Source organism: Eumetopias jubatus, unplaced genomic scaffold (assembly GCF_037043125.1).
Source record: "Eumetopias jubatus isolate StellerSeaLion01/CBP00866 unplaced genomic scaffold, mEumJub1_p1.0 scaffold_4, whole genome shotgun sequence".
Classification (NCBI taxonomy): Eukaryota; Metazoa; Chordata; class Mammalia; order Carnivora; family Otariidae; genus Eumetopias; species Eumetopias jubatus.
In genome coordinates, this window is record NW_028274810.1 from 15,298,163 (window position 1) to 15,421,630 (window position 123,468).

The following is a 123,468-nucleotide window of genomic DNA, read 5'->3' on the forward strand; positions in this document are numbered from 1 at the left end:
TGGATGATATGGTATAACCAGTGGATCCCATGGATATGGGTCCATTCCCACCCCTCTTTTACCATAAAGCAGGGGCCCTGGTTTGATGCTATGTTACATAGGATTCTATGTCTGTAGATTAGGCAATCCATAAGCCCCAATATAGTAATGTTGGCTAAGGATCTGTGGGTGGAAAGGAAAACCCATACCCAGAATAGCTATCTATATCTGTAAGAATGAATCACTGGCTCTTCCAAGATGGAAGGGACCCAATGTAGTCAACCCGTCACCAACTAGCCAATTGGTCTCCTTGAGTAATGGGGCCATATTAGGGGATCAGCATTGGTCTCTGTTGCTGACAGGTTGGACATTAAGACATCAATAGCTGTATCAGCCTTGGAAATTGGGAGTCCATGCTTTTGGGACCTGTACATAGTCTCCATCCCTGCCACTATAGCCACTCCATTTATGTGCCTGTATTAGTTTCCTAGGGCTGCCTTAACAAAGTAAGGTGATTTAAACAACAGATATTTACTGTCTTACAGTTCTGGAAGCTAGAAGTCTGAATTCAAGGGTGTCAGCAGGCTTGGTTCCTTTTGAGGGCTGTGAAAGAAAGTCTGTCCCATGCTCTCCCCTAGCTTCTGGTGGTTTGCTGGCAATCGTTGGCATTCTTTGACTTCTGCTACATCACCCTGATCTCTGTTTTATCTTCACATGGCATTCTCTCTGTGTATCTCTGTCTTCACATGGCTGTCTGCTTATCAGAACATACTTGAATTAGGGGACCACACTACTCCAGTATGATGTCATCTTAAATTATTACATCTGCAACAACCCTATTTCCAAATAAGGTAAGATTTTAAGGTATTGGGGATTAGAACTTCAACATGAGAATTTGAGAGGGGTATAAAACATAACCCATAACAGTGCCTATAACACAATCATGCTGGTTCCAAGGTGGCCAATGATTAAGGCTGGTAATGACAACTGGATGAGTCATTTTGTCTACTTGATTGCTTAGTGCCTCTTCCCTGGTGGATGCAAGATGTGATACAAAAATCTTCACACTTCATGCTCAGTCCTGTATATTCATCCACATGACTCTATTTCAGATCTCCTTGTCTTTGATCTTCTAGTCCTTTTCCTTCCAGGTCCTCTACTAGGTTCCCTACCAGGCCATTGACACCTGCCCAAGAATCTATATATATTCTTACTTCAGTCAGCTTCTGTCTCTCTCTCTCTCTCTTTTTAGATTCTATTTATTTATTTGACAGAGAGAGGGACATAGCGAGAGAGGGAATACAAGCAGGGGGAGTGGGAGAGGGAGAAGAAGGCTCCCCGCCGAGTGGGAAGCCCGATGTGGGGCTTGGTCCCAGGACCCTGGGATCATGACCTGAGCCCAATGACTGAGCCACCCAGGCGCCCCTCTGCTTCTCATTATAAAAGCAGATGATCGGGGATGATCCTTGTAACTCTACCAACTGGGAAGATTTTCCCTCTTTGCTGTTTTTCAAAGACTCTCAAGAATGTAACTATAATGCAGCCACTATCTAATTTTGGTTTGCACCCACATACTAAGCTGACTCATCCATAAACCAAACTTAGGCTTCACCCTTTTTCCTTCAGCTGGTCATGGTATTGGTGCAGCTGTAGTGGGTTACATGGGGATCTGGGCTTACAAGTGCCCCAGTTGTGCTTGATCTCCATCCCATATGTACCATTTTAGTCTTACAACAGGTGCTGCTGGGTCCATCTGAATCAACAGAACCCAGTCCATAACAAATGGTTCTGGACACATGGTTACTTGGGTTCTGTCTCGACCAAGGCTCAGTATCTGGTTCTCACTAGTAGCTTGTTCTTAAAATGTGTCTAATTCTCCTTTGAAGATGGCATGGCCTTGCTCCAGAGTCCTAGGGACTGCACTGTGATTTTTCCACTAGGGCTTACCATAAGCTCTGTCTTAGTCAGCTTGGGCTGCCGTAACAAAATACCATAGACTGGGTGGCTGAAACAACAAAAATTTATTTTCTCACAGTTCTGGAGGCCAGAGGTCTGAGATCAGGATGCCAGCATGATCAGGATCTGGTGAAAGCTCTCTTCCTGATTTTTAGACAGATATACCTTCTCCTTATAGGGCAGAGAGAGAGAGAGCTCTTTGTTGCCTCTTTATCATCACATTAGGGATTAGGGCTTCAACATATGAATGGGGGGCATTCAGTCCATAACGTTCCACCCATGGCCCCCTAAAATTCATGTCATTATTGCATGTAAAATACATTCATTCCATCCCCAAAGCCCCAAAGCTCTTAATTCATTCCAGCATCAAGTCAAGTCTCATCTGAATATCATCTAAATCAGATATAGTGAGACTGGAGGTATGATTCATCCTGAGGCAGCTATGAATCTGTGAAATGAGACAAGTTATGTGCTTTCAAACTACAATAGTGGGATAGGCATATGATAGACATTCTCGTTCCAAAAGGGAGAAGGAAAGGGTGATGATCCCAAGCAAATTCAAAATTTAGCAAGACAAAAATTCCATTAGATTTTAAGGCTTGAAAATAATCCTCCCTGGTACAATGCTCTGCCCTCCAGGTACAGTAGGTGGCAGCATCACCCCCAAGGTTCTGCTGGGTAGTCCCACTCCCAAGCCTGTTGAAACTGAGGCAGTGGCCCTGATGATCTCCCAATCACTTCCAGGGTCATTTTTCCCTCTTCTTGCATGTTTGCAGCCAAATAGCTCTATCATTCTGTCCTGTCAAATTCAATAAGTCCAACAGCTTTCCTTCATTTGGTCCCAACTCCATCCCCTTCAGTTCAAATTGGCTGTGTTTCTGCTCATATAATGCCATAAACTCTATCAAGTGATAATCTAGTTGTGCCATTGGTGTTCTCTTTAGAACATGCTTTCTCATTTTTTTGCAATATGGATAAGCTGAGAATTTTCTAAATCATCAAGTTCTGTTTCCTTTTTGCTTAACAATTCCTTCTTCAACTCATCTCTCTCCTTTTGCCTTTTACTATAAGCAATCAGGAGGAACCAAGCCCCTCCTTCAACACTTTGCTTAGAAATCTCTTCAGCTAAATATTCATTTGATTGCTCACAAATTCTACCTTCCACAAAACACTAGAACACAGTACAGCCAAGTTGTTTGCCACTTTATAACAAGGTTCACCTTTCCGTCAGTTTCTTATTTCTACCTGATATCTCACCAGAATTGCCCTTAATGTCCATATTTCTAGCAAGTACTTTAAAACTCTTCCAACTCCACCCATTATTGAGTTCCAAAGCTGCTTCCATGTTTTTAGTTTTGTTTCAGCTGCATTCCACTGTGGGTGTCAAGATCTGTATTAGCCAGGGATCTCCGGAGAAACAGAACCATTATAGTTATACAGATGTAGGTATAAGTATAGATTATATGGCTATAGCTATTGATTTATTATAAAGAATTAAGTCACATGATTATGGAGGCCGAGAAGTCCCAAGATCTGCAGTAATCAAGCTGGAGACCCAGGAGAGCTGATGTGTAGTTCCAGTCTGAATCCAAAGGTCTGAGAACCAGGAGGGCCAATGAGGGCCAATGACGTAAGTACCAGTCTGAAAGTTGGCAGGTTCAAGATCCAAGAAGAGCTGATGTTTCAGTCCAAGCCTGAAGGCTGGGAAAGACCAACATCCTAGCTATACAATCAAGCAGGAATTCCCTTTTACTCAGTCTTTTTGTTCTATTCACGTCTTCAATTGATTGAATGAGGCCCACTTATATTAGGGATGGCAATCTGCTTTACTCATTCCATCAATCCAATGTTTATCTGATTCAGAAACACACCCACAGACATACCCAGCATAACGTTTGACCAAATACCTGGGTATCCCATGGCCCCATCAAGTTGACATAAAATTAACCATCACAAGCTCCAAACTGCTTCTTTTCTTACCCTAACACCTCCAGGATTTTACTGAAATATATGGCCAAAGTGGCAGAGATGCTTGTACTGTAAGCTGCACTTTACCTGGTCTGGGCCCCAAGGCTGGAAATCTTCAATGTCACCTGGTAAATGGGCTGGAGCAGTATTCCTAAGTGTGCTACGTGTTGCTCCAGAACATAGAGAGACATACTAAGCCCTGTGCATTCTTCTTTGTGGTAGGGGATGCAAGATGTAACAATTTGTCTTTGACTTTGGAAGGCTATACTGATACACATCTGACCAGCTGACCCTTAAAAACTTCACGAAAGTGGCAAGTCCTTGAATCTTTAGAGCATTTTTCTTCTACTCTCTGGAGCATGGTCTTACCAATGCCTCCAGCATACTAGCCACCCCTTGCTTGTGCCATATGAGCAGCATAAAATCATTGATGCAGTGGGCCAAAGTGATATTCTGAGATGTTTAGGAGATTCAGATTTCTTTGGGCTTTATTATGACAGAAGGCAGAGCTAACCAATCCTTGAGACAAAACTGTAAGTGAATAGTTATCTGTCGCACATGTATGTGAATCATTTCTGATGCTCTCTCCTCATCAGAATGGAAAATACTTCATTGAACAAATCACTGGCCACTCATCTTGTCCTGATGCCTTATGAATCTGCTCCAGCAATAAGACCATATCAAGCACAGCATGTGCAATTGGGGCTATTACTTGCTGAAGCCTATGGTAGTCTACAGTCATTCTCCAGAATCCACCTAGTTTATGCAGAGGCCAGACAGGCTAATTAAATGGAGATATGATAGGGATGAATCTTTCTTTTTTTCTTTTTTAAAAGATTTTATTTATGTATTTGAGAGAGACAGTGAGAGAGAGCACAAGCGGGGTGGGGGGTGGTTAGGGAGGGAGAAGCAGGCTCCCCGACGAGCAGGGAACCCAACGTGGGACTTGATCCCAGGACTCTGGGATCATGACCTGAGGTGAAGGCAGACGCTCAACCGACTGAGCCACCCAGGCGCCCCGATAGGGACCATCTTTCATTCCCCCACATTCTTTAGGTCTTTAATGGTAGCACTAATTTCCACCAGGCCCCCCAGGATGTGATATTTTTGTTTGTTTTTTAATTTACTATGTTGGCCAGGGTGGAAGGTCATTTTCAGATGTTTCCACTTGGCCTTCCCCACTGATAGCTCTCACTTCACACAGGTCAAGGACTTAATGTTGGTATTACTGCAGCTGCTAAGTGTATGAATTCCAATTACATACTCAGGAACTGGAGAAATGACCACTGGGTGGGTCCACATCACAATGGACCTACTGTAAACTAGGCTTTTACAGTTTAGTCATGCCTTTATTACCTGGTCCCCATTTGCCTCCATTCTAACAAGAAGCCATGACAATGCTTTGGGTCTCAGGATATTTGATGTCAACTCGGACCCTGAGTCCAGTAGTTCTCACTTTTTCTTGTTACTCCTCTTCCCCACTGTGTAATCACTGAAGTAAATGGCCATAGGTATCTTTGGGAAAGGACCAGGGAATCATTACATTTATACTTGCTGCACTGAAGCACGATCTGCCACCTCTAAGTCAATGAGTTTCAGATCTGAAAAATGGCTCAGATTGGGACACTGAACAAGGGATAATGACTTTTTGGGTGAAATCAACCTCAGTATCCTGCTCCTCCGTTTTGGCCTTTTTTTGGGTTATAGATGTTAATAGACTTCCCATCTATTTCACCCCTACAGATGCCAAGCTCTACATCCATCTCCATAACTCCCTGTAAACCCCTTTGGCTGCCACTCGTCAGATGTTGTTGGTCTTTTTATTGTGGCCTCCTGGCTTCTAGTGACCAAGTGCCACTATCTGGCTCTGTTACTTGGGGAAGGGGAATTTTATTCCCATAGTTATTAATGAACCCTAACTCTGTGACTGCTATTATTAGCTCAGGACTGTAGAGAACTTCTTGATGTTGCTGCCCTTTACCAGAGGATTTCTAATGGCCTTCTGGCGTATCTCCTGGGCTCTCCTATGAAACGTAATCCTCTGATGGGTCTTCTGGCCTCACACATACCATTCCAGCATGCCTATTTTGCCCAGTCTTTTAATTTATTCTTCTACCATATATGCCTGGGCAACCCTAACGTTTCTACTTTGCTCAGCATTGGCCATCACTTTCTCTAGGTTTCTAAGAGCCCCCCCCAAAAGTGAGTTGTTTTATCCCCAACAGTCCTTGCCAGTGTGTTAAATCCTGACTCAAGAAAGTGTTCCTAAGTCAATAAATTCTTGATTATCTAATCTAATATTCCAGCCCCCATGATCAAGCAACCTCAAAACTCAATTGCAGGGTACTCCCCTGACTTCTTTGCGTATGCTAGCTAATTCTTACAGCTTCTTTGTCTATGATCTCTTTCCTCCTTTATCAGGTCAGGCATGTTTTCAGCTGGGTTATGCTAGGAGTTGACACTGGTTATCAGCATGGCAGCCAGGGGAAGAGTGGCTCTGCAGTGTCTTTCAGCACAGGGAAGTACTAGTTACTATGAAGAGGTAGACCATCTCTGCAAGCTTTGAAAGGCCACGAGGGTCTGCAGAGCTAACATCCTTACAGTTGTGCATCCAGATGTTCCATCCCTTGTTTCAGGGTTTCAGGTTTCCTCAACCAGGGCCCCAACCTGCTTTGGCCACACATTTTAATGTCTCTGGGGCTCTGTGCCTCTAACTATCATGTCCTGAGTCTGTGGCATAGCTGTGTCAGCTCTTCCATTGCAGGAGATAAAAGCCTCTTTGTAAGTTACAAAAGAGGTCCTCTGTCTCTCATACTTGGCCATTAACCAAGGGAGACCTTTGCTTTTTCCTTATCTCTCCTGAGTGTCAATATAACTTAGCAGTAACCAGCCAATTCCACTGTCCTTGTAGGCATTGCCCACCCCCACCCCCATATATTTCAAATGCCTGAAATTGTACTCTTCTTTCTCCTCCACTGGGATGCTTTCTCAGGTCACTGCTGATGAAATCTTTAGCAGCTGGATCACCACCTTGTGCTGGGACAACCCATGCCCCTATACTACTCAGGATTAATACTGTCTTTGCCCACCAGGTAGTGAGTGAGCTGGTCCTGAAACCTCATTTTATTATCTAGCTTTTTTTGTTTTTTGACCTCTCCTGGTACCACTTGTGTTAGTTTGGATCCTCTGAGCAGTTGCCAAGGTGGGATTTGGCATGTATATTAGCTAGGGCTGCCATAACAAAATATCATGGACTGGGTAGGTTAAACAACAGAAATTTATTTCTTACAGTTCTGGAGCCTAGGAGTCCAAGATCAAGAGATGAACAGGTTTGGTTTCTTCTGAGGCTTCTCCCTTGGCTTGCAGACGGCCACCTTCTTGCTGTGTCCTCACATAGCCCTTCCTCTGCACCATGCCCCCAGAGTGTCTCTGAGTCCAATTTCCTCTTCTTATAAGGACACCAGTCAGATTGGACTAGGGTTCATCCTAACAGCTTCATTTTAACTTAATTTTAACTGTATTTGGACCTATGTCCAAATACAACCACATTCTGAGTTATTGGGTGTTTAGGGCTTCAACATATGAATTTTGGGAGAACACAAGTCAGCCCATAACACCATGCAGAAGATTTCTTAGGGGAAATGTCTGAAAGATAAAAGGGAGGGAGCAGGAAAGGTGGGAGATTGTGTAAACTCTGATACAGAACTGACACCTATGAAGGGGAGGGAAAAAGAAAGGACTGAGTAGGCAGTGTCTCAGACTGCAGCACAGTTCTAAGAGTTTCGGCTAGGATGATGGGTGGTCCTCAAGCCAATGCTGCCCATTGGAGGAGTCCCAAATATTCCAACAATGACACTGCATTAGTACTCCTGCCATGCTCAGTAGTTGGCCAGGACTGGCCAATTATTATTTCTTAAGGGGCCTGCAAGAATCAAAGCTCGTTAAACCTCTTGGGGGTAGAGCTCAGGGGTAGAGCATTTGACTGCAAAGTTCGTTAAACCTCTATTAAGAGGTAAAAAATTTTTGCTTATTTTAAAATATCCTTACAAAATGACTGAAGTAAAAAAAAAAAAATCATAAGGTGAAGCAGCCAAATCTAAAACGTCTCTTTATGTAAATAACAAATTGTAGCTACTAGAGATAAAAGTAGATAGATGGATTTGGGGAACATGATATCTAGGAAGAGCAAAGAGACCTCGACTATAGATTGATTTGAAATCACTTACAAAATTCTCCACATATGTATATTTCCTGTCATTCACCCAGGAATGTCTGACACAAAGTAATAATACAGGACATTTACTAACAAATCTGAGTAGTTTCAATACTTGTTGGGTTATTAACTTTACCAAACTATTTCATTTACTTGCAGTGGAATGACAAGGCTTCTAATCTATATAGTTAATTGTAATATAGTTAAGACCTCTGTGTTTCATCTCTTAAAATGACTACAGCAGCTTTTAATTAGGGGGTCATTTTTGTATGTGCAAAAAAGTACCAAAATATCTGAGAGCTCTCATTCTGTGGGTGAATACATAACTTTCATTAATGTCCAAGGGATTTGCATTTCTCTGGGAAGTAACAGTCCTTCTCATCTCTCAGTATGTCACCTAAAAGAGTTGTGACCAACAAACTCTTGTCAAGTTTATAAAAAAAAACCCAAACCAACCAACCAACCAACCAAACTCCACAAAGGAAATTAAGAAAAAAAAAAGAAAAATTAGTGTTAAATTAAATTTTAAGAGTGGCAATTTGAAATACTGAATTTTCTATTTAATTCTCCGAGTGACACATATATTAACCTCTATACAACTAGTATGTTTATAGCAATCAATCAATAATTGCCTATTTACTCAACAATCTAGAGCATCTACTATATGCGAGGTGTTAGGCTGAGTAAGACACAGTACTGGTCCTCAAAGAACTCACATTTCAGTTAGTTTCCTTTTAAAAAAAATATTTCTTTTTATTGTGGTAAAATATACATAAAATTTACAATTTTTTTTTTAAGATTTTATTTATTTATTTGACAGAGAGAGACACAGCGAGAGAAGGAACACAAGCAGGGGGAGTGGGAGAGGGAGAAGCAGGCTTCCCGCTGAGCGGGGAGCCCGATGTGGGACTCGATCCCAGGACCCTGGGAGCATGACCTGAGCTGAAGGCAGACGCTTAATTACTGAGCCACCCAGGCGCCCAAAATTTACAATTTTTAACTGTACAGTTCAGTGGCATCAAGTACATTCACGCTATTGTAAAATCATCATACACAATCCATCCCCAGAAATTTTTCATCATCCCGCACTGAAATTCCATAACTATTAAACAATAATTCCTCAGCCCCTTCTTCCCCTGCCCCAGGTAACCACTAGTCTACTTTATGTCTCTAGGAATTTGACTATTCTAGGTACCTTATATAAGTACAATAACACAATATTTGTCCTTTCATGTTTGGCTTATTTCACTTAGCATAATGTCTTCAATCTCCATCCTAGTTGTAGTATGTGTCAGAATTTCATACCTTTTTAAGGCTAAAGTAATACCTGTTGTATGTATATAGTACATTTTGTTTATTCTCAATTACTTTAAAGTAGCTAAATCTTTCATTTTATTTCTTTCAAAGAGATACCATGAGGCTTTTAAAATTACTTTAAGCTAGTGTCTGTAGCCTCCCAGTATCTCCCCAGATGCCAGTTCCCTCCTTTTGCTGCCACCACTCAAAGTACAAGGTGCTCTCTTTTATGGTTAGTTTTTGAAACAATTCCTGACCCCTTTTGTATTTCTCTTTATAAGTCATGGGGACAGTTATACATGCTTTCGGGTGTCTTTTTTTAAAAAGTAACATTTTCTAGTTTATGTATAGTTAGAAACATTTACAAATTAGGCAATTTCAGGTACATAAAGAATTCAGTTTGGGGATCAGTTCTCACTGGTTTCTTTATTTGGAATAGTATTATCTCCAGTCCACCCGGGACTATTCTGCCACAGTTCATTTTGCTCCAGGACCAATGTGTCTAGCTCCCCAATATGTTTTAGATACCTTTCTCGGTTTCTGAATGTAGCTCATTCTCTCATGTCTTATTACATTCATTTCTTTTTTGTCTTCTGTGGCTCCTTTATCATTTTTCTCAGATGGACACTTGGTTCAACTTTTTAATGAAACATTTATTGAATTGATCATAGGCAAGAAACTATACAACAGGTGCTGGATTTTTAATGCCATGAGGATCCATTTTCTTGGGAGAAAGTAAGATTTCCCTTATTAGCCACCATCAGCTACTGGCTCCCCTTCATTTATGATATATGGGGCACAAACACAATTACCCAGAGGAGATTCCACATTCAAGTGATTTTGTGGAACATTCGCTGCCATACCTGATATTAGTAGGGGCTGCAGAGCACCTTGCATCCCTGAGTGTTCAGGAAATACTATTATGCTCAAGTGCCTATATGGGTTTATATGTAATACCTATGTAGGTATATAGTTACTATATATTAATATCAAAATAACCTTGAAAGAGCAGGCACAGTGAATTTAACTGGCATTTTTCAATAGAAAGGCCACATTAGTTGACCGGGAACTTAAAGGACGCAAAGTTCTTTTCTCAGAAATCTAACAGATCCCTGAGGATTGCTACTTGGAACTTCTCGGTTTTATTAGTGTCAAACATCTGGTTGGCTAGGGACCACAAAACGATATTCCTGCTGAATTTATGAAGGTAGGAAATAAATGATGGTTAAAAACAGATTTCAATTCCCGAAAGGCGTATTTCTACATTCCCTCCACGACTGAAATGCCTTGGTCATTTACAAACCTAACCCAGGGCCATATATGAACTTTTCTTGAGAGAGACGAGGCCTGGACAAGTTAAGACTTGACCAGTGGTATCATACTGACTGGAATGAAACCCTGGCATTTCCCTTCCAGTCATACACTGCCTATCAAATGGCTTCTTAACTGGCTATCTTTCTTGAACAAATAATTCATTTACAGCCTTTCCTGAAGCTGTGACGTTGTTCTCCTACCTTAGGGAAGGGAAGCAGGGAGCACGAAGCACAAAAAGGCGGCACCGTCAGCTAAATTCTCCATGAATAACAGAAAAAGCAGTGACCCATATGAATCCCAGATCCAAGGCTCTGCGTTAGCCGATCTAAAACCTGTACTGGGGAGGGCTGGGGGGGGGGCGGGGAGGGCAAGGAGTGGAAGGTAGTTTAGGTAAAATTACCCTGACCAGGCGGCAACTTGGGAGACATTTTCCCGCTGACTAAAACCCACCAACTTTTCTCAAACGAACTACGCGGTAGGGTGGGCAGAAGCGAACGGACTCGCCCACAGCGCCCGCTCACACCCACGGTAGCGCACCTCATCACTGCCCACGGCGAGTCCTGGAGCGCACCACACAGCGCCTCGGAGAGACCGCAACCGGACCGAAAGGGCCGGGAATCCGCGAAAGGCTGGGCGGGTGCACGGCGCGGAGAAAAATGGGACCAACGTACTCCGGCGCGGATTACTGGAGCCTATCAAACCAGAGTTCAGACAGCTCAACTCTCCGTACAAGGTCTCCCGATTGCCAATCTTAGGGCGGTTCACACCTCGTCTAAAAGAAGAACTCTCCCCACGCGCCTTCATCTCCGAGCGCATTAGCAACCACCCGCGATTTAAGCGGAAGGACGGCCCTCCTCCCGCCCTCCCTGAAACCAACCCAGGCCGGGCAGGGAGGCACGTTGACCCAATCACCTCGGCGGGAACTAAGACCAACCAATAGGAGGCAGGCACAGGAGGGCGGGCTGAAGGGGTCGCGGGCGCACGCGCAGTTGGGAGCAGGGCCTCGATTCTGTGGTGGTGTGGGCGAGCTGGGTGCTGGTGGACTCGTGTTGGCCCTCAAAAACCCCGCGTAGCTGCTGCCACCCTCTCCTGCCCTCACCATGTTCCTCACCCGATCTGAGTACGACAGGTCTGTGCGTCGGGGGAAATGGGGTCAGGGTTATGGGTGGGCAGGACTGGGGCCCGGTCCCGGCCTGGGTTCTGCCGTGTCATGGGGCGCCCCAGGAACCCGAGTCTGGCCGGGCCTGGGGATCTCTTGCCCTCCCTGGCCGCCCGCAGTGATTCCCCAAGCTAGACGCGCGCCGGGTCCTACCGCTGAGTCACTACTAGGTCCTGACTGGGTGCGGAAGCGAGAAGCACCGCTTTGTGCTTGAGGAAGAAGGCTGAGGGGCCGGGACTCTGACCTTTAACCCGGAGAAGTCCAGGGGTCACCCCCTCCCCCGTTCATCATTTCGTGAGGAGTATGACTGCCTTTTTAGAAAATGTGAACGTGTTGCCTGGAAGAAAAAGCAACTAGAGATTCTTTAATGGCTTTCATAATTTCTGCTCCCCTTCTAGGGCAACTACCTCGTTTTCCGTTTCTTAGTCGTGGAAATAGAGCAGCCTTTTCTTTGAGATATAGGAGGGCATGCTGGGATGTATACTTTATGCGAAAGCGCTAAGGCATTCTCAGCTATGCACAGATAGAGTGTGGAGTCTGATTTTGTAGGAACTGGAATTTAGAGTGGTTCTCAAGAGTTTCCTCATCACGCTGATTCCACTAGACCTAGGCTTTTCTGACTCTTTAAGAAGCTTCAAGCAAGTTAGTGTGTGTGTGTTAAGGCCAGATCTGTTTTTCGAAATTAAGGTTGTGAGATTGTTGTATTTATTTAAAAAAAAAATAACACTTTTCAGGGCTTGGAAATGCTGAGTAATATTAAATTGCACATATTTATGCTGTAGACATTTTTACTTTCAGTTTCTGCTTTGGTCAGTTAGGTTTTCACATAACTATGAAAGTTTTGTGTTTGTTTTTTAAGCCGGGAAAGGCAGATTTTTCTTTCCTACTAGGTCCTTAGAAGCTCCATTTTTTTGTCAGAATATATATTGACCCTGTCAAAAGTTTTATCACCTGGAACTACCACTTTTTTATCCTTTTACTGACTCTTAGAATATATATGTGAAGTTTTAAAACTGACAGCTTTTCCTACTGTCCTATAAAATGACTATTAGTATTTATCTTCCCAAGCATTAAAAAGAATTATCTTTGGGTCATAGAATTTTGAGTTAGGGTGTGTATGATAGAAATTGTTATTGTCAGAAAGCCTTTATTAAGGTTTTGTGATCCTTTACTTAGCTTCCTCAACGATTGCTTTGTGTTATTTTCATTTTTGTATCTTCCCAAGAATACCTAAAATACAGCTTTTTAAAATTCACTTAGCTAATATACTTGAATGCTTGCTGTGTATAAGGCACTGTTCTAGTTGCTGGCCATACAGCAGTGAACAATATCAAGATCCTTGCTCTCATGTGGGAGACTGTCTTTTAAAGAACTATTTACAAAAATAACTGTAGTGTGAGTCAGAGTGTATTCATGTCATTAGAGAAATTCAGATCAAGTACTATAGAAGTTTTGTTGAGAGAGATTGCACTCAGTATTGGGGATCATTGAAAACTTTGAAAAAGAACTGGTATTTATACTGAGTCTTGAGAAAGAGTAAGATTTTAATAAATATGGACTGTGAGAGTCAGTAGTTTTGAGGCCAAGAATATAGGATGCACAAAGGAGGAACAATGGGAAAGCACAGTGAATGGGAAAATTCTGTTCTGTATGGCACATGTGATGCATGTATGGGAATGGTGAACTATGGGAAAAACAGGTTGGTGCTAGATATTGAATGGTTTTTTTATGTGTGGTTATGGAGTTTGGGTCTTACTCTTTAGGCAGCCATGTGCTATTAATTTTCGTTTTAAGAAGATGTGTTTTGCAGAGATTATTTGACTGGAATAGAAGAAAGAGTGAGTCAATACCAGTTAGAAGGCTATTATAATAGTTGGGTGAAAGGTAATGAGGGCGTTGAGCATGAAAGAAGAGTGTTGAGTTACTATGTGGGAGGAATTGATGTGACTTGGCATATTAATATGGGAGATGTCCCCATCATTTCTCCCGAAATGAGTCAAATCATTCAGAACTTTCTAGCTTGGAGAACTGGGAGATTGGAGATGTTTTGAAATAAAAATGAATGGCAGGAGATGGAGCCGATTTTGCAAGGATGGCTGGATTTAAAGAGATATTTCAGATTGGAAAATGTTGAGTATTCGGTGCTAATGATATCCAAGTAAAAATGCTCAGGAGGCAATTAGTCAGGGAAGAGGTCAAACTGGTAATAGAGATTTGAAAGTAGTTGGTACTTAGTGTAAATGAAACAACCCAGGGAAACAGTAAAGTTTGAGCAGAGGGCCAAGAGCAGAGCCCACGTTAGAATGTAGTAATACCTCACTAGGATGAAGTGCTTGAATTAGAGTGAAAATACTATATTCACATAATACTTTACACATTTCAAAGTTCTTTCCTACTCTATGCAATTCAATATTATCTGTAACAGAGGCAGCATAGGTTTTGTTTTTTGTTTTTCATTTGAGGCAATTAAAGCTAGTTGCAGAACTAGAACTTAATTCCAGGTCTTCTGTCCTTACTTTTCACTCAGTGATTTTTAAAAAAAATTGTTCCTGGGATGCCTGGGTAGCTCATTTGGTTAAGCATCTGACTGGGCTCAGGTTATGATCTCAGGGTTCTGGGATTGAGTCCTGAGTCAGGCTCCCCACTCAACATGGAGGAGTCTGCTTGTCCCTTTCTTGTTCCTCTCCTTCTGCTCCAGCCCCTGCTCATGCTCTCTTTCTCTCTCTCTCAAACAAATAAAATCTTTTTTTTTTTTTTAATTGTTCCTTACAGGTCATAACTTTTTTTTTTTAAAGATTTTATTTATTCATTTGACAGAGAGAGCACAAGCAGGGGGAGTGGCAGGCAGAGGGAGAGGGAGAAGCAGGCTCCGGAGCCTGATGTGGGACCCGATGCCAGGACCCTGGGATCATGACCTGAGCTGAAGGCAGATGCTTAACCAACTGAACTACCCAGGCGCCCCGAGTTCTGAACTTTTTAAATGACCTCTGGGACAAGGGGGATACTGGGATTGTGGGATTCTCCTTTCACTTCTGATTTAACCCAGAGTAATAATTCCCAGAGGCAGTATGGTAGAATAGTTAAAAGCTTGGACTCTGCAGTCACATTGCCTAAATTCTAAATCCACCTCTACTTCTTATATGCTGAGTGACTTTGGGTAAATTACTTAACCTCTTTGTGTCTCAACTGTGAAATAGTTTCATAGGATTATTTTGAGGATTAAATGAGTTAAGTCATTTAGAGGTTTATAGCAATGCCAGGCATATAGTAGGTGTGCAGTAAATGTCAACTTGTATTATTACCTGTTTTATATTTGGGGCTATATATAAAAATTTTTTTGAAGAAAGTGTTTGCTAAAACAGATTTGAAAATGCTGTATTATATATCATATTACATGTTACAAAATCCAAACTCCATAAACCAGGAATCATAACTATTTTCATTCACTTGTTCAAGTATTTTTGAAGTATTCATTGTGTGCTGAAAACTTTTATAGCTGAGACCATGACTGATGCCACTTCTTCATAGTGATTTCCAAAAGAATGGAGCAAAGAAAGGTGGGGAAGTGTTTTGGAGAGAAAAAGAAGTCTGGCATATAATTGGTATAAATATGTATGGAATAAATAAACTAGCTTAGGCTTTAGGAACTGCACAGATTATCAGTCTCTTAAGATACCAGTCCTAATTCATAGAAATAGAGAAATGTACCTGTAACTGACTTTGACTGAAAAGTAAGATATTAACAGCAAATGTATGTAATGGGAAGAGGATAAGGATAAATGCTTATTTTCTTGGGAATTGCCTGGTAGTTTTGGGGCATGAATTTACTGAAGGAATTGCAGATTGATTCAGGATTGAGACAGAAGGCCACCTCTTCTCATTTGGTCAGTTTGAAGTCTCCGGGAGTAGGACAGAAGTATTCCACACATAAGTTCCATTTTCTTGAAAAACTGTTAAATGTACAAAAAAATAGCTCCAGATTGTTGTGGGTGAAGGAGAATAATGACAACATGCACATCTTGTAGCCATTTGAGCTAGATGTTAGGGAACTTGAGTTTTGTTTACGCTTATTTTTTCTGACAATTTTTAATACTTTTTTTTAAATTATAGGGGCGTGAATACTTTTTCTCCTGAAGGAAGATTATTTCAAGTGGAATATGCCATTGAAGCTATCAAGGTATAGTATCAAGTGGCAAGTTTTTGAAATTTCATGGCAACCTAATGCTTTGCTGGCAGAACATTTGGAGTAAATGTGTTTTAGCTCTTTTTTTTAGAAAATATTCTTTATCTCCCTTTAACCAACTACTAACCATTTTATTTTTTTAAGATTTTATTTATTTATTAGAGAGAGAGCGCACACACAAGCTGGGGGAAGGGCAGAGGGAGAGGGAGAAGCAGACTCCTTGCTGAGCAGGGAGCCCTACAATGGGGCTTGATCCCAGGACCCTGAGATCATGACCTGAGCCGAAGGCAGACACTTAACCTAGTGAGCCACCCAGCACCCCTACTAACCATTTTAATAGCAATTTCCATCTCATTCCTAAAACCTTTTGAACAGATAACTGCTTCATAATTATGTAGCTTTTTCTCAATGGGGCTGGAGGGACATGCTTGTGTTCTTAATCTTCTTGGCTATAAAGAGAGGAGTATAGAAATCTAGAGTTAGCATCTGGAGATATTTTGAACATATCATTTAACTGATCACCTGTATTCTTATTAGTAAAGTTGTGGATTTTTACTAGACACTTTCAGGACTGAATAAGAGATGTGTCTTGTTATCTAGTAACAAAATCAAATAGTTCCAACCAGTATTAAGAAAAATAGTAAGTAAGCTGTCAGTACTTAAACTTCGTTATCACATGAGATGTGCATTTGTTGAATTATGGATAATCTAAATTCTGATATAGATTGTCCAGGGTAAGGTCCAAGGCATCAGTATTTTTAAGGATTCCCTCAGTGATTCCGATATCTAGCAAGGTTTGAGAATCCCTGATCTAGTCCAACCCTTTACCCTGTGCTTCAGAATATTTTCTCCCAAGATGGCTCATTTCTGTTACAAAACAATTCATAATGGTTAAGAAATTTATCCTTGTATTGAATGAAAAGTCTCGCTTCCTGAAGTTTCCTTCATTTGGCCCTAGTTTTGCCCTTGAACCATACCGGACATTGAAACCTTCTCCAAAGACAGTTCCTTGCATAATTGAAGAGAGCTACTGTGTTTCTATCTAAGTTACTTATTTTAGAAAGAATGTATGGTTTTATGAGAATCTGGAAAAGGGCAAAAGAGATTTCGATTAGTTGAAGACATAGAAATAAAAGTGGATGCACTATGGTAGGTGGTGGGCCAGCTACAAGTGCCTGTCTCTGTTTCTGATCATGTTTGCCCTGTATTGAAACCATACAGTACTATGAAGTATGAAACTATCAAGCTGTGGCATTTATTTTGAGCCTCTAGAGACAACAGTCCCACCCAGATGTGCAAACCAAGAATAAGCCTCAGTTTTTTGGGGTTTCTCCTTTAAGCTCCTTACTGCTAGTGATTTCCAGATTGCTTAAAGATAATTAGATAGCATCTGATCTCTAGCCTTATGTTGGACTAAGATAGAAATAGCCATGTGGCCCTTAATAGATGTGACTTAACCTGTGTGAAAATAACCTGGTTGTTGCCTTGACAACTTATGAGTTGTCAATGAGAAAGCAATTTGATAACTTTAAGTATTCAGTAGTATGAAAGGAGATGGAGAAATGACTAAGAATGGCTGACAAGTAGAAATTATCATTTAGAGGTATTGTATGGATGGCATGGGTGAGATACAGCCAGCAGAAGTGGAAAAAAATTGCCTTTAGAGTAGGTTTTTTGGGGAAAGGAAGGATAATCTGTGGCAGTATCAAAATTACCATATTATACGGAGCATCTGGTCATTGGTTACTATGAGTTATACTAAGGAAGTACTACATAGAATCAATTCAAATGTTCTCTCACTTCTCTTCTCCATTTCCCCCATCCCTACCAAGCGGTGGGGTGAAGTTTAGGCAGAACTGTAATACTGAAACATCTGGGGGTAAATGTAAGTGTTCAAAAGAAAATTATCTTGATTTTGATGTATTTTATAAAGTAGACTGTCTTGAAAATATTAACCCTTTTTTTGGAGTGGAAGCTTAGGAAGTTATTTAAGTTGGAGGCCAAATTGAACAGGCTGAGAATTTATTCTTGTAATATGAGAATGGTTCATCCACAAAATAATTATAGTACCCAGGGACTATTTCCATTTTGGACCAGATAATTCTTTGTTCGGGGACCATCCTGTGCAAGGTAGAATGTTTAGCAGAATCCCTGGCCTCTACCTGTTAGATACCAGTAGCACTCAGTTTCCAACTGTGACAACCAAAAATGTCTCCAGACACATGTCCTCTAGAGGGTAAAATGGGTCCCTGGTTGAGAACAACTCTGCTAGATAAAATTTAAAAGTAGGTATGAATTCTGTCCTGCTCTGTTCAGTTGGAGATTTAAGAGCAATACACAATACATAAAATAACTAGAGAACAACTAAGTGCCAAATAAATTCTCTGATAATATATTTTCTCATTAAAAATTTCATTCTTAAGGCATACCTGTATGTAGTTTTAGAGTCAAAAGATAAAATAATTATATAAACTTTGTAACAAAAACAGCAATCCCTGAGGACTGCCCCCTTCACCTTCAGCTTCCCAAAGGCAACACTTTAAAGTCTTTTAGCTGATAATTTTCTTGGCATTTACTTCCGTATTTCTAGCGCAGACTTACATATTTTTGTTTTGTTTTACTTAGGCATTATCCACAGACTTTATATTATGGAGAATGATGATTTCTGCCCCCACTGACACATGTAGAGAGACAGGCAGACAGATACCCCACACACATACAATTTCCTAGTGGGGTGGTGGTAAGGCAACCCACACTATATGATATATATCATAATTTTGTAAGATCATTAGTCAACATTTATATCAGTGTGACTATGTAAATGCCATTCACAGCTGAGCCATTTTTCCATTTCTGCACAATATTTTCCTGGGAGTTCAGAACTCTCTTTTTAAAAACATTTGCTTAATTTACTATATGAATGTCATAAAATCATCCCCAAAGTCTCTCCAGGTTGTATATATCTTCTCAAAACATCCAGGCACATTAAATATCCTATTAAAGATTCTTAAATAGGGGTGCCTGGTTTTTTTTTGTTTTGTTTAGAATTCTTTTTTTTTAAGATTTATTTATTTGACAGAGACACACAAAGAGAGGGAGCACAAGCAGGGGGAGTGGGAGAGGAAGAAGCAGCCTTCCCGCTGAGCAGGGAGCCTCATTCAGGACTTGATCCCAGGACTCTGGGATCATGACCTGAGCCGAAGGCAGACGCTTAACGACTGAGCCACCCGGGCGCCCCTGGGTGGTTCAGTTAGTTAAACATCCGACTCTTGATTTCAGCTCAGGTCATGATCTCAAGGTGGTGGTATTGAGCCCTGAGTCAGCCTCTGCATTCATCAGGGAGTATGCTTGAGATTCTCTCCCTCTGTACCTCCTCTTTCTTGCATGTGCACACTCTTTCTCTCTCTCAAACAAATCTTAAAAAAAAAAAAAAAGACCCTTAAATATGTCTTTGAACCTTCTCACCTGCTCCAGTCTGGACTAGATCTCTGGGCATACTGCCTAGCTGTATATACTCAGGATATTCTGTCAGCATCATCCTAGCAATTCCTTTTAACTCCCTCTTGTGTTAGCTCCTATGTGTCATCCTTTTTTCTTTTCATGTATTCCTTCAATTTGGTAAAGGTTCTCCAGTAGTTTCATAAGAAAGTATTTTTAATTTCCAAACTCTTAACGTTTTTTCCTTTTTCTTATTAGTGGCCTAGTCTTGTCTTGTGGATGAAATATATTCTTTTTCTTTAAGGATTTTTAAAAAAGATTTATTTATTGAGAGAGAGAGAGAGTGGGGGGAGGGGCAGAGGGAGAGAATCTCAAGCAGACTCCCTGCTGAATGCAGAGCCTGACTCAGGGCTCAATCCCAGGACCCCAAGATCACGACCCAAGTCAAAGGCAGACATTTAACCGACTGAGCCACCCAGGTGCCCCAAGAATTTTTTTTTTTTTAAGTTTTCTTTTGATTTTTTTCCTTCTTGGTTAGATTCCTTTCTTCCTTCCTTCCTTCCTTCCTTCCTTCCTTCCTTCCTTCCTTTCTTTCTCTTTCTTTCCTTTCCTTTCCTTTCCTTTCCTTTCCTTTCCTTTCCTTTCCTTTCCTTTCTCTCTCTCTCTTTCTTTCTTTCTTCCCTTCCTCCCTTCCTCCTTAGTTTATTTATTTAAGTAATCCCTACACCCAATGCAGGGCTTGAACTCAACAACCCTGAGATCAAGAGTTACATGCTCTTCCAACTGAGTCAGCCAGGTGCCCCAAACTGATTAGATTTTTTAGAGCTGTGGTTTTCAAGCTGCAAGTGTTGACCCATTGGTAGTCATTGAAATCAATTTAGTGGATCACGGAAGCATTTCTTTTTGAGTGGAATAGAACAGGAGATATTAGAATGCCTTGCTCATAGTGTTGGTGAGTGTTTCATTGTATTTTTTCCCATGTTGTTTCTGTTACATTTATTTGTATCTTTTTGTGTTTTGATCATGATACAAAATATATTTCTTAATGTAGATTTTGTAGATTTCAAAAAGTGAAAACCACTGCTCCAGAGAAAACTGCCCCTTCTCATATCATGCCTGAAGGGTGTTTCGCCTACTAGCTTCTGAGAACTGGATGGGGAAAGAAGGCTGAGGTTCTTAACATTAAGCTTGTCAATTTTTACTTAACACCCCTGTTTCCACTCTAATACTCCTGTTTTTGACTGTGCTTAGTGTTTCCCAATCCAAAGACCACCCTGTTTTATACTCTCCAGAGTCTTCTACAGGAGTTGGGGTGCAGACCATCATCTAGCTTTACAGCACAGGGGAGGGGATCTGGAAATCTGTTTCTTAGGTAGACATTGAACTGATCTTGCAATTTTTAGTTCCTGTTACTACTGCCAACGGTCCTTGATGCCACCATTTCCTTTTTTGAGGGTTCTATGATATAAATTACATTGTTTCTTGATTTTCTTTACTACTTTAGGATTCAGAATTCTCAGGTCTGCAAAGTAAATTATCACTAACCCATCTTCTTTTTTCGAAATTTCGTTGCTGTGTCTTTGCCCATTTTCTTTATCCTAGTATATTTGTGCATCCCCACTTCCCCCGGCCCCACTGTCCTTTAATCTTGTACTATTGCCAGGCTGGGGGAAGGAGTAGAGCTAATGTGTGTGTTCGGTCTACATCTTTAACTAGAAGTATGAACACTCATTTTTTTTTTTTTACACAAAATTCTTAACAGTTCATCTCCTATAGTTATGCATGTAAACACCGATTAAGAAAATATATAAGGGGCGCCTGGGTGGCTCAGTTAGTTAAGTGTCTGCCTTCAGCTCATAATCTCAGGGTCCTGGGATTGAGCCCCATATTGGGCTCCTTGCTCAGCGGGGAGCCTGCTTCTCCCTCTCCCTCTGCTGCTCCCCCTGCTTGTGCTCTCTCTGTCAAGTAAATAAATAAATAATCTTTTAAAGAATGAAATCCTAAAACAGTGAACTTTAAAAAAATATATAATAAAAAGCTGGTATATACATTTAAAAACACTTATAAGGTCACAACTTTACACATTTGAAAAATAATACGTCTGTGTATGAGACATGATCATTCAGTGTACAAACATGTTAAACATCTTATGCATAATGATTCATGGAATTCTTTGGACTCCTTTGCAATAACAGGTTCCAGGAGTCTGATGATTGCACTGGCAGGCATTGCTTTGTAGGACTAACTAAATAATGGAAATTCAGAGGAAAGAGCACATTTAGTCATCAAAGGCTTTATGAATGGTGGGTGGAATTTGAATTTTTAGCATGCTAAAGAGCTTGAACTTGATCCAGAGAGAAGATTGTATTCCAAGGGAAAGAAGGCATGAGCAGAGGTGTGAAGGTAGGGGATAATATGGCATGAGAAAATGGGTTGGGCTATACCTGGTGGATTTTGTTGGAGAATAATGAGTAATAAAGTTGGCAGAGAAAAAGTGAGATTAGGTTTTGAGGACTCTGGAAGCTTATGTGGATTTTATGTTACAGGCAATATAGGGAGATGTTAATTCTTCAGAGAAGAAGTATAATGAAAATAGCACTTTATTAAATCAGTCAGGCCATAACATGAAATATACATTTAGAGAGAGATTAAGTTGGGGAGCCTAAGTAGGAGGCTGTTGATGTAATCTAGGCATATAAGAAGAGTGACTAAATTTGTTACTCATTTATTATGTGCCAGGCACAATCTTAAGTGTTTTATATATTAACACATTTACTCTTCTTGATGTATTTTATAGATAAACAGACATAGAGGGATGGTGACTAGGATGGTGTCATGGAGATGGGGAGATGAAATTAAGCTATATTGTGAACTGCTAGTGACCTCAAAAGATTATTTTTATGTTGTTGGTGGTGTTTATGTTTCTTCTTTTCTTGTCTCCCTCCCCGCCTTTTTTTTTTAAGTACATTACTTTTTTGGAGGTCATGTTGTAGATTTGAGAAATACTACCTTTTGGGACAGGTCAAGATAGCAGAGGTGAAAAAAAAACATTCAAGTTTTATTACTTTTTTGCCCACTATGTTTAGAACTTTAGACTCTGCTAGTCCAAAATACTGGCATTAAAGTTGATCATGTTCCAGGTGTTTTCAAGAACTTAGTGAACTTTGTCTTTAGAAGAACAAAATTCTATAAATCAGTGCTCTTGCCGTTGATAGGAATAGTACATTACTTATTAGGGTGCTGCTTATTCTCTGCATGCTAGGTATGGCTGAATGAAGCTTTTATCTTGTGAAGTTATTCAGAGAGATTCCTGGTGAGTATGTGAGACTGTTCTTTGACCTGTACATGATAACCATAATGCATTTCTTTTTAGCTTGGTTCTACAGCCATTGGGATCCAGACATCAGAGGGTGTGTGCCTAGCTGTGGAGAAGAGAATTACCTCCCCACTCATGGAGCCAAGCAGCATTGAGAAAATTGTAGAGATTGATGCTCACATAGGTAAGGAGTAGGGGAAAGCTGTTCTGTAGGATCTGGCTTGGGTCAATTAATCTTTGGTGTTCCAAGGAAGATGTATTAGAGGAACATCTTATCCCCTTGTTAGCTATTATTTTTCAGGTAGTAGGCCAGTCAGTGTGCATAATGTAGAGCTCACCTACTCCCAGAAGTTCCTTTCTCCTTCAAATTTAGACTTGGCAAATGCAATGGTTGTTGAAATATGTAAAGGTTAAATCATAGGCCAGCTCCCTATGATTGTTGGGTCTTCAGTGATGCATAATGTTAGTCCTGGTAGGAAACCACCAGGAGCAGAGGATTATGTGGAAAACTAGAGATATCTGCTGAAAAGAGGACTTCTTAAAGATCTTTAGGGTGACTAAGGGTCAGAGAGCATAAGACTATTAGACTGAGCAGATCAGTCCTCTTCCTCTGTTTTCAGATTTATGTTTTTACTCCCTGCCCCCCCATCCCCCACCGACTCCCCAGCACTCCTTTTCTTGGTCTCTTTAAATTCCCCTGCCTTAGCTTCTGGCATCACTGTAGCTTTACAGGGTGAGTAGTTCTGCTTATTTATAGTGTGACATTTTAGTTGGCTGTCCAGATTTTCTTAACCTACTAGTCATCTTATTGATGAAACATCAGTAAAATAATTACTTGAAGCCCTCAGAATCAAATGCCATGGTGACTCTGTGAGCTTGACATTATTTCTTTCATAGATAGAGAAACTGAGATTTAGTATTTTAAGATTAGAATATTGTGGCTGCTTTATTTCAAGTCACCTGTCTTTTGGAGATAGAGCAGTGTCACTTCATTCAGCAATTTGAGAACCTACTGTGTGCCAGATAATGCTAGTCAGCAGGGATACAGAGAGAAATGAGACATAGTCCTCGTCTTTCAGAAGCGTATAGCCTAATAGTGGAGGTGGACATGTAAATAAGTAAATGCAATTCAGTGATGTAGGTAGGTATTAAGAAAGGCTGTAGTATGTGTTTAGTAGGGGTACAAAGGAGAAAATAGTTTTGTGTGGGGCCAGTGGTAATGGGTATTCAGAAAAGGATTCCATAAAGGTGAAGCTTGAACTGAGTTGAAGTGTAAAAGATCAGGAAGTGTTCACCAAACAAACAAGTGTCTGGGTATAGCAAGGGAGACTCTCTGGTTAGAGGGAATAGAAATGAGCAAACCCTTGATGGTGTAAAATGTGGAATACCCTGGCACAAGCAGTATGACTGGGAGGTGGACTGTAGCAAGAAGTGAGTCTGGGATCAGACAGTTGGAAATCCTTTTTACCATGCTAAAGAGCTTGAATTTGATCCTTTTGCATTGATGAGAAAGAGCTTAAGCATTGAGGTAATATGATCAGATTAGTATTTTAGAAAGACCATTCCGATAACAAGGTTGCAGGTAGAGTGAAGGGAGCTGAGATTAAATGTAAGGAGACCAGGTAAGAAATTTGCTTTAATCCACATGGAGATGATGAGGGCTTTAACCAAAGCAATAGCCAGAGAATGGAAAAAGTAAGGATTAATGCCAGACATGTTAATTCAATAGAGACTGATAGAATTTGAGATCTAATTGGTTGTGAGGGTCAAGGAGTCTAAAAGGGAAAGAACTTGATTTGAGTTGGTGTTATGTCCAAGTAGATATATTAAGGGAGTCATTTGGCTTTATAGGGTTTGAAATGTGGGAACAAGGCTTAGGCTGGCAATACAAATTTTGAGTCATGGTGTATAAAGTAAAAGCCATAACCTTGGCGTCTTGGACCTTTAGGCAAACTTTCTCTCTAAACTATTTGGTTTGTATTTGGTCAGGGAGGTGAAAAAGCTTTTGATTTTATCCTAGGGTCTTCCACTATAGCTCATAGTAAGATGGTTATTTTTTATCTTAATTTCTTCTGTTGGGATGTTATTGTTCACTTAGTTTGAAAGTGCATTGTGGTCTACAAAAAGTGCTAAAGGGATGTTTAAGGATTTAATGTGGAAATTCATGTTTGGCTGCTCTTCTCTGTCTTCTATCATAATTAATATTGGGCTTCTATGTTATTGTGGATGTTTTTTATTTATAATATAATTATACTTGTGTTCAATACAGATAATCAAATAATTTCCCATCTTACCTCTTGGGTATATTGCTATGGGATTGCTATGTGGCTGTCATGGTTCCATTCTAGTATTTCAGTATTTCCTGAGTGGATGAAAGAGTCCTGCAAGGATTTGGCCCCTGGGTCACTATTGCTTTTACATTGCAGGTTGTGCCATGAGTGGGCTAATTGCTGATGCTAAGACTTTAATTGATAAAGCCAGAGTGGAGACACAGGTAAAATTAGCATCATCTCTCCTTTCTCCCATGATGCTTGAGTTTCTTGTTAAATGATGATATAGCTGCCTGAGCTGTATTGCAGGTTATCTGTGTCAACATCAGATGTAGCTCTTGGGAGTGATTTTGGGTAGAATCCCTAGTTTATAACTTTCTGAGGTTTGGAGTCTAGCCATTCAACCATTGCAGCTTTAAGGAATCCCTGGCAAATAGTGCTGACAGTCTCTTGCTTCGTTTTGATTTGCCGTATATAAAGCAAGCTTTGCACTGCATTCTGTTCCCTAATTGACTTTCTGTGGGAGCACCATAGCAGGAAGTGGATGTAGCTAAGGGATATTCTACCCTAACTGCCTTTGGTGTTGGGCTTGTAAATAACAGCTCTCCTGTGGCAAGTAATGTTAGTACCAGGTGACAAATACTGGTCAGGAATACTGATATTTTCTGCTTGGAGAGTAGACCAGTAAGGAAAAAAAAATACCTGATTTGTAAAATTTTTTGCACTTATTTTCAACTTCGCTGTCAGTACTTAATGTAAAAGTAAATCATTAATTTAAACACCAACACAATGATGTTGTAGGGTCTTTGAGGGAAAGTGGCACTTAGCTGTTAGCATTCACTTTGTGAAAAGACTAAGCTTGGTGCTGCGAGGGGTTGACTCTGATTTTCAGTGGAGTAATCCTCTAGTCTGTTGTTGCTTAGAGTCCTTTTGATCAGAGTTTATTTCCAGAGCTATTTCTCTTTCTTTCATGTAGTCCCAAGCATTCAAGTTTAGTATTAAGGAAAACACAATGGAGCTGAGCATTCAGTTTGCAACCGTAGTTCACAGGGATGTGTGTAGTGAGATGGTGGGCTGCTTTAATGCTTTTCTCATTTAAAAGGTAGACCATTTAGGGGCACCTAGGTGGCTCAGTTAGTTAAGCGTCCAACTCTTGATTTCAGCTCAGGTTATGATCTCAGGGTTGTGGGGCATTGTGCTTTGCGTTCAGTAGAGAGTCTGCTTGAGATTCTCTCTCCCCCTCTGCCCCCACTGCACATGCTCGCTCGTGCTCAAATAAGTAAATCTTAAAAAAAAAAAAAAGAAGAGGTAGACCGTGTTTTGCTCTTCTTCTAGAACCATTGGTTCACCTACAATGAGACAATGACAGTGGAGAGTGTGACTCAGGCTGTGTCCAATCTCGCTCTACAGTTTGGAGAAGAAGATGCAGATCCAGGTGCCATGGTGAGTGTCGTGTTTGTGTCAAGTTTTCTTGCTGTTCTAAGGGACCTAGGACATTTGTCCTCTGAACCTGCCTTTCCCAGCCCATTTCACCACCTACTTCAATAGCCATTTATCTTAATACCTCTTGTTTTTTGGTTCTAGTCTCGTCCCTTTGGAGTAGCACTGTTATTTGGAGGAGTTGATGAGAAAGGACCCCAGCTGTAAGAATAATTTGCCATTTTTTCCTGCTTTTTTGGTAGAATTATTTTAATTTGGGATGGGGACTGGTTATTTAAATCAACTGAGAAGATTATTGTAGAATTACAAGAAATAAAGGGCTTCTAAATTCTAAAGGTCAATAATTGTGTGCAGTAATTGTGTGCTGTTTATACAAAGACAAATTTGGGGATTCTATGAAGAACTCCCCCTTTTGGCACCACTGCTAATTCTGGAAAGAATTAAAAGTAACTTGTTACTATAGTCAGGATGTATTTTAGAGCTTTGCTTTAGAATGTTGATTTGATCTTTACTCTCAAGTATTTAGATAGGCATATTTATATCTCTTATAATTTATTAGTTTAAACACCTTTTATTTATTTTTATTTTTTAATTTTTTTAAAGATTTTTTTAACTTAATTTATTTGACAGAGAGAGAGAGAGCGAGAGCAGGAACACAGGCAGGGGGAGTGGGAGAGGGAGAAGCAGGCTTCCTGTGGAGCAGGGAGCCCGATGCGGGTCTCAATCCCAGGACCCTGCGATCATGACCCGAGCTGAAGGCAGACACTTAACGACTGAGCCACCCAGGCGCCCCAGTTTAAACACTTTTTAAAAGATCTGGTTTCTCTAGGCACAGAATGTCTTTTGGACCTGTGCCTTAGTATTTCAGTGGTTTCCTGGCCACAGGGCCAAGCATTTATATTCTACAGTGAGATGTTTGTTTCTTAAAATGCCACCACTCTTCAGCATTTTAATCCCCTTCTGTTGGGGGATTTTGCAGGTTTCACATGGACCCTTCCGGGACCTTTGTACAGTGTGATGCTCGAGCAATTGGCTCTGCTTCAGAGGGTGCCCAGAGCTCCTTACAAGAAGTTTACCATAAGGTAATTGAGCAGTCACAACTTTTATTATTATTTTTTAAATCAAGGTATAATTTACATACAATAAAATGGGCAGACCTTAAGAGTTCATTTCTAGGAGTTTGACAGTTCTATCTACCCTTATAACCACCACCTAAAACAAGATGTAGAACACTTCCCTCACTCCCTAAAATGCTTATCTCCTCTCCAGCCACCCTCTTCCTCCCTGGTAACCATGTCTACCACTAGAAATTAGTCTTGTCTCTTCTTGTCATTTTTATAAATGCATTCATACAGTTTGTATTGTGTGTTTGCCCTTTTTTGTTCAATATATTGTTTTTGTTCAATATACTGTTCCATTCATTTTTTTTTTTAAGATTTTATTTATTTACTTGAGAGAGAGAATGAGAGAGAGAGAGCATGAGAGTGGGGAGGGTCAGAGGGAGAAGCAGACTCCCTGCTGAGCAGGGAGCCCCATGTGGGACTCGATCCCGGGACTCCAGTATTGTGACCTGAGCTGAAGGCAGTTGCTTAACCAACTGAGCCACCCAGGTGCCCTTCCATTCATTGCACTTAATCAGTAGTTAATGCTGAGTGGTATACCATGGTATAGATGTACCACAGTTTGTTTATCCTTTATCTTTACAGCTTTACTTAACAGTTCTTTTTCCTAGTCTGTTTCTTGAAGCAAGTAGGCATTTGGCACTTTTTATCTTGTGGGATGGGAGGGCTTGGTTTTGGGTAACTCGTTGTGGTTGAAGGCTGCCATACTTACCATTCACATGGTTCACACAGGGATACCTGGTTCCATCAACCCCTGGTAATTTTGATTTTTATGTGTGGAAAAAATTGGATTCATGGGTTCAAAACGGTACAAGAACAGATTTGCTAAACCAGTGGGCTACCTTTTTAGATCATTTGGAATTCTGATTCATAGGATATTCCCAATATTATCTTGCTTCTATATTAAAAGAAGATAACTACAGAAGTGTAGCCCTTTCCACTTCTTCAAAATCACTTATATGAAAGTTGGTGACTTGATCTGGTTCAAAATAAGACTTTTTTTTCCTTTGAATAAATGTACTTATTGGCAGTTTACTTGAATTCTAGAGATACTTGTTATGCACTGTACTTACTAAGCTGCTTGATTTATTATTTGCTACGACATTTCTTCAGGGAACTATAGGGGAAATCTTTGAAGGAAAGAGGGATTATATTATAATGGCTATTCTTCTTACCCTTTTTGTTTCAAGTCTATGACACTGAAAGAAGCCATCAAATCTTCACTCATCATCCTCAAACAAGTAATGGAGGAGAAGCTGAATGCAACTAATATAGAGGTATTTTTCTGTTCTGTTGTTCTTTACTCAGATATCATAGCTCCCATTGCTGAAGATTGAATGGATGGAGATAATCGCATTTTTGTATGCTCAGCCCTTCAGAAGTTATTACTATCCTTTGAGTAAGTGGTAACAGCAGAAGACAGAATTGGATGAGTTAAAGAGTGGAAGGGAGGTGGACAAAACAAGAGTGTGCTGCCTTCTCAAGGAGTTACTACTGTCTGCAGAAGGCAACACTAAAGAAAAGGATTTGTCTTTTTAAGGACGAGAAAAGACTTGAAAATACTTTCATAGACTGAGAAGAAACTAGTGTATAGAAAAATGTTAAAAGAAGCAAAAGCAGGGATGCCTGGGTGGCTCAGTTGGTTGAGTGTCTGCCTTTGGCTCAGGTTGTAGTCCTAGGATCCTGGGAACGAGTCCCGCATCGGGCTCCTTGCTCAGCAGGGAGCCTGCTTTTCCCTCTGCCTGCTGCTTCCCCTGCTTGTGCGTTCTCTCTCTCTCTCTCTCTTTCTCACAAATAAATAAATAAAATCTTAAAAAAAAAAGGAAACAAAAGCAGAGGTTAGATAGTGATGGAAAAGTTCTAGAAAGAGGGAAGGCTTAGTACAAATGAAGGAGTTGGTTTTGAAGAGCAGAGCTCATTCAGCTTTATATTGAATACCCATTATATGTCTAGTACTACACTAGATGCCAGGGATATAGACACAGAAAATCCAGTTCCCATTCAGGTAGTATACTGTGTAATATAGGGGACATATAGATAATAACAGCTTGAGGCAGTACTTGTAATCAGAATGGATTGTCACAAGAACACGTAACTTATACTAGGACATTAGGAAAGCTGGCTGGAAGAGGTGATGCTAAAGAAAAGAAGAGAAGGGTATTCCAGGAAGAGGGAACAGCCATGCACAAAGGCTCAAAGATGTAAAATAACATTGTATGTAAAGGGAATTTTTTTTTTTAAAGATTTATTTATTTATTTGAGAGAGCGCTCGCCCGAGCACAAGAGAACACAATGTGGGGAGGGGCTGAGGGAGAGGGAGAATCCCAAGCAGACTTCCTGCTGAGCAGGGAGACCGATGATGAGGGGCTCGATCTCAGAACCCTGAGATCAGTACCGGAGTGGAAACCGAGAGTTGGACCCTTAACCTGCTGAGCCACCTATGCACCCCTGTAAAAGGGAACTTTGAGGGTTTTCTGACTGCTTGGGTGTGAGATAAATGTAAGGTAATGAGATAGAGAGGACATGGGAGAGTTGTGGACCAGATTCTGCCTGCCCTTATTTAGGATGCTAAGAGTAGATGGGAGAAAAGGAGGTAGTGATGAGTGAAGATAGGGTCGGTTTGCAGGTGAATTGGGAGAGAGGTCCTGTATTTCCCGGTGATTGTTTACATCATCTGCTCAGGGTGGGTGAATGCAACAGTAGAATTAAGGAGAATGGGAACTGTTTGGAAGAGTCATTATGGATAGGGAAAAAGGAAGACAGGGATGAGTAAAAGGATTGCTGGGCCATATTAAAATACTAATGGAGAAAAATAATTAAAAAAAAAAACTAGCAGAGGCTGGAATCATCAAACAGATAGTTATAAAAAGTCAGGATAGTAGGCATAGTATGTATGTATATTTCAATTAGACAAAATTTTTCAAGGCAATGCAGCTGTAATCACAAATCCTTAATTAAACCAATCAGCACTTAACCAGGATATTTGTCAGCGGTACTCAGCATAGACTGAGATAATGTATGTTTGGGTAAATCCCTGATGGAGGATTGCTGGTTCAGGGCCTATGAATGTCTTTCCAATAGAGCCAGCTTCCACAGGCTGCAGTGAGAGGGGCAAACTTGGATGCCAGAACAGGGGCTGGTCTAAAGGTGGGAAGGTCTGAGTGGAGTGGGAGAGAGGGGTGGGGGGTTGGGGGTTGCTCCTTGAGCAGTAATGGGGAGAGAAGGGGTTTGGAATGGAAATGGAAAAACTTACTATATAAATACCGTTTTTTCACTTTCTTAGCAAAGATTTTTAAATACTTTCCCTTGCCAGTCTCTGAGACTATCAAGTGCAGCAAATGCAGTGATACCCCCTTCTTGACCCTTAGGAGGGATTTTGTCATATCCTTTCTAGTACTTTGTGTTTCTTGGTACTGAGTGAGATAGGGTCTTGGCGTTTTTGCTGAGACTATCCCCTTCCCACGTCAGAGTAGTTCAGAGGTAGTTCTGTTGATTTCGTAGTGAAAGTTCTCAGGCCTGCCTGGTTCAGCCGAAACTGCAAAGATTTTTAGTTCATTCCGTTTTGGTGTTGCTTTGAAAAGAGCATCAGATGTGTCTCCTTCATATTCTATCATTAACTGCATTAATCCCTGACTATAGTTTTTTCATATTAAAACAAAAGGGCACTTTCACTTGTCCAAGACCATTTACTCCACCAGTACTCTGATGTTTCGAAACCTGGCTGTCCATCAGTCTTTGGAAATGAGGCCCAGAAATCTGTATTTTTTAAGTCTCTTTGGGTGAGTCTGATGGTCAGTCTGAGAAGGTCAGGCATTTGGGAGCCACTGCTCTAGGGCCCATCTCTTTCATCTCTTTTAGGTCCCTGCTCCATCAGTTGTCCCTTGGAACCCCACCCTCTCCTCTACAAAAAAAATTTCCAAGTTGCATCTTTTTTAAGAAACAAAACAGGGGCACCTGGGTGGCTCAGTCGGTTAAGCATCTGCAGCTCAGGTCATGATCCTGGGGTCCTGGGATCGAGCCTCGCATCGGGCTCCGTGCTCAGTGGGGAGTCTGCTTCTCCCTCTGCTCCTCCCCCCTTGTGTCGGAGCTCTCTCTCTTGTTCTCGCTCTCTCAAATAAATAAAATCTTAAAAGAAAAACAAAACAAAATCCACTTTTGTTAACTCCTCCCTCTACCTAGTGTCCTGTCTTTAAAAAAAATCAACTTTTTTGAGATACAGCGTACATCCTGTAAAATGTACCTATTTTAAGTACACAGTTCAGTGAATTTTGACAGATATATAATCTGCCACCTCAATTAAGGTATAGAAATAGAACATTTCTGTCATCCCAGAAAGTGTTCTTATGTCCCTTTTTCGTCAGTTCCTTCCCACTGATCTGCTTTTTGTCCCTATAGATTTGTTTTGGGTGTTCTAGAATTTCATATAAATGGGTCACACAGTATGTGCTCTTTTGTGTCTAACTTCTTTCACTCAGCATAATGATTTTGAGATTCATCCTGTGTGTATCAGTAGTCTGATACATTTTATTGCTGAGAGCTATACCATTCATCCTTTTTTGTAACCTTTATTGCTAGGTCTCTTCTCAGCAGAACCTTATGTTCATTGTCCTCACTGCTTCCTCCCATTTATTCCTCAATTGCTACCATTTGTTTCTGTTCTTAATATTTCCCTGAGACTGCTCTTTGCTAAGATAACTCCTGTTTGTCAGATTTCATGGTCACATTTTAGATGTATTATTTGACCTTTCTGAAGCAGACTACTCGATTTTTTTTTTTTTTTTAATTTATTTGACAGAGACACAGCAAGAGAGGGAACACAAGCAGGGGGAGCGGGAGAGGGAGAAGCAGGCTTCCTGCCAACAGGGCCCGATCCCAGAACCCTGGGATCATGACCTGAGCCGAAGGCAGACGCTTAACAACTGAGCCACCCAGGCGCCCTACTACTCGAATTTTTGACAATTCTAAAACTAAACATTATTTTTCCTGAAAACCATTTCATCTTCTTGTCTTTCTAATCCTGGTTGATGACACCACTGGTGTACCTGTCATTCACAGCAGAAACCTAGAAGATTCTGGCTTCCCCTTTCCCTTCACTGAATTGTTCTCTTCACTGTCTTTGACCACTTAAAAAACTCTCATGTCCGTGCCTCCTCTCCATCCCTACTTCCAGTGCCTTCTTTTGCTCAGGCACTCAGTTTTCTCCTGCCTTGTATTTTTTCAGAGGTTTCCTAACTTGTCTTCCTGCCTATCCTTGCCATCCTTCATTTCATTCCATTTCCCTACCCCCACCCCGCACCGTGCTAGTGAAGTTGATTTTCTAAATTATGTAACTAGTTTTGCTTGTTCTCCACTTAAAAACATCTTTTCTGACTCTTGTCCATAAGATGAATTCCAAACTTCTTTCATGGTATGATGATTTACTATTCTTAAGTCTTAATGTTTAATCTGTTAGGCACCTTGCTAAGCATTTTGCATGCAGTTACCTTTTTGAATCTTCACAGCAACTCTCCAAGGTTGGTATTCCTATTTCCTTTTTACAAAAGAGGAAACTGAGGCTTTGAGAGGGTAGGATCATGCCCAAAATAACAGAATTGGTAAATGGTAGAATCAAAATCTGAACCCAACTGTGATTTGGGGTCCTATACCAAACCAGTGTATACCAGTATAATACACTGTCTTTCCACTCCTCCTCCCCATTTTATCTCCTCACATATGCAACCTCTGCTCTAGCCCCCTTACTTTGTTTTGTAAATACATCATCTTGTTTTATGATTTTATGCATTTGCACATTCAATCTGCCCTTCTGCTCCTCCACTTTTTTTTTTTTAAGATTTTATTTATTTATTTGACAGAGAGAGACACAGCAAGAGAGAAGTAGAAAATCAACTTCAGTAGCACGGCACGGGGTGGGGGTAGGGAAATGGAATGAAATGAAGGATGGCAAGGATAGGCAGGAAGACAAGTTAGGAAACCTCTGAAAAAATACAAGGCAGGAGAAAATTGAGTGCCTGAGCAAAAGAAGGCACTGGAAGTAGGGATGGAGAGGGGGCATGGACATGAGAGTTATTTAAAAGTGGTCAAAGACAGTGAAGAGAACAATTCAGTGAAGGGAAAGGGGAAGCAGGGGGAGTGGGAGAAGGAGAAGCAGGCTTTTCTCGGAGCAGGGAGCCCGATGCAGGGCTCCATCCCAGGACCCTGAGATCATGACCTGAGCCGAAGGCAGATGCTTAACAACTGAACCACCCAGGTGCCCCTGCTCCTCCAACTCAAGGGGCATGTGAGTGACACAGTTGGTTAAGCATCTGACTCCTGATTTCTGTTCAGGTCATGATCTCAGGGTCATGAGATTGAGCCCCACTTTGGGCTCCCCACTCAGCATGGAGTCTGCTTGGGATTCTCTCTCTCCCTCTGCCCCTCCGCCTCTTGCGGGCCTGCGCGCACGCTTGCTCTCTCTCAAATAAATAAATAAAATCTTTAAAAACAAACAAAAAAAAGATACACAACCTAAAAGTTGCTTCTCTTTGAAACCTTCCTTGACTTCCCGTAGGTCACTCCTTTGTGGCTCTACATATGCTTAGCTTTGTTATAACACCTAACATTGAAATCAGCATTTGGCGTCTAGCACCCTTGGTAAATAAGAGATTTTCTTCATCTTTGGATCCCTAGTGCCTAGTACGATTGTAACTAGTACACAAGTGCTTAATAATTATTAATTGAATCTGTGAAAGAAAATATCTGTTTTACCTGCTTCACAGAGGTTGTGTTTTTCTTTTGGTTTGTTGTTTTTTGTTTTGGATTGGTTTGGTTTGGTTTTTTAGATTTATTTCTTTGAGAGAGAGAGAGAGAGCATGGGAGGGGGGTGGAGGGAGAGGGGAGAGTCTTAAGCAGACTCCCAGCTGAGCACAGGGTCCCACATGGGCCTTGATCCCACAACCCATGAGATCATGACCTGAAAATAATAAACATCATGTAATTGGATTGTGCTAATTCTGGCAGTTTTCAAATTATATTAAATATCAGTAATAAATATTACCAAAAATGCCCTAGTATGTTTAATTTTAAGGTCTAAAAAAAAGGCAATATGAGGAAATGACATTTAAAACAAACAAAATAGCTTTTTGGCAAATGTGAAGTGGTACCTGTTGCTCAGTATTGCCCCAAAACATGGGGGACTATGTTATCAACAGAGGTGATGGAAAACTTCGTAGTTTTAGTTAAATTGAAACTAACCATCTTCTGACCCTGGTCTTATTGCTTAAATAGATTATATCTGGACTGTTGGTTATTACTGATATCTGTCAATCACAAATGATTTCCTGTTGTCTGTGTCAATAGAATCCTTTCATTTTCATGGCCAGTCCTTTTATTTTTTATTTTATTTTATTTTTTCTTAAAGATTTTTTTATTTGTATTTGAGAGCGAGCACGAGCTGGGGGAGGGACAGAGGGAGAAGCAGGCTCCCCGCCGATCAGGGATCCCGATGCGGGGCTTGATCCCAGGACTCTGGGATCAAGCCCCGCCGATCAGGGATCCCGATGCGGGGCTTGATCCCAGGACTCTGGGATCATGACCTGAGTTGAGGGCAGATGCTTAACCGCCTGAGCCACCCAGGTGACCCTAATGGCCAGTCCTTTTAAAAAAACAAAGCAAACTTTGTTGTTAAGTTGCCTTATGAACAATTTTAGAGAATACAGTATACCTAATAATAATAATATTTAGTACTTATAATGTAGGCAGTGTTGTAAGCGCTTTACATATGTTATCACATTTAATCTTCACAACTTCTGTATGAGTTAAGTGCTGTTACTATCCCCATTTTTCTGATGGAAATTGAAACAGAGTGGCCAAGAAAACAAAGGTCTCACACACACAAGCTTCACTTGCAAGTCTGTAAATACACTTCTAATATATTTCTAAAGGAATCATTAATAGAAAAAAGTACTGACCCCGTGTAATTTGCTGCTGCTTTTCTGGTCCTTGTTGAAGTAAGTTCAAATAATGACAGTGATGCCAGCCATTTGGTTAACTATTATGTGGGAAATTAACCTCAAAATAGAAAATTTGGTCAATAAGAATTTTTATTTGGGAGTCAGAGAGCTATTTTAGGAACCTGCGGCTGGAAAGGATATCCCTGGGACAGCATACCCCTCAGTTCCTCATGAACAGCTGCATCCCTAACACAGCTTCTCCTGACCTGGTGCTTTCTGCAGAGTAGTGGCGCCCAGCTCGTTAACCCTTCTCTGCTTTCTTTCCAGCTAGCCACGGTGCAGCCCGGCCAGAATTTCCACATGTTCACAAAGGAAGAACTTGAAGAGGTTATCAAGGACATTTAAAGAAGCATGATCCTCAGAACTTCTCTGGGACAATTTCAGTTCTCCTAAATGCTTTTAACTTTTAATTCCAGCTCCTGTTCTTGGAAGATCTTCAGTGTATGTGCATTTTTTTTATGATGTCTGTACATAAAGGCAGTTCTGAAATAAAGAAAAATTTAAAATTTGTTAATAGACTGTTCTGATGCAGTCTTTTGTTTGAAATGCTCATGTTAGGGGGCAAAAAGGATAGTGGTATTAATATCCCTACCCTATCAGAGTATCTATTCTAAAATTGTTCTGGTGTCTGTCTACAACAGAATCAACTATCTCATGAATCCCTTGGTGTTGGCAAATGAACTCAAGCTAGTCCAGCTCCTCCCAGGGATATTAATACCACTGTGAACCCATTTCATTCCTATAGTTTCTCTTGATTAAATAGGTACTTTTGCTGCTTTTCTTATTATGAAGGAGATGTTAACAAATTGACTATAAAAAACATGTTTTGAGGGTTGGAGTTAATTAAGCCAACTACAGTGTTGTCCCAGTTCTGGTGTCTTAATAGGTAATTTGGAAAGAGATTTTCATTTTTAATGAAGTTAACTATAAAAGCTTCCATCTTATGACTCATTGAGATTATTTAAAGAATCAATCTTTTGGAGCCCCAAAATTGGCCATATGAGGTAGATATCATTATACTTCAACAGATGAAGAATCTAAGGCTGTGTGTCCATGGACACAGAAAATTAAGCTGTGGGGACTTGAAATCAGATTTTCGGTTTCATATCATCAACACTTGATTTTACGATGCCAGGTCCTTTGAGCCTGCACACCTACTGAGTAATAGGGAAATCTCATTGAGATTTGAAATGTCTGCACTATCTACAACATGGCTAATCCATATGTGGATAATAGAGAATTGATTGCATATTATCTTCATTGACATTTGTAGGAAGTTGTAGTCCATGATGTCAAAATAAGTTATGATTATTTGAGTAGGTTGAATTAATACTAAATTTCATACTGTGTTTCCATTAAAAAGCAAAACAAAACAACTGTGTTTATGTACATTTGGAAATTGCAATGGCAGGAAACATTTGGAAGAAAATTTTGCCTTAGATATACACATAAGGAAAGTAGGGAACCAGAATATATTGTCACCAATGTTCTGGAGACTGTTCTAGTGATTTTAACCCTGTTATTAAATACTACATGATAGGGGTGCCTGGCTGGCCCAAGTCAGTCAAACACACGACTCTTGATCTCAGGGTCATGAGTTCGAGCCCCATACTGGACGTAGAGATTACTTAAAAAATAAATACAACACGATGATCATGAGATTCATTTCTCTCGTGTTCACCTTTTATCAAATCCTGGTAGAAAATGCCACTGAAAAATCCTATCACAACTTCCATTTATTCAAATCTAACAAACTTATTGTGCCAAGTAATGTATTAGGCATTGGGGATAGAGTTGTGAAAATACTGGATACGGTCTGTGCTCCCATGAAGCTTCTACTGGGGAGAACTAGACTGTAACATTCTCTAGGTCATGAACAAAGCATGCTTCTTTAGGGAGAGGTGAGAGTTGTGTCTCTGAAATTTGGGTATTATGTGGGGAAAAATAGATCTTAGCATATCTCCCTTAGCCACAGCTTACACTGTTTTCCCTTCTCGCTGCCTGGGCAGTGTTATTTATACCTTGGACTATACAGCTGGTGAGACAGTAAATTTCGTACCCTCTACATTCTTGAAAGAATAGAATTTCAGCATTCTTAAGAGAAGTTTGGTTTTCTGTAGAATTTTAAAACATTCTACGTTTCTTGTGTCCAATTTAAATAGGATCAGAGGGGCACCTGGGTGGCTCAGTCGGTTGAGCATCCGCCTTTGGCTTGGATCGTGATGTCAGGGTCCTGGGATGGAGCCCTGCATCAGGTTCCCTGCTCAGCAGGGAGTATGCTTCTCCCTCTGCCCCTCCCCCCCCACTTGTGTTCCCTTTCTCACTGTCTCTGTCAAATAAATAAATAAAATCTTTTTTTTTAAGACTTCCTGTTTAAAAAAATAAATAGGATCAGAAATGATCTCACTAGGAAAAGCGATGGTTTTGTGATGTGTAAGCGCTTTCTATTCATCTTTCTGCTATAGAATTTATCTTGGAGAAAGGTACAGTTTTTAGTAATAAGTAACTTATATATTTTAGTCCTGCAAGTGAGGTAAGATCTTATGTGCATTATTTCACAAGGGAGATTTGACAGTGCAACTTTCGTATATAGTGCCTGTGTCAGACGAAAGTAATCTAAGTTTATTCACTCAAAACATTTCCTCAGTGCCATATGCAAAGTACCATGTCCCTATCAGCTGATGCAGTTGATGAAGGAAATATATAGTCTGTAAGCATATGGTTGGTAACAAAAAGCAATATATTCAAAAGTGAAGGTAGGTAAGTGCAACAATTTTACTTGTTTAAAAGTGCATTTAGTAATATCTCCAGGAGATGGCACTGTTGAGTTGTTTTTTCTTTTCAAGACTGTAAGACAATAGACCATTCATCTTTGTGTCACCCAAACAAAGAAAAATTCCTCTATAGCCCCTCTTCTTCCCCTAGCTAATCACATGCTACTGGAACTGACTGTCTTGTGATCTACTCCATAGTTGGCATAGATTAAAAAATAATCTGTATTTTAAAAAAATAATCTGACACATGGTAATGGAAAGGAACAAATTGTACACCAGTTTTCAAGCTTTGTCATTTCAGCAGCTGAGAACTTGAAATACTAGTCTAGTGATTTCACCACCCTGCTCAGATGCCATTCAAAAATATTTTTTCTCTTCTCGGGTCATACCAAGGTTGTTCTGGAAAAAATGTAAATTTGTAAATCTTTTTGTTTGCAAATTACTGTGAGTAGAAGGATTTTAATGTAAACATTGGGTTGGGTGCATTGCACCATTTTGCACTACAATGAATAATATATTCTCATTTGGATTTACCTCCAGTTTATAGCTAAAAGTACTTTTTAATGGCCTTATTTGGGTGTAACGTTTTGCGCACTTAGTATCCATTTGCTACCTTTTCTACTGAACAACTTCTAGCATTCCGAAGGGATGGAGTCAGTAAAGTTAAGATTCAAAACTGGTTTTACTTGGGGCGCCTGGTGGCTCAGTTGGTTGAGCGTCTGCCTTCGGCTCAGGTCATGATCCCGGGGTCCTGGGATTGGGTCCTGAGATCGGGTCCCGCATCGGGTCCCGCATCGGGTCCCGCATCGGGTCCCGCATCGGGCTCCCTGCCCGGCGGGAGGCCTGCTTCTCCCTCTCCCACTCCCCCTGCTTGTGTTCCCTCTCTCTCTGTCAAATAAATAAAATCTTTAAAAAAAAACTTCTGATTTAAAAAAGAAAACAAAACTGGTTTTACCTGCGCTGCATGTTCTAAAAGTTAAGTGTGCAGTTTCTGCAATAAAGGGAACAGCATGGGGGTTTTGTTTTATTGATTAGAGGCAGGGTGCTAATTTAGGGGGCATCATATAGTCAAAACCAAACTTATGCAATGCACTCTCTGCAGGGTTATGGCACTTTGGTAAAGAAAGACATGCACCTACCTATGAAATGATCGTGTCTAAAGTAAGCAGTGGGGAATTCCCTTGCCCCTTTTACCTACCCCTGATTTCTGAGCGAATTTGTAAGTTCGGGGAAACCAATAAGCAATTCTCCCTTTGGCCTAACTCCCTGCAGAAGAGGAAAGTGAGTGAGACCATACGTGGTGGAGTGGAGGATTCTTCAAGCTTGCATGAGTCACGGATGTTCTGATGTCTATCTGCCTCCGTAGGACTAGCCCACACAGTTCGCATTTACCTTTCTGGCAGCGAGGCAGGCTGGTTCATTAGACAATGGGTGCTCCAGTACGCGAGGGTTAAAAACCTGAAGCACCGGTTCATGGCGAGGCCCCCTTTTCCAGCTGAGCGAGCTGAGGGATTCCCTTAGGAGATTTTCCAGGCGCTGCCGCAACCCAAGGAATTTTAGGGGTGTCTGTGGGGGAGGCGGGGTGGGGGGCATAACCCGGTCCCCAACCTGAGGGTGCCAGAGGGAGCAGCGAGGGGTCCGGGCGCCACGAGCAGGGGGCTTCGCGGGAGGTGGGGGAAGCTCCTATGCTAACTCTGGAAGCCGGGACCCGGAGACGTCAGGCGATGGGGGGATGACCTCAGCGGTCTCTGCCACGTTCCAGCCAATCAGTCCCGCATCTTGGCATCCGAATCCAGGACCCCCGAAGCCGGAGGCGACGCGAGCCAATGAGGAGTGGACTGGGGAAGAAGGACAGGCGGCCAGCCTATGGGGGCGGAGAGGCCCGGCTGCGCGTATCCAAGGAGCGCCCGGCTCCGGCTCGGGGGTGTGGCGCGCCGCCGGCGGGGGTGGGCGGGCGCGCCGGGCGGCAGGTGTCGGCGGCGTAGGCATTTGGCGGCGATGGAGCGGCCCCGGGGAGCTGTGGACTGCCTCTCGCGCTGGCCCCACGGCCTCGGCCTCCTCCTCCTCCTCCTCCTCCAGCTGCTGCCGCGGGCGACCCTCGGCCAGGACCGGCTGGACGCGCCGCCGCCGCCCGCTGCGCCGCTGTCGCGCTGGTCCGGCCCCGTCGGGGTGAGCTGGGGGCTGCGCGCGGCCGCGCCCGGGGGCCCGGTTCCCCGCAGCGGCCGTTGGCGCCGCAGCGCGCTCGAGGAGGATCAGGACTGCGGCCGGGTCCGGGACTTCGTCGCCAAGCTGGCCAACAACACGCACCAGGTGAGCGGGCGCCGGGCCCGGGCGCCGCCCGGACTGCGAGGTGCCGCCCCCGGGCCCCCCGGCGGCCGCCTGCCCCGCCCGCGCGGCCCGGCCCTCCTTCTTCGTCCGTGCGCCTCGTGTCTCCGCCGGGGAGACCCGGGCCGCTCGCCGGCCCCGCGCCGCCCGCGCCCCCCCGCCCCGGGCCGCGGCCCCGAAACTGCGGCGGGCGGAGTCCGGCCCGGAGCGGGCCCCGGGACGCCGCGGCCCGCGCGGCTGTGTTTCGTCACAGGGGAGGCCGCCTTAGACTTTCACGGCATTCTTTTCCTTAAGTTGTCAAAATCTCTTGAGGGTCGTTGTTTTGCGTCTGTGTAAATAATCAGGACCCAGTAACGCTATAACCCACTAGGAGCCTGGAAGAATAATTCCCTCTTAAGTGCTTGGAGAAGTTGTGCTGCGCAGAAGCAAAGGTGTGTCCTCGCTGGGTCAGTACTTTCAGGGTGGGTAGGCGGTGTTCAGAAATCCCACAGCAGCTCTTAGGTTACTGTGTGTATTTATTATAATAGGTAAAGGAACAAGCTTGGAAATGGGGTGACGGTATATATGTGATCTCTCTTCCGCCTTCAGTTTGACCTTCGATCCTGGCATTGGACTCGGACCAGGTTGTCTTCATCCCGTTGTAACAAGATTTCTTACAGTTAGGACACACGTTGCAGATATTCTCCTTTGCGCTCGGTTCTAGTCAGAAACTTTAAAAATTGTGGTAGTTCTCTCCCCGGGGGACAAGCCCCTCAACCTTTGCACACTACTGGCCTGACAAAGCCCATTGTTAAGAAGGTCCTGGCTCCTTGCTGCAACATGGGCATCTTCCTCATGTGTTTCCAAGAACTGATGGTTTAATTGCTGCCACCCGTATTTGTACAGTATATTCTCAATGTGACATATTCTCCGTCGCATCCCTTCCTCTTCCAAAAAGTGTTGCACAGAGGGCCAGAGATGAGTGGCTTACTGCACTTGTCCGTGTATGACCAGTTCCCTGTCGGCCAAATCTCAGTCTCGCCTTGAACTAGCTTTCTCCCTCTGCCTGGACTATAACTGATACCTGTGCAGAATTCTCAGACGTGGGGTCAGGGCACAGGCAGTCAGGGAGAGCCCCACTGAAGGCCACGCAGGCAGCAGCCGTGTAAAGGTGGCCAAACCAGTGCTGACGTGTGGGACCACTTGGATGCAGATAGGGTGGAATGCGTCCTGGGACGACTTCCTGTTTACGGAGGAAAACAGAATGGTGTGGACTTCCATCTCCGAGTGGGGAGTTGAGGAAGGCTTTACAGCACTGACTCCGAACTTAACAACAGGACCACTTCCTTCCTGGAGTCAGCTGGACATGGCATTCTTACCCGGTATTTTAGACTCTTCTCTTGCTGGTTGACCTACCTTAGGACGTGCTGCTACTGCTGGATTTATTCCCTGATTGGTTTGACTTGATACGTCTTTTGTAAACTATTGATTTCTAAAGCTAGAGGTTGAAAAAACTGGCTCAGGGGATACTTAGGCCAGATAGACTCAAGAGCAGACCTGAAACCTTGTTCTTTGAAGCTTCCCTCTATTTCTCTCATTTTATTTCGCTACTGTTTCCAGTGAATTTTTTTTTTTTTTTGGCGTTTTTCCCTCAGTCTTCTTTCGGTGACCTAATTTTAAGTAGCTCTTTTTGCACTTGTTAATCACCCATGGTCTCTTTTCCAGACATCACTCCCGGTTTATAACATGTAAATATGATGAAAGTGAAGCCGGTTAATAATCTTCACCTTAGAAATGGTTGAGTAAAGCAGTTCTTAGAGGTCCATGTCCTTAACCCGGAATTGTTATGTAGTAGTCTGTTTTGCTTTTCAGTTCTTTATTTTTAGAAGTCCTGATAAATCATCCTGAACTCTATGGAAGAAATCTAGTATTTAGGGACCCTTTATAAACAGTGTGAAATAAAAGTATCAGCATGGGAAAACAATTTTTTATCAGGGATATTGTATGCTTTTGTACAGCTGGGGAAGTGCCATTTAGAGTAGTTTCTCATAAGATGACAGGATTCAATTCCTGAGGAAAAACCAGAGGTTCTTGGTTCTCCTCTTATTTGTTAAAACTTGCTGTTCATGTTAAGCCACATGAATTCATATAGTCAGTGTATGAGAGTACCGTCCAGATATCCAAGATGGGCTGGGTACTGGGGGTGCCAAGATAAAAGATAATTCAGACTGGACAACGAAAAGCCTCCGAAAGTTTTAGCAAATTTCCTAGACCTATGGCTTGTTTGGCTTGTGAGAATATTTTGGCCTTTCATCTTCTTTAAAAAGCAAGGTAAAACTAAAGATGATAGCACGTTTATATTCTTCTGGTTTTAGGAGACCTGTACTCTAAATGGCTTCTTCCCTCATGAAGTCCGGCAAGTGTGTATGTGTATTTATAAATTCCCTTTTCTCAGACTCAAGAAATAACCTTCTTTTTGCCTTTAACCCAAAACTGTTTCCATGCCACACTTTTAACTGATTCTTTCCTTTGAGAGCTGGGAGTGTTCATGACATGTATAACCTTTGCACATGAGAGAAATTGAGCAAGCACAGAAGATTTTATTAATGTTGGTTTCTAAGTTGGATTGCTTCAAAACATTCCTCCTATAAGTACCCCTTTGAGGTTAGGCATGAAAACTGTCTTAAACAGATGAAATGCTTTGGCCATAGTTACGGTGGTTGCTGACATAATTTCCTTACTTCTCATTCCTGTGTTCAGACCATTTGATAATTTCCTTAAAATTTTCAAAACTTACGATTAAAAGCCAGAAATTGTTGCTCATTCTCTGTCCTCCCTCTGCTCCTGTCATTAACTACTTCTTTACACAGAACTTCCCAACTTGTGCCCCAACATCAAAGCATCTGGTTTCTTAAATAAACAGGCCCTGTAGAGAGACTGTTGTATGGCATGTCGGCTCTGAGAAGAATGTGCGTGTTTGTTTGCTGGTGCTGGCAGGGCTGAGTCCACGCTGACAGGACTGAATGTGCCTGTTGGAAGTTCAGGGAGCTGCCGCTTCTAGCCTGTTGTGGATCATTGTCATACCCGGAAATCTGAAGGTCAGTGCCTTTAGCTGCCCCGGAACTTTCTAACTGCCTCGTGTATTCCAACATGCAGTCTCTCTCCATACTACCTTCCCCAGCACTTCCATCCTCACCCTCGAGTTAATGTTCTCTTGAGCCCTGGTCCACCCATTTGTTATACACAGGGGTCAAAGAATAGGAATTCTGTAGGATTTCCTTCTTGGTCCTGGTTGAGCAGAATGAGCAGAATCCCCATGAGGATCCTACTCCCATGCAGTGTACTAATCAGACCTTTAACCCCTGAGGGCTGTTAAAATGACTTCTGCGTTGCGGATTTCAGTTACGAGTATCAGCAGATTTGATGAAGTATATTTATCTGGGGAAAGGTTAGTCTTCATCTGTGGTTTGGTTGGGGTGAGGGTAGAGAGCTATCTAGGCAGGACAAATGGCTCAGAGGGAATGCAGGGTAACAATTAGGGAAGTTCTCTGCTGACTCAGATATTTGGCTCTGTGCATAGTGATTTTTAATTAGAAATCTGAGTCTCCTGTTTGTGGAAATAATTGGAAGAAGGCCTATGTTCTGGCCAATTTCTAATGGTTATTTTCTTTCTGAAATGCTAATAGTAATAGGCTCTCCATCCTGCTGTTTTGATCTGATCTTTCATGTCAGGTTCACAGAGGCTCTTAGCAGCTTCTCCTGCACTTTGCCGATTTCCAATCAGCTCTTGCCAACAAGCATTGGATCCTCAGTGGGTGACTACAGAGACTGTGCTTCCCAACTTTGTCCTAGTTGGCCTGTTATCCTTGTAGGATCCTCACAGGAAGGGCAGTGCTTAACACTGAGTGGTAATAGTCGGAGCAGGAGTGATGTCTGCTCTTCTCCCTCCCTTTCTATCCAATCCTACCCCTCAAGTTCCATCTTTTTTTTAAAAAAAAAGATTTATTTATTTATTTTAGAGAGAGAAAGAGAGCATGAGCAGGAGGAGCAGAGGGAGAGGGGGAGAAAATCCCAAGCAGACTCCACGCTGAGTGCAGAGCCCAATCTGGGGCTCGATCTCACGACTGTGAGATCACAACCTGACCCGAAACCAAGAGTTGGACACTCAACCGACTTTGCCACCCAGGCGCCCTTCAAGTTCTGTCCTTACAGAAAGTGAACTGTGTTTTGAGACTGGAGAAATGATGCTCAGATGTTTTATATGGTTAGAAGCTAATATTACGGCAGGTAAAACTATCAAACTTGACATGTAATTAAAAATACAGCTTTTCTTGCAAAAGGCACTGTGACAGTTGCTCTAAAAATATTATGAAATACATATTGCATTTGTAAATCTCCAAAATTTTTCAATTACCTTCCCATCCCTTTGTAACTAGTGTTTCTTTGGCATCTTTTATTCTTTTTAAAAATTTGGTGAAAATTTGTTCTTCCCTTCGTCTGAGTGGCCTCACCGATCTGTGTGTAGGTGGGTTTGAGGAGTAATGGGGCTTGAGGAACATGCTGGTCAATTTCAAGCTGTTCTAGACAGGTTTTTTTATTGTTCTAATAGTGACTATAGTCAAAGTTGGGTTAGTAATATGTGGCTTTGAGCTAGCTGGGTTGAATGAATCTTCATGACAGACAGTTCATACCCATAGAGGTTGTTAGGTGAATGCCGGACATGTGGAGGTTTTTTCTGTTGTTGTTGTTGTTGTTGTTTAAAGATTGAGGCTATTTTCCCCACTCTACCCTGAATCCTAGTCTCAGGAAACCACAGCAAAAACAGAATCTTCCATTCGGAGCCTGTGGTGTTTTGCTGAGAAAGTTTTCTGTGAATGCAATTTATTTTCTGTTTTACATTTTGGTATCTAGCTCTCCATTCCTCATCTACAACATGAGAAATTTTGGATTAGATTTAAAATGTCTAAAAAATTCTGATTCATATGGAAGACGGGGAGGCCAGGGGTTGTGATCACAAATGTTGGTTGATTCCAAATTTAGAAGCAAATTGCAGCTGTTCTGCTTCCTAGTTGAACTTGAACATAGCCCGGATTTCACATCTGGGGGTAATTTGTTACCACCTCCAGAGCTTGCTTAACTGAAATACGAATGTTCTTCAAGATAGCAGGAGTATTTTTTTTCATATAATTATGAAAGACATTTGACTCGTTTTTGGGCGGGGGGTAATACTTTATCATTCTTTGTTGTCTGAAAAATCTAATGCTAAGCAAAACTACTAGCTTGGATAGTCCAAAAGCAAACCCAGTAAACATATAACAGTAAATTTGTTTTTTTTCCTTCCCTACAGTAGTTTGCCAAAACTGGGACTTTTTTTGTTGTTGTTCTGGCTGCTTTTGTTTTTGAAAATAGATGGTCAGCTTACCATAAATGTACTCAGCCCTGTGCTAGTTAGAAACATATGAATGATTAATAGACTTGATTTTTTTTTCATCAGAAGAAAATGTATGTTTTGTTTGTTTTATTTTTCCTTCTAGGGCTTGAATACTATCTCATATTTGCTTTTGTTAAGACTTTTGTTCTTTTCTTCCTGTGTGTTCTAAGAAACTAAGTTCTGATATGGTACTTAAGCCAGTTTGCAAGTCTGGTTCAACAGTAAGATCACCCTGAAGGACTAAGAGAATTGAACTGGGAAGGAAAATTTTGATTATACTTCCCAGACACGATAGTTCAAATCAGATGTCTATTTGGTACCTATTATTTGTCGTAGGGATTCAAATGTTGTATACAAAATTCAAAAGAGAGATTACCCAGATTTGAGTCCTGGCTCTGCTGGTTTATAGCTGTGTGATCATGGACAATCACTTAACTTCTCTGACCATTATTGTAGTTTTTTAAATTAGAGAAGCAGCTTTAGGATTATTTGGAGGGTGAAATAAAAAGTTTTATCAAAATGTTTTGTGTCAATGTCATTCATTTAAGCACTTACTAAACTACATATAGTGGAGTCCAGGCCTTTGGACATCCAAGGCAAACATTAAAGATATCCTCATTGGTGCTGCTTTAAGGATTAAGTGTTCAGAGATGGCTCGATGAAAGTTTGGAAGAATTTTTGAAGAAGGCGTGCCCACTACAGTGCGGTGGTCTGGGAAGGCTTCCTGGATGAAGAGAGAATCAAGGTATGGAGATAATTCTTAAGGAGATCTGTAAAGGCATGATGGTAGGGAAATCCAGGACGTGCTCAGGGAATGGTCAATGGAAAGTTTCTGTGGGGTAGAAGTAGCTGATGAGGCGTATGTCTAAGGTTTCCAGGAAAACATGTAGAGACGTCAAAAAAGGTAGGTCTTGGGCAGGGGCAGGAGGAGGAAAGAGAGGGGAGGTCTGGGCAGGGAGTTGTGCATTGAGACTTCCTGGGGAACATCTTTTAACGGGTAGTGTTAGACACGAGGCTAGAGCTGGAGAAACCAAAGGTGGAAATGGGGAGCCAAGAAGAGTTGACCATTTAGAGGTTGACCATTGCTGCAGTCTTGAAGAATACGTCCAACAGGAGAGCAGAATAGAGGGCAGGGCAGACCACCTTTTATACTTGAAGTGCTAAAGGTTCTAAGGAACACTCTTGGACTCCTGGACCTTATTGGAGGAGAATGTGAGCCAAGGTGTTAGAAACCCAGGCGCTGTAAGATGGTGAAGCCAATGAACAGATTTCTCTTTTCTTAATATTTGTGAACAGGAGGAGGTTGAATTCTTGCTGATAATGTGCTTAACGGTTTGAATCATAGATTGTTAGGCTGATTAGCTGGTCAGAGCTCTTACTTTTACTGATGAGGCTAAATGACTTTGTGTGTGGGCCAAGAACTGAGAGTAGAACACAGATGTCCCAACATGGTGCAACGTTTGGAAGTGTTTCATAGAGATGTTTTTGGTTTTATTTTTTTTTAAGATTTTTATTTGAGAAAGAGAGAGAGTGAGAACATAAGTAAGGGGGAGCAGCAGAGGGAGAGGGAGAAGCACTGTCTGCTGAGCAGCGAGCCCGTTGTGGGGCTCTATCCCAGGACCCCAGGATCATGACCTGAGCTGAAGGCAGATGCTTAACTGACTGAGCCACCCAGGCGGCCCTCATAGAGATGTTTTAAATCAATGCATTTGCTTTAGGGATAAGGCAAGGTTACAGGCCCCAGTTGTAAGTCCTAGAGTTGTGAATTCTCTGCTCTGTACAGTCATTGAACCTTCAGCAGAGCTCTGTTAGCCTTTTTTAGCCTCAGTTTCCCATCATATAAAATGGAGCACTATCAGAGGCTTTGAAGAGAAAATGTTTTGAAAACCTTGGAGTATCATATGTGTGATTTATGTCATTTTTTAATAAGCCTGTTGATCTAGCTAATGACTCCACAGGGCCCAATTATCAGCCAAATGATCCTGATAAATACCAACTCCAGAGGAACACGTGCATAAAAGGAGATACATGAGATGAGGTGGTTTTATCACTTGGCAGGGTTGGGTGACAGGCTTGGGTGGGGGTGGCAAGAAGGGGGGTGAGTCAAGATTGGCAAAAATGTGAGAAGCGTATGTGTTCTTTTTTTTTTTAACCTTCATGATTACATCAAAATTTTAACTTGTTAATATGATTGACAGTTCTTTGAGGCACTGGTTAAGAGGGAACGTGATCTTAGGTCAGACCTGGCTGGATTCAAACTTGAGTGGTGACCATGGATAGATTAATTTCAGTGAGTCTTGGTTTTTCCATCTATAAAATGGGTGTCCTAATATCTATGTGTTAGATCATTGTGAAGATTAAATGAGATGTGGGATTTAGTGTGTATTCATCCTCTATTATATCTTACAATGATTATTTCTCCAAAGCTTCTGATGCATTACCCATTAGATGCTCAAATATTTGTTTATGCACTTGAATTTTTTTTTCCTGGCTGTCATGTTCCTAGAGAATCATCATGGGTACTCATAGAAACCAAATCTGGATTGAGAAATATGTACTACTTATGTCCTTGGACTTGGGATTTTAAGAACAAGGGTATAAGGTGAGAGAGAGATTATCTCACCCTAGTCTTTCCTGAAGCTGTGGGAGATGAAGGAGAAATAATAATCCCACTGTCATCAGATCCCCGGTCATTTGGTTCTGGTAGTTTCAAGTTCTATAGTATAGTTGTTTACTTATGGTTTTAAAGAATTTACTGTTATAAAAAAAATAAGACTGCTTCTCATTTAATCACTACTTCTGCTTCATTAAGTTCTAGTTTATTGGAGTCAGTGACTGTGGTTTTAAGTTGACAGCTCTGAAATGGCCCCTTGCCGGCTTCGCCCTCGATTGTTAACTGAGCCGCGGCTGTTAGCTTTGCCCAGTACCCACCTCTGTGAAGTTTGGAGAAATAGTAACGAGATGTGATGGATACTTCTCAGGAACTTTGCTTGGAAGCACAGCAGACCAGAATGTTGGGGACTTATTTTTCCTTATGTGCATCTCTCTTTAGGCTAACATTTCACCACTCCCCGGCCTGTGCTGACCCTCTCTTCCAGTTAGTGTGACTTTTCCACCAGGCCCTTGAGCCCGTCATGTGCTCTGTGCGTCTCCATCCTTGTTCACATGGCTTTCCTCCTGTCTGAATGCCCTTCTAGATCTAGTGGCTTTCTTCTTTACTCCCCTGCTGTGGAGGCTAGCATTTAACTATAGTATTCCATCTCATGTTCACTTTCATTCATTCAATGTTTATTCCCCAGATTACAGTCTTAAAGGTAGGGGCCATGCTCGTGCTTTGCCTTCACCATTTCTGCCTCACATGGTGCTAGGGAAAGAGCAGTCATTCAGTGTGTGGTCTGGAATCAGACAGAGAGGGGTTTGCATCTTTGCCCCGCCACCTACCAGCTGTGTGGCTCCAGGCAAATTACTGAACCTCTTCGAGCCTGCTTCTTCACCTCTAAGGGAGTAGTGGTATATTATATCGTAGGTGTTCCGTACAAGTTCACTACCATCGTTGTTGTCCTTTACTTCAACGATTGCTGATTGCACACCTTCTAGATGTTGGGCATTGTATTGGATCTCAAGTCCTGGGAACTGATGGTGGGACACAGCAGACGAGACCCCTGTTTTTACGAACCAGCAGAAAACATGAATGTTAAACAAATATGTAACTGTACATATGGTAAGTACCCAGAAGAACAAAAGTAACGGCAGGAGAGTAATTGACAGAGGTCCTTTTAGTCTGGGGGCATTAGGAAGGACTGAGTCACTGAGAAATTATTTAAACTGAGACTTGAAGATGAATAGAATTTGGTCAGTAGGAGTATCACAGGGAGAACCAAATGTTCGAAGGCCTGGGGCTGGAAAGAGCTTGGTGTGCCCAAGGATCTGGAAGCAGGCGGGGGTGGCAGTGAAGGTTTCGTCCCCACCCGCAGTGGCTCAGTGGCTGGCGACAGGGGCCTACCACTTATCACTTCTTCCTACGACGTGGGACTAAGATGTAAAAAGTAAATGCTAACTGTTTTGAAATTTAGCTCATTTATTGGGCATAATGAGAATTGAGATATCCCATGAAAGTGAATTTTTCCAAAACTAAGCCCACCCTTTTAAGTGCCAAAGGTTTTTTTGTTTTTGTTTTTGTTTAATGGGAATCTTTCTAAACTATTTCTCTGCCTTCTTAGTCAACACTATGACCCTGGATCATTTAAGAAGAGATTAAACTATGCTATGCCACTGCTCACATTATTTTAATGCAGTGTGGCATTCATGCCCTCAAGGTCTGTTGAGATATGTGGGGCCATTTTCTCCCCTTTCTTTGAACAGCCCATTGTCCACTTGTTGAAGCTTACTTTTTTGTTCTGCAGAAATGATAATCCCCTTGCAAAATCCTGTTCTTTTTGCTGCTGACCCTGTCTTGAGACACACTATCCCCTAAATTTTATTTGCTTCTTCTGTGAACTAAGAAAATGGATTACTAATTGTAGGTAATTCTGACAAGTTTAGCAAATTGATAGAGTGATGGTCTGCAGGTTTATCTTAGAGGTCAAATGCATAGATTTCTACTGCACAGATCCTGGCATCAGAGGTCTCCCTTGCTTCCTTCCAGTGAGTGTTCAGGTCATTGGGGTTTCTATCTAACGCAGGTTGCTGTTGCTCTCCCCTTTCAACACTAAAGTATTGTGGAGCCCGGAAGCTGAGTTGGTTTTTGTTTGTTTTGAACAAAGAGCAGTGGAAAAGCAAACGGAGTGGTTAAATTATTGATGAGTCATAGAATTTTAAAGCTTATAAGGACTAGAGGTGTTGGCACTCCAGCCCCCTCACCTTGGTGGTGAAGTTAGGTTGCACTGCTCAAGTTCACACAGCTTTCGGCAGAGCTGGAAATAAAATTCATATTGACTGTTAGCCCAGTGCTCTTCTCTGTATCGTCTTGCCTTGCAGAAATCTCTGAATAATTGAGTAAGTATGAAAACTTGTGTAATGTTTTGTGTTTAGCGTTTTCATTTCTAAGAATAGTCTCCATGAGAACTGGAACATTTGTGATCTTATTTTTAGCTCATGTTTTATGATCTCAGCAGCGCCTTATTTAACAGAACTGAATTCTGTGAAGATTTCCTTCCTGCCTGCAAGAGCATCACCCCGGCTGTGTCCCAGACCTCTTCTGCACCGCACTGTGTCCTGTCTGTCCCTAGTTGAGGTTTGGAAGCCTGAATCTTAAATTTCCAGCTTCTGTGGGATCACCAGGGCCTTGCCTTTGTATGTTATTTCATTTGATACCTATTATTCCACTGAGCGAAGGAGCATAATTCAGTTTTACTTCTGAGGAAGTGGATTCCCAAGAGAGAAAATAATTTGAGCCTGTTTTTCCAACCAGTGAGTTACTGGACTGGGCTTTCACACCCACTTTTGTAGTTGTATTTTCACTCTGACAGGCTGTCGTCTCTAGATTAAAGGTCTAGCATGCTTAGACTTCATTTTTAGACTTCTGTAGGAAGTGTGTTTTGGGGTATAAATGCTCCATGAGCACAGAACAGAGACTCTCACTACTGTTTCCCCAGGGCTCCAAATAGGGCATGGCGCAGGGTAGACACACAGAGGTACTTGTCCAAAGAAGGAATGTGTGTGAAGGATGCCATCATGGGATTCATTCCCTTGTTTACTAGCCAGAGAAGTGGCTCCTGATGGCAGAATGGTCGGGTCATCTACGAGTGGCTTTTTACCTGGGGTCAACCCTGTGAAACTGACCCACATTTGGTTCATACCTGATCAGGGATGTAACTAAGACAGGCAGAAGTTTCTCATTACCAAGTTTTCTTTCTAAGCTACAGTGACTTGCACGACCAACTTTAAGTTCTCTGAGCTATAGCAACCGTAATTTAATTAGGCTTCTGGTTTAATTAGATAACAAAGGATAACAAAGTTATCCCCATGAAGCATGTTGTGTTTTGTGGCCTTTCTCTTTTTCCAGACGGAGCTAGCGATTGGCTACAGGACCACAGAAATGGACATTTGTGTTCATTCATGGTCTCTAAAATGTGTGGACCTCAGACTTTAATATGGTAGGCAATAAATGCATGGATAAATCTTATCATCAGCTGTCAAGGTGGATGTGTTTCAGAGAAGGTAGTACAAGCTGTCCCCTAATTTCTACCATAATGAGTCCCTGAAAACCAATTTGGTTATAAATGCCAGCCAACGATTCCCTGCTGCCCAGAGCTTCCCTACTGGGGGCAACAAATGGCTGTCAGTGCCATCTGGGACATTAGAAATCACTGTTCAACAGGTGATGAACGGAAGACTATGAGTGTGTCAGTGAATAATGACGTTGGGATGTGGTATGAGGAAGTCTACCTTAAATCGAGACCACCTATTTTAGTGTGGCTGGGAGGAGCGGGGCTCTCTGACCTGTCCTGGAACCTTCTGTTGCATCCCGTTAGCCGGTGTAATAGAAGAATAAACTTGACATGGTCTATGTATACTTTTTATACCACTCTTTTATATATCCCTTTTTCAAAATAAAAATAACTAATATAGTTTTTATTTTTATTTTTTTAAAGATTTTGTTTATTTATTTGACAGAGAGAGAGAGACAGCGAGAGAGGGAACACAAGCAGGGGGAGTGGGAGAGGGAGAAGCAGGCTCCCTGTGAGCAGGGAGCCCGATGTGGGACTCGATCCCAGGACCCTGGGATCATGACCTCAGCCAAAGGCAGATGCCCAACTGACTGAGCCACCCAGGCGCCCCTATAGTTTTATTTTTAAACATGATTCCTGATAGTCGGAGGTGGGGTGGGGAGTAATTCAGGCAGTCCAGAAAAACTGTAAAGAAGAGAAAGTATCCCCAGAAATTCTACCATTTAGAGACAGTTGCTATTGATTTTCTGAAGGACCTCCCTTCAGGTAACTTTTAACCATAAGGACCCACACACTGCTTGCTTCGGCAGCACATATACGTAAGGACCCACACAGGATTTTACACACTCTTCTGTCACTTGCTTTTTAGGCAGTACGTTGGGAATATCCTCCAGTGTCAGTGAATACCAGAAACATTTTCAGCAGCACCCACTATGTTTCATTGCACATTGTAGCATATTTAACAAAGCTTTAACCTTCACCTAGAATATACAGAGAGAACGATATCTTATGTATCTTATGGCTTTGTTACATGGATTAAATGATAATGTGTTAAGACGCCTTCACACAGTGGACGGCCTACAGGGAGTGCTCAGTAGTTATTAGCTGCAATAGACATCCAGGTACGAACATCCTTTGTCAAGACGTGTCATTATCCCCCTGCGACGAATTCTTAAGGGTGGGGGTAGGATTGCTGGGTCACATGATGTGGACATTTTCAGTTCTGACTCACATCACTGAGCAGCTCTGCAGGAAAGTGGTAGCACGTGATACGCTCCGTCCCACAGTGCACCCAGGTGCCTGGTCTCCGTGTCCTCCCTGGGTACGCTCTGTCAGGCTCTTCTGGAAGGTGGAAATGTCATTGCATTATTTTTCTTTGATTTTCTTTGGATTACTAGTGAAATTGAATAGCTTTTCACATGTTATTAGCCATTTCCTTATCCTTTGTGAATTGCCTGTTTGTGTCTTTTGCCTACTTTCTTTGGAGGTCTTTGTCTTTTTCTTATTGACTTGACAACTCTTTTCTATAATGACCCTTTGTCTTGTTTCAAATAATTTTTCCATTTTTTTCAACTTGCTATTTTGTGTTTTGCCATTAAAAAATTTTTTTATGTAGTCCAAGTAATTCCTGTAGTATGTTATGTGTTTCAGTTTTTGCATCATTTTTTGAAATGGTCTTCTCATTTTAAGATTATAAAAATAGTCACTCATACTTCTAGGATTTTCAAGATTTGAATTTTTATATTTAAATCTTTGCTGTAGGTGGAATTTATTTGGGAGTGGGGGTAAGAAGGGTTTTAGGGATCCAGCTTATTTTTTCCAGAGAGAGAGTTTTTCCAACCCTTTGACCACTAACTTGAAATGCTAGCTTGATCATACACTAAAAGAAACCTTGCCCAGTCTTGGAATTCGTTTTGTTCCAATGATCTGTCTTGTCTATTCCTGTGCCAGTAACTGTGCTAGGAGATTAATAAATCTCTCTCTAGGAGTGGCAAGTTTCATGCTCATCTGCTCCTGATTGAATCAAGCTGACATTTTTACATAGCTCGTCTTAAATGCTTGGTTTCTGAGCTTCCTACCATAGGGTATGATTCAGTAATTGGAATTACTGTATTTATTCGGTGGCCCCTCTGGATACTGGCTTTTGGATTGTTCATCATATAAACAGTATATTTACATGGTTTCCCTTAATTTTGACCTGCTTCTGCATTGTACATTTGGCTGACATTTAGCAATATGAAGTGGCCAGATCATGTTCTCTTTGTGCTAAATAATCTACCTCTTAGGCATACTGCATTGGAGCAACACGGCTGTTGTTTTCCAGAAGTAAAACGGGTTTCAGCTCTCCCCACCTTCTCCATTTCAATTGTCGTGTATACAGCTAGCATAAAGCATCGTTTTTGCAACACTGCTTGAGGTAGACATTCACTGTACCTTCTGTTGGCCGGACTCCTTGACTCCTACATATCTACATGTTTTTACATGTTCAGTATGTTAATATTGTGGGCCATTCATTGGTAGTATTGTGCTGAAGGTTTGGGGTTTTCTCCTTTTTAAAAGGGATTATTCTGCCTTTCAGGTCTTCCTAGCCACACAGCCTTGTCCTCTGCTCATATTTCTCTTATTCATCTTACTTTGCCTTGATTGGAACAATTGAACCATAACTTATCAGTTGATTCTGTTCAGCTGTATATACCACTGGAAACCATGACTGTTTGAGTAGGTGATCCTGTGGCCCCATCTCCATTTTCTGTGGGCATTCAGTCAGAGGTCCTGTTCTTCTCGTACACATTTCCTTTACTGTATTTTTATTTTCCTTCTATTACCACCACAACTTGTCTGTCCTGATCTTAAAATTCTTTTTTTTTAATATTTTAAAGATTTTATTTATTTATTCATGAGAGACAGAGGGAGAGAGAGAGAAGCAGACTCCCCGCCGAGCAGGGAGCCCGATGCGGGATCACGACCTGAGCGGAAGGCAGACGCTTAACCATCTGAGCCACCCAGGCGCCCTGATCTTAAAATTCTTATTCATTTGAACAAGCACTTAGCACATCTTCTGTATACTCAGCGCTTGACTGGTGGGTGACAACGATATGTTACTCGTGCTATCCTTTGACATTTCTCAGAAGGTTTGCGGGTGTCCTCCCATTTGTTTTCCCTGCACAACCACATCCTCCCGCCATGTTGCTATTGCTCGCGGCCACTCCTACCTCTGGACGCCCTGCTTAAATCTCAGTGCACAGACCACTGTTTCTTTGCACTCAAATGTGTGCATTTCTGTTCTATATCCTCTGCCCCCGGCCGGTGTCTGCAAACACTTTGCTGCGTGCAGGACATCCTTACCAGTTTGGGCCATATGGAGTTGATGGTAATTATGGTGGGGAGCAGAGGAGTGAGGTCACTGTTAGGTGTATAAGCACCCCAGAACATGTCCTAGTGTTAACCGTGTTCCGGCTGGCAGAAAGGGCATAGGAAGAATCCCTGTTCAGCCATTATTTACTGAAATGTTGGTAACCATGCTAGAAGGAAGATTACACACAGGTCAGTAATGTTGGTGGCAGGGGGTTGTGAATAGACTTGTACAGAGATATTTGTGGAGCACTTAAGACATATAAGACCTTGTGCTAGGCCTGATGGGTAATACCAGACCACAGTGCCTGCCATCTAAGAATACCTAGTGTAATCTGAGGGGTAGCCAAATATGTAAATAGTTATGGTACCAGCAACATCCATAAGTGCTGTGAGAATAATATCTAGGAGGAGATCACGTGAGCTGGGATCATTAGGAACCGGAATGGTTGGTTTTACACGGAAAGTTGAGATTTCAGTTATCTTTCAGATCTTTTGCACTGGTGTAGTCCCTCTCTTATGGCTGTCAGGAAAGGAACACCCACCATGTAATACCAAGCGGCAGCAAACAACTTCAGAAGAACAGAACTTTCTTTTCTAAAGTCAGCATTAAAAACTATTTTCACTGGGTATAGAATTTTATCTTTACAGTTTTCCCCTAGTTCTTTAAAGATCCTGATCCACTGGCTTGCACTGTGACTGAGGAGAAGTCCGCTATGATTCTTTGTTCTTCTGTATGTAATGTCGTTTTTTCTTCTGGATGCTTTTAAGATTTTTATCACTGGTTTTAAACATTTTGAATATGATGTGCTTTGGTATAGTGTTCATTGTGCTCCTTAAGCTTGGGATTTGTGAGCTTCTTGGCTCTCTGGGTTTATACTTTTCATTAGATCTGGGAAACTCTGGGCTCTTCTTTCTTTTCTGTTTGTTTGTTTTTTTTCTGTTCCCATCCCCTCCATCTTCCAGAGACTCCTATTACATATATATTAGGTTACTTGAGGCTCTATAGCTCAGTGATGCACTGTTCATTTTTCCTGCTTTTTTTGCTGTGTCTCACTTGGATAGTTTCCATGGGTATGGCTTCGAGTCTATTAATGTCCTCTTCTGCAGTGCCTCCTCTCCTGTTAATGCGGTCCAGTGTAATTTTCACCCCAGACACTGTAATTCCTATCCCTAGTAATCCAGTTTGAGTCGTTTCATATTTTCTATGCCTTTATTTAGCATGCTCAATCTGCTCTTTAATTTCTTGAACCTGTGGAGTATAATTACAGCTGTCTTCATGTCCTTGTCTATGAGTTTTATTATCTGTGTTATTTCTGGGTCAGTTTGATTGATTTTTCTCCTCATTATGGTTCCTGTTTTCTTGCTTCTTTGCATGCCTGTTTTTTTTTTTTTTTTGATTGAACGTTGGACATTGTGAATTTTATCTTCTCTAGTGCTAGGTATTTTTATATTCCTATAAATATCTTGAACGTTGGTCTGGGGCATAGTTAGGTTCCTTGGCAGTGGATTGGTCCTTTTTGCTCTTGGTTGTTGTTGTTTTTTTTTTTTAAGCTTTTTAAGGCAAGACCAGAATAGCATTTAGACAAGGGTTAATTTTTCTTTCCATATGACCTTTTCTTTCCACCTGAGGTTTGGTCTGTTGTTAGATCTGATTTCATTTTTCTCTTTTACTTTCACTAGTATAAGAATGTTAAAGACTGGAATATAAAAAGTTAGTTGCATTTGCCATAGATAGATGGGTTTTTTCAATGAGTTTATATGTTTTCAAAAGTAAAATGTAGTTGGTTATTGGAAAGGAAAAGGAGAGAGGGCTAAGGGTAGCAGAAGACCACAATTAGACTTAATAAATCTGGCCTACATTTCCAGAGGAACTCTTTCTTTGGATGATAAATGAGGCCAACTCTCCTTTGAGTTGTTCAGGTGAAGCTGGGTATTGCTGGTGATATCTAATGACCCTCCTCCTTCTGTGACTGGGCAAGAGGAAAATGTGAGTAATGCCAGTGTGTATTGACTGGCTGGATCAGGTGTGTAGAGCTTTGTCTGAAAAGTGAGAGTTGCAGATCCTGATTGGCTCAAGACTATATTGTGGCCTGATCAAGATAGCCAGGACTCCAGTGATGGAATTTTTCTTTTATCCTAGTCAGTTGTGATGACCAGAGCCTTCCTTGGAAAGATAGCCTGTGTTTAGATGACTGTGAGCCCATGTGGTCTCTCTGGTGCCCGTGGGAACTCTGGGTATTCCTGCTCCTCAAGGAGCTCATTGACGTAATTTCAGACACTATATCCTCACTCAAGAGAACAGGCCATCTTGCTCTGCGTGGAATATCTTACAAGACACATTGCTGTGTCAGTTCCAGATGTCTCTAGCAGCCCTACTTTTTCTCAGATGCTTAGCAAGCTTACCTGTATGAATGGCCTTTCTGTCCTGCAGAGGCTGTGAGAAGCTCTGCCTGAGCATTTGAGAGTTAAGCAGCATTTCGCAAGCAAGCCCTCCGTGAGGCACTGATTGTACCATTTCCAGAGATTGTACAAGAGCTTCTGCTGATCTCACAGGTACTCACAGTCGAGGGGGGAAATAACATAGGTGAATACAGAAACCCGTTCAGGAGGACCACGAAAGAAAATGAGAAGATAAGCAAAACAGTTAGTGTTTTGAGTCGTATTTCTTCAGACTTCTCTGTTGGGGTAGTGGCTGCAGTGACCAAGTGGCTGGCATCCCACCATTTATGGACGTGTTCTATTTTGAGACGGAGTTTGTGGTTTGGGAAGGATATATAATCATTTTCAACAAATACTTATGGAGGGTGTAAAGTATCATGTCAGGCACAAGGAATACTAAGAAGTATAGAGTTACGGCCTCTGCTTCTAAGGAACTGCTCATACTCGGAAAGGGAGGGCATGCTTAAGATGAAGAAACTTAATAAGATATAATAAGTCTTTGTAAGTGAAAAGCATAATCATCAACATTTAGCAGAAATATATACTAAACTGTTAACTGCTCGGGGGTGTGGGGCTTGAGGTGGTGGGGCACGTGGTTGGGGAAGAGAAAAGATTTTCACTTTTTATTATACGTTTGACCCGTGAACAGCAAGAGTTTGAATTGCACGGGTCCACTTACATGCAGTTTGTTGTTGTTGTTATTGTTGTTTGGTAAATGTATTTTCTCTTCTTTATGTTTTTCTTTATAACATTTTATTTCATCTAGCTTTATTGCAAGAAGATAGCATATAGTACATATAACATACAAAATGTGTTAATCTACTATCGATGATATTGGTAAGGTTTCCAGTCGACAGTAGCCTATAGTAGTTAGGTTTTGAGGGAGTCAAAAGTTATATGTGACTGTTTGACCGTGCTGGGGGTTGGCACCTCTTTCCTCCACATTGCTCAAGGATCGACTGTATACATCTGGTATGGTTGGAAATTTTTACTAAGTACCAGTATTGCCTTTTTGGAATTCTTTATCAGTTAAAAAAATGATAGAGAGGGGCAATGGGGTACATGGGTGATGCGCATTAAGGAGGGCATGTGATGTGATGAGCACTGGGTGTTATATGCAGCTAATGAATCATTGAATGGTACATCAAAAACTAATGATGTACTCTATGTTGGCTAACTGAATTTAAATTAAAAAAATAATAAAATAACATAAAAATTAAATGTAAAAAATGATAGACTAGAAGATTATACCCAGAATGTTAGCCTTGAATATCTGTGTGATAGGATTATAAATAATTTATATTTTCTTTCTTGTACCTCCCTATTATTGCCCACATTTTCTATAATGGGTATGTATTATTTTGTAAATAGAGAAAGTATTTAAAAACCAAAACCCTAAAGCATCCGTGATGATTATTATAACTACATGTCAACATGCATACTGTATCTTGGATATAATGTACCAGCTTTCCCTTTTCTTTTTCCTCAGTCTTACCATAACTGCTAAGACAGTTCTTCTATCATAATTCATCATCATCGCCACTATTTATTTATTGATTTATTTTTAAATATTTACTTTGTTATTTTAGAGAGAGAGCAGGGGGAGGGGCAGAGGGAGAGAGAGAATCTCAAGCAGACTCCGCACTGAACACAGAGCCTGACATGGGGTTCGATCTCACAATCCTGAGTTCATGACCTGAGCCGAAGTCAGAAGTCACACGCTTAATGGACTGAGCCACCCAGGTGCCCCCATCGTCACTATGTAAAGGTGAAACAGGGCATTGGCTCTTGCTTCTGTCCCTTGCCATTTTGAGTGAGTGAGTTAGCCTAGGAGCAAAAGGAATCCATCTATCAACTACTCAACTATACTGTGAAGGCTGCCTAGAAGAATTCAAATTATGCCGATTGGGTTACAATTATTTCTGTCAATGTGGGCTGTGATCTCTTGTTTTAAAGCATCCTAAGAATACTTTCTATATCTTTATATTTAGTTCTGTTGGAAAAAGCAATTAGATTATTCCATCTCCCCATCTGGTGCAGTAAGAAAACTCATCTGCTTGGCTTACTTTGCATGAGAGAGAATTAAAATGTCCAAGTTATTTGTAATTTGGGTTAAGTAGTTCAATCCTGGCTCTCCCAGATTTTTCTGGGAATTCATACCCCCTTATAATTATGAACTTAATCACTTTGAAAGTAATAGTGTTCTGAATTATTTAAGGAAGCCAGAGATCGGAAGACAGATGTCATTTCTAAATAAATTTTTTTTTTCCCTTATAGCATGTGTTTGATGATCTCAGTGTCTCAGTATCCTTGTCCTGGGTTGGCGATGGCACTGGGGTAAGTAGTATTTTGAATCTGTTAACTCAGTGTAGCAAGAAGAAGATGGGGATTTTAGGAGTTTAAACACTGAATGTTGTTACTTTCTGAAATGGTCTCCAACCTCCATTGCAGAAAACGCATGTTTGCAGTACAGACTTTCAGGAAGCTGTGATTGGTTTGGTTTTGCTTTAGAACTGGGAACATCTTGTGACCACCTTCTTCCATAATAGCAAGATAGACACCTTTTTAGTTTTTGGCGGCTGCTTGGCATCAAGATGAGCAAGAAGAAGAAAGAGGAAGGAGAGTGCCGTGTGCTCCAACGGGAGCCTCACAATACTTGGGAAAACCCCTGTGTAGCAGCAGAAAACTGCACATTGCACATCTTGGCATTTTTCCTCCAAACTGTATTGTTCCTGTGTCCTTTCCCACAGTTAGCGTTGAAGGACTGTGGCGCCCATGGGCTCGCGGCTGTTCAGCTCCATCTGCTGTCTCTTCCCCTGCCACAGGGGAGCCTGTGCCAGGACTGGTGGCATGGAGGGAGAGTCTGTCAGCTCCTTATCCTTGTATATCCCTGTATATACAGCCTCCACGGAGGAGGGTGCACCAAGGGTGGCCTCGGGTCTTCGGGTCTTGAGTCAGGGCTTGGCGTTGCCCAGCTCTGTGTCCTTCCGTCTGAACAAGGGTGGGGGCCACAGCTCATACCCTCTGGTATTCTGGTAATGTATGGGTCATAGCACTGAGGCCCATGACGGTGGTATCAGGAATCAAAAGAAATAGAATTTTGGTGTTGAAAAGCAAGTTATAGATTTCTTATTTTCATTAAGTTTTAAACTTGTAGGATATCTTTAACCATGTCTCAGTTTCTTCTAAAATTTGAGTAGCGCACCAATTTCCATGATTTATCCATTTGTCTAAGATGGTTGGTATCTCTAAGATTTCTTGTTATATGGCTATTTGAGACTTCATAGTCTCTCGTACTAATCTACTATCAAGAGTCTGTTTTTCATGCATATTTGTGTCTAGAAAAGTACTTATTTGAAAAATTAATTTCCCAGAGAACTAACAGCGAGGAGAGGAAGGAAAGGGCAAATGTATATGACATAGTGACCTCTATTAGAACGCCCATACTATCCTAGCCTCTGTAAGCAGAAAGAGGGATGATCTTTGCCTGAGAATATCTTACAATAATAGAGATACAAAATAGTTAAACCCTTCCTTTATTATAATGTGTAGTTGATTAGCCCTGCCTCACTACTTCAGGTGTATGTGATGGGACCATTTCAACAAAAGGAGCTGAGATCTTGAGTCATTGTGAGCCCTAGTAACGTGGTCCTTCTTGGGTTTCTGATATTACAGTATAGGCTACCACAGAGCAGGGCTATTGGCAATTTTTAGATGTTGATTTAATCCCATCACATGCAAGCATGTAATTGGACTATCTTTCTTATTGACTGCATGCTTTTGTCTCTTCCCAGATCATTCTAGTCTTGACTACCTTCCATGTACCACTGGTAATTATGACTTTCGGACAGTCCAAGCTATATCGAAGGTGAGATACATAACATGTGGCTGGGGCATTGGCTGAGTAACACATTGTGAATGTAAGTTCCCTACTTTTATCATAGACATGATGGAGTCTAAAATTTGATTTGAAGGATCTTCTAGCCATCTTAAATTTTCACCAGACTGTCACACTCAGCACACTGAGTGTCTGCTTAGCAACCTGCTTAGCAAGAAGTATGAAAAGGGATCTAGTTCCGAGGAGATTAGGCTAACCTCACTGAGTGGCAAAACAATAAAGGAAGATGAAGGAAGAGTCCGTAGGGGTCTGTATCTCTTCGTTTAAATGGGTATGTATTTGTGGGAAGGTAGCATAGAGTTTAACCATCTTTCTATTTATTATGAGTTTTTTTATATCACTGAAATAACACAGAATGGTTTTTATGAATTAACAATCCTCACTACCTTTCAAGTGAATGTGATTTATCTTACAATAAAATGGACACGTATTTTGAGCCCTAAGCAGGTTGTTTCCGGATCAGTAGGGAGTTCCCAGGTCAGACCTAACCCAAGTGCGTCGCAGTGTTCACACTGGTAATGATGGTGGCAGTGTATGTTCAGGAACCGTAATCTATACTGTGACATTCACAGGGTTTTAGAGTTGTCTTCTCAAAGGTACAGCTTGGTTAAATAGTAGGTTCTTTCTCTTAATTATAAGATTCAAGACCAGCTAACTCTCAGAAATCGCTGATTGTCTTCTCAGTCATTTGTGTCTATCCCATTTTCCCCCCAAGGGACCTAAAGAAAGATGACATCCCAGCAGATGACATAGAAACTGCCCCTCAGGGCTAAGGGAGCTCCCAGGAACCATTGTACTCTCTCAGGGTTCCTTCTTTGACGGTCGGCCTTGGTCTAGGACGGGGTGAACCGATGTTGAAGCTCTGAGATGGAGCAGCCCAACCTCCCTTCCCTAGTAGGCCTGATCACTGCCTGCCGCTACTGAGCCTGGAGCCGGTGCTCCCTGCCCTTCAGCACAGTGATGTTGGCTTAAAAATTGGCCAAGAAGGAATTGCCATCTTGAAATTGCTGTACGCTCCATGAAAGCAAGGTTCTTGACTAACTCAGGGTTCTCTACCAACTAGCCAAACAGCTGACTCATAGCAGGCAAGCAGTACATACTAATTGAATGAATGAATACCTTGGCTTCTCTGTAATTTTTAGGCTGATAGTATTTTTTATTTGTTTGATAAAGATTGATAATGCATCATAGAGTCCCCATGCTAGAAAGGGCTGTCATTTATAGGTGATTTTGTTTATTCAGATAGAACAGTAGTTGAAGCATTTCAGATAGATGAAAAGTATCCTGTTTGGGGAGGGAAAAAATTTTTTTTTTTAAATTTGTAACTTCAATAACTCTTCCCAGTGTTTAAAAAACCTTGCGGTCATAAAATCTTTCCTTATGGAAAACAACCATATTATAAAACATTTGGAAATTTTAAAAGAAAGAAAAAATTCACCCTAAAAAGTAAAGTGTAATCTTAACTTATTTACACTTTATTATCTGGATTTTTCCCTTTCATATTATTCATATGGCTACATAGTCTTGGGAAGCAGCGTGGTCCAGGGTAAAGTTGCCAGACTGTGTTGGCAAACAGGCCTGGGATTGAATCTCGGCACTGTCATTTGCGAGCAGAATGAACTCGAACAAGTCATTTAACCTCCCTAAGTTTTTTGTCATCTGTAAGAGAAAGATGGTAACAGTGGTCACCACAGAGCCTTTGCAGGTTATGCTTTGCAGGCTGGCGTGGAGTAACAATGCGGTGGGCCTAGATGGCATGTAGCCAACCTTGCTGGTGCTGCCGTGCCAGTTGTTAAAGGAATTTGAGAGCCCTTGGGCCAGCTGGTAAAGAGTGATTGCCTGCCCCCAGATGCTCCCATGGCTTCTGCAGATGCACATGTACCCTTGCCCCTGCTGATATGCAAGTATTACTAACACCTGGTGTTACAGTCTATATGCATTCCGCTTGTTGAGTGCTCATACCATGGTAGTTTTCATATCCCCTCTGCTAGTAACTCATTGATTTTGTTACATTGACAGAACTTACTTAATCACTATCCTCGGGGACACCTAGGTTGTAGCTGATGTTTTCAGTATTACTAATGCTGCTGTGGTAAATATCACCCATGTTTGCATCATAGAAGATGCTGATTTCCAATTCATTTTTTTAGTAGCAGATGAAAACCTACCTCCTCTCTGATGGATCCCTACCTGTTGTGAAGGCTGTTTACTAAACTCTTCCCTCTCCAGGTTGAATTAACTTCTGTACCTCTTGCCTCGGTCACTTTCTTGCTTACCTTCTGAATTCACTTTTTTTTCTCTACACTGCTCTTGAAGTGTGTGGCTAGAACTGGACCTGACAGGTTCATGAGTCATACCCAGGGGGGAGTGAAATGTGTTTTAATGACTCTTTTCCCCGTCCTTTTACTTTTCAATTCTGTGCTTACTTGAAGACAGCCAAAAAACAAAACAAAAGCAGTATCACTAAGTGTTACTGTTAAAATACCGACCAGCATCTGACTCAGCCCTTTCCATCCTATATTTGTCTAGTCTTGTGAGAAACCCCTAACACACAGTTTACTAGAGAGCAGTCCTATTTGTTTCTCATGTAGTTTCATGTGACTGAGCTTCTGTGTCCTGTCACACAGCAGGGTTCTTGTTTGGTTGTTTATTGTTTTGGCCAAGGTCATTTTGAATATTAATTCTTTCCTCCCTGCTGTGAAGTGAGACCTCCTCCAGAGTTTAGGTGGAAAGTGTAAATAGGCCTTGTTGCTTCTCCCACTGGGCTGGCCTGGCCACTCTGAAGGCACTCGTGTTGTTGGCCCGCCAGTCAAGGGGCACGTGGTGCTTCAGAAGGGAGGGGCAGGTTGATTAAGAGGAGTCCTGAACATGGTGAGGTTGCCCAACTGAAAAATAAAACAAAAGCCTGTTGAATCCACTCCGAAGACTCTTCTGTTTTTCATAGGTCTCACGATTATATTATTTATCGGATTATCTTTCTGTACTAAATCTTATGTGGTCAAAGGTTCATTTGGGATTAAATAAAAGACACTTGATCACATGCCAACTGTTCTGAGTCTTAACGGCTCAGAGGCTCATAGGGGTAGAAGAAAGTTGTGTCTGTTACCTACGCCAAGTTAGAGGGAAATGTACTTTGATCTTTCGGTTATAAAAAAGAATTGTGGGAAGATTGGGGAAATAATAAATAACGTCCTTCTGCATTGATGATTAGGAAAAATTGGATAATATATGAATATCTTCAATTTAAAGGAGTTATATTAGAATAGCTTTAAATTTGATCCTCTGTTAAGGAATAATTTGTATAATGGATTGTAAAGTACATTTGCCTCTTTCAAATGTGAAGTTAAAAAGGAAATAAACTAGGGGCGCCTGGGTGGCTCAGATGGTTAAGCGTCTGCCTTCGGCTCAGGTCATGATCCCAGGGTCCTGGAATCGAGCCCCACATCAGGCTCCTGGCTCAACGGGGAGCCTGCTTCTCCCTCTCCCTCTACTGCTCCCCCTGCTTGTGCTCTCTCGCTCTCTATCAAATAAATAAATAAAATCTTAAAAAAAAAGGAAATAAGCTAATGATTAAGATGATAATTTGGGTTTTGGCAACGGAAAGATGTTTTGCACGCTTTTGTTTGATGGCCTCTTGAGTTTAACTTTTCATTGTAAGATCAACTTAATGAAACACATGGAAGCATTATTCTACATCAAAATTCTGTACCCAGTTGCCACAAAACTGCTGCTATTTTGGGGCACCTGGGTGGCTCAGTTGGTTAAGTGTCCAACTCATGATTTTGGCCCAGGTCATGATCTCAGGGTCATGAGATCGAGCCCCTGCTCCGGCTCTGTGCTCAGCGGGGAGTCTGCTTGAGATTCTCTCTCTCCCTCTCCCTCTGCTCCTACCCCCAATAAATAAATAAATCTTAAAAAAAAAAAAACTGCTGCTATTTTATTTGTGATTTTTATTTCCTGTTGAGAGTCGTTCAACTTTTGAAAATTAGTAAGGGCATCTTGAAATGACTAAATTTCACGTTAAATTTTATTCCATTGTCAATGTAAATTTTTAAGGATGTTTCTTGAGGTAAAAAAAAAAAGTTAATGTAAAAGTATCAACAGATATTAAAGCAAAGCTTAGTAAACTGACTTCTCACGGTGCCTGGGTCGCTCAGTCGGTTAAGCATCTGCCTTCAGCTCAGGTCATGATGTCAGAGTCCTGGGATTGAGCCCCACATCGGGCTCCTGCTTAGCAGGGAGTCTGCTTCTCCCTCTCCCTCTGCTGCTCCCCCTGCTTGTGTGCGCTCTCTCTCTCTCTGTCAAATAAATAAATAAAATCTTTAAAAAAAATAAAAAATAAACTGGCTTCTCCAAGACATCTTGTATGACAGCCTTTTTAATGATATGCTTGGTTTTCACTGCAGTAGGTTATTAATAATGACTGCATATTTTAGTTACAAGGTTAGCATAAATTCCATTACAAAATATATTTTACTGCCTTTTTTTTCTTAAAGAAAAAGTTTATTAAAATGCATGATGATGGCATTTTTACTACATCTTCACTTTTACAAACTTAGGGCATATAAAAACATGAAACTAGGTGGTTTTCATCATTTGGGAGATATTCCCATGAAAATACATATAAAATTGCCTTATCAACTAAAGCAAAATAGGGACACTGGATACATACTCATGTTCCTTCTTATTATTCACAATATCTTACCCCCTTTGTTTTCCCACTTGTATTTTCAAAATTTCTACAGAAAACATGTACCCTTTTTTCAGTAAGAATAAAACAGAATAAAATATTAAAATAAAAGGACATAAGGTAGTATTAGACCGTGGGGGTAAAAAAAAAGAGAGAGAGAGAGAGAGAAACTAAAGTATTGGGAGTTCAGCTTAACGTGAATTCAAATTCTGCCCATTTTACTGGCCAGTCTGTGATTTCGGGTCTGCTGTGATGTTGCCACATTTTAATAAGCTACATTCTCCCTGTTGGTCTTTTAACTCGAAGCCTCAGTACAGTTGGTTGTCGTTGTTCTTCAGAGTCCCCGTGTACACTGAACTGGCGAGTACGAAACCATTGCTCCCAGGGGAAAGAAAGAAAGAGTTCAGCTCCCGCAAACCTCTGCTCACAGCATTCATTTTTGTTCATTGATCAGTACATAATCTTGTTTTATGTGCATTTCTGTTGAAAGACACCTTATGTAATGTATATTGTTGATTCATTAACATTGAGCTCATAACTCATGCCCAGAAGATGCTTATCTAACTCACATATTTTTTCCATAAGGCACATCAAAGCCTTCTTGTACTCAGGAACACTAGCCCTCTAACACTGTGCTCGGGTGCTGTTCGAAACAGTGGAATCAACAACAAAAAACACAAAAGTGCAAAATGCACGGCACTAAATATACTGTGAAGAAGACACTTATTGACAGTATTAGAGCTGCAACAAGAAGACAGAGCGTCCCATATTGGACCTCAGCTGGGTTCCTTAAATGTTCATCACTCTGTGCATGCCTGCAGTTGACTGCAAAGTGCCACGAGTAAGGGTTACAAATACATTTGAGTGAGTCTCAGATTTGCAAATATGGAATCTAGGAACAATAAGGATCTACTCTACAAGCTTTTCTGATTAGTGAAAACTACAGGACAGTAGTTTGGTGGTTTGTTTGTTTTTTTTAAGTGTGTTGTCATCCTTGTTGCTTTTATGTTACAATTTATAGCAACTTAATCATGGCAAAAAAGAACTAAAGAAACAGAAGTGGTTAGGCCTGAAAACCAACCAAACAAGAATATCTATGCTTGTTTGTTTGTTTGTTTGTTTTAAGAGAGTGTGCAGGCACATGCCTGAGTGGGGAGGGCAGAGGGAGAGAGAGAATCTTAAGCAGGCTCCATGCTTAGTATGGAGCCTGATGTGGGGCTCGACCTCACGACCCTGAGATCATGACCTGAACTGAAATCAAGAGTCAGATGCTTAACTGAGTGAGCCACCCAGGCACCCCATGTGCTTGTTTGATTGTTGAGAAAAATAAAATGTAAGATTATCTGAGGTACTGTAAAACTCTCATACTGTTACTTTTCTTTTTTTTTTTTTTTTAAGATTTTTATTTATTTATTTAACAGAGAGAGGGAGAGAGAGCACAAGTAGGCAGAGCGGCAGACAGAGGGGAGGGAGAAGCAGGCTCTCCGCCGAGCAGGGAGCCCAATGTGGGGCTCGATCCCAGGATGCTGGGATCCTGACCTGAGCCGAAGGCAGCCGCTTAACCGACTGAGCCATTCAGGCACCCCTCATACTGTTACTTTTCATTAAATGTCTGTAGTTCAGATGCCTGGTGTACAAGTTCCAATATATTATAAATGGAAAGTCCGCAAAAACAAGGATATAATTTTTGAGTATTGACATTTGGGTTGAGTGTCAGTATGTGAGTCTTCTGGAAAAACCTCTTTTGAGTGCTTCATCCTACTAGGAATTTTGATGCTATGTCTTACTAGAAGTTCTATGTGATGATTACTTTTTTTTTCATTTTTTTTTTTAATGTCTACATCTTTCTTGTTCTTTGGGGGTATGGGTTCTATTCTGAAAATATTTGTATTTTAACACTTTTCTTCAGCTGCAAGTATATGCATTTTCTTATGCATGTTTACAGCACAAATACATGCATAAGTGATCATTTATTTTTGGCAACTGGAAATTGGTTATTTTTTATTCAAAAGACTTGTTTCTAAAGCAGATGGTTTCACAGGATTTACTTATCATTTGACTGCTGTTTATGACACTATTAATTATCTTATAGATTTTGAAAAGTAGATTTATTTTTCAAGATAGTGAATTGATTTCCTCTTCATGATGTATGTTATGTGCTGATAGAAAATAAAGCTACTTTTTTTTAAAGATTTTATTTATTTATTTATTTATTTATTTATTTTAGAGAGAAAGAGAGCACACAAGCAGGGGCAGGAGTAGAGGGAGGGCAATAGGGAGGGGGAAAGAATCTCAAGCAGGTACACTGAGTGTGGAGCCCTATGCAGGGCTCAGTCCCACGACCCTGAGATCATGACCTGAGCTGAAACCAAGAGTTGGATGCTTAACCAACTGAGCCGCCCAGGAGCCCCAAATAAAGCTACTTTAAAATAAAGTGTTACATTAAAATATTTTCCTTGGCCTTGCGTGGCCTTAACAGAACCCTGCATGAATCGTAGCTGGTCGATACTAGCCATTGTGCTCCAGCTGTCTTTTTAAGTGGCTAAAAGTAGTGTTATCGCAGATGATTTTTTGTTTTGCTCATGTTGCTTGCTTTTTCTGAAGGGCAGGGATGTGTTTGTTGTGCCAAGTTCTTAAAAAGCAAGCAGGCTTGCCAACAGGTTTGTGGAGGTTCCCTGGGGATGTCATGAAGGAGGGGCGATTTGTAAGCTGGTGATAAGCAAGCCACTACAAACCCCTTTAGATGGTTGTCTGAGCGATTGAGGATACGTACATTGTAGAGCTAGGAATTGTTTGTGCATAACCCTTTGACCTGCTATCCGGAAGATAAGCATTTTGTACTCCAAAGCCACGGAAAGGGTAGTAAAGAATCAGTTGGGTGGTGCCTAATCCCTATTTTGTTGAGGAAGAGTCTTTCAGACAACTTCAAGCCGTGTGTAGTTTATTTTAGCATACTGTCAGGGTCCTATGCAAACACTCAGAGACACTGCCTTCCTGTCTGCCTCCAACTTCCTCTTAGCCCATCTCTACCTCCAGGCCACAAGCCCTGGAAGATCGTGGAAGTCTACAGGTTGTAAGAGAAAAATTCCTCACAAGTAATTAAAAGCTGCCTCTAGTATGAGACTGAGAATTTTGCCCTTAATTAACTGGTTGACTTTTGACAAATTGCCTCCTCTTGAACCTCCTCATCTGTGAGGTGAGGGAATTGGACAAGATGTTCTCCTCAGTCCCTTGCATCTCTCATGTTCTGTGGTTCTGTGATTCTTTATTTGTTGAGGCTGCTACCAAAATTATACCATTTATTAAGTCCTATACTCTATCAGTGAAGAGCATTTATCACTGGGCAACTAACTTGCAACGCGCAGTGATCTTCACTGATGAACATTTAGATTTCATGACTGCTAAGATGTTGCAGTCTATATCATGTTTTAGCAGACTGCACACAGTATGAAACCCATCAGAGGTAGATAGCTACTGACTTTTTTGCTTTTAGTTTTCAAAATCTAAACATGAAATTGAATACCTCTCAAAAATATTGTTGGAATGAACTTTTGGGAAAAGCTTTGACAACCCAAGAGATGAGATTAAGTTTGTTTTCCCTAGCTGTGTTCTGTGCACCACGCGCGGTAGATGCTGGCGCCTGGTACGGCAGCCTCTGGGAGTGGGGGGACCTCAGGACTCCTGCTCCTTCGTTTGCGGCTTTACCATTAGTACTGTACATGACTAGGTTAGGTTGGAAGCCTTTGACTACAGTTAGCAGACATCCCAACCCAGACTAGCTTGAGCAATAAGGGAATTAATGGCTCATAACTAAATACAGGAGAAGGATGGGCTTCAGTGTTAGTTCAACCCAGTGTCATAGGCTCTGCTTCTCTGGAATTCCAGAATTCCCTCAGCAGTTCTCTCCAATTCTGTTGGCTTATTTTTCAAGTTGTGCTCTCATTGTGCCAAAATGCCTGTAGCAGTTTTTTGCTTTGTCTTCACATATTACAGTGTTGGGGTTTCTCAGCCTCTGTATTATTGACACTTGGGGTCAGATAATTTTTTCTTGTGAAACTGTGCATTGTAGGATGTTTAGCAGCATCCCTGGCCTCTACCCACTAGATGCCAGTAGCATCTCACCCCTGGGTTGTGATAATCATGTTTCCAGACATTGCCAAATGTCTGTGGTGGCGGTGGGGGGTGGCTCACAAAAATACACTGATTGAGAACCACTAGTCTAAAGGAAGACAGATCATTTTGTCAGGTGGGTATCTTAAGTATAAAGAAATTGTATTTCCTCAAAGACCCCAAATTTCCCCCTTTTGTCTTATTGGCTCAACCTGGGTCTCTCCCCATTTCTGACCCCATCACTGATGAGGGGGTAGAATTTCCTTCAGACTAATCAGGCCCACCACTGGAGCTAGAGACGGAATCTACTCCCCTGAGGCAGGTAACTGTTCAGGGAAGGGTGGTGAACGCCTCCACAGAGCCAGTGGGAAGGGATAATGGAAGCCAGACAGGAGCCCCAGCAGTGTCCTTGACCCCTGCATTCTAAATTTGTCTTGCTTTTCTTCCTCTCAGTGAGGACTATGGAAAGAACTTTAAGGATATTACACATCTCATCAATAACACCTTCATTCGGACTGAGTTTGGCATGGCTATTGGTCCTGAGAATTCTGGAAAGGTGAGACTCATTCATACACATGAAGCTGTGCTTGAGACCATGCGCAGGGCTGTCAGATAATAATGTTGGAATGGTCCAGTTGTTTACAGCAATATATTTAGTTTGCTGTTGTTCATTTTAAAATTAAACATAATGTAGTGCTGTTCATAAAAGAATGGAATTCAGCACACAGTTTCTTTTTTTTTTTTTGTCCCTGTCCAAGATTCAGCCAAACTCTTTGTAATTATGTAGCGGTTGTTTGGTGTCACAATGTATAATCCGCAAAACAACATTTTAGTCTTTGGGCAGCTAGCTAATCTCAAACTGAGCAGGCTAAATTCATAGTTATGATGCACTATTTCAATTTAGGATAATATTTGTTATAAGACTAATACTTGAGGAGTGCAGTACACCAACTAATCTGTTTTTGTAACTCTTCCTACTTTTGGAATTTTCTTAACGAATATCTGGTGGAAATGGTGTAAAAACTTCTGTGTTTTTATAGTATTACGCTCTGACTCTGAACTTTTTTCTTCCTAATCAGGTGATTTTAACAGCAGAGGTATCTGGAGGAAGTCATGGAGGAAGAATCTTCAGATCATCAGATTTTGCCAAGAACTTTGTTCAGACCAATCTCCCTTTCCATCCTCTGACTCAGATGATGTATAGCCCTCAGAATTCTGATTATCTTTTAGCTCTCAGCACTGAAGTAAGTATAGTTGAGGAACTTGTCTTGCTTTTTCGCATTTTTATAGGCTCAAAATATACTCTTTTAAAAGAACCCTGTAGGACATGCCTTTATATTGGACTGCTTTCTAGTGACTTCTTAAGGCATGAATTATGTATTTTTTGCATTTTTTTCCAGTTTGGTAAAGGGCATGATTTTCATGTGCTATCTGTTCCAGACAAGTATGATATTTAGCTGTCATTACATGTTTTTTTAAGTGAGTAGATGTGGTGTGCTATCAGAGTAATGAACTAGAAAACAGTTTAATGTAATCATTCTTATGCTTCAAGGGACAAGCATAAATTGTCAAACTCCTGATGGTGTTGTTCCTTTCCTATGGCCAAACCACATCTTCATAATTTTTTTTTTGTTAGTTCCCAGTATATAAAGCATACTGATTTCTGTCTTTGATACTCCTGTTTTAAATATCCAGAGTTTTAAATCTCTGCATCACCTACCACATTCCTATACTGTCCCCAGAAACCTGTGTCCCTCCCTAACCCTCCCACCTCTCTTCTGAAAGTTCTCTGGGGAGCACGTTTCACTTTTCCTTTCCAGGAGGACCAGTCTCCTTTACCATGGATTTTAAGGACCCAAAGTGGCTGAGTTGCTAGACTATGATAATCATAATTATACTTTACATTTACATGGGCTCTTTCTCATGTTATGTCTCAGAGTGTGGTCTCCTGACCAGCAATATCAGATAGAAACCCCTGGAGACTCATGTAATTGTAATATGCAGTTCGTAGGCCCCAATCCAGACATAGTCCATCAGTGACTTTTGGTTTTGAGGTGGCTAGTATTTTTAACAGCCTTCCCAGCTGAGGGGCGCCTGGGTGGCTCAGTTGTTAAGCGTCTGCCTTCAGCTCAGGTCATGGTCCCAGGGTCCTGGGATCGAGCCCCGCATCGGGCTCCCTGCTCGGCGGGAAGCCTGCTTCTCCCTCCCCCACTCCCCCTGCTTGTGTTCCTTCTCTCGCTGTGTCTCTCTCTGTCAAATAAATAAATAAATAATCTTAAAAACAAAACAAAAACAACCTTCCCAGCTGAGTCTGCACACTAAAATTTGAGAGCCATTGCTGTGGTGACCATTGTGGGGACAAAAACTGGATCATCAATGTGGACAAGTCGGGCTGAGCAAAGGGGTGGTACAGGGAGGGTGAAGGGCACTCGAAGAGCCATCTGGGCTCTGGGCCTTCTGTGCAGATCTTTGAGCAAAGGGAAGGCTGGAAGACTCAAGGAGGTCAAAGTTAAGTTTAGCCAAAGGAGGCCAAAGGAAGGAAACTGGCCTGCTGGGTAGGCTTCAGATCTTAAAGCAACAATTCCAGGAAGTTGGCCTCCAGCAAGCTGGAGCTGTAGGCCCTTCAAGGGAGCAAAGAGACCCCCAGAGGAATGGACAGAATCACCAACCCCCCTTTTGACTACCCCATCGCCATTACCAAGTGTCTTAAGATCATTGAAATGCTATCCTCAGGAGGAAGTAGCCCCAGTCTGCTCTTATACCTCAAATTTCTTCCAGTTAAGGGTAAGTTGGAAGTAAAAATAATCAGAGCTGGGGCGCCTGGGTGTCACAGTCAGTTAAGCATCCAACTCTTGATTTCGGCTCAAGTCATGATCTCAGGGTCGTGAGATTGAGCCCCGCATCAGGCTCCATGCTGAGTGTAGAGTCTGCCTAAGAGTCTCTCTCTCCCCCTCCCCCCTGCACCTGCTCTGTCTCACATAAATAAAGAAAATATTTTTTAAAAATCAGAGTCAAGAAGATGGACCAATGTGTATTAAAGTGCAAATAGGTGATACCAGACCCTTTCCTGTTTCCAAGTAGAATTAGGGAAATTAAAAAGGCTGGGAGGTGAACGTTACCAGAGGAGGAAAGAGTTACAGAAGGAAGAATGGTGGGTGAGAGTGGAAGAGCACTGTAGGTAAATTCTGCCTAGATCAGCCCCGTTTAATTTCAGCTGTACCAGGACATCTCTGTCCCACCTCCACTGGGTCTGGGTCCAATAGGCTTGTGTTGCCAATGTAACGGACATTGTCAGTCTTTATTTTACTGAGCCTCTGCTACATTTGAAAATATTGGCCAATCTCTCCTTTTGGGAACTTGGCTTGCTTGGCTTCTTTCTTACCTTCTAACCTTCTAATTGCTTCCTGGTCTCTTTTGTAAACTGTCAGTCTATCCTCAAGTCCCTACTGCTCATTTCACTCTGAGCAATCTCTTCCACTCTAACCTTTGTAACTGCCCCTGTAATGTATAAGATTCTCAAATCCCTATTTCTGGCTTCCTCCTAGGGCTTCATATTTCTGTCTTGCTGCTCCCCTATTACACACACACACACACACACACACACACACACACACACACACTCTGCCCTACAGGAAAAAGCTTCCAGTTCTACTGAATCTAGTTTCTAGATTCTTCCTGAGCCTATTCCTCTCAGCTGTGGTTTAGGGCTTCACTAACTTTTTTTTTTTAAGATTTTATTTATTTATTTGAGAGAGAGGGAGCATGAGCAGGGGGAGTGGCAGGCAGAGGGAGAGGTAGGCTTTCTGCTGAGCAGGGAGCCCGACATGGGGCTCGATCCCAGGACCCCGGGATCATGACCTGAGCTGAAGGCAGTTGCTTAACCGACTGAGCCACCCAGGGGCCCTAGGGCTTCACTAACTTTTTTTTTTTTAAGATTTTGTTTATTTATTTGAGAGAGAGAATGAGAGAGAGAGAGAGTACATGAGAGGGGGGAAGGTCAGAGGGAGAAGCAGACTCCCCGCTGAGCAGGGAGCCCGATGCGGGACTCGATCCTGGGACTCCAGGATCATGACCTGAGCTGAAGGCAGTCGCTTAACCAACTGAGCCACCCAGGCGCCCCTAGGGCTTCAGTAACTCTTAATGAACTAATGTGGTACTACTTTTTCAACTACTTTTCCTGCTTCTGGTCTGAAATCCATCTTTCCCATTGCCATCCAAGTATTTCACCTTTAAAAAAGTAAAACTGAGGGGCGCCTGGGTGGCTCAGTCAGTTAGATGTCCAACTCTTGATTTTTGGCTCAGGTTCTGTGATCTCGGGAATCTCGGGGTCATGAGATTGAGCCCCGTGTCAGGCTCCATGCTAGGCATGGAGCCTGCCTAAGATTCTCTCTCCCCCTCTGCCCTTCCCCTTCTACCCCCCCACCCCCCACCCATCCCGTACTCATGTGCACATGAGCATTCTCTCTCTCAAAAAAAAAAAAAAGTAAAACTGAGGGCCCTCTGTGAGCTGGCCCTCACCTCTCTCCCTAGCATTAGCCCCTTCTTTCCTCACCTTGGAATTTGTGTTCCATCAGTGTCTGAAGGCTTTTAGCCCCTTGCCCATGCTGTGATGTTTTATCTCCTCTCGCCTTGGCAAGTACTAGTGTGTATTTGTGCAATAACATCCCATCTCCCCATCTGCCTTCTTTTGGTTATACTGCTCATTATTTAATACTAATTCAACTGTCTTCACAAACCATCTCTGATGCATTGTCCCTCCCCTCCTTATTCTCACCCTGGAGACATGTTTCCATAACTTACCACATTGTATCAAATTCTTATCCACACCCCTTGTTAAGCGGGAGCTCCTTGAGAACAGGGAGTGTATCTTATTGGTCGTTGTGTCCCCAGTGTGACATCTGGGATGGTGCCTGGCACACAGTAGGCAATTCATAAGCATTTGTTATTCTGAACTTCCAAAACCCTGAAGGGGCCCCCATCACCCGTGTGTGTGTGTGTGTGTGTGTGTGTGTGTGTGTGTGTGTGTGTGTGTGTGTGTGTGTGTGTGTGTGTGTTCAGGTAGCTTGGATGGAACTTCAGTGTGTGTGTTTACTGTCCTGAATTATTAGATATGAACTATTAAAGGTCATATTAGCAGCTGCACAGGACAAAGCTAGAATTCTGATAAGTTATTTATAATCTTTCAGAATGGCCTGTGGGTGTCCAAGGATTTTGGGGGAAAATGGGAAGAAATCCACAAAGCAGTGTGTTTGGCCAAATGGTGAGTAACAGAAGACTCCATCTGTGCAGAGCCCTAAACCTTTCCTGACAGCGCTGCCAAAAGTCACATGAATAAATATTGAGCACTGACTACGTGCCAGGTAGTCTTCAGGGTGCCAGAAGGGATAGAAGGGGAAGGGTATGACACAGATCGTGACCTAGAGGAACTTCTAATTTTGCTGGGAAAGAATACTTAATCTCACTAAGTGTTAGAATATAAAGTATAAAGCAGGGCACATGACTGAGTAGCTGCTGCCTGCAAAGGTTTATTCTCCATAAATAGTGACATCAGTTGGAATAGCATAAAATACAGCTTCGATTTGGGGACTTATGTACTTCTCTGTGCCCAGATTTATATTCCCCCACCTAGAGATCCATTTCAGTTGTGTGGAACGTAGCAAGGAATCAGGAAGAAAGCCTAGAGAGCTTCCAGAACTTCGGAGTCACCCTGTCTGTGCACCAAAACTCCTTCGCTTCTCTTGGTGGGACCACCCGCCCCCGCCCCCCAACACACACCCAGGGCCTGCTTAAGATGATGCAGTGGAAGAGCTCTTTCTTGGGAGTCAGGTCACTTTCATTCGAAACTGGCTAGTCAGTGGCTTAACCTCTCTGGGCTTTAGTGTTTCCCTTTTATGAAAGGAGATTTATTGGGGGAGTTTGGGGGATGGTGGAGCAAGAATTGAATTAAAAACCTTCATACCACCAAAATTTTAATTATGCTCACACCCTTGTTTAGAGCCTGCCTCTTCTTTCTCTTTGACAAATTTCAGCAAATTTGTGAAGGTAGTTTCCCTGTGGATAGCAGGTTGGTGCCCGAGGTGGGGGCTGTGAGTGCTAACAAGCAGCACACGCCAGTGTGAGAAGCCACTGTGGGGAGCTGCACGGAGGTGGGGGCGATGACAGGATGGCGTGCTTTAGTGCGGGCTCAGTAACTTCCGGTGGGAGTGCTGTGTTACAGTGCTGTATGCTTGGTGTTCATGAGCGTGACCCTTAGTCCCAGGGAAGAATCTAATATTTAATGTCCTCTAATGTCAGGGAGATGTGTGATAGAGACATTGCCAAATATGTCTCCTGAAATTAAAATATTTAAAAAATATTGCTCAAAGTGGCCTTTTCCCAGATACTGCTGATAAAATGAGGTCCGTGCAGCCCCACTGTGGTACACAGGCTACGTCAGCATTTGGTCTGTGTGTTTTCACGAATTGTGTTTGTGCCTTATATGGTTTTATCAGGAAGGAAGTCATTTTTAAAGGAACTAAGTTAAGAAGTTGCTTCACTCTTGATGGACCTAAAGTATATAGGGTGTGTTCAAGAAGACTATAGTAAATTTTGGTCATTACAACTCACCTTGATGTGTGTATATCAGATCACCACAGTGTGCACTCTGAATGGTATTTGTCGGTTATACCTCAATAAAACCAAAAGAAACAAACCGAAAACTCATCTTTAAAATGGAACGTTTAGGGATGTCTGGCTGGCTCAGTTGGTAGAGCGTGCAACTCTTGATCTCAGGGTCATGGGTTTGAGCCCCACGTTGGGTGTAGAGATTACTTAAAAAATTTTAAAAATCTTTAAAAAAAAAACCCTAAAAATTTATTTTTAAATGGTATTTTATTTTGTATCCCCTATAATATTATTTACTTTTGTAACTCGTTTCTTTGATTAGTGTCTAAATATAAGATAACTGGACTTCTGATAACTGTTTACTCACCCTTTAGAGTTTTGGTTTCTAGGAATTGACAGCCTGAAGTGCTGAAAAAACGTGCTCAGACCCCGCACCTTGTGCTGGTACTAATCCATAAGTACTGTCAGGGTCTGACCCTACTTTCCTGCAAACTCCATTTCCAAGGTAGAATTTAAATAATTCAACCTCTGACCTAGCTGTCTATTCGAGATGAAAGAACTAAATTATTTAGCACATGCAAAGCACTGAACTAGGTTCTGAGGGGAGACAACAAAGCATAAAACTTCATACCTGTCCTGAGGAACCCAATAATGTAGTAGGAGAGAGAAGGCATACACTGTTGGATTAAAATAATTAAATAGGAGACAAAGGAGTGCCGAGCAGCTGGTACAGAACGGCCCAGTGCTCTAGAACAAGGTTTCTCAACCTTGGCACTAATGACTGGACAATTCTTTATTGTGGGGGAGTTGTCCTCTGCATTGTAGGATGTTTAGCAGCATCCCTGGTCTCTACCCACTAGATATTAGTAACAACTCCCTGTCCCCCAGTTGTGACAACCAGAAGTGTCCCCTGGGAGGTAAAATCACCCCCGGTTGAGAATCACTGCTCTAGACGTTTGCAGCAAAGAAGCTTTCCAGTTGGAGTGCCAGGAAAAGTTTCATTGAAGAGCTAGATTTTAAGCTGGAGCCTAAAGATTGTGAGGGTAAGATTTGCTTACAGGAGAGAAAAAAGCATTTTAAGCCAGAAACAGGAACAGCAAATGCAAGAGGCAGATTTGGAGAGTGTAAACAGACCAGTCTGACCAGCTGGAAGCGTTCACGTGAAGAAGTAGTAGACTGGGGGAAATCCTGGCGCTGAGCTGGGGGCACCTTGACCAGTGTGGCTGGGAGAGTTAGCCGTATAGCATCCCAGAAGGCCGTTTCGCCTGGTGCCTATGGATGGAGCTTATCATTAGTAGCCTTGTTTGGAGCTTTGTGACTGTGTTTGACAGTAGTCTTGAACCGTGTCTTTTCTCTGTCTTTGCCTCTCTGTAGGGGATCAGAAAACACCATCTTCTTTACCACCTATGCGAACGGCTCCTGCAGTAAGTATATTTTAGTTCCAAATAAGAGTGTCCTGTTGTCTGTTCACAGTAGAATGTTCTGGGTTGTAAGAGGTAGAAACATCAAAGATCCTTCTATTCTCCTGTAATTTTTTTTTAAAGATTTTATTCAGTTTTTTGACAGAGAAAGACACAGTGAGAGAAGGAACACAAGCAGGGGGAGTGAGAGAGGAAGAAGTGGGCTTCCTGCGGAGCAGGGAGCCTGATGTAGGGCTCGATTCCAGGACCCTAGCCAGGATCATGACCTGGGCCAAAGGCAGACGCTTAACGACTGAGCCACCCAGGCGCCCCTCTCCTGTAATTTTAATAGCTAAGATAACTGTCAAGGATTTTTAAAATTTTGAAAGTACTGAGCCTAGATCAAATGAAAACGTAAGCTATACCCAGAGGCAGTGTACTTAAATTTAGCAATGTATTTGCATAAAGTAAATACTAGGCTACAAACAATAACAAGTTGAAATGCATGGTGATTTCTGCAAAAGAGCATGGAGGTTGTGTTTGTGTTGGTGGTGGTTGTTGGCTTTCCAATCCGTGGCACCGTTTCAAAGCAGAAAGCATGGTCTTTCACATTTATTCATTCCATTTTTTTCATCCATTGATCTGCACACCTGCAGTAGTATGCCAGTCACTGTCCTAAGGATGGAGGGAGCAAGACACCCAAGGCCTTCTCTCATGGGGCTTGAATTGCTATAGGGCTATTAGAGGATTAGCAAGAAAACCAAAAACTCCAACGAGACTACTTAAAATAGAAAAAGATAAGTGTGGTGAAGAAAGCAAAACAGGATGCTGGGGCTGTGACATGTTTGTGCAACACTGTATCTGAATTACGTAAACTCTGTCATTCTGTCCATTGCAAAACCCACATGTATAAAAATAAAACCCAAATGGGAATTCCCTGTGTCTAATGCCGTGTCATTTTACATTGTCACTTGATTAACAAGCATAGGATTAAAAATCCTTTAGCTATAAAATCAAGAACACTCTAAAACAGTTGTTTTGAACTGGAGGTTCACCAGTATGTGAAATTTTAATTAATATTTTGTCTTGTTTAAGAAGCTGACCTTGGGGCTCTGGAATTATGGAGAACATCAGACTTGGGGAAAAGCTTCAAAACCATTGGTGTGAAAATCTACTCATTTGGTCTTGGGGGACGTTTCCTTTTTGCCTCTGTGATGGCTGATAAGGTGAGTGTTGCCTCTTTTGGAGGTTCTGAAATTTCTGTAAATATGTCTTAAATGGACACTTTTTACTACTAGTACTGGCAGAATTTCTTGCCTTTTTGCAGCATTTAGTATCACTAACATTTGGAGGTGATTCTAGAGGCTGATCGATTCTTCTGGGCTACTCGGCACATCAGCCTGTTGTCACCACATGAATACCCATAGCCCCAGTGTTTGGACTTTACTCAGACACCTGAAAAAAAGCAGTCCACTTGCTCATTATCCAATAATGACAATAGAAATAGATAACATTAATTAAGTACCTGCTATATTCTAGGTACTGTTCTAGGCCCCAGGAATATAGCATTGAACAAAACAGATAAATGTCCTGCTCTCAGAGCTTATATTTAAATATGGAATTAGACAGATACTAAACTAATAAATGTGACATTATAATACTGGGTAGTGATTAAAGCTATGAAGAAATCTATAACGGAGTAAGGAAATAGAATGTGCTAGGAACTGGAGCAGTCCTGTTTTAGATAAGGTGGCTTGGATGGGCTGAGACCCAACTGAAGTGAAAGCATATGTTCTGTGTACATCTGGGCTGAAGGAACAGTAAGCACAAAGACCCTCAGATTGGAACATGCTGGAAATATTGAAGAAAAGTGAGAAGAGCAGCATGGCTGGAGCACAGAGCAGCGTGGTCCAAAGAGGGGGAGCCAGTGGTCAGATCAGACAAGACCTTTATAGGCCAAGACCTTGGCTTTTATTCATGTGTTGGGAAGCTGTGAAAGGTTGTGAGCAGGGGAATGGCATAAGTTGGCTTCTGTTTTGACAGAGTAGGTAGGTGCAGAATAGCCTGACAGGGAGCAGGAATGGAAGCACCAAGAGCAGCTAAGAGGCCATGGCAGCAGTGAGAGATGGTAGGTTGTTAACACGGTTGAGGGAAGAAGTGGTAAGATCGTGGATATATTGTTAACGTATCGCCAGTAGGATTTGCTGATGAATTAGTTGTGGTTTGTGAAGGAATGAGAGGAACCAAAGATAACTTTAGAATCTTTGCCCTGAGCAACTGGTTGAATGGTGGTACCATTTCCTGAGATGGCAAGAGAACTAAGTTTGTAGGAGGAAAATCAAGAATTCAGTTTTGGGTATGACATGCCCACTGGATATCTAAGTGGAAATGTAGAGTAACATTTGGGTATATGAGTCTCCCCACATTATATGGTATATGAAGCTGTGTGACTAGCTGATATCTTCTGGAGGACTGAGCACGTGCTGGAGCACCCCAGCGACACTGGAGGGTTGGAAAGAGATGGGAATCCAGCACAGAAGATGGAGGGAGGGAGGTGGGGAATCAGACAGGGATGCCCTGAAAGCCAAGTGGAGAAAGTGTCTCAAGAAGGAGGAGTGATCAGCTGTGTGAAACTCAACTGAGATGCAGAATTAAAGGAGTCCTGACAATGATCCACTGGAGTTGGTGAAGTGGAGGTGGCTGGTGACCTTGACAAGGGCAGTTTCTTCAGAGAACTGGGGTTAGCAGGCTGATTACAGTGGGTTCAGAGAGAACGGGAGTGGAGATGGGGAAGTAGACATAGTAACTACACATAACTCCCTTGAGCAGTTGCACAAAATCCTGCCAGCAACCCTGGGAGCAGATCATCTTGACTCAATTTGTATCTGAGGAAATTGAGTAACTTGCCTAGGGTCACCCAGAGATAGAAGCGTGGTGGGAATCAGACTGCCTGACTACAGAGGTGGCCTCCTGCGGTGTGTACCGCCACTGTCTACAAAATCAGCATCCTACTGTGCGCTGCTGAATTCTCGTTCTTACCTGTAAAGGTGAAAGTAAAACTTGAAAGTAAACTTCTAGGTATGAGCTAGAGAAGTTAAGTCAAATGCACTTGTCACTGAACTTAAAGAGTATTTAACATTAGGAGGTGCGGGGACTGATTCTTGTGCCCTGGCCAACTGTGTCTAGTAGGTACTTTAAGCTATTTATCAGAGAGGAGGTGTTAATTGCCTCCTTAGCAGACTCCTTTTAGCAGATAAAAACCCCCTGGTCAGCTCCCTTATATTGGCCACGTCCCAGGCTGTGCACGTGACCTTCGTTATGGCTGTTCACAGACACTTCCTTTAAAGAGGAGACGTGTCACATCTCAACTTCCCTGTGATCTCCCAAGCATGGGTTTCATCTCCCATTTCTTAGACTCTTAATTATCTAATTCTTTGGATTATGCCAGGACTTTCTCAAAGGGACCAAACTTTTGTGCAACAGTCATCATTTTGAGAATTATCTGAGCAAGCATATGCCAGTGGCTATAAAGCCAGACCAGTGATGGCCCCATGGTACCCTTAGCTCTATTGAAGGAAATGGGAATGTCAGAGGTTGGGAAGATTATATCCTACAGGGCCATACCGGAATGAAGAAGCCAAAGAGGAAGCCAAGATAGCCTTACTTACAATAGAATGGATTGTTCTGAGGCCTGGAACTTTGCCAGGGGTTAGAAATTGCTTTAGTAATTGGTACTGGGACCTGTCAATTATAACAGTTGTACCTAGTGAGGAAATGGATAATGATACTCATAATTATGAATAATAATGTTCCTATTCATGTCCCTGCACAGGGCATCTTGGCAGAAAATTAAAAAGATAAATATTGACATTTGTTCCAGGATGCAACAAGAAGGATTCATGTGTCAACAGATCAAGGGGACACATGGAGCATGGCCCAGCTACCTTCTGTGGGGCAGGAACAATTCTATTCTATTCTAGCAGCTAATGATGACATGGTGTTCATGCATGTAGATGAACCCGGAGGTAAGAGCTTTTTTAGTGGCCCACCCTTGAATGCATAGAGATGGAAGCTTCACGTTTGACTTCGAGCTTGCTTCTTACATGTTGACTTTTTCTCTGACCCCTAGGTATGTGTGTCCTACTGAATACACAGTCTTACAGATAATATGTAGTCTCTGTTAAGAAGGCCCCTTGTTTTGACTCTATAGTATGGTTTATGTGTGTGTCTACATAAACCTTTGAGCAGTGCTGCTCAAAGGATAATCAGAGGACTGATACTGGTTTGCAAACTTTTTGTTACCAAGTAAGCGCAGAAAGCAATAGCAAGCACTGAGAAACTCCTCTAGCCACTTGACAAAGTAACTTTATATCTGTTGAATCTAATCATTAAAAAGTTGTGGATTATATTTTTTTGTATATCAGGCTTCTTATGATTAATTTTTATTATATTTTACAAATGATCAGTTTGTGCCATAATAGAAATTTAAAAATTGGTCCTTTACCAGGGCATTTGCCTGGCTCAGTCATAGCGACATGAGACTCTTGATGTTGGGGTTGTGAGTTCGAGCCCCACACTGGGTATAGAGATTACTTAAATAAATAAAACTTAAAAAAAATTGATCCTTCACCACAGATAGTTTGAAAAGCATTGTTCTGGAATATAAAGATTTAGAGATATGTATGATACGAATCTAAATGCATTGCCTCTGCCACCAGAATATATCTGGGAAGGTCTTCTCTGTAGCATCTGATTAATCCATCCAACAAATAGCATCTGCCATACTCCAGGCACCAAGCTGGGTGCTGGAATTAAAGGTGGACATGAAAATCACGAGTATCAAACCGTGATTAATTCTCAGGTCTGCATCTACATCATGAAGAGAGACCATTGGCTAATGTCTGCAGTCAGTCAGTCAGTCATGCGTATGGTTAGACTGTTGTTTTCTCTCTGTTCCCTCCCTGGACTTAGTGTTTTTGTGTATTTGCCTGTTTCAGATACCGGATTTGGCACAATATTTACCTCAGACGATCGAGGTGTTGTCTATTCCAAGTCCTTAGACCGACATCTGTACACCACCACAGGGGGTGAGACAGACTTCACCAATGTGACCTCCCTCCGTGGGGTCTACATAACAAGTGTGCTCTCAGAAGGTGAGTCTGGGCACGGCTGTGCTTCAGCTGAAAATGTTGTGAGTTGAGGTTTGTGGGGAGAATAATGGTCCTGTCCCCCCAGTAATGTTGCTTTCCTAGCCTACAAGCCTATCCATGTAAATTCTGGCTCGCTCTTTCTTTTACATAAGTTATGGTAAATAGAACTAAAAAAAAAACAAAAACAAAGCAACAGCAGGTAAAAAGAAAGACTTTTTGGGTTCTATGTTGTTTAGAATAAGTGTTAAATTAAAAAAAATAAGTTTTCTATATTGGGAGGTTCAGGGCTAGAGGAATGAGCCTGAGTTTGAACCACTACCTGCTTTTCTCCTTGTAGAGGACACAACTGTAGCCAGCCAGCATTTCTCTTGTGTTCTACTCAGTGGTTCTGCAGAGCTCATCTTTGCTAAGGCCCAGTTATACAAATAAACACGTCACCCTAAAGTACAAAAAGGCTCTTAAGGTTTTGTTTAAATATGTATTTATTTTTTGGTAGGAGGTGGGGGTTGTTTGTTTTTATTTGTGAAGATCTTGCAATGGTCTGCAAGGTCCTAAGCAATATTGGCCCCCATTTCCTCCCTGACCTCAGCTCCTACCTCTTTCCCCTCTGCTTACTGCATTCTGGTCACTCCAGCCCTCTGCACTCACACGTGGTTTAGAGATTTGCAGGCACTGTTCTCTGTTTCCCCGGAGAGCTGCAAGGCTAACGCCATGCCCCTTCCCGTCTGTGCTCATATGTTGCTTTCTGACTAGAACCCGCCCTGGCTATCCCATTGGAAACTTGTCTGGCGTGCCCCGCGTCACCCCTCCCCGCCTCACGGACACACTCAGCCTCTCTTTAGGTGGGCAGGTTTTTCCCATAGCACTTACTGTCTCACATACTATATAATTTACCTATTTACAGCATCTGGTGTTTGTCCCTGCTAGGATGTATATTTCCCAAAGTTTTTTTTTCTGTTTTGTTCACTGATAGAGTCCCAAAGGCTTTCAACAGTTTTCATAGTAGGCACACAATAGATGTTTATTGACTAAATGAATTGCCCTTCATTTGCTTTCTTGTTTGATTTTCCTTGGACATCTCAAAACATATTGTCTCTGAATTTAAACCTGCAATAGTTTATGTCATTGAAAATAGAACAGGGAAGAAACATGTAGAAAAAAGAAAAGAAAAATTATAAGAGAGATCAGATACAGAGTAGTGGAGAGACAAAAACTAGGAATTACTACGTCAGACTTACACACATATATTCAAATCACATTCAAATCTTGAGAGTCCCTAAAACAAGCCTGGTATCCTGGCCTTATCTGAGGGGAGAATGGGATGCCTTCCCATTGTAGATTTTACTTCCAAAGCAAGCAAGCAAGCAAGCAAGCAAGGAGAATGGACATCAGCCTGTGTGTGTTGGTGAGGAGATAAAAGGTATCTTTTCAAGAGTATCAGTCTAGATGATTTCTGCTATCAGCTGGGTCCTGTTGAGGTGGGAAGCCTTCCTCAAATATCACGGAGTGCTGCTCAGTTACTTACCAACACTGAGCCGTTTCGTTGGATGTTACAAGCTTGTAGGACTCCAGACTTCCAATGGTGTTATATTGTCTCAGGAGAGAGATATGCAATGAGAAACTGAACTTAATAGGGTGTTTCCAGTGTATCAGACTTAATATCATTCTTTCCCCATTCAGATAATTCTATCCAGACTATGATCACTTTTGACCAAGGAGGAAGATGGAAGCACCTGAGGAAGCCTGAAAACAGTGAATGCGATGCTACAGCAAAAAACAAGAATGAGGTTTGTGTCCTATGTGTTAGGAGCAAGGCAGCGGTTCCATTCTGCTCTGATCGGTGCCAGGTCTCTGAATAACGGTTTCATAATGTGATTAGGGTCCACAGCTACAAGTGGAAAGTTTGGAAATGAGAGTAATGAAAGGAACTTAGAATGCAGGGAAGGGAACTGCAAAGAAAAGCCCAAAATACTATGGATTATTTGTCTTTTAAAGAAAAACAAAACTAAAGGCTAAAATTTTGTGTCTTATTAAACTGCTGAATGCAGAGTAGAAGGTGGGCCTGTGATCATTTAGGAGTCAGCATGGCGGCCCTGAGACCTTAGGAATTCTACACGAAGTCATAGGCCGGCCCTTCATGAGCAGCGCAAAGCTGCGCGGGCCACAAACAGACAGACGAGAGCTTGGCCTTCTCTTCGCCGCTGCCTGGGCTCCACACAGCCCGCAGGCGTGGATGGTGACGCTGCGCTGTGAAAGCCGGAGCTGACCCTTCTGAGGAGAGGCTAAGAATAGAGATACAAAGGCATTGCTCCAGGAGATCCCAGATTCCAGGAGGGATGGGTCTTGACAGGCAAGAAAAAAAGAAAAGAGAAACAAGCTTTGTGTCTGGCTCCTGCGGAATTTGAGCGGAGCTGGGGGAAACCCTGGGAGTTTTCTTCAAAAAGTGACAGTGTTGGTGGTTCCCGAGGTCTCCTCAGAATACCTGTGGTGGATAGGCACTCTGCTGTTGTAGGCGGGATTTTGGTTTCCAGAACCTCAAACAGTGTGAGGTAGTGTACCTGTACCCCCCACCCCGCAACGCTCTTTCTCCCTGCTCTGTACTCGGAAGTGCTGTGAGCCTCTCTCCCCTCTCCTTTCTCCCCGTCCCTCTGCTCTGGCGTCCCCTTTAGCCTGGCCACTCTCACACTCCCGTGCCTCTCCTCCTCAGTACGCTTCAGGGTTCCCCTTTGCCTGTGAATAAAGTCTTTGCCTCAGACCTGGTGAATGAAGGTCCTCTCCTCCCTGTCAGGATCTCTCCTGCCTTTTCATTGTCATTGTCCTTCTTATCACCAGTATTTTCCTCATCGTAGCCCTCTGCTGCCCCCTGAACACCCTGCATGCACCCCTGCCGCTTGGCCTTGCCCATGAGATTCCTGGGGAAATTGTGGCTGATTTTCCCACCCCGGAGTCATTAGAATCAGTGGAAATCCTGACCATCCTCCATGCCCATCTTCAGTTAGAATTAACCCTTCGGGGCGCCTGGGTGGCTCAGTCGGTTAAGTGTCTGCCTTCAGCTCAGGTCACGATCCCAGCGTCCTGGGATTGAGCCCCATGTCAGGCTTCTTGCTCAGCGGGGAGTCTGCTTCTCCCTCTTACCCTCCCGCCTCTCGTGTTCTCTCTCTCATTCTCTCTCTCTCTCAAATAAATAAGATCTTTTTAAAAAATAGAATTAATCCTTCCTCTTCATTTCACCAGTAGTTTGCTTGAACCTCTTTTTTATTGCAGTAAAATACATAACAGGAAGCTTTTATCCAAAGCAGACCTCTTTTTAAAGCATTAACTTTCGGGGCACCTGGGTGGCTCAGTTGGTTAAGCGACTGCCTTTGGCTCAGGTCATGGTCCCAGGGTTCTGGGATCGAGCCCCGCATCGGGGAGCCTGCTTCTCCCTCTCCCACTCCCCCTATTTGTGTTCCTTCTCTCACTGTCTCTCTCTCTTTCTGTCAAATAAATAAATAAAATCTTTAAAAAAAAAAGTATTAACTTTCATTGTTCTTTATAGCTAAACTGGTTTCTCAGAGATCTCTTTCTTTTAAAAAGATTTATTTGTTTTAGAGAGAAAAAGAGTGCATGCACATGTGGGGGGAGGGGCAGAGGGAGAGAATCGTCAAGCAGACTCACTGCTGAGTGCGGAGCCCCTCCAGTGCTCTATCCCGGAACCCTGAGATCATGACCTGAGGTGAAACCAAGAGTCAGATGCTTAACTGACTTAGCTACCCAGGCACCCCTCAGAAATCTCTCTTAAAGGTGGGACTGGGTCTTACTTTGGATCACCACCACATCTTGTACAGTACCTGAAATATTTCAGGCGTTCATCAGGTTTACTTGTGTGGAATCATGCTTTAAATATTGATCAGAGGGGCGCCTAGGTGGCTCAGTCGTTAGGCGTCTGCCTTTGGCTCAGGTCATGATCCCAGGGTCCTGGGATCGAGTCCCACATCGGGCTCCTTGCTCCGCGGGAAGCCTGCTTCTCCCTCTCCCACTCCCCCTGCTTGTGTTCCCTCTCTCGCTGTGTCTCTCTCTCAAATAAATAAAATCTAAAAAAAAGTAAAAATAAAAACAAATAAATATTAATCAGAGGCTTCGGTATAATGCAGGAATAAAACAAACTAAGACATTGCACATGAGAAAATAATTGCATAATTTGCTCCCAAATATACTAATGCATTTTGGAGCCAAGAATATCCTACTGGGACTATAACTCAACAAAAAAAAACAAACCAAATTAAAAATGGTTAAAGGACTTGAATAGACATTTCTCTAAAGAAAATATACAAATGGCCAAAAAGCACATGAAACGATGTTTGACAGCACTAATTATTAAGGAAATGCAAATCAAAGGCACAGGGAGAGATCACCTCACACACACTAGAATGGCTACTACCAAAAACAAAACAAAACAAAACAAAATAACATGTATTGCTAGGGATGTGGCGAAATTAGAATTGTGCACTGTTGGTGGATATGAAAAATAGTGCAGTGACTGGAAAATAGTATGGTGGTTCCTCAAAAATTAAACTTAGAACTACCATATGATCCAGCAATCCCACTTCTGGGTGTACATCCAAAAGGATTGAAAGCAGGGTCTCGAAGAGCTATTTCTATGCCCATGTGCATAGCAACATTATCCACAAGAGCCAAAAGGTGGAAGCAACCCAAGTGTCCATTGACAGATAAATGGATAAGCCAAATGTGATATATGCGTGCAATGGAATAATATTCTGCCTTAAAAAGGCAGGAAATTCTGACACTTGCTACAACATGGATGAACCCCAAGGACATGACGCTCAGTGAAATAAGCCAGTCGTAAAAGGACCAGTATGGTTCCAGTTCTGTAAGGTACCTAGAATAGTCAAATTCATAGAAACAGAAAGGTGGAATGGTGGGTCCCATTCTGGAAGGTCTGGAGGTCAGGGAGGAGGGGGACTGGGAGATATTGGTCAACGGGTGTAGAGTTTCAGTTCTACAAGATGAAAAAGTTCTGGAGATGGATGGTGGTGATGGTGGCATAACATTGTTAATGTACTTAATCCTACTGAGCTGTACACTTAGACATGCGTGGTTAAGACGGTAAATTTTATGGTTTGTGTATTTTACCACAACTTTTTTTTTAGAGTATCCCACTGAAGTCTGGGTTCAGTTCAAAGCCTCCTTAGAAGGCTCTGTGAGATGAGTAAAAAATTACACCTTTGGTTTTAATCTAAGCTTTGGTTTCTTTTCACAGTGCAGCCTTCATATTCACGCTTCCTACAGCATCTCCCAGAAGCTAAACGTTCCAATGGCCCCACTCTCAGAGCCTAAGGCCGTCGGCATAGTCATTGCCCACGGTAAGCAGCCCTCCCCTCGTCTCCCCGAGAACCGTCAGCTGAACACACTGAGACTCGGTCGCAGCCTTGAGTCCTGTAAGAAAACCACCATACAGGACTTCTCCCATCCTTCGTAGGGTCTCTTACATGATAATGATACTTTGGGTTTTCCCTAGAGAGAGAAACATGACTTTTCCCTTTCCCAAATTTTGTGGTCCCTTTTTTCTATTACAAGAGACATGATGGGAAATCATCAGAGTAAATTCATTGAAAATTATTCTCTCGGCGGTAAATCCTGTTTCATTGCTGATTTTGGCTGATAAGATGGTGGATTGTGTTGCAGGTAGTGTAGGGGATGCCATCTCAGTGATGATCCCGGATGTGTACATATCAGATGATGGGGGTTACTCCTGGGCGAAGATGCTGGAAGGACCCCACTATTACACCATCCTGGATTCCGGAGGCATCATTGTGGCCATTGAGCACAGCAGCCGCCCTATCAATGTGATTAAGTATGCATGAGCTCTGCTCCCCCGCTCTATCGGCAGAGAGGGCAGCTGCGGGACGCTTTTTGGTTGTGGGGCGGATCCGCGGGGTGGGGGGCTGCTTACAGACCCTGATTCAGATGTGTGCGTTCTACAGAACTGTAGGGATCGTTCTTGGAGGGCTTGCAACCCACATTCAATGGCTGTGCTTTTTCTTCTGACTTCCTCTAGCAAACACTTTCCGTCACTTTTTAAAAATATTCTTCTTTCTCTCCTCAAGAATCATACAGAAGTGTTTAAGCACTTTGGATGGAAGATGACTCCTTAAGTATAAGTTATATAAAATAATTTCTGTTTGTGTATTTAGAAGCCCATTTTTTCCTGTGAAGGATCTTATGAAGGCATTTTCTTCTGTACTCTTTGAATGAATCCCTTTTACCTACCCTTTTAACTGTAGGCATTAAAAATTAATATAATCAGTCAGTAAGCTATCACCTAAATCTGAGGGTTTTCTCTGGTTTGGGACCAGACAGCTAGAGCGGTCTCCTGATACTGCCATACATGTGGATCGTCTGTCACCGTTGTCCTCTGACTGCGGTTTCAGGTTCTCCACAGACGAGGGTCAGTGCTGGCAAACCTACACGTTCACCAGGGAGCCCATCTACTTTACCGGCCTGGCCTCAGAACCTGGAGCTCGGTCCATGAATATCAGCATTTGGGGTTTCACAGAATCTTTCCTGACTCGCCAGTGGGTCTCCTACACCATTGATTTTAAAGATGTCCTTGAAAGGAACTGTGAGTACCTCCTTTGACATTTTTTTTTTAAGATTTTATTTATTTATTTGACAGACAGACACAGCGAGAGAGGGAACGCAAGCAGGGGGAGTGGGAGAGGGAGAAGCAGGCTCCTGGCTGAGCAGGGAGCCCAACGTGGGGCTCAATCCCAGGACCCTGGGATCATGACCTGAGCTGAAGGCAGACGCTTAACGACTGAGCCACCCAGGTGTCCCCCTCCTTTGATATTTTCTACCAGAAACTTATAAGCCCATTTTCCTAAGTAACCAATTCAGTTTCATTTCTTTTAGCTGGAATAAGAAACTGCATAGGAAAGAGGGTTGAAGAATGTTCCACGTGGGTAATCAGGCAGTGGAAAGGTATCAGAAATGCTACTTCCCTCTTTGGACTAGCACAAATGAGGACCACGTGTGTGATTTAAATTATTCTAGCAGCTGCATTATAGGAGTAGAAGAGGTGAAATCCACTTTAATAATAATGTAATCCTCTTAACATATCCAAAGTATTGTCATTTCAACATGTAAGCAATATTAAGAGTTATCAATGAAATATTTTGTATTTTATATTTCTCCTCTAAGACTTCAAAATCCAGTGTATATTTGACACTTACCCTTGTAGTAAATCTCAATTCAGACCAGCCATAAGTGGGTAGGGCTCTCACATAGGAGAGGGTAACTTCATACTGTCGGAGCTCTGTAACGGTTTAGGGGACTTCTTTCTGCTTGTAAGGATAATGCATGCTTGCATTTATCTAAAATTATTTTATGACATTTCAGGGGTTTTCACCCTTGATTGTAGAAGAACTGTAAAGAGAAAGATTTAGAGGAAAGCGTGTTGCAAAGAGCGTCTGACTGATTGTGTCCCTTATCAAAACGTTGAAGTGAAAAAACAACAACAACAAAAAACATTGAAGTAAGAAAGTTTTCACGCAGAGTTTTGGCTTGAGTGTCAGTCACAGGTGAGGCTCTAGAACGGCGACTGGGTAAGCATGGAGCCCACAATGACCGTTTCAGAGTTTTGTGACTTCAGGCTGGAAGGCATGTTAAAGGCACAGAAAATGGCTTCAGAAAAGGAGGTAAAAAGAATCCTAAGCAAACCCAGGCCCCAGTACCAAAGATGCTGACATTTTACTGAAAAATATGGAGGATAAAAGAGAAAACTAGAGAAAAGGTCCCCGCCCTGCGAGCTGCAGTTTCTTGTTGGTGTGCTCCGATAAAAGACTTAAGGTTTCAAGTCACTGTGGTTGAATTTAGGTCCTGTTATTCGAGTGTATGATGGGTCAGTTTCCTCAGAAGGTTAGTTCAGTGACTCCTGGAGGAAGCAGAGCACTCCGTTTGGACCTTACTTTTCTACAGGGTGTTTAAATATGATTTAATACCCAAGAGTCATTATTATCCAGATTCATTAAGTAGGCTGTAAAGGAGCTGGCTTATGAGTTTTCCCCTCGTAAGGCAGCTCTACAGTTATCCTTAAAGTTTAATGCCATTGAAAGATTTGGCAAGCACCTGCTTCTTAACAGGCTCCATGCTGGTCTTCCTATCCCAAAGGATAAAAACCTAATCCACAGTCTTTAGGCCATAGCCTTTGAGTCATTTTTCCAGGAGTGGATGATCTGACTTATGAAGCCAGACTGACTATCATCAACAGTCTACTAGAAGGCCAGTCAACTAGAGTAAAAAGTCTAGAAAGAGATGGTCTTCCCTTCTGTTTGAGGCAAGCTAACCCATGGTGAAATTGAACCCATGCTTTTGGCTAATTGGTATCTTGTCCTAAAAGGAAACCCCTGGTCGCTTACCTGTGGCAGCCCCTGCTGACCAAGAGCACAGGTGCACAAGACATGGGGAGAGCAGCCCCTCTGCTCGGAAGGAAGCTTAGAGCTGCTCCATCCAGCTGCCCGCTTTGGAACAAATAAGGTTCTTCCTAATACTCAAACGGGCGGTGAGAGGCAAAGAAGCCTCCTGTGGCATGAGGAGATGCCAACGGCCAGTAGGCGCCAAGTCCTGCAACTTTTGCCTGCAGTTCCCAAATGAAGCAGTAGCATGAGTCAGACATGCCCGTTTCCCCTCCTTGTTCTGCTTTCCGCCCGGCAGCCGCCTCGCGCGCCTGGGTGCGGGGCCAGGTGGGGACCTGGACAGCCTGTCTTCTCTTTAGGTGAGGAGAAGGACTATACCATATGGCTGGCTCACTCCGCAGACCCTGGAGATTATGGAGACGGCTGCATCTTGGGCTACAAGGAACAGTACCTGCGGCTTCGCAAGTCGTCCGTCTGCCAGAACGGTCGGGACTACGTGGTGACCAAGCAGCCGTCCGTCTGTCCCTGCTCCCTGGAGGACTTCCTCTGGTATCTGCGTCCCTCAGATCCCTGTTAGCCCCTTGGCTGTGTGGGAGGAGGTGAAAGGCAGCTGTCTTATAGGGCTTTCTGCCCCGAGGGTGGAGAGCTACTGCTTCTTACTGAGGAGATGGAGGCACAGAGAGGGGATCCAAAGTGATTAGTAATGGGACAGGTGAGCTACCACACCAGGCGGTCAGTTGTTGGACAGGGCCGGCGACAACCCCCAGGAATCCTGGCCCGACAGCAAGGGGGAGAGGTATGTAGGGAGGAAGAGAACTCAGAAACCTGGAGAGGAGGCGACAGGGCAGAGACCCCCGGGAAAGGCAGTGCAGGAGCCGGGAGGAAGCTGGACTTGCATGTGCTCACTCAACACTGACAGCCTGAGTTCAGCAGGTAGAGCACTAGGTTTCAGATTGTCTGCAAGACTGAAGGCAGGGAGTGCGGTTCTGTCCCGAGACAGGAGGGGACGTCGGGGTACTGAGGATCCAGATGTACCATCAAGGTCTAGGGGCCATCGAGGTGACTCCCTCGAGTTCAGGACCATCCGGGCTACAGGGTCAGGTGCACGGCTGGCATGGAGTTAGGTGATTGTCTAAGGGCAAGGCCGTCCCCAGGTCTCCAAGCGGGGATACTGCTTCCCGTGACAGCCAGTAATCTTATGGAACTCATTTCTTGCAAAACACACGGGCAGGAAGTAAACGTGAATCCTGGAGGATCTGGAAAAGAGTGCAGACAGACAGCGGTCGTGTCCTCTCACGTCACATTCTCTAGAACTAGGAATATGGGACTGAGCGAACCCCCAGGCTGACGGGTGTGCCCCCCCCACAGACTGTGTGGCTCACATCTGCATGTGGAATGGGCCAGGGGTGCCCCCCTCTGTGTTTCCATGGGGAATGGGATCCCTCCGACGGCTGTGGTGTCTGTCTAGGGCTAGAGCTTGTTGACACTGTGACACTCTAGTGGGCTGTCTTCGTCCTAGATGGCGCACAGACTGGGCTCTTAACTACCCAGCCTTCTGCTTTCCAGACCTGCTGTGCTTCGTCGGGGCCATGGCCATCGTACGCGGGGCTTCCTCTGCCCGGGAAGTCTTCCCACATTTCCTGCTCGGCCCCCAGGTTTGGGGGATTCCTACTTGACCTTTAGTACTTAGCTCACTTCTCCCCTCCGGAAAGGCTTCCCCAGCTTTCCCTCATCTGGGCTCCTGCAGGACGCCTGTTGCTGTGTTTTGGTTATCGTGGACAGGCTTGGTTCCGCCATTACACTGCTGACTCCTTGAGGGCATGTTACATTTGATAATCACGTAGTCGTCACGCTAGCCGCTGACATTTACGGGCGCTCACTCTGTGCCAGGCACTGTCCTGAGCCATTTACGTTTACCCCCAGTGGCCCTCTGAGATAGGGACGGTTGCCATTCCCATCTCACCAAGGGAGAAGTGAAGGCTCAGGGAGGTCATCACTCCCTTGGCCACCGCGGCTCAGCCGGAAGTGGTAGAGCTGGAACGTGCGCTGGTGGCTCGGCCCCGGAGCCTGCACGCCGTACGGCCCGTGCTTGAGAAATGTGTAGTTGTGAGTAGGAAGGGCACTTCCTCCGACAGGTGGGATCCCATACCTAAGATTTTCACCAGCACTTTCCCCCTGCTGGAGGGGTGGTGTCTTCGGCATCTTTCGTTCTCTTAGACCCTGCTCCCTACATTTTTGCCAGAACAACCCTGAAGCACGGGCAGCGTCCTTGCATCCCCCACACATTCGTTGCATACTTGCTGCACTCAGGGCAGTGCAGAGTGACAATGGAAAGTTTGTTCTTGACGCTCCTGGTCAGACGCACAGACTTAGGCTGTGAAACGGTGCCTCGGGGATTTAGCGAAGGGAAAGGCCATCCCATCGGGAGCTGAAAGGAGGTGGCTCAGAGAAGGCTTTGTGGAGGCGGTAACATTTGAGCTGAGCGCTAGGACTTGACCTTGCACATCTGGGAAGAAACAAGTCGTTAGAGCCAGTGGACCTGTGCAAGCGCAAATATCCGCCAGCATGCTCAGGAAGGGTGTGCTGGGAGATAGGCCGTGAGGGGAAGTCGCAGTGGTCACGATAAAGAAGCGAGCAGGGTACAGATGGGGCAGGCCCAGGCTGACTTTTCAGCTTAGATAATGGAAGGAAGGTAGCGCCGTGGACAGACACAGGGCAATTATGGGAGAGCCTGGCTTGAAAGAGAATACGTGATGTGTTTTGAATGCTTTATTTATTTGAGATTCTGTCAGCAGACTTAGGTGGTGACATCCAGCAGGTATTTGGAAATATAGGATCACAGCTCAAGAGAGGTACAACCTGGAAGTTTTAGCTGCAACAAATAGTTAGGCTCACGAAGGGAGAGCAGATAGAGGGCGAGAGAACCAACCGCAGACGGGGGCAAGGGTCTGCGTTTCCAGGTTAGGAAGGTGGAGGCGCAGGCCGCGCGGAGAGAAGCAGACGAGCGCGGCTTTGCAGGGCGTGGGCAGGCGCGGGCGGTGTGTCAGGGGCCACAGCACAGGCCGGGCTGCAGAGGGCTCCCTAAGGTTGCGGGACTAGCGCGTCCCAGGGCCCTCAGGCATTTGTCTCCAACGTCGTAGGGGGGTTGAAGCCAAAATGCACAGAATAAAAAGTAAACGAGTATAACAGAACGAGTACAAAATATACAAAATACTCTTTTAAGAAGTTTGGCCAGTGAAGAAGAGGGAGAAGGAAGAGCGTATACCCAGGGTAAGGAGCAGCCGCAGGTGAGTGGGCCTGGCGGTCCCTCCGCACGGGCCCTGGGCAGTCAGAGGGCTGGGCCAAGGATGCTCACGCAGGGGGTCAGCCTTGGAGAGGAGGCAGCGTGGTACTTCTTGGGGGAAGCAGAGGAAGGAGAGCCGATGGGAAGCACTGTGGAGAGATGGGATCGGATGGAGGGCAGGACAGGCATTCACACTGGAGACAAGGATCATCTAAGAAGCTAAGAGGGACAGAAATGGGGCAGGTAGGAAAGATTTGACATACACCCTAGGGTACGCCACCAGAGAACATAACAGTGAGTGAGTGGAAGGTAAATAAAAAGATGACTAAGCCCCGTGGGTTCAGATCTGTCCCCGGTGCCCCTGTTTCTCAGTGTCTTAGTTCTCAGCGCGCGAGTCCCCACCCTGCTGCAGTCGGTCCCTTCCTGGAGCCGCTGCTGTCTGGGCAGGGCTCCTTGCTACCGAGTCCCAAGTCCACCGGCCCTGCTTCATAAGCCCCTGGTCCCCCAGTTAAGCCTTCTCCATGTCTGTCCTCCTAAGTGGACCTTCGTTACAGATGACACTGAGCTGCTTCTGTGCGACCAAAGACTAGAATGTTAATCTGCCACTGCCGCCCCACATAAAACCTTCATTACTAGTCACTTCACTGTCTTTCAGCAACTCTGAAAGATACTTTATTTGCTGACTCTTACAGTGATTTTGGCTACTTCCGTCCAGAAAATGACTCCAAATGTGTGGAACAGCCAGAACTGAAGGGCCACGATCTGGAATTTTGTCTGTACGGCAGAGAGGAGCACCTGACAACAAATGGGTGAGGCAGCTCTCCTCCTGAATCGAGACGGGCGTGTCCTCACCGTGCAGAGTGAGCCCCCACTCACAGCGCCCCACACCTCCATGCAAGCAGTCTTCTAGAGCATGCTAGGAAAATACTGTCTAACAGAACTTTCTGTGGCGCTGGAAATGCCCTCTCATCTGCTGTGTCTGATATGGTAGCCACTACCCTGTGTGGCAACTGAGGCACTGAACTAATTTTACTTAGTTTAAATGTAAGTAGCCACTGTATTAGGCAGTGCTGCTCTGGAGGGGACACAGTGCCCCCCCCCCCACAAATACTCTCCCCTCCCATTTTTGTACCACGCGTTAATGTGCTTTCTTTGGGTCACTGTTCTTTGGCCCCATCTCTTAAGGCAGAAAGGTAGGCATGCCTCTGCAGCAAGGCCAGGGGTTGCTTGGTCTGTTCAAGGCCTGGAACTACACAAACATCCCCAGAACATTCCTGTGGCTCTCCCCTCAGGCTGAAAGGTGGTGGAAGTTTGAGAAGCTTTTCTGCAGCTTTTCAAATCTTGTTTTCAGGAACGAGGCAAGAATCCAGGAGTACATCCTAATGGTCTGATAACAAATTGTCTCTGCCTTTTCAGGTACCGAAAAATTCCAGGAGACAGATGCCAAGGTGGTGTGAATCCAGTCCGAGAAGTAAAAGACTTGAAAAAGAAATGCACAAGCAACTTTTTGAGTCCTGAAAAGCAGGTATGCTAAAGTAGACCTGGTTCAGGTACCAGTGGGATTTTGTGTTCTGCCAGGCACAAAGGGACAGCATTAAGGATTTTATGACTGAATACAAAGTGGCCAAACTACTTCGGGCAGGCTTCGCTGTGCACAGGAAACCACTGGGATGGAGGATGGGTCACACGCGATGATAAACTCCCTACTAAAAACTTTTTCATTGGGGAAACAAAGTAGAATTCCATAAAATTGTTTCGAATCTTGGGAGCATTGGGTTGAGGACATTTCTGGAGCTGAGAGTCATTTACGGAAAAGACTTGAAGTCGGGCGGTTAAGGGTGGGAAGAGAGGAGCCTGGGGCCATCGTTTAGGTGGGCTCTGGCCTGAGTCACGCCGACTGCATTCCTACTGGACAACTGAACTATGATAGCAGTGGGTTTGTGATGTGGGAGCAAGTTACGGGGCTGATTACAGCTCTGTAGTACTGAACTGTCTGGTGAGGATGTAGAAAATGGTGAAGAGGAAACCTCTTGATAAAGAAGCACTGGACCAGCAGTGTGATTGGGGCAGTCAGCTGTGGGCCCCAGTCTCCTAATCCATAAAATGGGAGCTGGACCATCTGCTGTCCTCTCCTCTCTGGCCTTCTAAGGGATGAGGGCCTGACATGGGCGGGATTAGGAAGGTAGCGGGAGCAGAATGTGTGGGTGTGTGTCCTTGTCAGAGGGCAAGTTCCCTCTTCTCTGCACCCGACCCTGCACTCCTGGTGGCTGTCCTCAGAATGTGTGTGTGTGTGACTGCACAGGACTCCCGCACCCAGGGACACAGCGTGTCCCAGAACCCAGCTCTGCCTCCTCTTGGATTCATTGAAAACACGCACTCCCTATCTCCCACCCTGCAGCAGGTTAGGTCCCACTCCAACAATGATATGAAAAGACTTATTTGTAAAAACATGCCAGAAATTAAGTAAAAACAAGTGTCTTTGTGTTGCATGATGTCCTGCCTGATCCGGCTTTGGCCCAGCTCCTTCCCAGGTGCTGGCCCTGTTCCAGATTCGTTCAGCCCACTGTTCTCATGCTCTCCCTTTCCTGCTGTGCCCCTAAGTGCTCCACAACTCCACACGGCTAGCAGAAAACAGCCTCAATTGCTTTTTGACCTAGGTCTCTGCCGAGGCTCCCAGGGTAACCCGGACAATAGAGCCCCTGAGTTTGGACCATTCTGGCAGCTTTGGGGCAGCCAACATTCTGGTTCCCCTCTGCTATCGGTGATGCACTCCTGGTAGCACTGAGACAGTCCGTTGAGGGGCCTGGGAAAGCACGAGGGGCCTGGAGACTGCAGACCATTCACTGAGAAACCAGGGGAAGGAGCAGCCTCATGGAGCTCAGTCCTAGAAGGTGCACACCTGAAATTGTCTGTGTTTTAATTTGTCGAGAACTCCAAGTCAAACTCTGTTCCAATCATCCTGGCCACCGTGGGATTGATGCTGGTCACAGTCGTAGCAGGGGTGCTCATTGTGAAGAAGTACGTCTGTGGCGGAAGGTAAGGAGCGTGAAAGTCGATCAGAGGTACTGAATTCCAGCCACAGAGTCAGCCCAGGGCGTGTGGTTGAGTCGGCCCCCTTAGCAAAAACTTCCTAGTTGAAGCGATGTTCCTGAAGCATCGGGCCCAGAACTTCTCAGAGCTTCTATCTGCCACATGCCAACTATGGGCTGTGCTTCCTGTGTGCGGGCCTCATGCTGTGAGTGTATACAACTCAGAAAACCCACAGTCTTGTCAGAAACGCATCCCCGCTCGCCGCGTGAGGGTCACGGAGGTTTCCCTCCCCAGGTTCCTGGTGCATCGCTACTCCGTGCTGCAGCAGCACGCAGAGGCCAACGGTGTGGACGGTGTGGATGCCCTGGACACGCCCTCCCGCACTCATAAGAGTGGTTATCACGACGACTCAGATGAGGTGAGACCATTTCTTCTGGAGGGGTGCTCCAGAAGTACAAGAAAAGAGTGTTTCTTTTCCTGTTCGTAATCAAGATCCGATTGAGGCGGAGGAGGGTGTGAGCCAGGAGCAGGCACTTAATGACTGTAAGAGTTGGCCAGCCCGGAAACCAGGTCATAACTTTCAAAAGAGGAATTTTTTAGTGTGCAAATAATATGGTCTCTGTTTCTCTTCCCAGGACCTCCTGGAATAGCTCCTCAAAGGAGCTGGGACCGAGCACAGATGATGGAACCGCAGTACCTCTCACACGCCCGACTTGGGGGAATAAATTTCCCGTTGCGAGGGACCCAGCTCTGTTTCTGCTGCTTCCACCAAAGCCAAAAGGATCTGCGCTAAAGAAATGCAGGGGGGGTGGGGACCCTAAACACTCTCACGATTGGCTCTGAGAAGGGGGGGGATACTAAATTCTTTAATTTTTTATTTCAAGTTCTGTCTTTTTGCAAAGTATGGGTTCTTTTGGTTTTGTTTTTGTTTAGTAAGGGAAATGAAATGGGATTGGAAGGGAACTTTTCACTAACCGCCCCCCCCTTGCATGTTTTGCATGGCGCCTTCCCCCAGGGCCCCAGGGCACCTGCCAACCCCAACATCAGCTCTCACAAAGTACTCGGTGCTGTCCCCGGGCTCTGCTGGCGATGCGAAGCAGCCGCTGAGAGGGACTCGACAGGGACTCGGGGCTGCAATGACTGGCCTGGCCTGGCGGCCTTTCCGCGGCCAGGGCCAGCCCTGCCCTGAGAACGCTGCACGCCAGCCCCCTCACACATACGCCACCTTTGCTTGCTTGCTTTTTGGGGGACCATAGACCACAGTGGTGTCTCTTCCCCTCCACCTCTGTTTAATTAGGCAATACCCTTGTTAATTGCCCTTTGGCAACTGACTTAACCATGTGCTTCCAAGACACTAAATCAGGAAAACTTAAAGGGCAATATTTTTAACTTGGGGCAGGAAGAAGGGAGCAGCAGGGACTTGACTAGATTTAGCAACTATTAAAGGACAAATTCTTGCTTCTTCCAAGATCTTTCCAGCCGTGCTTCATGTTTGTGCCAGTGGACTTGCTCAAGGACAGGGTTAGGGCTTGCCCTGGATGTCTGCCCAGGCTGAGTGGTCTCTCTGCTGGAGCCAAGGGAGGGTGCCCGTGGTGGCCCCTGAGGACCGAACATCACAGTCTTCCATGTCCTCTGCCACCTGTGGGCACAGTGGTGAATCCTTAGGACGGCCGCTTACTTGCTTGCTTCCCCTTGGACTGCTGTTGCACGCCGAGCCAGGACTAGACATGTTTTCAGATTTATAGGCTGTTTTTTAAAAATCAGGATTTTATTACCAGGCTCTCCTCCTCACCCATTTTTCCCAGCTTGGCCAAGGAATTTGTTGGCATGAAACTTTTGGCGGAACCAACTGAAAACACACGTCCAGTGTAGGTGATGTTTTACATGATGCATTAAGTTCATACTTTAAATTTAAGGAAGTCTTCCATTGGACATTCTTTCAAGTCAACAACAGAATGTGGTGAGGTCGATTTTTGGGGGGCCACACAGTAATGGAAAGCTACAATAATTCGTTTTAATACAGCTTGAACATTTGCTATCCAGGAATATAGTATAGTACATTTTTGGTCTTAGCATCCCTACTGTGCTGGCCACAGATTCTCCCAGTGATTATGATTGGGACATTCTTTGGTAACTGCCATTTTGCTGCTAGTTCATTTTATGGTGATAAAGTCATGAAAAAGTAAACGTGCCAAATCAACTTTTGTCAGAATGCGTGAGCAGATGGCTGCGTTCTCTCCTCCCCAGAATGGATTAAGCAGCAGCAGGGAAAGTGGGAGAGGGGGTGGATGGAGAAGGTTAGAGACTTCAAAGCTTGCAGCAGAACTAAATGAGTCAGGGAGCTTCAGTTGGGAAATAAAGCTAGGACAGTTTTTGTGAAGAGAATTCGTATTTGTTCGAGCCAGAGAGCACTGGTCTTTTGGGAAAAAGACCATTTTCCCGAAAGTGCTCATTCATTTGGCAGAGTTTTTAAATTTAAAAAAATTCCAAAGATAGACCAGCTCACAGATGATAAAGCCTCAGTCTTTCTCCTGGACACCCTCACCTCCTGCCCAAAGTGATTTTGATGCCCAGCCAAGACCCACTTTTGCTGCACTCCTTCTCCCGGGGTAGATGTGCCCGTATGTGGTCATTCTCTGATTTGTTTTAGGATGCAGGAAAGTTAATCTTCTTCTCTAATAAGGTGAGAGCGCTGTGCTTCTAAGGGTATCTGGGATTTCTGTAGAACTTGGCAGTTTTCCGAGCACTTTCTCTTGGCATTATGTCCCTGGAAACTTACAACATTCTCGATGAGACTTTCTCTTTGAAGGCAGGGGTTTGTCATCCCCATTTTTCAGGAGACGGAGCTGAGGTATAAAAAGTGAGTAAATTGTCCAGGTCCCTGTGTGCATCGTGAGCAGTGCTGGTCGGCTGTCTTCAGAGCTTTTCAACGTTTTTATGCGTGCAGGTGCTGCGGGCCTGGAGCAGGCAGGGCTCCTTGCGTACGGAGGCCTCGCTGTCCTTTAGGATAGGGGTCGGTGGCATCTCTGTGGGAGCAGTAGGGAGCACCTCTTTGCCACTGTGGTAAACAGAAAATTTTATTCTCCTTTTTTTTCATGGCTGAAAAAGAAAAATTAATGGTAATTTTGAATATGTGTTTAGAAACTGCCCCTCTCCTGGTTGCAGGAGTGAGCTCTCCCTTGATGAGCCACCCTTCTCCCTTCTTGTTTTCTCGTCCCCGTCTGGCTTGCTGGCTGGCTCGGTTGTTTGGAGGACTGCTAACAAGCCTGGCTTCCCCACTTCATTGGCTAGTTAGTTTCCTGTCTCTGCCCGCTCACTCACAAACGTACGCCCTCAACCGGAGAGTATAACCACCTAAATCCATGACAGCTTCGAAGAGAAAACAATCTTTAATTTGTCCTACTGACGTTAGGTTAGGAGCCTTATCTTTGAAAGTAAAGTGTAGCTTATCATTGTATAAAACCTCAGGCTTGATGGTAGGAGAAGAGACGATTTCTGGAGGTCTTAGCGATAGGATTGAGCGTTGTACGATACGTTGGACATAGCCGTCTACAGTGATCTGAGCTTTTAGATCCAGGCAGAGAACTCACCATCCCTCACCTGTGACAGGCGTCTTGGACCTACAGGGGCTTTCGGTTTTTAACGACTCTAGAGGCCAGGGGTACATGCACCTGGGCTGGTATTTGAATGGGGGCACCACTTAGGAGAAGAAAAACGTCTGGAGGGTTCTGGCTATTCTAAGCTGGGCTCAGGAGATTGAATAGATTAGCTATAACTGAAATTTAGAATTTGACATCTGCCTCTGAGTAGGCTTTCCGGTGTATACCTCTCTAATTCCTGGGTTTGCCTCTGGGCCTCTCCATGCCCAAGCTGGCCTTTCGTTCCTGACACCTTAGTACCAGGCTGGCCAGCTCCAGCCCCTGCGCTGGCTCTCTAAACCACAGCTGGTTCTCCCGTGGCCTTGGTCACAGGGCCAGGATACAGAGAGGAGTGCAGGGTGGCGGGGCTGGCCGAAGTTTCAGTCAGTTCTCTATGTTCTAGGCCAATCCTCCAAGTAGAGAGGTCTTTTTATCCTTCGGGAGAGCCCTAAAGAACCCTGCCTCTATATGCAGTGGTTTGGAGCTCTTCCTGCTCATTGTTGGTACATCCTCCTCGCCCCATATGAAGCCTGGATACTTGGAACTGCTAAAATCGGAGATTCAGCTTTTCAACTTTGCTACTTATCTGGCCTCAAGCAGGGAGGTAAACATGGACTTAAATGTCCTTTGAACCAAACCAAAGTGTAAGATGTGCCGCATGACAGAGTGCTAGGGAGGGCCAGACCTTCAGCGCTGGCCTTCAGCAGGTGCCAGACATTCTGTTTCATCTGCCACCCGTGTGCCCAGCAGCTCTGGGAGCACCGCCCTGCCTGAGCAGCGCCGGGCCTTGCACTCATGGAGGCCAACTGACAGAGCAGGAGCATGTTGATTCCTTGGTTATGTTGCATTATAACAGTAAGAGTCAGAACATTAATTTGAAACTGTCTTCAACAACTTGCTGTATGCATTTTTTCACACCAGTACATTCTTAAGCATCCTTGTTTATATAGAATAACATAAACTAATCTGTACCTTTATATATATATGTACATATATACATGTATAATCTGTATAGTGTACATGTTAATGATTTATTGATATGTCCCAAATCTTTCATGCAGCCCTCATCCTCCGCATGCCCTCGGTTTGTGGTCGGGTGACTTGAATGTTCCCCGAGGATCCTGCCCACCTCCCGTGTTTGGACGTCTAGGGAAGGAGGGTTTTGGTCGTACCCTCATCCTCATGCACAGAAATGCTCAGGGTCCCCATGTGCCTGTTGTTCAGCCCTCTCTTGTCTCTCGTTCCCTTTCTGAGCATGTGGTCCCTCCCTGCCCTGTAACTTCTCTGCCCCTCCCCCAGCTGTGGGACAGCTGCCTTCCTACTGAAGTGTAAAGCAGTACTAACATCATTACTGCATGTGCGCTAAAAACCCAAGTCTTCTGTTCCCCTGGGACAGAACATTGCATGTGGGGTGGGATAATCAAGTTTCAGTGACCCATGTCAGTTACACAACAAAGCCAGATCCCATAGCAAAATTCCACAAAATGGAAATCAAACTTAAATTTCTTTATTAGCATTGTGTAAATAAATCTGGATGTGTTTAACTTTGTACTGGTAATTTTCTGTATATTTGCAATATTTGGGTTAGAAATAAAACAGACTGGACTTTGTTACCTGACCTATCAAAATGACTAGCTACATTTTGTTGCCGTGATAGATTTCCCAGTGTTTCTAGCTTCAGAAATCAAACTCCAGCAACCAGAGAATAAGCCAGGTAAAGAGCCAGGACTGCCTTGGTAGCATGAGAAGTATTAGGTAAGTTGTGGGGGAAAACTTAGTTTTTCTTGTTCTTTACGCCCCTAAAGGTCTACCTCCCATGGGTATTTGTAGCACCAGCTTCCCCGTTCTTACACCACACGCCCTCTCAGGGTGTGAGTGCTACCCACTTCCTCTGGACACAGCAGCATAGAGTGATTGTCCCGAATTAGCTGTTCCTCAGGCAGGTTTGACAAGGGACAACACTGAAAGCTTAAGTTCAGTACCTTCCCAGCTGCCTCTCTTAGATTTCTCTTGCGGTTCTTGCTCATAGTCCTGCCTGGTCCGTCTCATTGAAGGACCTTTCAAAGAGTTGCGGCTTTCCTTTCTCCCCAAATATTTCTTTTAGGAGAGGTTCCCGTCCTCCCTTGAGCCTTGAGCCAAGCCTTGAAGACTGCTTCTCAGCCTGCCATCCTGGGGGACATTTCCAATGAATACTTACTCTGACATCATGATCTGAAGACGACAAGGCAGAAGACCTTGCTCTGAAGGAGCCGGCTCCTTCAGAGGAGCTGTCCCTGGCTCCGGCTATCTGGCCAAGGAGTTCCTCCTCCAGGAGATCGTGTATGGTAGTTTTATTTTCAGGAAGTCTAGCCAACCTAGTGTCCAAAGACTGCACCAGAATCACTAGGTTGCTTATTCAAATGCAGATTCCTGGACCCCACCCAGACCCATTAAATTAGACTTTGTAATGGACAGACCCTAGGAGTCTGCATTTTTAACTTGATTCTTTTACACCTTTATTGCAACAACGGGCTCAGAATGAAAGTCTAGGCCAATTTCATACCACCTGGTGTGGGGACTCGGTGCTTACAAGGGCTTTGGCTGGGTCAGGCAAGAGAAATCGGGCAGAGGCCTTCACACTAGTTCCGATGGGGCGCAAGTGCGGCCTCAGAGGTCAAGCTCCGTAGCGCCTTCCTCTGCCATCCCAGCTCCTGATAAATAGGTTCCTGGGCCGGAAGTGTGTCTGCAGGCTGTCCTGGCCCTCAGCCCCGATACAAGCTGCAAAGAGGAGATTTCACACCCCATAGGAGCACAGGCGCCTGGGATCCTATCGACTCGGCCTCCAAATTGAGGGCTAAAGGGGAAAAATGAGTGTAAAGAGCCCATTCATTCAACCACACTCATCTTTTTTTTTTCCATAAAAGAAAAGGGTGGTGGGAAGGAGGAAGCGGGTATGTGGGAACTCTGTACTTTCCATTCAACTTTACTGGGAACCTAAAACTGCTCTAAAAAGTAACGTCTTTACACACACACACACACACACACACACACACACACACACACGGGAGGGGATGCTGGTTTCTGGAGCTACTGAAGTGAGGATATGATAGGAAACCATTTAGATGCAGGGTACAGAACATGAGGAATGATGGCTTGGTGAGCCGAGACATCATGCAGGACCTTTAGTATGTAACTAACACGGTGGTCTGGCCACTTCCTTCCACTTAATCATTTTCTCCTCAACACAGTCATGGCATCATCATCCCTGGTCTCAGAGCCCAGGGCCCTGGGGTTCAGAGTTCGTGATTTGCCCAAGGTCACCTAGCTCATGAGTGAGTGGCACAGCCAGAAGTCACACACACGTCCTCCGGCCTCCTGCCCCAGGCCGCCTCTCACTTTGCTGGTGCTTTATCTCAGAGGGCCACATGCCGGCCTGACCTAAAAATAGCTCACATTTATGGAGCACTTCGTCGGCTACATTCTGCTAAGCGCTTTACACAGATTACCTCTCGTAATCCTCGCGACAACCCTATGGTCATTATCCTCTCTGTTTTACAGGTGGGGAAACAGACCCGAGAGAGATGTGATATGTGGCAAGTCACACAGGCTGGTGGGTGATGGAGCCAAATGGGAGGCCAGGTAGTCTGGCTCCGGAGTGCGGACTCCGCCTTCCACTGCCACTAGGGGGTTAGACGGAGGGGATGGGGACAGACCCCCGAAAAGGGCGAGTTGGCAAGACCTTACAGCTCGCTGACTGTGGAGCAGAGAGAGAGAAGGAGCCCTTAAAGGTGTGCCTGTGAATCTGCTAAGCCTGCTGAGCCAGGGCCCCATTGTGTGGTCTGTGCGTGCAGTCAGGGGAGCTGTTAGAAGCTCAGGCCCTCCCCTCCCTCCGCAGTGCTGTACGAGGGCTGCCCCTTCAGTCCTCCTGCGGCTATTCTGGGCTGCTGTCTGATGTCCCTCTCTTCCCCAGTCCCTGCTTCAGCCCTTCTGCTGAGAGTAGCCGGGTGGGAGAAGGCCAGGCCAGTTACATAAGCCTGTGGCTGGGACCCTGGGAGACCGGGCTGGAGAGCAGGTGCTTAGCCCCTCCCTCACCACCAACAGTGAAAATCTCCCGCTGGAGCCCAGCCTTGGGGTGGCCCAGCATGGAAGCAGCCACAGCTCTGGAGGCGGCCTCGGGATCCACACTGAAGGTGAAAGAAATGAGCCCAGCCGATGCTGAAGGACCCCCGGCTTTATCTCAACAAGAGTCCGGCTGCCCCATTCCCCAGCTCCTGTCCCTTACAGACGGTGACCTGGGGGGCTGGGAAGGGTGAGACGGCTGGGATGGTAGGAGTTGGGAGGTCTCCCTAACACCTGGCTGCACCTCCTTAGCTTTGTGCAGAGGTGAGCGACTTCATGGGTGGTACCTGGGACGGAGGAGCATTAGTTGGAGCCCCCACCCCTTTCCTTGGTGGATTCTTATTTGCTGCTCAAGTGTCTCTGCTAGGTTTGTGCTTTTTAGCTGAGAAGTCAGTGAATGGTGTTTGTGGCACTTCACAGTGACTAAAAGTGATCTGTTTATATTTGTACCTGTATAAAATGTCTGTCCCGGGGACCGAGGACCAGATAGACTAATACCAGCTAGGAAGGGAATGAGGGGTGCGAAGGTGGCCGTCTGCATTAGAAGGGGGAGATGAAAAGCTTCTAGCAACCAAGAGGCTGGGTGGTGAACAAGCAGTGCATGACACTCTGCCTCTCCCTGGGCAGTGCTGGGGGTCCAGGACCTACCCTAACACTCCAGCTGGCTCCCAGGGAAAACCCCAGCCTCTCAGGTCCCGAGCCCCATGGACGAAGGAGGACCATTGGCCTCCCTTCCACAGTGGTGTCTGTGGGCCTCTAAGCAAAGAGGCACTTTTGAGCCAGGAGGTGGTGGGTGGCCCTGCCAGGCCCGGGTGTCCCTGCTGGCGGCCCAGCCGCCCACTCCGCAGCTGCCCCTGGCTGAGGCCTCTGCAGCTAACAGCTCTGCGAGCTCTGTGATGTTCACTTGGGCTGTTGCCACTGTGCCTGGCTCGGCCGGCTAGAGATGGAAGGCAGGAGCCAGGCTTTTTCCTTCTCCTGTGCGGTAACTGGGAGGAGGGACCACAGGCACCTCGCACATTTAAGACGGTTACCTGCACAAAGTCTGTGCTTTAGGCCCCTTGACAATCTTGAGTGCAGGGGATGCAAAGACCGCAAGCAAGCAGCTCATGGAACCCCAGAGTAGGGAGAGGTAGGAGAAGACGTGATCTAGACTGTGACCAGTGCCCCCTCCGGCAGCTCTGTGCCCTTGGACAAGCCAACCAACTGCTCAGTTTCAATTTCCTCCCTGTAAAATGGTAAGAATACCTGTCTAGCAGGGCAGTTGAAAGAATTGTTGAGATGATCCAAAGTGCCTTGGAAGAGGTCAAACTAAGATGCGAATAGATAATAAGATATTTCCAAGGCAGGAGTGAAGACTGAGTCTACCTGCAAATGGGGCTGGGTAGGGAAAGTTGGCTGCCTCTTCTCATCCTCCTGGGAGACGCTGAATTTTCGGGAGCTGTTTGAATGTCACAGGCAGAGAGCCGGTTGAATTTGCTCCATTGAAAAGGAGCTTGGGGTAACAGAAGTTATTGTGAGCACATTAGGCTGGAATGGTCTTGAGGCAGAAAACCAGTTCCTTCCCCAAAAGGTCCAGGGAATAAGCCACAGAGTGAAAATGAGAGCCGGGACTGCTGACTCCCGGCTTGGCTGATCTCCCTAAGACCCTGGGGGAGGGCATCCAACTCACCCACGCTCCTCCCTCTGGCTGTGAGTGGATGCTGTGGGCCCTGGGCTCCTGACAGCCCCTGGCCGGCCGCCACAGTGCAGCCTCAAGAGCCCCCGTCTCAGGACCACCAGCGCCAGCAGCTCGATTCATTAGCCTTCCAGAGGTCAGTGATAGTAAGCACTGCTTGTGATACTTCGCAAAGCATGTTCGATTCTGTTATCTGCTTAGAGAAGATAGGAGTTCAAATCCTAGCTCTGTCCTGTAACCCTAGGCAAGTCGGTGCCCTTCTCTGGGCTTCCATTTTCTCATTTGTAAATTGAAGGATAACCTTTTGATGGCTATGGACCCCTAGGAAAATCTGATGCTGTCTGTGGAATCTTATTCCAGGAAAAATACTCGAACAAGTTCAGGGAGCTCACAGAATCCCTGAAGCCCATTCAAAGGTCCTTCAGGGTGCCATGGACCTGGCCTAGATGGTCCCTAAGTCCCTGTGAGCTCCAAGAACTTTTTCTTCCTCTTAATGCCTCCTCTACCTGATGGGGAGCACCACGGGACCGAGAGGGGCCCCTCAGTGAGCGTGTGTGTGCATGGGAAACGGAGTAGGCACCAGAGGCGGAAATTCATCTGCAACATCAAAATAACCTGCAACTGGCCAACACTGAGCTTTTAGTCAAGAAAGCCTGCTCTGTGGCTAAATAAGCAGAAGTAGGTGGCCGGCACTGGGAAACAATTTCAGTGTATCCTCAGCACTACGCGGAGGCACTGGGTCCTGGAGGCAGCATCGGTGGGAGGCTGGCGGACAGGCTGCACCCCTGCCGTGAAGAAGAGGAGACTCTGAGACCCAGAGGAAGGGTCCATCTGCTGATTTCAGAGTAACTGCATCTCCTTTCAGTCCAAACTATTCTGTGTCTTCCAGGCTTGGGAAGCTGGAGCCCGTGCCTGGGAGCAACCTTCCTTCCTTTTTTCCTTCTTCCCTCCCTCCTCCTTTCCTAACCTCTTTCTTCCTTCTACAAATATTTCTTTTATGCCTATTATGTGCCAGGCACTGCTACAGAAATAAAATAGGCAAAAATAACTCCCCTTGTGGAGGTTCCATTCTAGTGTAAGGAGATAGACAATAAATAAACAAGATATGTAATATGTCAGAAATGTGCTGAAAAATGAAGCAGAGGAGGACAGAAAGTGCTGGGTGTGGGAAATATGTTTGCTATTTTAAACAGGATATTCAGTGACAGTCTCATTAACAAGGTGCTATTTAAGCAGCAACTTAAAGGAGATGAGAGAACAATGCATGCAGATATTTGAGGTGAATGTTTCCCATGCAGAGAGAACAGTCAGTGCCAAGGCCCTGAGGCAGGAGTGTGCCCTATGGATCGGGGCCACTGTGCCTGTAGCAGCGCAAGGGAGATAATGGTAGGTTTGGGGGCAGAGAGCTAGCAGTACCCTTGTGAAGACTGGCTCAACTCCGAGACTGATGGGCAGCCTGGGCAGGGTTTTAAGTGAGAACCGACATGATCAGATATAGGTTTTAAGGTTTTTTCTGACTCCTGAGTTAAGAATAAGCTATAGGCAGGCCTGAAACACTAGCAAGGTCATCAATTGAGGATGAGGATGAGGGAGAAGGTATGGGGGTTTTAGAAGAGGAAGGTGTCCAGTTGTCACCCAGGAGAATAAGGAGGCTGGGTGGACCTAGGAAGTCTGGAAGAATTGCCAGGGGGCCATTGGGGAGTTAGTGGCCATCAGCCTACAGTCAGCCTCGCTTGTATTTTTCCCCAGTGTGCAGATGTGGGCACTGAGTGGCTGGAAAGCATTTCACTGGGGTTGGCCATGGCTAGGAGAGCGCAGTGCAGTACCAGAGGATTAAGGGATCTGAGCGGGTACACAAGGGAGTGGGTGTAATGACCGGACTGCAAGTTGGGTGGGAGAGAGAGTGGTAACCGAGAGGACGACAGGGAGTGCAGGGGTGGAAAGGCACGGAGTGGAGATCTCAGTGGTGCGCAGGGTCGCTGGTGCTGGAGAGCAGAGCTCTAGGGGCAGAGAGCGTGCTTGTCAGGGAATGCCCGTCCATGTAACAAATAGGCCTCAGAACTGAAGGCTCAAAAACAATAGATGTTCATTTCTATTAAAAAGTTTCTCTATTTATTTCTATTAAAAGTAGTTCTGCATGCAATAATTCCAGGCCCCAGGCCTCTCCCCTCTTGTGGCTCTGCCACAAATCTCAGGCAAGTGTTTGCCTGATTCTATGTCCTTCTGTTTTTTTCTGACCTTAGTTTCACAGTCTTCATGAAGCTGACACTCCTGTCTTTCACAAGTGCTTCGGAAGTCACCTTTCCTATGGTGCTCCTCCAGACAAGTTTCTTTTCTTTTTTTTTTTTAAGATCATTTGTTTTATTTATTTATTTTAAAAGATTTTATTTATTTATTTGACAGAGAGATGGAGGGCACAAGTAGGCAGAGTGGAAGGCAGAGGGAGAGGGAGAAGCAGACTCCCCACTGAGCAGGGAGCCCAACGCGGGCCTCGATCCAGGACCCTAAGATCATGACCTGAGCTGAAGGCAGATGCTTAACCGACTGAGCCACCCAAGTGCCCCAAGATCATTTATTTTTGAGAGAGAGAGAGAGCGAGAGCACACAAGCAGGGAGAGGGGCAGAGGGAGACGCAGGCTCTCCACTGAGCAGGGAGCCCAATGCAGGGCTCGATCCCAGGACCCTGGGATTATGACCTGAGCCGAAGGCAGACGTTTAACGACTGAGCCACCCAGGTGCCCTCCAGACAAGTTTCTGATAAGGCCAAGGCCACATACTGTTTCAAAGCCATAGCTTGCCTTGTGCATTTGCTCTTTTTGGGTAGCCATTCACTCACACAGGCACATGCATGCACACACACATGCTCACAGTCTCGCACACTTGCACACACACTCTATCTCACACATAGGTGCATGCGCACACACACACACCCTTTGTTCTTTCAATGTGTCTGTCTTAATTCCTTCACACTCCAGGCCATAAGTAATCATATCAACGTGAACTACACAGCCCTTAAGAAAGTGCTGGAAGAAAGTCTTTAACGGCATGAAGGGAAATTTTGAGAGAATATGAACACTTATTTCCCATGAACATCGAATAAGGAAATGGGCATAAACTTCAGAATGAAATTAGGGTAGAATTAAGAGGAATTTTCCAATCCAGAGGAGTCAAGATCTTTGGACTTTAAGTAGTAGTCTCCTTCTCTGCTAATTTTCGAGGAAGAATTAGACAGCATTCTGTCTGAGAGAAAGGCCATGCTGAGAGCCCCACAGCTCAGAAGCCAATGTCTCTCAAAGGACTTTTCTCAAAATGCCTTTCCCCCAAGACTCTATGATGAAAGAAAACCACACTCAAAGTCTCAAACTGGTCTCAGGGAACCCAGGCTGTGCCGTAGGGCTCTCATCTTTGGTTCACATCCGTCCTGGGCATCTGAGGAGCAGAAAGACCTTGGGCGTCAGGGAAAAGCCACGTTCCCCCAAGGTCGGTACAATCAAGACCTCTCTTGATCGCGAATGTGTGAAAAGAGATGCCCCAAATGAGCCCTCCGATTAACATTCTTAGCAAAGGGGCAGACTGCTCGCTTGTTCAGGCACACGAGAGGGCCTGGGTGGAGCTGGAAAAGAGCATTCTGCTGCCCGGGTACCTGCAGCTGCCAAATACTCCCCCTGCCACCTCCCGCACTTTGTCAGCTGCTTTGGCCTCAAGCCCACCCTCTTTCTCCCCCTGGGGGCTGGGAGCCTGCTGGCAGCCGAATCCTCACCTACTAATCCTCAGACTCACAACATTCTACTAAGTTTGTTCCCTGTCAGTTCATCATCTTGTCAGGGAAGCCCGCTTATCAGCAAAGAACTGGCAGGGGAGCCCGCCCCCCTCCAGGGAGGAAGAGACTGTCGCCCCAGCTGTCAGCCCTTCTCCTCTGTCTCTCTGCTCGCGCTGGGGTCCCCTGTGCATCTCAGGGCCGTTCTGCTCATCGTCCTTCTAGGCCACCATCTTACTTTACGTTCCACATAAACCTATTTCTTTGATCGTTCTCTTCCGTTCAGGTGCAACAATGCTAACATCTTCCAAGGTAGTTGTCTAAGAAGCACAAGAAGCACCAGTGGGCACAAATAAATACGTCAGCCTGCACCTATCTCTAGAAAAGCCCATTTCCCACCTGAGGTCTGAGCAGGGCTCGGACAGCACATCTTCCAGGCGTGACGACCGGGCTCCTTTCCTCACCCCAACCTGTTCAGTTCTTGAGGGTATCCCTCTGCCTTCCCTTCTTTGCCTCCTCCTCCTGAGGGCGAGATCACCGCCAGGGCCCTGACTGGTGCCCAGGCCCCAGTGGCCAGGGGAGGGCCCGGAAGCGGGCAGATACTCGGAGAACTGGTCCTGCAGGCATACTCTTCCAGATGGGGAGGCAGCCTAACTTCACAAAAGTGTTTCTCCCTCCGAGGCCTTTCCCCCCCGTCTCCTTGCTCCGGCGGCTCATCCAGGTCCTTCTGTGTCAAGCAGGCAGAGTAGGAGACAGCAAAGCTGGCTTTTCCCCAGCGAGCATGAAGGGCTATTTCCCCACCCAACAGTCGGGAACCAAGCCCAACAAGATGAGGTTTTGACCCCCCTTTTCAATTGCCGCCCTCTTTTTCCAGAAAACCCTTAAGTCATATCCGCTTGTTCTCAACTCCTTCGTTGCTCGCCAAGATGGCCACAGGAGGGAACACATCACACAAACACTTCTTCTGTTTTTCATGCCCCACCCCCCTCCAAACCGCCAAAGTTGAACAGAGGGCAAGCAGAGCAGTGTCTTTCAGCTGCCAGGGCTCGGTCGCTGTGGTGTTCTTCCGGAGGCGACCGGCCCTGAGCCGCACAGGCAGGACAGTGGCTCAGAGCACTGAGGCCCTGCGTCATTTAGTTCCTGCTTTTGCCAGGGGCCGGGGTGAGGTGCAGTCCAAGACTGTACCACCCAGGGGGAAATGTAAGCCTTGCAGCGAGAAAGGAAGCTAGATCAATAACATGGACAGCATGAGCTGAGTGTCCGTGTTTATATTCACTTACAGGGGCCAAAAGTGATCTCGAGACGGTGATGGGGGCAGACTGCGGGAGGGAAGGTCCTGGTCTCTAAACAGTGGGCTACAAACGGAGGTGCAGGAAGAACATAGTGGAAACTCTATTTACTTTATTTTAAAGTTCACCGCGCAGAAGTTTGCAGTGTATAACGTACATATTTAAACAGTCCAACTTTTAAGTAAACACACATACGCTGCGGTAGAATGCTCAGGAATGTATTTGCCGGGAAATGTTATCAGAAAGTTTGGAAACCTCTGTCAAACCATTCCACTGTTTGCCACAGTTGTGAACTGGGTGAGGTTTACAACTGCTCGGATGAATTGTGGGAAGAGGCCGGGGAGTTGGTGGGACCTGAAGCGCTCTCGCAATTCCACTTAAGACGACAGCAGCAGGGGACCATCTCTGCCCAAGGAGAGGCCAGAGCCCCAGAAAGCTGGAAAATGGTGTCACCTCAGCCAGGCTCCCAAGGGAAGCCGGGTGGGATGCTTGCACTTTCTCAGCCAAGGCAGCCCGAGGCTCCCTGAGAGGAGAGAGGTCACAGCTGGGTGGCCTCCACACCTTACACTCAGCACTTTCCTGAGCATCTCCTGCCTCCATCCTGGAAGTCAAGGGACAGAGACTAACCCCTCTTCTCACTGGACACGCCTGGGAGATCACGGAGCAGCGAGCAGCGGGCCTAGTCTTTCCCCGAGTCTGTCCATACAAAGCGATGGCCCATGAACTGGAAGAGCACGGCGCAGGCGCCCGAGCGGGGCAGCGCGCAGAGGAAGGGACCCAGGTGCCAGCTCCCCGAGCAGTGACGTCAGGGCTGCCCTAGTGGTCCAGTGTCACTCTGCCTGCGAGTGGAAAGCTTTCTCTTCAACTCTGGCATCAAGCTGGGAAGCAGGGCTGACACTTGGAGGTCAAGACTAACACTGAAAGCGGCTTTGATAAAAGCGTTGTTGAGGACAAATGTAGGGAAGGGGGAGAAAGACAAACCACACGTGCACAAACAGAAAAAAGAAATCTCGGTTGATGAAAAGTCAGTAGTTGAGAGTTACCCATTAAAAGAAGTGAGCGTTGGGACGCCTGGGTGGCTCAGTTGGTTAAACCTCTGCCTTCAGCTCGGGTCGTGATCCCGGGGTCCTGGGATCGAGTCCCACATCGGGCTCCTTGCTCGGCGAGGAGCCTGCTTCTCCCTCTGCCTGCCGCTCCCGCTGCTTGTGCTCTCTCTCTCTCTCTCTCTTTAATAAATAAATAAAATCTTTAAAAAAAAATAAAAGAAGTAAGCGTCAGGCTCACACTCCAGTGGTTTCTGCCAAGACTTGAATGCTCTCGAGGGGATCTTTCAGCCAATCACTCTGCCCTAAATCCCAGCGAGACAATGGGAGCAAGCTTCCCATTCCCTGGGAGAGGACGGATTTGCTGAGCACGTGGGTCATCTGCCCATGGGGCACAGGCAGATGGTGTCCACTTCCTCTGAGCTCTGCCCCTCCCACCCTAGGAGGCTCACCACCCACTGTTTTCTTTCCTTCCATCACTCAGAGCACCCCAAGATCTGGCTACCTCGGACCTTGAGGCAGACCTATATCCAGAAGGTCGGAGACACTGTGAACCTACTAATCCCATTCCAGGTGATCATGCTGGTCCCATGCTGGGTCCATGTTGAGTTCATGCTGGGACCAGGCCAGGGTTTTGATTTGGAAACAGATACTAAGAGTCTTGCTGGCACTGAGGCAGTCGTCGTGGCCTGAAATGGAGGGGGCCATGTCACCAGAAGCCTGAGGCAGAATGACCCTTCCATCTGCACTCCTGAGGTAGGGTTTGGGTTGGGCATGCCCCATGTGACGAACTGAGGCGAACCTATGTCCTTCAGTCAGCAGAGGTCTGGGAACTTTCGGTTCAGAGGGCTCTGGGGAGTTTAGGCAGCTATGGTTAGCCCCAGGTGCCCCAGGTGACCTAAACTCTCAGAGGGTGGGAAACTCAAAGCCAATCCCTTCGCTCCTCCCATGATCCTTAGGCTGTTGATGAAAGAGGTGAGTCCCCTGGGACAGTCCACCAATTTCTAACTCAAAGCATTTGCAGTTCAAGTCAGGTCACCATGAGGACCTGGGGTGACTCTGACCCCCCATTGCAGCAGGGAGGGTCACGAGGCCTCTTGGGGTTGCTCACAGCTTTTTCCCATTTCTTAGGGCAAACCCAAACCTCGAGCCACCTGGACACATGATGGCTGTGTCTTGGATGCCAGCCGTGTGAGTGTGCGGAATGGGGAGCAGGACTCCATCCTCTTCAACCGAGAAGCCCAACGTGCGACTCGGGTCGCTACCAGCTCAGTGTGCAACTGGGAGAGCTGGAGACCACTGCCACCACTGACATCCTGGTGATCGGTAACAGTGCGGGGAGTGGGAGAGTGGTGGTCCTCAGGGGCTCCTTCTCCAGGCTAAAGCGGGGCCATCACAGAGAGCTGGGGAAGCCGGGGTGACTCCCCACGGCGAGGGTCACGGTGGTGGGGGAGGGGAGGCATAGCTGAGCAGAGAAGGGGAAGGGCACTCCCGAAGTGAACCCCAGGCATATGTGGGAGTTGTACCATGCCTGCTGCCATGCTTGTCTCTTTCAGAGAGGCCAGGCCCTCCTCAGACTATCAAGTTGGTGGATGTTTGGGGCTCCAGTGCTACTCTGGAGTGGACACCTCTCCCAAGACACAGGCAACACAGCACTCCTGGGATACACCGTGCACCGTGCTGACACAAAATCTGGGGTGAGGCCCAGCTGGGAGGGAGTGTGGAGAGAGAGGAATAATGCATTCTGGAATGGGGCTCTGTAGCTCCATGCGGTGGGCTGAGGTGGAGTGAGTTCACAAAACAGGGGTCTCATTCATGGCATCTTCTTGGGACCCCAAAGCTGTGGTTCCCAGTGCTGGAGCGTTATCAAGGCACCAGCTTCACGGTCTCCAAGCTTATCATGGGCAACTCCTATGCCTTTTGAGTCTTTGCTGAGAACCAGCGTGGGCTCAGTGAGACCGCCCCCATCACTGCTGACCTTGTGCACATCCAGAAAGCAGGTGGGGCCTGGGGCCTGGGAGCTGGGAAGGGTTGAGGATGAAGAGTTGAGGAGGGGTGAGGATCTCAGGCACTACAGCGTGGCCCTTCTTGGTCCCCTCAGAGACTGCTTGCAAGACCGAGGGGTTTGCGCAGCGAGATTTCTCTGAAGCCCCAAAGTTCACCCAGGCTTTGGCAGACCGCACGACGGTCAGCGCCTATGACACGCAGCTCTTCTGCTGTGTCTGCGCCTCTCCCAAGGTGAGCGGGAGTCCCGCAGGCTGGCCGGGCCGCGTTGCTCCCTGCTCCTGCCCTAACCTCCGCGGTGGGGAAGAGCATTCTAACCGCATCGTTGTTCCATCCCCACCACCTGCCCCTTCCGCAGCCCGTCAGGCAGGTTATGAACAGTCAGGGTCCTTAGAGTCCAAGACAGCCTGATGTGGATGAGGCTTCCAGTTTCCTTTCTTCGTGTCTGTTCCTCGTAGATGAAGCTGTCACTTACTGATCAGCTGGCAGCTGGGCGTGAGCTTCAAGTTGTCCCTCTGGCAGAGGTGATGGGGTCCCCTGGTTTCTCCTCCGTCACCCACTATGCCTCACCTGCACAGGGCCATCTGCATGCCAGCTGTCTAGAGTTGAGGCCACGACCCTTAGCAAGGCCCTTTCCAGTCTAGTCACTGTACCTCTGTACCCTATACTGCATACAACATCACTAGAACCTTACCAAGTACCTTTTGCATAGAAGCCCTGGGCCAGACTACATGGAGAGAACATCTCAGAAAGAGAATGTCAACAAGCCCCGTCTAGATACTTTCTAACCAGAGGGGACAACAGTGGGAATAGAATATGAATGATTCAACAATGTATATACAAAAAAGAGGAGATCCTGAGGCCCGGTACTTAGGGATCCATGAGGGACCTGCTTGCACAGGATGGAACAGAAGGTCCCAGCTTTTTTCTAGTCAGGAATACTTGATGAACAAGGCAAGGTTTCAGGTGCTCTTTTAAACCAACAGAAGGAGCTTAAGGCTTTTGAGGGTACTGGAAAGGGAACCCCTCCCCAAATGTAAGGAATGGGGAGCTTTCCAGAAGACCATTATCTCTTCTAGATTCCGTACCACCTGTTCTTCAGGCACCCTACTCCTCCCCCTTTTCTGGCCGGTGTGTCCCCAAGCCTTGTAGGCGAGGAGTCCCAGGGATTGAGCACAAAAAGAATAATTGGTTCTCACCACTCCCGTGCCATTCCCTCGTCTTTATCTTGCAGCCAAAGATCATCTGGCTGAAGAACAAGATGGATATCCAAGGCAACCCCAAGTACAGAGCTCTCAGTCACCTGGGAATCTGCTCTTTAGAAATCCGCAAGCCTGGTCCCTTTGACGGGGGCATCTACACCAGCAAGGCAGTTAACCCCCTGGGGGAGGCGTCTGTGGACTGCCGGGTGGATGTGAAAGGTAAGGGCAGAACTCATCCCCTCTCTCCACAGCTGGAAAATTCGGGGACGGAGCCACAGCCTGCAGGGAGCAGGGCTTGGCTGGCTCCCCCTGCAGGTGCTCTTGGCACTGTCATCATCAGGATGGATTCGAGAAGCCGTTTTTATTATCCAATATCATATTTCTCTCCAACATAATTCTGTAATACAGAATGGCTAGTTCCATTCTGCAAAGGAGAAACCTGAAGCACAGGGTGGTGATCGGTTTACCCCAAGATTCCCAGCACTGCTTAAGTGAGGAGTCAGCACTGGGGTGGAAAGAGCCCAAGCCTCCTGGCCTTCACTCAGATCGTTTGTCTTGCAACTCTACAGTCTTTGACTCAGTCCAGGAAAGCTGCAGCTGTCTGTTAGGCTTTTAAACAAACCAGAGGACTTGCCCCTCCGGTTTGTTAAAAGGCTAAGCACATCCTCTCTACCTCTTTTAAAGTATTCATTCATCCATCCATTCCTGTCGCCTTGTTCTGACGTCCGTCATTGCATTTAATGTATTGTTATGTAAGTGCCTATTTACTGATCTGTTTCTCCATTAAACCAAGAGCACTGTGAGGGAGGGAACAGTCTGACTCGTCTTTGTCGCCCCCCCCCCCCCCATCCCCGCCAGTGTGGAGCCCAGTTTCTGACACACAGTGGGCACTCTCTAAGTGTGCACAGCATGAATCAGGAATGAACGGGCCATTACATGCCCTATTTTTCCCCCTGAGGAGACTCCTGATTAGCACCATGGACTCTGCAGAAACCTGAGAAGTATATCCCTTCCCAGTGCTCCTCCACAAGAACATTTCCCAGAGATTTCTGAGATGTTAACTCTGAGAAATGTCTGAATTCTTGCAGCTACTCATTGAGGCTCCCCGAGAGGATTAGGGCAACTCTGACAAAGGTAAGGAAAGAGAGACTGGGGTTCTGAATGGAGTAGGTCATGTTTATGGCTAGTGTTGAGTCTGGGACAGATATGTATTCCTGAGTCTTTCAACCATGCAGTCATTGGTGACTACTTTCCTTTTAACCACTTTTTTTGGTAAGCTGCTATCATCTCCGTGGAAGGAATTTACTATAGATGGTACTACTTTCGTCACATCCTCTATCTGTACTCAAGTTGATGACGGGTATGAAACCTAATGGTCCTCTGAAAAGGAGTAACATCTACCTGACAATAAGCGGGTTCTGTGGGAGGGAGGTGGGCAGGTGCTACAAGAAAATGCATCAGGGGAACCACCAGGAGTGGGGGATGGAAAAGAGACAGGAAGTTGCTGCTGTCCACTGTTTCTACCTCAGAATCATGAGCATGGTGAGAAACAGATCAGTTTGCTTGTCTTTTACTTTGAAGTTTATGAATTCCTTCCCTTCTGAGAGAAGAAACCACCATTACCTTCGTGTCAATAATAATTAAACATGTGGGTATGTGGTCCCAAGCAGCACATTACTGGCAAAGAGCAACTCAGATCATCGTTTAAAATGGGATAGCTCCTTCAGGCTCTAAATCACACACAGCGGAAATGCTGTGTGCGAACTGATGAGTGGGGCGAGAAAGCAGCTCGTGGGAGAATTAAGGAGAACTGGTTCCCAATGTCTCCTTGGACTTGCAGTTCCTGGCTGATGAAAATTGAAGATGAATACCATCTGAGAAGCCATTTAGTTGAGTCCATCATTGATATAGAGCAAATAAAAACCCTCAGGGATGCATTAAAAGCACAGACTTCTCAGGAGAGCTCTCTCTGCCAGTTGGCTTGCAAAGACAGTTCTCTGGCCACCCCTCAGTTCCCTCTCTGGGTTAATGTTAATGTTACGGTGGGGTTAGCCTTGTCAGCGGGACTTGCTCTGCTACCTCTCTCTCAGCAAGCACACAGAAACAAAGCAGGGTAAGTAGAGAAGTGACAGCACAGGACCCAGGGAGTACGAAGCGGATTGCCTCAGCAACCTGGATGTACGCTGGGTGTTTGCTGTTACAGCCACAACATACCGTTTCTTTTCTGTGCCTCCAGGAAGCCTGACTGGGGCAAGACTGTGTTCTTAAGGAGCTCCGGCACAGCGTCTGGTTTGGGCTAATCTAAATAAATGTGTGGATCCTCAGTGGCTAAGTGTCCGTCTGTTTGAGCCTTTCTCTATGGGAAAAAACATTTAGAACACTGGACTCCTTTAGCCAGACTGTATGGAATCTGCAGACCCTCAGACTCATCTTTCTCCTCATATCCACATTCTCTTCCGCAGAGGTTTCTAACACTGTCCTTTTGTCTAGAGTCTATGACAGAGCTGAATTCATCTCTCCAGTGCCTGGTGCTGAAAGAGATGCTGAACATGACTTGCTCTCTTCCTCTCTGCGCCCTCCGGTATGAGTTGGAAAACAGGATGCACATCCATCACAGAGACGCAGACAGCAGAACACATAAACACGTACATAGCTAAGTGAAGACAGAGCACTAAGACTTGAGGGCTGGGAGACACTGAAGAAACTGGAGTGGTCTCATTAAGCCCTGGGGAAAGAATAAAGGTGGGGTGCCCTTGCCTACACTTTTGTTTTCATTCTTATAGCAAGTAAGATCTTAAAGGAATTCTGTGATGGGATCTGCAAAAGAGAAATTCCTCCCATCCTAGCTAGGATGGGCATGGTGCCCTTCCCACCAAGAGCTGGAGTCTGTTTCCCCTCCCCTTGAACCTGGGCTGACCATGTGACCTACTTTAACCAAAAGAATATAGTGGAGGTGATGCTGTGCCAGTCTGGGCCTAGACCTCAAGAAGTCTAGTAGTTTCTGCTTTTGCTTCTGGAAGTCAGCTCCCATGTAAAGAATCTCAGGACAGATTACTGAATTAGGAGAGGCCACATGCAGGACAACCAAGCATCCCAGCCGACAGCCCGCACCACAGCCCTAGATATGTGTGGCCACCTGAGACCCTTCAGCTCCAGTCAAGCCCAATCTACTGCCTGTGGAGCCGAGAGAGGTAGTCCTCCCATGAGCCTGGCCAAACTGTAAAATCATGAGATGAATGGTTGCTGTTGTTTCAAGCCATGAAATGTTAGAGTGGTTTGTTACACAGTAATATGTAACTGAAACAGCCTTCTCTGCATCAGATGCTTTGAATGCTGAATGTTAGGCTTTATCTCTTTTAATTTTCATTTTTCAAATGAGGAAGTCAAAGTTTATAAATTGCTCCAAGTCATGCAGCTGGTAGTAGCAGACCTGGGATTTGAACAAGATCTGCCTGACTTCAGGCCTTCCCTCTTTTCTGTCCTCTCTTTCACCCAGTGACCCTCACTGTAGTGAGTCTGGGTTGGAATCATGGGTTTAAGAAAGAAATTTTTTTTTTTAAGATTTTATTTTTTTGTCAGAGAGAGAGAGAGAAAAAGCACAAGCAGGGGGAGCAGCAGGAAGAAGGAAAAGCATGCTCTCTGCTGAGCAAGGAGCCTGATACGGGACTCGATCCCAGGACCCTGGGATCATGATCTGAGCCAAAGCCGGACGCTTAACCAACTGAGCCACCAGGTGTCCCTGAAAGAAAAGATTTCTAGGAGGCAGTAAATCTTAGACAAGGCTTTGGGGGCAGGGGGAGGGGTGTTTTGGCTGAGAAGAGTGAGAAGGGCTTTCTGTTCACACCAAAGGTCTATTTTCAGTTGAGGCAAAGTGTCTATTCCAGCCTTTCTCGACTGGAGCACTATGAGAATTAAGTCCCAGTGCCTCCATCCATTGCATGTCATAAATTAACTTCTTCCATGCATTCAGAACATTACTAGTTATGTAGCATCTTGGGAAAATTGAGAAAGTAGCCACACAAATTATTTGTAGGGTCTAATGCCCTTGCTGAGAATGTTGGGTTGGAGAGAGTGGGGGAACCAGAGTCCAGGGCCAGATAGTCATGTACGCAATGGCCAAGAGGCCTCCCTCCAGCTGAAGCAGGACCTACGTCAGGAAGGAGTGGAATACTCCGTTATGATGCCCTAAGCATCAGTTAGACCTCTGGCCTCAGCCCACAGCCCCATGCCTCTGCTGTCTGTTGAAGTACTCAAGGACCATCCCTTACAGTTGATCTATTCTGAACCTTCATGATGAAGGAATAAAATCTTCACACTGAACAAGACTTCCAGTCACAGTGACTCTCTGCACATTCAAGAAGGATTGCCCTGGAATCCTTAATTTTATCATTTATGCATTCAACACTATGGAGTGCCTTCTGAACTAAGGCCGACCACGTACCTGGGAGGGGGTGTGATCTCTTTGTTACTTCATTTATTCACTATTTATCCAAAATCTTAAACATCTGTTCATATGTATCATTTTGGGGTTGAGCTAACATGGACAAACAATTCCCAGAGTAGTGGCCTTATGCTGAGTAAGAACTCTTGTGCCTGAAATCTCTATTTTCTGATTTTGTTATTATTTTGATGGAGGAGAAAGTAGTTCGGTTGCTTTTTTTTGGTGGTGGTACTGCAACAGCTTTCAAAATCATAATTTGATAACAGGAATTTTTTTTTAAGATTGTATTTGAGAGAGAGAGAGAGAGAGACAGAGCACAGTGAGAAGAGAGGCAGAGGGACAGGGAAAGAGACAAGCAGACTCCCCACTAAGCAGGAAGCCCAAAGTGGGGCTCAATCCCAAGACGCTGGGATCATGACCTCAGCCACAGGCAGACGCTTAACCAACATGGGCCCCTGGTGACAGGAAATTGAAGAGGAGTTTCCTTAGGAGAAACTAACTGCCGATTTGCTAAAACTGCCTCCCCCGGCTGAGGTTGGGTGAGGAAGCAATCGCAGGGTTTCCCTGCTCAGGCTGCTCCTAGGCAAAGCAGGAGGGCAGGTACTGAGCAGCTTCTCTCCCTCCACTCTACTTTGCCACCACCTGCCTGGAGAGAGGGAAGCTACCGGCTCCCGACCTCCCACCTCCCCAGAGCCTGAATCCTATAAGCAACTGCAGCCCCACCTTCGCCAGCAAGCCTCCAGAAAACCAGGCCATCCTCTTCTCTCAGCTCTTCTTCACGCAAGTCTGCGAAGTTCTGGGCCTCCCCCACCCTGCCCCTCAGCACCCCACTAAATCCCAAGGCCCCTTGGCGGGCTGTGGCATTTATTACACTGACAGCTCACGCCTGCAAACCTCACAGCTAAACACTAGGAAGGAAACCCCACAAAGCCTGTAAATAGCCAAGATAATGGTCATAAACCCTGGAGACCAAAGCTCTCCAGCCATTCTTCTAAATTTTTAGAACATTTTTTTATAAAGATTTTTTTTATTTATTTGACAGAGAGAGACACGGCGAGAGAGGGAACACAAGCAGGGGGAGTGGGAGAGGGAGAAGCAGGCTTCCCGCGGAGCAGGGAGCCCGATGCGGGACTCGATCCCAGGACCCCGGGACCATGACCTGAGCCGAAGGCAGACGCCCAACTCACTGAGTCCCCCAGGCGCCCCTAGAACATTTCTAAGAAGCCCTGGCAGCTGGTGGCCCAGCCTACTCACAGGCAACCACTGGGAAACAACAAAATCTCTAATAAGGAGGCTTAAGCATTTTACAAACACAGCTTTTAGTGTAGAGATAGCAAGTTACAAACACGCTCAAAAGCCCCTGAGGCACGCGGCAGAAAACTGGAGACTAGTAGTTCTCCCAACCGCGGAACGTGAGACGGTCAGGGGCCTCGCTCCGCGGGGAGACGGGGGGTCCCTGCCTGCCTCGTGACGGAGGAGTCTCGGCTGAACTGGACCCAAACCTCCCGGTCGGAAAAGCCTGTTGTTTGTTGTTTTTTTTACCTCTCGGCTACCTCGGGTCCCGAATGTTCTCGCTTAGAAAGATGGAAGATGTACTTCTCAGAGAACCTCAACATACCTAAGATATAAG

The 123,468-nt window shown here is 44.4% G+C and overlaps 3 protein-coding genes across 5 annotated transcripts; all 3 read left to right on the forward strand.

The window, feature by feature from the left end:
• Positions 1-11,708: 11,708 nt before the first annotated feature.
• Positions 11,709-36,155, forward strand: PSMA5 (proteasome 20S subunit alpha 5). The gene is made up of 9 exons (XM_028101928.2): positions 11,709-11,855; positions 15,996-16,062; positions 22,880-23,006; positions 25,249-25,316; positions 26,428-26,535; positions 26,677-26,735; positions 27,512-27,614; positions 28,844-28,930; positions 35,909-36,155. Exons 1-9 carry the CDS (start codon positions 11,827-11,829, stop codon positions 35,984-35,986), a joined length of 726 nt encoding a protein of 241 aa, XP_027957729.1. The 5' UTR covers positions 11,709-11,826; the 3' UTR covers positions 35,987-36,155.
• A 4,126-nt stretch (positions 36,156-40,281) lies between these two features.
• SORT1 (sortilin 1) lies at positions 40,282-103,873 on the forward strand. 3 transcript variants are annotated; one of them, XM_028101925.2, is made up of 20 exons: positions 40,282-40,725; positions 60,391-60,450; positions 61,908-61,981; positions 71,265-71,367; positions 71,891-72,055; positions 75,998-76,071; positions 78,789-78,838; positions 79,910-80,040; positions 82,695-82,839; positions 83,812-83,967; positions 85,645-85,751; positions 89,225-89,327; positions 89,650-89,818; positions 90,396-90,586; positions 92,738-92,927; positions 96,354-96,470; positions 97,078-97,186; positions 98,591-98,697; positions 98,986-99,109; positions 99,327-103,873. In XM_028101925.2, exons 1-20 carry the CDS (start codon positions 40,282-40,284, stop codon positions 99,339-99,341), a joined length of 2,634 nt encoding a protein of 877 aa, XP_027957726.2. In that variant the 3' UTR covers positions 99,342-103,873. The 3 variants fall into 3 exon arrangements, with proteins under 3 accessions (XP_027957726.2, XP_027957728.1, XP_027957727.1); XM_028101926.2 differs by having other exon boundaries at positions 40,380-40,725; positions 79,913-80,040; XM_028101927.2 differs by lacking the exons at positions 98,591-98,697; positions 98,986-99,109; positions 99,327-103,873 and adding an exon at positions 98,319-98,584 and having other exon boundaries at positions 40,378-40,725.
• A 172-nt stretch (positions 103,874-104,045) lies between these two features.
• On the forward strand, positions 104,046-118,229 carry MYBPHL (myosin binding protein H like). Its single transcript, XM_028101945.2, is given in 10 exon segments — positions 104,046-105,947; positions 106,410-106,595; positions 114,676-114,764; positions 115,323-115,437; positions 115,440-115,517; positions 115,748-115,821; positions 115,823-115,888; positions 116,032-116,191; positions 116,293-116,429; positions 117,430-118,229. Coding segments are annotated over 10 exon segments (1,290 nt in total). The 5' UTR covers positions 104,046-105,925; the 3' UTR covers positions 117,793-118,229.
• Positions 118,230-123,468: the final 5,239 nt, after the last annotated feature.

Bases quoted from the DNA above. Each gene is read 5' to 3' on its own strand.
- SORT1 (XM_028101925.2), top strand. From the start codon at position 40,282: ATGGGGGCGGAGAGGCCCGGCTGCGCGTATCCAAGGAGCGCCCGGCTC. The intron at 76,072-78,788 runs GTGAGTAACAGA...GCCTCTCTGTAG, and splicing joins GCAGTGTGTTTGGCCAAATG to GGGATCAGAAAACACCATCT. The intron at 98,698-98,985 runs GTAAGGAGCGTG...TTCCCTCCCCAG, and splicing joins AAGTACGTCTGTGGCGGAAG to GTTCCTGGTGCATCGCTACT.
- PSMA5 (XM_028101928.2), top strand. From the start codon at position 11,827: ATGTTCCTCACCCGATCTGAGTACGACAG. The intron at 27,615-28,843 runs GTAATTGAGCAG...TTTTGTTTCAAG, and splicing joins TACAAGAAGTTTACCATAAG to TCTATGACACTGAAAGAAGC. The intron at 28,931-35,908 runs GTATTTTTCTGT...CTTTCTTTCCAG, and splicing joins TGAATGCAACTAATATAGAG to CTAGCCACGGTGCAGCCCGG.